We start from the raw sequence: 144179 nt of genomic DNA on the forward strand, positions 1-144179 counted from the left end.
GGTTGATTGGTAACAGGTGATAGTATCGGTGGAGTGAGGTTCACCACTTTGTGAATACATGATTGGATAAAGGATGTTACTGCATAGGCTCAGGAACACTTTGTAAAACCGTTTTGGGTAAACACAGTTTGTTTGCAAATGATCGCATGCTGGTTTTATTTGCGTTTCACTCAGCGTCCCAACTTTTTTGGAATCGAGGTTGTAAATACATCCTGGTAGATTCTGGTAAACACGGGGTTCAAAAGACATCTAGAAGCCTAGGATAAATCTGAGTTTATTGTCAATGTTATGTAAAACCATTGTTTCAGCAGCAATTTTGTTCAACAGAGTTTTGGATTGTTGGTCAATTTAAAGATGTCACCTTTGGCTCTCAGAACTCGTGAGACTCGTCATCTTAGTGACCAGTCGTTAATCAGTTGTCAAAACAAGATGTTGAAGCCGACTGGGTTTCAGCATTTAGAGACAACATGATTGACATGCGCATCTTGAAACACTAGTTTCACTACTTTTAATTTGAAGCATTTTTAGCCCGGATGCCTTGAGGTATTTGGACCTGCAAATCTGCAACACAGTGATTACTGGGATCAAACAGTCATCAAATGGGCCTTTTTTAGGGAATTGCTGTCTAATAGCCAGTGATTAAGTGGAACAGATTACCATCAGAAGACAGAACCATTACATCAAACGTCTTTCTTTTCTCTGTGGCAGTATCTACGATTATGCAAACTGCGCCTCTTTAAAAAGTGGGTGATTTAATGCAAGTGTTTAATTTGTATAAATTGAGAATTTATTATACTGTCCATTTGCTGCTTGAATATTCCCCAACAATGTATGAGAATAAATGCACATAGTTCACTTTTTACTACAGCAATAATCAAAGCAATAATTGTTCTGTGTACTGTATAACTGGTGTTATATCAGGTATTCTAATGTGTTTACCACTAAACTGTGATATAGTTGTAACTTTGATGCTGCTTTTATCTCGTGGGACTCTGTGCATGCGAGATTATCCCATTGTTGTTCTATGACTGTGCCTTTTGAACATGATTTTTGTATTAATGTGTTGCAATGCATCAAAACAGTGTGGCTCTTCTTTTGAGAACTGCTTTGCTGGCCATCATTTTCTGTGTTTCACAACAACTTTTAATGAATTGCGTACAGCAAATTAATTATTTTCTTAAAACTGATGCTGTCAGTTTCAAGATGTTTATCAGTGTTGACTATATTATCTTTATCTCAGATCATGTCATGTTATGCAATGCTGTGATGATAATGCTACTATGGAATGTCATTAAGGTGGAGTTTGTTACCAAATAAACAAATCTGTCATATCTGGGAGCATACCTTTTATTATATATGTTAACTCATTGAAGGACCAGATGTTTGGAGGTTAGTTTTCTTCCAATAGGAGTTATTCCTATTTTGAGGGGTGAAACAAGTGAATGTCAGCACAAATGTGATTTTTTTTTTTTTTATCAATTTCAAAAACTTCTTTACTACTTTGCATGATGGCATTTCATGCAGAGCAGTTTCATGGAGGAGCTGTCTTCTTTCTACAAAACTACACCTGCCAACCACATCACGGCACAGAAGGACGGGTGCATCTACTCGCCTAACCGTAGTCTGGCATTGTTGGCTTGTACAGATTAGAACATCCCACGCTGCTGAGTATGAGCCTCTCATCCATGGGTAGATGCATACCTCCGTCTGTGCAGTGATACAGTTAGTGGGTGTTTGGTAGAAAGAAAATAGTTCCTACATGAAACTGCTCTCATCAAGGTCTGTGAATTATTATGCATAACTGGGTGATGAATCCTGGAAAGAGACATTGCTTTTCGGCGTTTTGAGCAACACAAGCCGAGTGCCATCTAGTTCTCAGCAGCTCACGCCAAAACAATCCAGATGCATCAATAGCACTCCAGTTAAGAGGAGAAAAATTGTTTTGGATTTTAAGGAGAACCGTCCCTTTAATCCACTATTACATTAAGAGAGGTTGTGATCCATTCATGATTAGATATTTTAAGATCTCCATTCTAAATTATTTTTGAAAATGAATGTGGGCCACACTTCAAGGCCTATTATGTTTCAACCAAGCACCAACATGTACAAATGACGTGTGTGCTGTTGCTGTCTAAATATCCCTGAATCATTAACTGCAACAAACAACCAGCCGTACACAGACAGATTCGGTCTTGCAGGGTCTTGTGAGGTCTCTTTGAACTGATGCCTGAACCTTCTTTGCTTAAATGTATGTGATTTGAACCAAAAGCCAAGACCGTGACCTTGTTCTGAGTCCAGCTGGCTCAGAGGTAGCTCATGCGGGGAGAGCGTCATTAGCGGGCGTGTTCTCATGCCAGCTTGTCAGCTCCACTCAGCGCTGTGCTGAAGGTGACTCCGCTGTATCTGATGGGAGGGTGCTCTTCATCTTCCAGTCCAGGGACTCTGTGGATGGTGACCAGCACACACTCGCACGTACCCATGCACGAATGCAGTGTTTTGCCAATCCTATAAATGATTCATCTGCACTGCAGGCAGCTGGAAGGGTTTTTTGAGGTTGTTTCTGAGGATAAAACCAATGCGTGAGAAGTGCTGGAAGTGTAAAGGGAGATGTGTTATGCAAAGAAATAGATTTTTTTCATCTGTACGTGAAAAGTTAATGGTTCATTGGTGTCCAGCATATAGAAGAATTCAGGACAAGCCGTGCAAATAATGTATTGATAATTGATAATCTTTGACAAAGACAAACAAATCAAGCACACGCAAGAGCCAAAAATACATATTAAATGTAATACTAAATGCTGTTGAAAAAGGGTGTAAGACATTTTGCAAGCCGACTAGCAACATGTTCCCCATGCTGACCTGCCACTGTGTGTCATCTACATGTAAATGTGACATGTGAAATGTGATCCCTGCTGTGGGTCCGCATTTGGAAGACCCCACCATCTGAAGTGACCAATACTCACGGGAGCCTCTCGGGTATCGAACCCCGAGCCTTTGTGGGACTAACAACATGCACCTTTTAGCCAAACAAGGCCTCTGGGACTCATTTGACTCACTTCAAATGGGGTCAGCAGAGCTCTGCTCAGCTGTAGGTCGCGTGTCCTCTACTTCAAAGCAGGAGTTCAGGGAACTTTTACCTGTTTGCCCCTGGCAAATGTAACAACACATGATGTTATTTAGAGGTTCTGTTTGCCCTGAAAGCCTCAGATGACAGGAAGATTTTCTATTCCTGTGTCTGATTCCAGTTCACTAAATAGATTACTTATTAATCTAGAACTGCATATTACACAGAACAACTGAACACAACTAACCAAAAACAGCTTTGGAGAGGATTCTTGATAAAACACCTCAACAGAGGGCCAGCAGTGGTTATTGATAAGGTTAACATGATCTCCTGGGTCATGCGTGTTGGTTTTGTGGAGTGTAAATGCAGCACACTCCCTCACTTGTGCTAATGTGGCAGCTGGGAGTGTGTGCACTTTCTAAGGTTGAAGGTAATCCTTTATTTAGACACAAGACTTACAACTGACACCACTTACACCCTACTTATAGATAACTCTTTGTATGTATCTCTGTCTATCTCACAGACACTGACACAAATACACATGCACACACAATTTGTCAAACATCTAAAGAGTTAAGCCACTGTTGGACCAATGTTTGATCTCTGTTAAGGCAAAGGTCTTAACACTGAGTCATCGGTCTAATGCGGAAACACCCCTCTGTCAGGACCCACACATGCAGAGTGAGGTTGTCTGGAGCGAGTCGAGCCTTCATAAACACCAAATATTGTTTTTTTATAACTTCATAATCCACTAACCATCGCATTTGCATGTTGTTTCCTTTGGTCTTCAGGTCTTCCTATGACACTATAAACACTCCATAGACCTAATTCTGGGATGTGATCACAAACAGGCTGCCCGAGGTGCCTTCAAAAGCCCCTACAGGCTGCAGTGCTAACAACACACTAAAACATGAAAGTCATCATTTGTGTCAGCTGACAATGTGAAAGGTTGTTGTGATGAACCCATAGAGAATTATCACCTTGAATTTGCAGCTCCCCTCGGCTTTACTGAGCTTTATGGCAAATTTTAGCTCATTGTTTAACTGTCCGACCCACAGTGTCACAGTTTTCAGCCACAGCGTCCAGCTGTTTTCAGCGAAAAAGCTCTAGAAACCCACAGTACACTACCTGCTTTGCAGCAAACAGCAGGCCAACAAAATTAGCGACTAGCTGGTGAACATAGTGGAACATTTAGCAACTAAAGAGCCAGGAGATTGTACAGACCAAAAACAGAGCAACTAGTGTAAATAAGCAACTGTTTGCTAACAGGTTCCCTAACTTGATGCACCTGATGGTTTGTTACACAGAACCATCTGGGAACAGTTGCTTCTCTCACTGTCGCTACAGCTGAACGACACTCGCAGCTGACAGTAGTTCCGACTGGACCAAACCGCTGTGGTTTGGCCACATGCGCATAACTTGAAACCTTGCGGGATCTTGTGAGTCCAGTGGTTTCGCAAGGTAGCAGGTTCCCCACATCAAGACAAAAGCTGATAATATGTCAATGTTGGTTTAGCAACTTGTTCTGCTGCCCCCAAGTGGCCAAAAAAGCAGAGAGTGGCTTAAAGTCACATTTACTGAACATGACAATGCTCAGTAAATTTCAGAACGATCTGCCAATTAGATTTTGACATTTACTGTATATAAGGAAACATTTTGTCACAATAGGATATTTTGAGGAAACTGAAAAAAAGATCCATTACTGATTAATTTTCCAAGCAAATATAATAGAAAATCTGGCACTTAGACTTCCAGATACCTTTTCAGGTACCAAAGTGCTCTTTGCATTCTGAGCAGGTGAAAAGAGAGTAAACCATTGAAAAGTCTATGTTCATACCAAATCATACAGGCAGTTATCAAGATTATTCTCTGGACCAAAGTAGTGACCAGCAATAATGTCACGTCTGTGCCTGAAAGTGACATGTGTGTGATGCCTCCTCTGCGTTCAGACGCTGCTCTCTCCGCAGAGCGGCAGACTGTTGCCTGGTAGACTGAGACACACAGTGATCCCCAGTCCAAGTTGGACCGCCAAGTGTGAAATTCTCTTTGAAGTTGAGTCTGCTGTCTCCTCTTACAGAGGCCGACCGGTCAGACCAGCCTGCAGCTTTCCACTTGAACTTTGACCCGGGGAGATTGCATGATAACATCAGAGTGTGTGCGTGTATCTCCGTCTCTCTCGGTCTGTGTTCATTTGTACTGTATTGTGTCTTTGCTACAACATTTGGGTGCATGTCTCACTATAAATGCCCACTGTGCTTAGGCGCCCGTTCATTTTCTTCTTTTTTCTCCATTCCCAATTCTTCCCAGTTTCAAATCAAAGCTGCTTTTTATTCCTGGCACAAGAAATGTCACTGTCTATTAATAGCACAAATGATTTAACTGGCTTAATATTTGTCACTGCTCCATCAATGGCTTCATTTTTCATCATATGTGCTTAAAGGACGTTGTGGAAAATATTAAAATGTGCCATTTCTGGTTAATCAGAAATACCATCTTAGGTTTTTTTCAGAGTGAAAAAGTACACGATTGCAGTCTGGGTGTGCCACACAGGCAGGCTATTTATAAAGCATAGCGGTCCTCATTCCTGCTCCATACTGTGGGATCATTCAGTGACCTTCACCGGAGACAGTGGAGCCTGCTGACTGTGCTGCATGGCCAAAAAGGGAGGAGCAAAGCGAGGGTTAAACTGGAGGAGAAGGAGTTTTATTTCTTTAACCCTTATGGTGAATGTCTTTGGCATTCAGGTGCATAATGCAAAGTGTTGTATGTGGATATCAAGAGGGAGATCTGTTTCACAAAATCTATGACTTATCAATCATTGACTCTTCTTCGGACCTGCTATTAACCTTTAGAAATGTGTGTTATTATTTTCTACTTGTTTTGTTTCCAAAGCACAGTCTAATAAACTGTAATATACACCAACCTGTTTCTTTTTCTTGTGGATCAGAAAGCAAACTTAAAGCTTTTCTGGCGCCGTGCCACGCTGGGACAGCCCACCGCCAGTGATGTCATCGCTCGCTAGCCCCAGAGGACACTGCAGCTGTGGGCTGAATGCAGGATGTGTGTGTGTGGCTGCAGATGTATATATGGGAAATGTGAATGAAGAGAGAGACGGAGAGAGAGGAAGACAGGCAGAAAGAGAGTGCATACATAATGCAAACAAATCTGGAAGAGGTTTGGGTTGGGGCTTCCTAAACGAGGTCAGGTAATAAAATATTTACAGTAATCAGCCATTTTTGTCTCTGCGTTTTGTGATGCAGTGTGGATGTTTGCAGGCTTGCGCTGCATGCATGCTTCTATCAATCCGTCGACACAATATCCACATACATAGCTTTAACTGCCGTGGTTTTCAAGAAGCACTGTGACAGTCCTCCCATGATCCTGTGGGTATGAAGCTTAAAACAAAGCTAACATCTAAACAAATCAAGTATAGGCAACTTCTCAAATCCTGTATGTATCTTTGTACTTCTATGTATTTCCATTTATTTGCGCCCTGAATTGATTTAGCCTCTGTTTTTGTTATCTTTGTCACATTCCTTCCCACATCCATTTTTTAGTTTGCCTGAATGTAACATTCATTTTTTAAAAAAATGGCTACGAATGTCAGTCAAGGTATTTGTTTTATTCACAGATTATATTTCCTGAAGACACTTGAAGGATCATGGTGATCAAAACTTCTATCAGCTGACAAAAATCTCATCAAGCGTGAGTCTAAGGAGCCTGCCATAATGGAACAGACACAATGGCAAAATATGTGGTAGGACTGACAGAAGGGTCTGCTGGGCTGTCCCTCCTGTGACACTTCACCGATTTCTGTGCCTTTACTTTGTTGAAAACCCAGTTACAAAGACAACACTGACCCCTGGCTGCACTAAGTGGTACCGACTGAACAAGTTGCACATCTGCTCATAAACGAACAGACTATTAACAGAGTAGGACAATAATAACAATAAAAAAAATCATGTAAACAACAGAGTGAAAATAGGTTCATCGTAGATTTCAACTGAAGCTGAAAACACTGTTTTATCTTCTCTCGTGATGACACCCTGAGCGCTGGCAATTCATTAGAGGGAAACAAGAACACAAATTTCAAAGTACAAAACACAACTTCATGTTGCAGGCAGTGTGGTAATCCAGTTTCTCCAGATCAGCTCGTGGCAACCTTTACATTTTTTAACTTTCTAAAAAGAATAGACGGATCACAACGATAACAATTCGGTGCACATGACACAAAGTTAGTCTCATCACAGCTTCTGGTTTTGCATGTTTTAGCCCATTAAGTACAAACTGCATGCAGGCTTTCCGTTCATTTTCATCTTGGAACGACAAGACTATGATCCACTGTATGCAAATGTGATGACAACAAAGTTCAGTTGAAATGAATGAAAAAGCATTGCAATTATGAGCTGTGTTGTTCGAAAATCAAACGATCAAATCAATATGCATGCATGAAATTCTGTGAATTTAATCTGTTTTTGCAATTGAGAATGTGCATTTTAAAGTGCAAATTTTAGCACCTGGTTTTCAAAATGCAGAGATTGAAGTGTGTTTGAAAAAAAAAGTCCACATGACAGTGACAAAACTTAAGGAAAATAAAAGTTTGCTTTTGACTGATTACCTGGCTAAATTAATTTTACGGTTGTTCATCGTAGTTGCAATGAAACAAATTGTCTGAAAAGATTAATTAATGATCTAAAAGCTTCTGGTATGCTTTAGAAAATGGTCGGCAGTAATGCAGACTCCAGAATACGAGAGCTGTACTTCTTAAGGTAAAACATGCAAAAGCACCAGCGCAGCCCTTTCAGTTTGTTTGTGCTGCACATTTTCACAGTGACATCAACATTCATCCATTAGAAAAACCCTTGAGTTAAAGTCAGACTCAGTTTTAAGTGTAGAGGTTCGACCTGGAAACAATCCAGGGAGTGAACTTTACCCTGTGCGTCCTCTCATGAGTGTGAGCTCGGCTCCAGAACACAAACTGAACACGCTTCCTGTTTAAGGGCTTTGCGGCCCCTCCTGCTCCTCTGTGATGGTGCGGTAGTGCTGCGGCTGATTCGGAGCTAAGGCAGACTCTTTACGGATGTTCAGGGCCGGTCGACTCTTCAGGGGCCTCTGCAGGAACTTCCGAGACATCACCAGATCACCGTAGCCCTGGGAGTGTGAGAAGGCGTAGCCAGACCGACGGGTGCTGATGCGCCTGGGAGGTGGGCGGCGAGGAGCAGGGGCTGGCAGAGCCTCCTTCCGCACCTTATGTCTCACCTAGCGGGGGGACGGAGGGACAGGTCCTTAATGTGGTCTACTTGATATGGATACATTTGCTCATGCAGGACAGTTTAGGGCTACACTCACATGGTGCAGATATTTTTAGAATGACAGATTGTAGCATTTCACACCACACAAACACTCCTGGCTTGTATACTGTGACCTTAGAATTAAAAGACTCTATATCTAAAATGTTAAAAAAAAGACTAAAAGGCCCAGTATGTTTACAAATCTTTTTTCTTTTAACTGGAAATCCTTTTACCGTTAGCTACCATGCTAGATAGCTGGCTTGCTAACGCTAATCACACATCTTTTACCACTGTTTGTTAGCAAGAATTAATGTTATTTTTACTAACTCAAGTGACTGCGAATACTAAAAAAACATTTTTCTTTTGTGAGTTGAATTTCAGGTGTCTTGTTGCTAGTCATTGAATGTTTGCTGCATGCTAACTCTACCATGCTGCTAACTGTTAAAAATAGTATATAATATATATAAAATATATAGTTAAATTGTTGTCTTAGCCCAAATATCTAATAACTCCCTTCAGTATTTTGTGTATTAAAACAAAGTAAAACTCTCATGATAGTCATGTTTAAAGATGACAATTCAAATATATTTTAGCTTCTGTGATCTTTATAAAACAGAGCCAATAAAACCTCTCGAGACATCTGATCAACCTATGACAGTCATCCTTCTGAGTTTGAATGATAACATTATAAAGCCAAACTTTAAAAACAGGGTGCATTAAAGAGAGGGCGGGGTTTTCATGTCGGGACCATGTGTCCTCTCACCTTGTCGTTGATGGTGGGCCGAAGCTGAATGAGAATGAAGCGGAAAGCCACCACAGGCAGAATACAGAGGAGGGAGGTCAGGAAGATGGTCAGCCACACGTTAGGCTGGTTCAGAGAGTTCCTGGCGGTACCTGGAGTCCCAAAAGCATCAGACCAGCAGTCGGAATCAGATAGGAAGACGGTTTATTATCATGCAACCCCACAGTATTTTATGTGGCTTGTAAGTTACTCTGCATTCACCTAAAAGGGTTAACATTCAATCCACAAACCACAAAAAAAGGACTGAAATTTGTAAATGAAGACTCAGGGTGCAGCAGGATTACTGGCAAATCAATTCTCACTTATTTTTTATTATTGTCAGTCAAATAAATCTATTCATAAACATGTTTGTTAGCCTTCAGAAGCCTAATATTTGAAGACGTGGGCGAGCTCCAGGCAGGAGCTGAATCTACTCACCGATGAAGGGGAACGAGGAGGTGAAGATGAGAAACATGCCGTTGCTGTACATGGTGAACGAGATGGCAAAGTAAGCGGCCAGACTGCCCCATACGAAAAACTGGTTCACTGCTGTCCAGTAGTGGGTGTCCAGACACAGCTGAAACATGTCATATTGTTGTGAATAAGATCCATCAGATTGCATGACATTTTGTTGCAGTAGCATGTGTAGCATCTGGCAGTTTGTTTCATAGATAAAATACCCAAATGAGAACTGTTTTTAGCTATTTCAGTGTATGAAATGCCTTAAAAAATCAAGGCACTTCATCACATACACCCTGCAGCTCTACTGCACTGTGATGCTTCTGGCGACAGGAACTGTTTTCCTCACCTGTACGTACACCACAACCAGCAGACAGGTCTGTGCCAGTAAAGCAAATGACTGATAGTCGGCGATGTCCTTCCCGTCATCTCGGACCGTGTCGTGCATGGCGGCCCACGGGATGAAGAAGAGGACGAGGGAGCTGTAGCAGCTGTGCAACATGCAGCGCACGAAGGCTTTCTTACTGAAGTAGAGGTTCAGCTGGCCTGGAGCGTAGAGCTGAGGGTACTGGAAACTCCAGCGGTCATTCACATCCTGCACAAACAAACCACAATTAAGTTGAGTTTGAGTTTCTGAGCTGTTTCAGACTAGTGACTAATTTTCCTAGTTTACCTGGTCAAAGAGGCTCATGCCAAGAACGGGAAGAGCTGTGTACACCAGGTTGTACAAGGTGATGAACCACTCGTCATACACAGTCTGTGAACAGGAACAGCAAAGACAGTTTTGTTCATTTGTATTTCCCTTTCAAGTTTCTGTTATGTGGCTGGAGAAGTGTCTGTATAAGACCCATTTTCGACTTTCATTTGAGCCTATAGGACATATCTTTGAGTTGTGGGGTTTTATGAAGACTCCAATATTCAGTTTTTGTTGGAACTGTGTCCATAAGAGGTGTTGCGTCAACTCTATGGACATTTTTGCAATACCACATGCTTTATATTATATTATGCTTTTCATGTTACAGTATATTGAGCATCCCTTGAACAATGCAATAGTTACTGTATGCTTCTGTGCTCTGCATATGTGCACATACTGTATTTTTTATGTGCATGTGAATCAAGGGACAACCTAATTTGATATCATAGCACAACATAAGTAAGAACAAGTCAGTATGTGCACTATTCTTGCTAGATTCCTTATTTTTTTCACATTGTGTATAACCCACCAAATGATGCCACATAATCCCAGTACATGCCCCTCACCTGTGCAGAGAAGCCGCAGAAGAAGGCATACCAGAAATGCACAAAGGTGAAGGTGAAGTTCTTGTAAAAGAAATATCGTAGGAACTTGCACATGCGTAGGTATGACCAGCGACCGTGCACCAGCAGGAGGCGCTGCAGGTAACGGAACTGGGCGAAGGAGTAGTCGCTGGAGAGGACTGCCTGCATGCCCTCCTGACCGCTGATGCCGACGCCGATATGAGCAGCTGAAGGACGGTACAGAAATCACGCAATGAGGAACAGTGACTGCTTTCCAGCTGTTTTGTTCGAACACAAATCTCAAACGAGCTCACCCTTGATCATGCTGACATCGTTGGCCCCATCCCCAATGGCGAGGGTGACGGCCTGCTTGTATTTCTTGACCAGCTGAACCACCATGGCCTTCTGCAGAGGGGTGACCCTGCAGCAAATCACCGTCTGACACATACACGCCGTCCTCAGCAGCTCCAGCTCCAAGTTCTTCTCCAGTGCAAACGCCTGAAGATGAAAGGGAAGAAGGGATTGCTGACCGTATTGAGGTCACGAGTCAAGACCCCCCAATGCAGCTCTTAAAGGTTTTAACCAGACACCAAAATGAGAGCACTCTCCACACTGTCATCAATACAGTCAGTTAAGAATTGTGAATAATTCATTCTTGTTTAACTAAAGGTAGTTTTAAATATATTAAGTCTACAAATACTACTGTAAAAAACCAATGTGTATGTTTTAATTATACAATGTTGCCCCATCCAGGGGACATCCAGCAGGACCTTTTCTAGATTGAGGACATGTGGAGACAAAGGAGGTCACAATGTGCCTAAAAAAGCCTTCTTACCAGACTGTGTCCATTTATAACTAGGCCATAGTCTCCATCCACCTTCTCGTCCTGCACAGTCTCAGTCTTCTTAAGCCAGAACAGGCCTGCGCGGGCCTTCTTCACCGACGGCACGTCCGCAGATCCCGGACACATTTTCCTTCTTGCATTCCTGAAAACAGGAAGACATGAAGGCCGGGCAGGTTAAAAAAAAAGCTCTGAATTCTTTTAGAAAGTTTATTTAAAAATATATATATATATATAAAGACTGGAATAAAGAAAATGATGTAACATAAGCTTATCGTCTGATAAAAGGCTTGCCAACAATTAAAACATTATGCCAGCAGGGCTTAAGGATAAACAGGCCAATAACAGTTTATTGAGTGTAATGATAAACTTTTATCAACCACTCCTCTTCTTCATGGGTGTTTGACAGTAAACATTATGTCGCCTTCAACGGCCTTCTAAAAGGTCCTTTCGAAGGAGTGTCGGTAATGTAGAGACCTTTCACTGAAACTAGAGACTCTGTAACATCCTGCTAATCTGTGCATTCTGTATATCCTGTTTTACTTAAATACAACCAGCTCCCGTCCTTGTATGTTCACTGCCTCCTTGATCGTCTACACCTGTGTCTCATTACTCACCTGCCCCTGACTTTGCCAGTTTACCCTGTTTATGCACTTCCTTGTTTTTGCAACAACTCTGCCGGACTGACTTTGTTCATCTCTGTGTGCTCATCACCTTCCAGCAGTTCCTACTATTTGCGGATGTAGATTTTTCTTTGTTAATGTTGCTGAGTCTTTATGTTACCCAGAACTGTTACACTCTGTCTGTGCAAATTGTGTTGCTTTTTGTCTCCTCATCTATGAGTGAATGACTGAGTTGATAAACATGAATGTTCTTTGTGTTGTGTACATTAACTAGCCAACTTGATGCCTGAGTATTACATTAAAAAAAAAGTGAATTCACTGTCCCCAAAGAGATGGTACAGTGCCCATTTAGTAATATTCTTCATGCAATCATGTGATCACAAAGTGCTGAACCTCGCTTGTGAACCACTGAGCCTTTCCAGGATGCTCCTTTTATACCCAATCATGATACTATCACCTGTTACCAATCAGGCTGTTCACCTGTGGAATGATCCAAACAGGTGTTTTTAGAGCGTTCCACAACTTTTGTTGCTCCTGTCCCAACTTGTTTGACACATGTTGCTGCATCAAATTCAGAATAAGCAGATATTTACAAAAATCAATGAAGCTGATGAGGTCAAACATTAAATGTATGGTCCTTGCACTGTTTCCAGTTGAGTGTTTTTTCAAAAATGATTAGTAAATGATACAATCTGATTTATTTATGGTTTACAGAGCGTCCCTACTTTGTGTCTGTCTCTTTCTTGCTGACTTACTGTAGCTCCTCTCTGACTCCTTCAGCTGTATTGGCTGCCACAATGAAAATGTCTTTCATCTCCTCTCTCAGCATGTTGCAGGAGTAGCCAATATTCTCCGCCGTCTCTGTTTCAAAACATCAACATTTAGAATTAACGTGATGCAATTCACCTGTCAAACATGGCAAATGAAATGTGGGATTTGAACGGGAATATATGACACTAACCCTGTTTATCCCCGGTCAGCACCCAGATTTTGATGTCAGCTTTAGCCAGTTGCTCTATGGTCTGTGGCACGCCGTCCTGCAGCTTGTCCTCCACAGCTGTCGCTCCCAACAGCTAAAAACCACAGAGTGCAGACAGGTAATGTGAAAAGGTATCATTCTGTGACAAAGAAAAAGCATTTCCAAATTTTTCCAACAATATTTTCAAGAATTATTTGAAGAATGTTGAAAACCATGCTTATGAGTGTTTCATCATCTCTTGTCTCATCAGTATTAAACATAAACATATTATGGAGATGGATAAACAGGATATTATTCTCAAAAAAAGCAAGCACCTAAACTACCGACCATGAGTTAATTGCTATAATTAGCATTTAGCAGGTGGACAAACCAGCAGGTCTTTCTCTATCTCTTCATAAAGTTCATCAAGTCTCTCCTCTCGTCCATCCATGGCGGTGCTGGCCTCATGGTGGCGCTGTTTCCACCCCTCCATATACCCCTCATCCAGGTCCTTGTAGGCCAGAGCCAGCGTGCGGAGGCCATCGCCTGCATACTCCTATTTCAGTTGAACAAATCAGAGCAGCTCAAAAGCAAAACCCTGACAAATTCTGAAAGTGCGTTCGTGTCATGTTGGCATGCAAAAAAATCCAACCTCATCACTCACATTGAGGTGTGTGGTGGTAACTTCCGTCAGTTTGTTACAGGATGGGTGGAGTCTTTCAAAGATGATGGTGTCCGCTCCTTTGCAGTAAAGAGTCAGCTTGCCTTCGGGGCTACGCACTGGAAATCAAGGTGGAAGTAGCTGAGTGAGGACTGCTATGTCAAACTTATGGCTTGAATCATTTTTATGACATGCAGCATGACAGAAATATCAGTGATCTGAGTGTCCTTGAACACACCATCAGGTTTTTTTTTTTTTAAGAGTAACTATCTCACCGTGTACTGTAATTTCTACAAATATTGCACCATTGCTTTCTCTCACCTATGACTGACATTCTCTTGCGCACATTATTGAAGTCCAGAACAGCCAGAAGTTCATAGACGACTTGTTGGCCCATCTCCATGACCGTGATGGTCTCTGGTGTGCGTGAGCGGAACACAAACCCGAAGTTTCTGGCCGCGGTCACCAGAGCGCCCTCATCCGGAGACTGAGCCTGATAGAAGAGCTCCCCTGGCAGGAGATAAAGATGACGAGAGAGGGAGAAAAAAAGCTAAGACTAGCACTGGAGGACACAACAGGCAGATGTTTTCTAATCTGGCGGTAATTCTTCTGTTTTTAAACCTCTGCAGTAATAAAAATATCCATTAGAGGACACTCACCCGCTTTCTTTTCCTCGGGCATGACGGTGTGGCACAGAGCGAGCAGCCGGAAGAAGGCCTGGGCCTCCAGGTTTCCCTCTTTCACCGTCTCCAGCAGACTGTGATCATGAAAGATGAACTTTGGATCCGCCAGCTGGTTCCAGGAGAAGTCCACTCTCTCTGTCTTCTGCAGAGAAAAAGAAGCATAGAGGAAAAACACAGAAATTAAAGTGATACACACTCAAGAAAAAGGAAGAAAAACACACAAAAACATACAAGCGTGTGTCGGTATTCTCCTCTCACCTCTGTTATTTCCACCCTTTGCCCAGCAAAGTCAAACAGCTCCCCTAAACAACAGAGAAAATCAGTCATTCAGCTCATTCAGGTGTCTCTATCCTACTTTGCCATTTATATAAAAGCAGAGCTGCTCACCGTAAGCTTTCTGATTGATGGAGCACTTGTTGAAAGTCATGATGTTCTGCGTCAGGGTGCCGGTCTTGTCGCTGAAGATGTATTTGATCTGGCCCAGCTCCTCGTTGAGCGTGGTGGTCCTCGCCTGGGCGGGAGTGTCATTCTTGGGGTAATACATCTTCCTGTCCCAGTCTATGTAGAAGCTGTTCCCCAGACGGATGATCTCCACACTGACATCAGCACAGAGAGGGGCAAGCATGAGGCCTTCAGGGACGCATAAATACAATTTCTGATTTCATGATCTTTCTTCGCCAGAGCGTACCTGACGTAGAGAGAAATGGGCACCACCGTGTTGAGGACGATGATGTAGGACCAGAAGGAGAGGAAGGCCGAGAGACCAGCGTCGATCCCCGGTTCACGAGGGAGGAAGGCTGTGAACACCGAGCCCTCCTTTACCTCCCAGATTGCATTGCCGATGGCCAGAGCGGTGCACATGGTCGCCAGGAAACCAAAAATCTGATGGATCGAAGACAACACACATCTCGATATGTTGTCAAATGTTTAAAAATAAATGTCTTTTATGAAGGTAATGTATGAGTGAAGTCAAGGGGCATGAAGTAATCAGTGACTTTTATTGACTTGCAAAAGGAACAAGTAGGAAAATGAACAACACTAAATCCCCTCCCAGTAGTTATATGTACCTACAGTAACAAATGACTCACAAAATGAATGTGAGTTAAATTGGGACATTTTTCAGCCAAAGTTGAGGTGAGCTCATGTGCATTTGGCTGTGCGTTGACGTCAAACTCACACACAACACCAGGACGTTCATCAGGTGATCGATGCTCGTCCGTTTGAAAGTCGTCTTTCCGCTGTTCTGCATCAGCTTCGTGTCGGGACCTGGAAAAGGTCAATCTCATTTTCAGTCAGTTGCTTCCTAACAAGTGTGTGCATGATGTCGGCCTTCGAATGCGCGCTAGAGAAATTGCAGACCCATAAAATTTCAGTTCAAGAAAATCCCACAGCCAATCACCAATGCACAAAACACAGATGTGGGGGGGACATCTGAATTACATGATAATGTAAATATGGCAGAGCTCTGTGATACACCAGCTGCTCTCAAAATATCTCTCTTTGTGTTCCCTTGGTTTCGTTCAGGCTCAATAATTTGTTTTCCTTCGGATTTAATATAACTTTCTTCTTATCAGTCAAAAGTCCAAAGTAAGCTAATCAAACACTAACATTAACTGAATGCAGGTTATTCATTTACCACACAGGTAATTTCTGCAGCATTCTGCAGCCAAATATTACAAACTTAGAGAAAATCTTACCGGATCTAATGATTCACTTACACCATTATCCCTGTAAATTTAATTTATTATTATTCAATGTGATGTCCTACTGCCCTGCCCAGGGTGTCCCCTGCCTTCGCCCGAGAGACGGCTGGGATAGGCTCCAGCTCCCCCGTGACCCTGCAAAGGATTCAGCGGTGTATAGATAATGAATGGATGGATATCCTACTGCTATGTTATGTATCACTTTGCTTTTGTCAGTCGTGTTTATAGTAAAATAGATACTTTCTCTCTCTTAAATTGGTCTCGTGTGCAGCACGAGTGCCCTCTGTGGGGCCCCTGCAGCCTTCAGCAGTGCACCCCAAACTTAGCCCTAAACTGTCTCTGTGTTTTTGGCCCACATTGTCATTCTGCTGTGCAGTTGGAGCAAAAAGTGCCTCAGTGATTAAACAGAGCTACAGTGCTGCCAGCAGGCAGCTGGCGAGAGTTTACCTCCGAAGATGACCAGACCGAAGCACCACTCCGTGTTCCTCAGGGTGCATCCTCTGAGCAGCACCTTGTCGTTGTCCAAAGCGTACACTTGTTCGTTCAGGGTCAGGGTTCCTTTGAACTTGTCGAGGCGGTTGTTCGGAGGCTCACATCGCACTTCGCCTGAGGAAGACAGAGGACGGTGTCAGCAGCACGTCCGAGGTAACAGTTTCCGGGGGGGGGGGGGGGGGGGGGGGGGTGATAGAGGGAGTTAAAGGCTTTGTTCCAGTGTGGACATCTAGCTAATGTAGTCAGTCGTGAGTGTGGTTCAGTCAAACCAAAAAGCCTCTCATTTGTTGTCACAAGTTGTTTTATAAACTGAATCTATTACATTTTATAGCACTGACTGTAAGCACTTTTTAGTAGCCGTATTATTTTTTAATAAAATGGTACTGAATAAAGAAGCCAGACTGCAATGCTAAAAATGTGTGTGTCTGTTTTTGATAATGCTTCTTTCGGCTTCCCACCGTTGAAGGCGGCCAGAGCATCGATGCTCTCTCCCATCTCTCCAGTTACAGTCAGGGCCTGTTTCACCTTCAGATTAGTTTCACTGGGGGAGACAAAGAAGACATGAGAAGGACGCCACTGGAGGGGAATCCAAGACGGTGTGAGACATCAGCCGTCACACTTACCCATCTAATTCAGCCGTTTCTACGTAGATCAGATTGAGAGGCTCGCTGCTGGACAGCAACAGGAGGTCGGCCTGAAAATGAAAGCATGGAATACAGTATAGACAACTGGAAAGAAAGGAGATGACAAGAGGAGATAAACTTGTGGGGACTTTGTCTTGGATTGTGCTGTTATCACTGAAAGCATCAGAGTGAATAGAACAGCAACGTGCCGTAAAACGCCTTGAAGCACACGTTCCCTGGCAATTAGGAGAATAAACCACGTGTGATCTTTACTGTAGCATCTCCAAACCCACCGTGACAAACTGGTCATTCTCCAGCCTGATGATGTCTCCAACCTGAACATTCATCCATTTTTCATTCTTCAGTCTGCCGGAAAATGTAAACACGAAACAGACCATGAGATCACAACGCTGCACAAAGAACTCATACACAACATGACCTGTTAAAGTCCAGAACTCTAGTCCAGCTGTATTTTTGTATTTATGAACATATAATGTGAGATCGGGATCTGAAAGGACTCACTGTCCGTCGATGAGGACGTCCACCATGCGGTTATTCACTTGATTGTCACTTTTGTGTCTGTTCTACTCAGGTGATACAGCATAAGGAGAAAGCAGTGTTTGTTTAGATTAGACATTTTGATTCAATTACATATTTGCCTTTGGTTCTTTTCTTAATAGTGAGAGGGATTCTCCTCTAAGAAATCTAAATCTAAAACCCCGTGTTTCAGTTTAGTCCCAACAGGTTGTTGTCACTTCAGCTTACTATGTCATCGCTGGCGTCCTTGACTGCTGTTATAGACAGCACCAAGATCAGAGGGACAGCCGTGGTGAACCAGGAGAGAGAGGAGACTTGTGGGATTAGCTGTCAATAGAACACACACACACACACACACACATTTAAACATGCTTAAATACCTTGTATCTGTTGGATCAAATTATCAAATTCCATCTCTGAATATTTTGTGGATAATGTCTGCAAAAACATGAACTTCAGCTGTGACCCCCACTTGTTAAATTTGTAAAAAAAAAAATAATAATAAAAATAAAAATAATCTTACTCACCAAAAATTTTCACTATTTTAAGCTTAAAACCCTCATGTATCCAGTACATGATAACAGTTTATCTGCTATCCCCGCATATGTCTCCTGTGTCCCTCAAGGCTCACTCTTTGGTCCACTCCTATTTTCCATTTATTTGCATTATATGTCATTTTCCAAGCTATACCTCCAAATCCAACCCAATGACCAGACTGGACCTACGTCCCTTGCTAAATGTCAGGGTGATATTAAAGGGTCCAATCACATTGGACCCTACACAAATACCTTGAAATAATATTTGATAATACTCTGAATACCATCTAAGAATTCTAGCCACTGCTAACAAGTGGTTCAGAAGGCAGAGGCGAGGCTTCCATGCAGACGTTAAAAAAAGGGAACATATTATGGCTGTATTTGCATCTTTGCACTGGCTCCCTGTTTGGTCTTGAATTCCTTAAAAGGTCCCTTTAAGGAATTCTTGGTCTCACCCTGAGCAATATTACAGGACTTCCATCCCAATTCAGCACAGCTTGGTCCCTCAGATCTGCAGATCCAGAGCTGTTAACCATCCCATGATCTAGCTGAAAACGTCTTGCAGACAGAACAGCAGAGTCTCTTGACTTCTTTAAAGATCTCTTAAGATCCACTTTTACACCCTGGACAACCACTGCAGTGATTCCTGACATGACGTGATATGCCTGCATTACGCATGTATTTCAAGTACTCATGTCCTGTGATAGTCGTTTTGCTGTGATCATCTTCTTGCTCGGTTATGGCTGTTTGGCACAAGCCTGGCTTGCTTTTGCAGCGCTCTATGAATGCATTTGACCTTGACCTTGCTTACATGCGCCACAGCGCTAGAGGAGGTAAACAAAGGCAAACGTCTACCTGAAGGATCATGAGGAAGAGGAAGTACGCATTGGCGAGCCTCCGGAACTGCTCGAACAGGTTAAGTGGCAGGAAGGTGAAAATGTTGTATTTGGAGGTCTTGATGGCATTGTTCTGAAGCAGAGGAAAGAGACAGATGAATGTGACGAATGCAGACGACAGCTGCAGCGCTGTATCCTCTGACACAATGCACCATGATTTGTACTGAAAGAGTTTGCAAGGGCAGCACACACACCTGTCAGACACTAAATTCCAACAGGGTCTCCCTCCCCATCCCATTTTATCTGTTGAATACACACAGACTGTTTTTGTTTCCATACTTACAGCATAGCGATAAGTCAGGTTGAAAGGTCTGTCGTTAGCTCGCAAGTGTCTTTCCTCCTCTGGGAAAAAGAAGATTGAGAGTGAGAGAGGGATGAAGACATTGTGGCAGCTAATCGTCAAGTACATGTCGTATGTAAAAGAACACTTGCGAAGACATAGTAACACTTGTCTTTGCAGATCTCACCTCCCTTTTCCTCCTTTCCACACAACCGGCCAAAGTATGACGTTACCGACCCCATCTCTAGCTCAGCTTCTCCATATCTCACACCTGGAGAGAGAGCACATGGATACTCATTACGGGGTGAAGCATGGCTTTGTTGCCTGTACTGAGATAGCAACCGAAAGGGGAAACTGTGGTAAAAGTGAAGGGGAACCAGTTTATCTATGCAAGGTCATGTATGGTTCAGAGTAAAAATCCATGTGTATTTCCAGTTACTAGCAGAGGAAATGTTTGTTTTTTTTTTTAAAGCAGAGATTTGCAGCATACAGGGACCATCTGCTGAATAGAGTTATGAGGAAGAGATGCAAATGATCAAAGGATAAAAATAAGATATTTTTGAGCTTTGATGAGGCTGTGAAACTGAGTTTTTTGGTTCCCCTTGCAACATTAACATTTAGCGGTGTGATTGGCAAATATAAATGGCAAATGGGAAAAACACAGAAACAACACAGTGTCCATACTGTTATTTTTCTGATTTAAGAAGTTAGAGCCGTAGTTTCAGCCAAACTGTAAAGAAAACTCAAGTCCTCATTCAACTGATCAGAAAACAGACAAGGCAGGCTCTCTGAAACCGAGGCCCTGCTTAGTTCTTGCAATGATAAATGGGAAAATTGAAGGTCTGTTTCTGTGCACAGCTATAAACGCTTGAAGGTCACATGACATTTAAGAGAGAAAACATGCCAGGCATGCATGAGACTCTCTTTTATTAATATCAGGAAATAGCCACTATCTGTGCTGAAGAGCTGTAAAGACGTCAAGCCACTCCTTTCTCAACCTTTTGTACCAGAGAGAGATCTATAGCAGATAATCCATAAGCACGATGATTAAGATAACGATATGACCATGAACATTTGACTTGGTCAGAAGCAGGCAAGAATTCCAAGACAATGAATAAACATAAGCTCTCACACAACGGTGAAATCGAACAAGTTACAAGTGGCCGAGCCACTAGGCTTGGACTTTGGTTAGTTATGTATTTCACGTTTCTCACATTTCATACAGTTTAAAATGTGAACCCCTTCCTGATCTTTTTCCACAAAATGTGCTGCACATCCATCATTTCACCAGTGTCAGAAAGCAAATGAAAATAAGCCACGTACCTCAAACAAAAATGGGATTTCTGGCGTCCTTTAAGTCCTGCACACCCAGACACAGGAGCACACAAAGGGAGGGAAAAGACTACAAGTTTCAGTCCTCCCTTTGCTTCCGCCTCAGACAAAGCAAATCCAGGCCCTCGTCTGTGCTCTGTTTGGATGTCTGGGCACCAACCTAGTCCCACACAGAGAAGTGGGTTCGACCGGGGCCTCCAGCTGGATGAAAGACACGCAGGGTGGACGACAGGTGAAGGGGTGTACTGGTGAGAGAGGCGCCTATGGTAGGGGTTTCAGGTTCATGCAGGAAGAGCTGGGATCCCCCGCCTAACAGCTTGAGCAAACACTGCAGTGATCTTTGGACCTGGATGGTGAGAGGCAGGAGCGGAGGGGCAGTAAAATAACAGTACAGGTGAATGGCTCCGGCCAATCAGCGCCAACATTATGGTTGTAACCTGGGCGGTCAGGTGTATAGCACACATTGTGATGGGTGCGCATGCTCAGACTCAGGACTTATCTCCATTAATCCAATTCACATTTAGCCTCTTTCACAGGTGCAAGAAAAGTAGACATTTGTTGCATTCTTGAAGCATTTTAATGACGTAAAAAGCTCTGAATATTGTTACTTTACGACTGACATGCACATCCAGGTGCTTTCAGAAATGGAATTTAATACCTGGGCTCTCACACAAAGGTACACTGTGTTGTCCAGGGGACCTCAACATGAACCGCTTGCTAAATTAGTTATTGTGTGTGTGTGTGTGTGTGTGTGTGTGTGTGTGTGTGTGTGTGCGCGTGTATGCGAGCACACACACATTAACACCTACCTGCATGTATGCAAAGATATGCATGCACATCTGTGCAAACATGCAAAGAGACATGTAACTCTGGGATGTAAAGAAAGAACATATTGTGTTTCAAAACAACTGAAAATGACTGAAAATGGTTATTCCTTAACCTTCCTTCTAAATGTAGTTTTTCATCTTTTTTTTAGGTTTGTTTTTATTATCTTTTTCGATGCATCACACACATGCACCACCCCTAAACCACCAAAATTTAGCAGCTACATCTAAGTGGCATTATTACAATTATTTATTTACTTCTTTTTTTTGTTGCTGTTATCAGTATGGTGATTTTTGTGACATTTTTTAAATTGTTTTTACTTCATGTCCCTACCTCAACTGTGTGTTTATGCATTGACAGATAAGAGAGATAAATGTGCTCTGTGGTCAGGTGCAAATACGATGATAGTTTAGGCACCGTTTGTACCTGATTTCAAAGTGTTTTCTGGGTCAAACAGACATGGCTGTTAAATTTACTGTACCGTTAAAAACTTCATGTCTCCATAATAATAATTGAAACATCAATAAACTTATTTAGGATTTGTTTAACAGTGCACTTGCACTCGACTAACTGAAATTAACTGACTCAAGAGTGAGGATTGTGCAGTGCAACTAAAGTGGAAAATAAATAAAGCAGGGAGACACGTTTATAGATACTTCTCAAATACTTTATACAAAATTCATAATCGGATTGTTTACATGGCGACAACAACATTTCAGAGTAGTGACAATACAAAGAAAACACCACAAAAATACAGTTACTGTGACTCATACTGTACTTGTTAACTATTGCAGTGACTTAGTAGTAGTGCAAGGGTTGCCAAATTTAGAAAACACAAAAATAAAAAAGTGAACACTTGCAACTTGGCACAAGGAACATGAATATTACAGAATGGCTATGAAACAGAAATTATTCACAAAGTATAATGAGGCGTAAAAAAAGGAATGCGAATTTGTGGTTCCTATAGGGTGTGATCGGTTCAAAGCTGTGCACACACTTCATAGCAAATGTCCATCCTTTATTACGTGTAACATTTTAATATTCTTCCATCAGTTATTCACTGGCACACATTGCACATTTCTTTCAATACAGTGATTGACAGCGTTCCAAAACTATTAAAGAGGATTCAGGATGAACTTTTACAAAATAGAGGAACAGAACAGAATATAACGGACTGCAAGAAACTCCAGCCTAGATATCGTCAAAGATAAAAAGGACAAAACGATAAATAACACAGATGTGGAAAACTTATTTGAATTCATTATGGGCAAAGCAGTGGCCAGTCCTCATTCCTGAGAGCCAAAGGAAATATGAGGATTAAAAAAAAAGAAAAAAATGTTAAAAAGATACATGTGTTTTGTTTTTTCTTCAAAGTAAGGCCACTCATAGGAAGAGTAGAAGAAAACAGAGCCGGAAGATAAATGTAAACCATAAGTGATTCTACACTCCTGATCACCTCAGCAGCTGAGGAGCTCGTGTTCAAATGTTCAGATATCCTTTTTGGAAGAAAAAAGTTGTTGCCCCGAAGTTCAACATAACATTTCTTTATCATTAATGAACAATAACAGAGAGTTCTCTATTATAGGTCGCCAGCTTTGTTAGTCATTTCGCCACTTTATTCTGAGGGTTCTCATCAGCTGAGCTACAGTTTACGCTGCAGCGGCAACTGCTGTGCAAATTCTCAAACACACCGTCTGCTCCCAGCAGACGATCGTCTTAATCACCGGCTTTGAAAAGCACAGACAGAAATAAATATGTATAAAAAATAAATAAAACGGCTGCACCATCGCGTCTACAGCATGAGCCGAGAGCTGTTAATGGAGCCGACGCTTCTAAATAAATATGGCCGGAGTGAATGTTCACATGTTGGGTCTTATTTTTCATGAGGTTTTGATTTAAATCACACCGTTGTTCATTTTACCATTTTCCTATTTACTGATCATCACTGATGTCTTTCCTGGGGAAACAGGAATGGAAACAAGTCAAGGCACACAGTTAACTGAACAATCCTCTGAGAGCTTATTTAAGTACCTTCTCTTGACACTGTACAAGATTGACTTTACATCATCAGCTTCACTTGCACTCCATTCAATAACTGACAACCTCAGCTGGGACTGTCTCCTAGCAACCGGTCATTCATTCATTAAACAAAAGACCCCTTTATGATAAACGAGCAGTATTTCACATTTACTCAAACCATCACAGTGGAGCTACAGAACAGGGCATTCAAAAGACATTTTTTTTTTTTAACTTCAAACATTCACAGTTTGTAAGGCATCAAACACACGGCTACGGTTTGAAGGGTTTAGGTGGGGTTATTGCACAACAACACAGGGGAGGTGTGGGAACCCGTCTGGGCCCTCCAGCGGGGCCTTCGCATCGTCTGTTCCCTTGAGGCTGTGGCGTGCGAACTGATGAGGAGAGGGGTTTAAAACAAACAAAACAAAAAAAGCTTAAATGACTGAGTAAGTGGCCACTGCCGAGAGAAACAGCTGGTGAGCGTGAAGGTTGAGTGAGCCGGTGTGCTGTGTGCTGTTGAGTAGCTCGGTAAATAACGTGAGTGTTTGAGGAACATGTTTATCCAGAATACCCAGAGTGTGAATGTGACAGTGTGTCGGTGAGCTTGGCCAAACAGTCAAGAGCAGCTAAGACACATCAAAGGTCTGAGTTACAGCTCACATGGCCATCTACGGAAAATAATTCCCTGCTTTTTGACAAGACTGCTGCATGAGATCCTTCTCTTATTGTGAAATTCGGAAGCCTTCCATCCTTCCCGTGTCCCTCCCTCTCTCTCCAGCTCTCCTCATCTGCCCTCCTCGGCCGAACGGGTCTCTGACTTCAGCCTCACGAACTCCTTGGCCACGTCATCGTTGGAGCGCTGGGAGAGGATCCGCATGGCGGTGAGGCCTGTGTCGTCCATGTGGATGCGCTGACCCAGCGGGCACCAGCACGCGCAGTTGCCCCTCCCCGTGATGTCTCTCAGCTGTATCACGGCCAAGCCGACCACTCTGTCGGCGCGGCCAAAACAGTAGTCTTTGACGCACACCTGCAGCTCGTAGCACTCGAAGCCGTCCTGGTTACCCAGAGCACTGTGAGGGAGAGAACATTGAGGTTTCAGCATTAAGGTTTTCAGCAACACGACAGCCGTTTACTCAACTGAAAGCTGCGCTGTGCAAGGAGTTTCTTTCAAAAATACACTGTTTTGGTTGTGTGTAGCTGCAACAATAATAACAATAATCTGCAAATCATTTTCTCAAATAATCTATAAAATGTCAAGAAAAAACAAAACAAAATTCTGAGTGCTGGAGGCCAAATTCTTCAAATATGTGCCTCTTTCAGCCACTTGTGAGCAGTTTCCTCGTGTAGCTGTAAATGTGGAAAACATAATGTACCTGTATGCCCACTATAAACATGACATGAAGACAGGAATAATTACATAGCTACTGATGATGTAAATGTTGGTTAGCGACATAAAGAATCTAAAATATAATGAAAATGAACTGAAATATAATGAAAATTTTGTTACAAAGGTCAACACATCTGTATAACTCAGGAGAAAGTGTGCAAAGATTTCAGTGGTTGTTTATTCTTTATTCATAAACTCTTCCATCAGCAGCTGCTGCAGTGCTTACAAATTGAAGCTCTCGTTGAACTTTGGAGACCAGCTGTTATTCTTGGATTTAGTCTGGAATTTGCGTTTCTTGTCGCTGAGGTGAGGCCCGATCATGGTGATCTCCACGAAAGGTCGGAACATGCCGGACGTCTGCCATTTCAAATCACTGGCTCCCACAACTGAATGCGTAGAAACACAGACACACACAGAGGAAGAGGACGACATAATCAGACGAGGACACTACATGTCATGCATTTTTATTGTTATGTTATGTTATGAACTCAAACAGACCTTTGACGGTCACTTTGCGCTCCCCGTTCCCAGGATGAGTGTGCAGCTCGATCTGGACGGACACCTCACCTATCGGCTTGTCCACGCCTGAACCTGGTTTAATGCACACCCAGACACATCAGTGAGCTTACGTTTGGGCCGGCGAAGGCATAAGAGAGACTGATTCATTATGCAGAGTCAGTATGAGAAGGGGACGCAGGTGTTAAGAGGTTAGGTTAGGGTTAGACCGACCCACCTGAGCGGCACAGAGTGACAAAACCAAAATGTACAAAGGGAGAGCGGGTGGGGAAGGAGAGGAGGGCTGGCAGATCAGTGAAACCTACCCCTGCTGGGCTGTATTTTTTCATTGGGAGTTAACCTAATACCCTTTCCATTGTGCACTGGCACAGAGGCAGCACAGGAGATAAAGAGAAGAAAGCAATAACATGTCAGCATCAAAAACACTTTCAACACACAAAATACAGCCACAACAAAAGCCTTGATATCACACACACACAGTGCCCTCTCCTGGTCTATCATGGGAATTGCTTTCTTCCTAAACCCCTTTTAAGTGAATTATTAGACAGTGGTCTGAACTACCTTGTGCATGCTGGGTGGTCACAAAGGTCTTGATGAGTGTGTCTGTAGTCTGAGTGTAGAGGGACAGAGCGTGGCGTAGTGAGGACAGCTCCGGACTCTTCTCCAGGAACGCCTTCTTCAGCCCGTTGCCTCCTGCATGGAAGTATTGCTGCAAAGGAAACGGGTCGTGAGTTAGCACGCACACACCTGGAAGAACATCTGAGGCTGTACTATATTCCTGTCAAAACATTGCAAATTATTTTAAAGGGATAGTGTGCTGGATTTTCCTCCACGTAAACACTGTATGGACTCATAAATTCAATCATCACTTCTGGCCCAGTAGAAGTGTGTGACGGGGACCCTGCTCTCTGCCAGTATTTTTTTATTTTGCTGTGTTTGGGATGTTTCTGGGCTGCAACCTTTGGGCAGTGTGTGTGTAGCCCCCAGCCAATAACAATGCGCAGGTGAGGTCAGGACTTTATAAAAAGGTCGATGATCGAGATGGTACGCAGCGCACATCCAAGAGGAAGCAACGAAATTGGTGGACATTGCAGTGCATAAAAACTTCAAATATAGTGTGGTGAAACACGGACGAAGCTTGTTGCAAACTGGAACAGATCTGGGGTTGACTTTTACCTGCTGGTGAGCAAATGAAGGAGAAGGCAGAGAGACATGCAGATGGCCCTTTTTCTGTTGTACAGGTAGTAGCTAGGGGCGGCTATCTTAGTTAGCTTGCTAAAGAATCTGTTTTTCCATTAAAGCTAATTTAATGCTCCAACAGTAGTAGCTTGCAGTGTGAATGCATTGACAAGCCAAGCACTTTTGGTGATGACTTTTCTGCTCCTGGCAAACAGACGTCGAGTTTTACAGTGAAGTCAACTGATTGCATTTTGAACATGATCAATCATTGTGGTGGCAAAAAAAACTGTAAAAATAAGGTAAGTTGAAAATGGCCAGAATTCTCCTTTAATTGTAAGTGTTTCCTGGTGATGCTTTTAAAACTACAGAGCAAAAAAAAGAAGGCTATCAGGTTTAACAAAAACATAATCAATTGAGCATTTTCACAAAATGATCTGGCTCATTTGCTAACCCTGCTTCGTAAACAGTTCACCTCTGATTCCATCCACTTTGTCCCCCACACACTTTCCCCTGGCCTGTTCATCAGGTAACTTATGGCCATTAGCTGCTTACATAACCTTTCAGGGTACTTGATTAATGAATGGTTGATGCGGCTAATTTGACCCGTCTACCCTGCATCCTAATGAAACCAAAACCCGCAGTATTAACTGACCTTGATCGTGTCCAGTGCCACATCCATGACAGCACACTGCCTGGGAGACAGGCTTTTAGCCTCCCCTGCCATGTGATCCTGCACATCCAAATGAAGAGCAAAGAGATGAGATGGCTTCACAAAAAAATAGATCCACTCTCTCTCAGTGAGTGATTTGATGGTTAGAGTTTGGTAAAACTGAGCCCAAGCACGGAATTTAACATGTTGTAAAACATATGAAGGCATTGTGATACCTTGAGCTTGGAGAGCTGACCCAGTTCTTTCGCAGCTGAGAGAATCTGTGCTCCCTGAAAAAAAAAAAAAGAAAAGAAATGAGTTGCCAATTCACTATTGTACTGAAATCGATTAACCGAATCTACAAATTCAGAGGCAAACACACAAACATTAGACTGATGATGTTGTAGACTGTTGAGCTTACAAAGGTATCGTTCCCCTGCGGGAGGACGATGGTCTTCTCCAGGCTGCTCATAACGATCCTCCACAGCTCCTTCAGCACACGCTTCAGCACAGTCTTCTCACACACGGTGGCGAACAGTGTCAGCCTGCAAAACACAAACAAATACAAATACACACAAGCAGATAAGACATATGGGTCACAGAAAGTGTTGGTGTGTGAATCCTAATTGGTGCTATTGTTGAAAATTGTTAAAAATTCAAATGTATGTTTTTTATTAAAGGATTTCTGCAGGATTGAAATTCAGAACAGAGAGTTTGGACACAGAAGAAGAAAAAAGAAAAAAGGAAAACTTGCATGAATCTATACACATGGCTGCTGTTGGGTTCTTGACAGGGGATTGCACCTGTCAAAGTGTCTGAAAACATGGTAACATCACAAAACAGACCCTGGATAATCCACTTACTTTCCATCCAGGAAATCCATGAGCGGCCGTAGCATGTTGTCAGAGTCGGCCTCCACCTGGTTTTTGTTGCTAGCGTTGAGTGGTCCTTTGATCTGGTACAGCAGAGACGCCATCTGTCGCATGCAATCATTGATGCGGCTCTGGAAACTGGAAAGGAAGAAAATGACCCATCAACATGAATGCATGGGTAGTGACTGATCTAACTGTAAATGTCTGTCCGTGTCTGTGTGTGTGTGTGTGCGGTTGTGTGTGTGTGTGTGTGTGTGAAGGGGTTAGGGTTAGACTACCTGTTCCCAAATGTCCTGCTGAGCTCATCCAGCGCATTGTTCAGCTTCACCTGCAGGTCGTTCAGTAAATCACTGGCCTCAGTGTCCATCTGCAGAAAGACAGGCAGAGAGAGGGAGTCATTTAGTTCAAAATATATCAAATAAAAAAAAAAATTCCAAAAGTTCTCACAAAACTGCAAAATGGCAAGAACATAAATGAGAGGATGTACTGTCTGTGCCAGATTTCCTCGAAACACAGAGGACGTAACAGTAGACTTTCATTCCAGCTTTCGGCTAAAATACTTCAAATTACCTTTCGACTTCTGAAAGCTGCATTTTGATGCAAAATCGAAGCTACAAATGGCAGCAGGTTTAAAAATCAACCAAGACAACCAGCAGTTCGTGCTGCGTAATGTTAGCATGAAAGATGCACACCAGCACGGACAATCTGTCGTGGATGACAGAGGCAGGTGCTTCTGTAATGCACTTCAATGTTTGTGTTCTGTGCTCCTGTAGCAGAAAAAAGTCAAGCACAAACCATAACTGTAGTTTGTGTCGAGTAGAGAAGTAATTCAAATTTAACACACACAGCCAAAACAAACCCACCTTTTTACCAGAGGTCTCCGACTTTCAGAGGGAGCACATTGAAGAGAAAAAAAAAAAAGTTTTAATACCGCAGGAGATCTGAGTCTCACAAGCACAGGGTGAGGGAACAAGGAGGGAGGTGAAAGATCCATGAATTACCTGCAGCATGCCTAACCCAGGTATACGGTGGCATCATCTAAATAAGCACAGCCTGCAGGGGAGCTAAGCCATATGGATGAGGCAATGGTGTGGCTCATTAAGGCAATGATCTAATGGCCCTTTGATTCATGGCCTGTCAGGGTCACATGGCCCCATTAGCGAGGAGAGGCTGAGACGTTTCTGCTACGCAGCTCAAAGGGAAGGCTTCAGGGGAGAAAAGGCAGCTAGAAATGGATGGCGCTCTCTTTGTAATGTGCTGTATGTGTTTTGTTTTGCCTTGGAGTGTTTTCGTGTGCATGGGGGTGTTAATATGCATGAGTCTGCACACCCACACTCACCTTCTTGTCTTTAAATGCGCTTTCAGTCTACGACAGCACAGGCAGGTAGAGGGTAGCACAGGACAGCCTCAGTTAATTAAGCTGTTTGCCATCAGGAATTTGATTTTCATTTTTATTAAGTTGGAAACTACAGAGGATTGACCAGCAGCTGGGCATACATGTAACCTACCTTTTCTACTGGTGCATCCATCTTTACATGGTTTGAGATTTAAAAAAAAAGAGAAATAAAAATGAAAAACTGTCAAGAAATCCTGTTCTGGCGTAACATCACTGAAGGAACTTCAGTCTAAAAAGAGTCTTGAAATTCAAATTTACAGAACACCACAAATACTGCGAGTTTTTCCACATTGGAAAGCAAACGCTGTATTTGTAACACTGGCACCCACCGTCTCCTTGTCAGTCTATTGCAAACAAAAAAGTGTTACAAAGAAAAGACAAATTAAAGAAAAAGGAAGAACAAAAAGTGCAGAAGTAATCTTTGTTTCGGGGGAAATGAGTGACCACTTTTAAGGAAAGGCTGGGGACAATGCCACTGGAAGGAGGTGAAAACTCAGTGGAAATCACCACAGATGATGATAAGAACTGCACACAGTAAACTCCACCATGATAACCACAGGGACGTCTTATTTAAGTGGGACAGAGCGTCAGTGTGATGGAAGAACAGGGCGCACAAGAACGAGAGGTTAAAACCACTTCAGAGTGCCACAAACCTCAACCTCAATTTTCTCCCCTTTTTCCCCTACTTCCTCCTCCTCCTCCTCCTCCTCACTCTCCTCAAACTAGGAGGGGCAGTGAAAAGACAACACAAAACAATAAAGTTTACGAGCCATTGCCGCACATAATTTTGGTGCCTCTAGTTCCAAAGCATGTGAGTATATGCAGTCATGTGTATCACAAAACATGTGTGCATATACAGTGAACTTGCCTGCCATGCTAGCACTCTATTGTTGCGCTAGAAAAGAGAGGAAAAACATGATTGTGACTTAACTCTCCCAAAAAATACATTTTGTATTCGTAGTAATTCCATGTTTGGTCAAAACTGAGTTAAGACCTTAATTTGACTTTTTGCGATCCGTTTTATTGTGTAAAAATGATTATGCCAGAAATGCATTGTTTACTCATAGAGGCTACCTGCGCACTCTCTGCCACAGAGACACCCTCGTGCCCTTTCCGTGCACACTCCATTACAACAAGGCTCCTGCTAAAAGGTGAGACTTCGACTCATGTCGCTCTTGTCTCGAGCTGATGAGTGTTTAAAGGCAGCGGCCTCTTCAGTGCTGTTTACTGTTGTACTGCGCAACGGCTGTAGGTAGCCAGATATTTATCATCCAGGATTTTCAGGCTGTGGTTAGGATTTTGCTTAGCAACTACCGCTTACTGCTTGAAAAACGGAGACAGGAGGCTTGAAACTCAAGATTTATCTGCTATGTCTGGCAATAGCAGCAGGTATTTAAATCAACAAAGCATGGTTTGACACGGAAAAATCTCTCTCTCTCTCTCAATGTTGTAATTCCTTCATTTTTTTATATATATAAAAAATGAACATTTACAAATGCAACTCAATTTGCCAGCCAGCCTGAAAACATTAAAGCCTTTTTTCTCAATTTTACTGCTTCCGCAGTTGCTGCTCTTCTGCTTCAGTTATGGTAACTGACAGACATTTGCAGCTGAACTGAAAGATTGTTCCATTCAAATTTGAGGAGATGAAGAGGTTTTTGAACTTAAGCTTAAAACAGCTTCATAATTAAGTAGATAAAGCAAGCAAATGCAAGATTTGAGTTTTTGGTTTATGCCATTTTCCCCTTAAGGAAGTGCTCCCTAAATTACATTAAGTCAGACAGAAAGTAAAGGTCAAAACAAAAACCAACTTGTTGCAACACCACACCCACAATCAGAAAATATGGAAATCACTTTCTCTTTCTCATGATTTCCTTTCATGCTCACAAGCTAGCCATATCTAGACACAAACTATTGATCTCTAAACTGATCTCACATATAACATCTTTAAAAAAAAAAGATAAAAACCATCTGATACCAGCAGCACCAGTAAAAGACTTTGCAACATAACTAAGTCTTAGACAGCAGACAAAAAAGTGCAAGACTAAAGACGTTTCTATTAAACTACTACTTTGTGTTTAGTGCTAATTAGTAAAGGTCACTAGACAATAACAGTTAAACTAAGCTGAATGTTAAAGAAGGGCTGGCTACACAACAATGTGGATCTACTAGTCTCTAACTATCCACAGTACCCACCACAGCCTTTGCATCCTCATCCTCAGGTTCAGCCTGCTGTCCAAGACAGAGGAAGAGGGTAAACATCCACACAGTGGTGTACTGCATACCAGTAAACTGATTAAACGGCCGAAACATGTGCTCTCACATGGACAAGCTACGCTCAGATCATGACGGAAACCTACCTCCTCCTCTCCTGCCACCTCCTCCTCTTCCTCTTCCACCACTTCTTCATCTTGCTTTAATCGTAAAGTGAACCACATGGTTGAAACTCACAACTACTGTGTCCAACACCTACAGTCCTACAATCTATCCAGCCGATTTAAAAATATACTGCACCACAGCTACTTTAAACGCATGGTAGGGATTCAAAGCAGAGGGAGGTCACAGCAGAAGGACAGGCTATTGATTGTCATTGCTGTAGCTACACTAAGGACACTAATAAAGAGGTCAAGATTTAATTATGTCCCTGCCTCAATGTTCTCCAGTCTATTAGGCAGCAGAGGGTCTAATCTCTGTCAGTGTTGATCTATGGTACAGCATCACGTCAGACAGCATGTAGACCTTTCTGATGTAACATAAAATTACATTCACGGCACAAACAACTTCCACTATGGCCTTGCTATATCCTATTCCAGCTCTATCTACTTCACACGGTCCCAACTAGCACTGCTGTACCGTACATACCTGCGCTTCCTCTGTTGCAATCTGATACATGAGAGACACAAATACAACTGTTGCACCAGTAAGCGCCCCTAAAATATCGACTTTCAAGCTCCAGTAAGAAATGTTTAGTAAGTAGTTACTTAATGTAGTTTTTTTTAGCTACTAAGGCATTAACAGTATCACACTGGACACTGTCATCCATCCAGTAAGATGCCATAGCATATTTAATTTGCCTTGTCTCCTTATGCTTACCTGTTTGGCGCCCATCGACTCAAACATCTTCTCCAGCTGGATTCTCAGCTGCTGCACATTATTCATCAGGACACATGGCTGAAAGAGGACAGAGAGGTCACACACATGGAGCAAGAACTCTTTGACTGCAATGGCTGCTGTGTAAACGCAGAATGCACTCATCAATTTTTCATTTACGGAACGATTTCACGTTGGAAGCATGAGAGTAAGAAGTTCGAAGAGACTGAGCGATCTTAATGTAGTGATGGACTCACTGGAGGGTGTGTCAGGTGTCGAAACAGTCTCACAAACTTTCACTGGATTCGTAATGTGTTATGAGGGATGTGGCTTTAAAATGGTCATATAGAGCCTAAAATACTGTTTACAAAATCATCTGTAAAGGTAATGATAACTTACAATCTTCTCCTTGTCAATATAAGAAGGGAAACTCTTGCTCAGAATGGCACTGTATTGCAGAAGAACTTTGGCAATTGTCTGTAAAGATGAAGAGATACAATTAAAGCTGTGTATGGAAAAAAAAATTAATTTGAAACAATTTAACAGTTGAAAATCCAATTACTTATTCCTCATAAAACCTCTCACACTGTAGACAGAGGGGATTATATTACACTTTCGGGGGAAATTGTCCAAAAAGATCATTTCTCCAAACTACAGGATTAGAAAACATTCCCAGATGTCTCCTAATATCTTCTCTGGCATGCAGGAAAACACAAAACTATGCTGTCCGTTCGTCCCGCAGGAGGCGAGCATAATGTCCAATGCAACATTTCTTTTTAATGAGGAAATATCAAATTCTCTTTGCAAAAAAAGTGAGTGTCCCTCAAGACAACGTTGTAGCTGTTTTGCAATTTCCCTCATATATTATAGTGTTTCCGGGGGGGAAAAGTAGTCACAGTCAGATGCTGTTTTTGGAAGTAAAAGGTCAATGTGATCATTGACAGTCATTTCATAATAAATTGAGATATACTTGAGAGCAGGTTTTAGGTTTCAGCATCCAGTGGAGCGGGTTTACCTTGGAGAAGCGGCGGCTGTAGTGAGCCATGACGTTCGGGTCGGGACATTCCAGTTTCTTGATGATCTCGAAGCTCTGGTTGAGCTGAGTGAAGATGTCCACCACAGAGCAGGAGAACAGAGCATGCTCAGACGTCTGCTGGAACTGAGACGGTGTAGGGTGGGCGAGGGGGAGAACACAAACAAATACATAAACAATACTCAATTATGATCAATACTCATTCCACTGTATAGAGCAGGAAAAGATCTACGTGCTTTAAAACAACTTCCGAAGCTGATGTGTTGATATTGTGCATGTGTCTGAAAACATGGACTTCAGTCTTTTCGATTTTACCAGTTTTATGAAAACATAACCTCCTTGGCAGAGGTGGCAACATATCAACGGTTAATTTTAATTTACTTACTCCATCTTTTTTGTCTCTCTCTAGGGCTCCATGCATAAACTCCATAGATACATCCTCATTTTCTTCCAACCACTGCAGCACAAATTGTAGGAACCACCTGCAAGGGGAAATAAAGACAACCAGAGTTATAACTGTTACCTATTGATTTTTCTAGTAAACGGATAAGTCAGAAGGACTTACGATGGGTAGTCGGGAACAACACCCTTAAAGTTTGGCAGCTCCTTGACATATTCATTGTAGAGCCACTTGACCTTGAAGTGCAGGTTCATGTAATCGGTGCTCTTACACAGCCTGTGCTTCTCATGCTCTGCAGATGCAAGGACGCGAAAAAACAGCTTGTGAGCATTGTGATGAGATTATGCCAGAGAGCGGAGAGATTCATGCCATCAAGCTGCATTATGTGAAGGCTCGGATCAAGGGTATTTGGACAGTGACTCATGCTGTGGACTGAAAAGTCTTTTGGACAATTTTGACCAGTCCATTAACATGTATTTCTCAAAAACCTCCACATTCGCTTGAGTGCAAAGATAAGCAGAAGCTAATATGAGGCTGTGTTAGACAAATCAAGTGATTATATTCTAAGGTAAGGGTATATTTAGTACTCTTTTTGTTACTATTCCTCCACCACAACTCAGCACAAAAGGAACACTTTGTACGAAGAAGACAAGAAAATAATCGCTTGAATTTTCTACCAGTGTGCTGAAGCTTCATATTAACTTCTGCTATTTTACACAGAATAAGGACTGTAGGTTTTGTCACTCATCACTTACATTGAAACCAACAGTCCTTATAATACATATGGGCATATTAGCATTGAGAATTGAAACATGAACATATTCTTGAACCATAAAACAAACTAATCTCCTAATTTACCTAATCTCGTATCTATGCATAAATTATTCCTAATTCAAATTTTAACAACAACAAGAATCTAAATATTTTTTCTGATGGTCTCATACTGATACGAGTACTAAAGAACATACACACTAATCCCAATAATGTGTTCGCCCAGAGATTTATGGGACTTGACAGTAACACTTGTCAGTGCGCCATTAATTACGAGTGCTAACTCATACTTTCAAGTTTCCATTGCAATGACTGCAACAAGTTCATGCACACACTCACAGAGACACACTGGAAGAATTTCTGCCAAGCAAAATAGTGAATAGATCAAATCTAACCAGGAACTTGAGGATCTTTTTAGTGACCCAGTAAAAACAACTGTGACTAGTCCTACCCATCTGGCAACACCCTAAGCTGCTGAACATCCACCTGGATCCATACGCTCATCATTCATGTTTTATGTATATGTGGTGATTTTTTTTTTGCTGTTCTACTCTGTACACACAACATCTATTGCATGTGGCATCTGTCCTCTGTTGCTCTTCTTGAGGTTTCTTCTTCTTTTCCACCTCATTAAAGGGTTTTGTTGAGGAGTATAGTTCCTTATCTGAATTGAGGGTCAGATATGACACATATTCTGTACAGAGTGAAAATCCCCTAGAGGCAAACTTGTGATTTGTGATTCGGGCATTATAAATAAAAATGATTTGAATACAACTCTTAACTTTTAAATACTCTTTGGTAGAGCTGCTGGAGCAAAATCTTTCTGGACTCATTCCATCTCTGAACATTTTCCATCACTTCTTATATCGCCGCATTACTGAAAATCAAAGGGCCAGCACGTCCGTACTGTAGTATGTGAATCAGATACTTCACAGTCTCTGTAGGGGACTCATCTTGAGGACAGGGGCTGGGATAAAAGCTGATTGCCTCTGGGGACTGCTGGTGCTGTACAGTACAGTACAGTACAGCACAGTGGAGAAAAATCACAGAAAGGCTCATGGGAGACATAAGCAGCTTTCAAACTCTGCACAGTTATTATTTCACTCTCTTACTTCTTCCATGCCAGTGTATCATTTCCACCGCAGAACTTCTCTTCTCGCCATTTCCACTTTTAATATAATACTATAACAATCCTGGTATGGCTCTACAGGACACTACAGACACATATATGTCAGTACTATCATATATTATTTAGTGAGTCATGAGTGGAAGCCACGCTATAACACCTCCAATATTCACATTACATTAAAGGTATACTTTTAATGGGGTTTTCTGAACTAGGGTTGCATGAGTTACTTATCAATATCAATTGTATTACCTAAAGGGGATGACAGTTGGAACACCCACAGTTTAGAGAAATTCAGACAGGATCAGCACTGTAGGAAGCTAAGGAATGCACTGCTGTGGACGGAGACTAACTGAGGTAACAGTAGACTGGCAACTCCTGTGTCCTGCAAGGCAAAATTACTGTTTTTGTAAAAGGAGTCTGGTGGCGTTGAGGAGAACGATATATAAACTCCTGCTGCTTCTCCCAGCTGGAGATCATCAACTGTAGGTAATAAATACCTCATACAACCCCATTTCAAAAAACTCAGACTATTATTCTGTTGTTTTTGATAGCAAAACATAAAAAAAACCCCTAAAAATTTCTTATGCAGAAATGATGATACGATGATAATAGTACATAGCATGTTACCATGATAATGGATATCTGACAATGAGTGTGACTTACCCTCCATTGCATACTTCATGTCTTGAGCAAACAAGGTCCACATGACCTCTGCCGACACTTTCCCTACGCTCAGTTCTTGAGGGAATCTGACAGGGAAGCGACAATTTGACAAAGACCAAACAAACAAAAACATCACATGCCAGAATATCATGATTAAAGCATCTATATTAAGTGTTCAGAACATTTGGAACCAAGTGTCAAAGAAATCTCTACTCTCAATGTAATAGAAACTAGTGCCAACAGCAAAACTGTTACTAACTGGTTGAGCACAGGTGTGTAGGAGTTCCTGTCCTCCTCAATAATGGAGACAATGAGCATGATGAGTTTGGGCCAGAAGTCCAAGTTCTTGATGCTCGGACCCTGCTCCTCCAGCGGGAGCTCCTCCTTGTTCTGGATTAGAACACAACACTGTCAGAGACTTGACAGAGGTTAAGCACAATCAGTATAATGGATTTTATGTCCGCTTTACTGGACATGTAGTCACTGTAGCCCCTGGCAGCCAGGCTCAAGACACTGTACCTGGCACAGTTGGATAGTAAGTGTGTGACTCACAGTGTCAACAGGCTGGTACTGTCTGCTGTACAGCTCGTGGCAGTTATTGAAGATGTAGTCATATGTAGAGTTGAGGCAGGCCTTGACACAGTCCCTCACCACCTGGCTGGCTCTTGGCGGAGACTGTAGCTCCTGGACCTGAACAACAGATGGAGACAGCAACACTGGCTGTGAGTGACAGCAAACAGCCATTGGCAGTACCCAATCTCCCATCAATTGATAACCATTTGCTGACATCAAATAGAGAACAACTGCAGTAAAAACACAGATACACCACATAAAATGTTGTTAGATACCTTCATCCTGAAGAAGGTAATGCTGGTTAGAAGGTCCACAGTGGATTTCAAATCCTGCAGGCGATCCTTACTACTGGCAGGAAAGTGGTTCTATAGGGATAGAATAAGTTTTATTTTCTAAATTTAATATAAATAATGACCATTGCAGGTACGTAGTACACATCAATTAGGTCAGCATGGAGACATGCTATCCACGCCTGTTTAAGACTGTAAATTGGATTGTTGTAAAGGTTGTACTTGCTGACAGACATTAAGTGATCAGAAAATATTTAAAAACTGTAAAACAAAATTCAGATTAAAACAATACATTGTAGGTTTCCCATGTAAGTGCTTCTGTGGACAGTGTCATTTTCTTAACATAAGCATAAGCAGGAAACAGGTTTCAGCTTAATTCATGATAACAAGTGATCACAAAATTCAACCTTGCACATCAACTAAAAAGAAATAAAACATGACTATCAACACTGATAAAGCCAAGTATTCAATGTCAAAGCAACAACATAATTCTTTAAAAAGAATATCAGTCACTAATGGCATTTATTTAGTTCAATCACATCTTACCCTGTAGGTTGAGAGGTCAATGCGCAAGGAGTTGTGTAGCTGGTCTAAAAGCTTGACAAAGCGTTCTTTCTGTATAATGAATAAAAGAAAAAAGTATTAAGTGGAAGGAAAAAGACAGCTATGCACTCAAAAATGCAAGGAGAACAACTAAAGGCTGCATGTGTGTAAGGGTAACTAATAAAGAAAAGAAGAGGGAGACAAAAATAGAGACAAGACATTCATTCATTCATTGTGTGTTTGTGTGTGTGTGCACGTGCACAACAGTAATACAAACCCCAAAATTGGAGGCAGCAAAACGGTCAGAGGCGGACACATTGGTGGAGGCGGTTGTGTGGGCGTAGAAGGCATTGATATTGGCCAGCAGGGTGCTCATCACAGCAGGAACCCCGGGACACATGTACTTGGACGACAGACAGGCGAAGTGCCTGGAAAGAGAATCACAAGCAAAGCTACATGAGGAAATGACACTCACACCTACAAAGACATTTCACTCATATCTGCGCCTTTATTTGAGCAGCCTGTGTCCTCTCAGGGGTCTTGTTTTCACTTAATGATCCCTATTTGGAAACGGTCATTTCACCTGCCCATCAGATATCTGGCATGTTTAGGCTGAAGGATGGCTCATTGGAGTGTACTCTCTGTGCTTGATGGACCTCGCTAACAGGCATCTGTATGGAGACAAATCCATCCTCAGCCCATTCATAATTGATTTTCTTTCATTTGGAGGCCACCCGAGAACCACAATGGCATTGAGAGGCACTTTGATATGAGGGCAAAAGGCAGACACAGAGGGCGAAGAACGGGGGAGGAGGATGAGGAGGTGACATGCACACGGACAGGTGGAGAGAGAGAGAGTTATTCCTGTGATATCCACTGTGATATCTCAGACTCACGTCATGGCCTGGTAGATTGACTCAATGCCATAGCGCATGGCAAACTCGTCCACTATTTCCTGTGCCACATCATCGAAGTAAACTTTCCATGCATCGTCTCCACGTGCTTCGGGGATTTTCACCACACCTTGGCCCAGCACATCGGTCGAGTGGTGGAACAGGTTCTGTAATGGACAGAAACATTGTGCGGATGTCATTTGGATGACTTTCAGAGATGTAAACAAATTATAATGAGTATGCAGGGATTTATGATTAGCGTACTTCTTGTCTGGTTCATAAGCGCAGGTTATATTGCCAAAGCCATATTCAAAAGTGAAGGTTTTTTGAGGAAGAGAAGAGTACATTTGTGATTCTAATCCTGCCTAAATCAACAATCAGTACCATTTTTTTCCTTTGTTAGACGTCCAGTGAAAATGAGTCCGATTATACACCAATAATCCTGGAAATATGAAGTGAAATTACAGTGCGGCCACTGGCCAGTTTAAAAATAACGTATCTGTGCAACAATAAGATTTCAGAATATCCAATCTGTCAAGTTCTTACAAGATGGATGTTGGTCATTCACATAACATATGTCCTGTGGTGGCTGTTTCTTTACTGACACTCTTTCCTGAAATGTTAACGATTCAGTAGTATCCTGTGTGTTTAGGTTCTTCACACATGCACAAGCCAAAGTTTCTGTCGAATCAAATACCTCATGCAAACAGGTGTACTGCACGTGATATGGAGCCACTTTCTCCTCTCCTTTGATCTCCACGTTGATTTGGAGGCGAATGGCACCTGACACAGCTGACTTGTCTGTCCTCTTCTCTGTAATCAAAGACAAATACACACACTCCTGATTCATAACTCCAATCCAAATCTGTGACACGGACACACAAGAAACCAGGTCTGTTAACACAACAGTAATTACACACTATTAACTTGGCAGTTCTATTGTAGGGGGTTCGCTTTCTACAGTTTGATGGCAGTGCAGAGCCGGCAACGCTAATAGAGGTCCTCCAGCTGATAGTGAGGGAGACAATAGCAGTGGGCTGTGTGGATCTGTGCCTGATCACCGCAGACACTTGAGCCGCAGCCTCTCTGGAGGTGGAGCGCTCGGCGGCTCACCCCTGCTATTTGCCCTGACAGGGACATCATTAGGGGTAATTTGTACATGTCGGCAGAGCGCTCGATTTCCGACTGGAGTGCTGCTCCTCGATAATCACACATCAGGAGGAGAAAGGGGGAGAGTAAGGAGGGGAGGGGCGCTTCGGCGCACAAGAAGATAGAGATGGAGAAGAGAAAAATGTTTGAAATGTATGGGGCATATTAGGTGGCTGATCATTAGTTTTGATTCAAATTCCTAATGACTCCAAACCAACAGAGTATTTTGCTCATGTGATAAATTATATCTTCCAATTTAAAACAAACAACAGCAGGTTCATTGGTACATTCATATTCAGTGTCATGCTGTTGCAGTGGAAGGTTTGTTTTCGCCACGGTGAAGTGAATTTCAGCACTTTAGAGTAGAAACGAGATGCTCTATGCTTTAGCCTGAGATCAAAGCAATATGACACGATGCCTGAGGTGAGTAAATCTATCAGTTCACCTCTGGGGAGTGTTTACAGACCAACAGTGAGTAGATGTCTGGACCAAAGCTGTTTTACTAAGCCCACTGTGTGGGTAAAGACAAAGACAATGTGTTTTTTTCTGCATGATAAAAATGAAATTTTCGGGAAGAGATGTTATCCTGAGAGGCATCCAAGCTATATTTAATTGTGCTATACAACTAGTGCTCGTACAAAGTAGCACAAGAGGTTGATAAATCCTCAGCTCCTGTGTACTTGTAAGTGACTGTAATCAGAACTCATCCTTATGGAAATATCTTCACACCCAGTGGAATGGTACTGGGGATTATCATGAAACAAGTTATTTTTCCTGAAATGAGAACAACTGTCAGCAAGCACAAAGGGCCTTCATAGAATAAGCCATTTCTATGCAGGTCAATACGGGCCTTGGGGCTGCTCATTGCCTGTGTAAAAAAAACAAAAAAAAAAAAACAACAACAAACAAAAAATGTGGCTGCGGGGAAATAAGATGTGAGTAATGAGGTTTGAACAAACCACTGACTGGAATGACTGAAAAGAGAGCTCCTCGTACCAAACACAATCACACAGATGTGATAAGTCTGTATGCCTCGATCAGAAGGAGGTCAATCCTTCATTAAGAGTAAGCAAAGTAATGTTTTCTCCAAGTTGTTATAGATGATATAGATGATAATGCCAGAGAGAAAATGCCTCAGGTATAACACGAAGCAAAAGAGTAAAGGAAAATGAGGAACCTTATGATCCAAGTTCCCCAGGAAAAAATATCTAATATATCTAATTATTATACATTTTTTCTTGAGGATCCAGGAAGTTGTGGTTCTCACAGGTACACCATCAAGAGAGGAAATGTAGCTGTTACTCTGACTACCTGCATGAGTTAAAATTTTAGCAGTTATTATATACTTTTTATAACATATACTTTCCTTTGACTGAAAGCGGTGACATTAATATGTCTACATCTCTGCCAGATATTACTTGTGAATGAGGATGACAGTTTTTAAGTTTGTGATAACAAAATGTCACTTGGTTACATTAAAGACAGAATGAGTAGGATATGTTGGTTCCAGTTTGTGAACACAACATTCAAAGTTGGCCCCTCCTGCCAAGCTCAATGAAACCAGAAGCTCACGCCCCCTGACTGTTTTCCTGTCCAGTGTGCCCCCTGCAGCCCTCACGCCCTGCACGCCGTATTTTATTTTCATCAAACAGACCACGTTTCATACCTGTCCTGGTAAACAACAATTATGCTTCTTACTCTATGACCATAACCAAGACAGCATACTGACCCAGGTTGTACCAGACGTCCATTTCTCCACTCAGCGTTCGAACTTCAATTATACTCTGGCCCAGGAAATCATCAGATTCCCTCTTGAGACGCTGCTTCACCCTTGACTTGATATCATCATCCTCATCCCACACACGTACTTTAATTCGGTCTGAGGAATTGTGGCACTCACTAGAGAAAAATGAAAAAAAAAATTACAGAAAACATAGATTTAAGTATAATACAGGAAGCATTTTCATAGAAGATAACATTGCTGGCACAGTGTTTATGATTTATGATTGATATCAAAGGAGATATCAAAGCTTCAGAGACTCTATGGTGGTGGAGACCTCACATTTTCCCAGAGCCCACGTCGGACAAAGTTTCCCAGAAGTGAACATCAGCACTTTGCAATTGAACCTTTCTACTGTCGCCTTTTTCCTGTACATCTGTGCTGCATAGTGTTAGCAATCTGTGATCTTGTTTGAAAAGAAAACCAGTGAGGACTGGTCTTCCTCACTGGACTTCGATTGATGAATCCTACTTCGCTCAAGGCTAGTGTATGCCTTGCTGAACCTTGCACAATAAAAGTTGGAAATCTATACACACATTTTAAAACAAAGAAATTTCAGTGACTTACAAGTGGTACTTCTCCTCCCAGACAGGATTGAGGTTGCCATAAATGGTCTTGGTCCTCTTCTTGGTTTTGCCCACCTGAACGGTGACGTATGGATCACTGGATCCTGTCTTGTCCTTCGCCTGAAGTCCTTGGGCACAAACGACTATTGGGATGACAGATAAAAAAGACATACGGACTAACCATTAGCATTAACAACAATTACATAGTGTACTGCTGAGAGACTGATGCTGAGGAGCGCACTTTAAAGCTGTGGCTGTATTAATCAGTCTTCTATCAATTCTGATGAGCAGGATACCTGTGATGGTGATCTTGGCTGACCACTTTGAGGTGCCATCCAGTACGCTCTGCTTGATGGTCTTCATCTGCTGCGCATGGATGGCTTTGCTGATGACATACACTTCCCTGATAAGCTCAAATATTTCTGGTTTGTTCCTTTCCCTGATCTTCATCCTGTCCTTCATGGCCATGATAATATTCTGAGTCCGGTCTTCAGCTCCGTGCTTAGAGCTCTTCTCTGCAGCACCTGAACATTCAACAAAAAAGTATGCAGATTAAAATGCTGTGTTGTCTCACTGATAGCAGTGCATGTGACAAAATACCTGAGCTATTAACATTTTCATGACAAAACGGCTCACAGTGCTCTATATTCAAAAGTTATTAATAAACCTTTGTGCCTCCCTAGTAAACACAGCATTAGTGACAATGTCTTTTAAGATCAGTCGACAGAACTTTGTTACATGTTCTATGGGCAGTACTCACGCTGTAGACAGTCAGCATTCAGCAGCTCTTGGCACTTCTCATGGCACTTGACCCCACACTCGGAGCAACGCATGCCTTGGCGGGCTATTCCCCACAGCAGCCCCTCACATTCATAGCAGTATGTAGGTGTAGTGGCAGTCCACACCTCAAAGTTATGTGGTGTAGTGCAGGATATGGGGTAGATGAGCGCTTGCAGGGTCTTCTTGTACACATGGTTTTTCTGCAGAGGAGAAAGTTTTTTTTAAATGTATGGAATTCCTGATTCAGTTACAAGGAGAGAAATGGATGGATAAGAAAGATGGAAGGGTGCTGGGAAACAGCACCACAAGCATGTGAAACCTGGTCTACCTTGTTGAGTCACTAGGACACAATAAAGGCACCAAGTTTTAAAATTATAATCTTTTTGTGGAACAGATATGATGATTAATAATAGGGACACAGAAAGTTCAAGGTGTTACACCCACCAGCTCCTCATCCTTGATTGAGGACCGTGCAGCCATGGCAGACGCGATCCCCGCCTTCCTGGCTTGGACGAGGGACTGAACAACAGGTGACATTTTGGCCAAGTTAGCATTTTTTATATGCATATACAACCCGCAACCAAGCACGCCTCAAAATATTACTATAATGGTGAAGGTCAGTATGGCTGAAAAGGTGGCCAGGGTGCTTGCAAGGGTGGTGAGTAGGGTTAATTCTTACCAGATGACCAGAAAACCCATATGAGTATTATTAGTTACAAGCAACTAGTTAAGAGGAGAGTACTAAAGAGGAGAACATTATACCAGTATCAACACCATAAAACAATAGCAAAACCATCAGCCACAGTGGGTGTGTTAGTAGTGTATTCTACTCTTGTGCTCCTTTATCTGTACATGGCTCAGCAGTGAAGGAAAATACAAACCAAAAGGTGGGGGAATGATGAGCTGATTATATATATCCTAATGATAATATCAAGTAGGAAGAAAAGCTACCCAAGACCAACAGGATGCATGCAAATGCTTTCATTTATATCAAACAAGAGGATTTCGATCAAAGAGATCAACATGCTGTAGACATAAATGTTTGAGGCAACTACTGTTTTATATGTCCTACTTGATATTTTGCACTTTTGTAGAAAAGGGAGTGGCAGCTGGGTTCTATTAACTTACCATAGCCTGACCAAGGAGATTGAATGCATTCAAGAGAGTTGTGGGGAATAGTTTCGGGTTTAAGAGAGGAGGGAGAGAGAAATTAGCAGTCTGATTTCATATTTGTCTCCATTTGTTGATAACAATCTCATCCCAAATTCAGCTCAAAGGTAAAAGAATATAACTGTGACTTCCGTGGTGGTCTCACATATAGAAAGACAGGCACTCACAAAGAAAGAACAAAACAAACAGGATGACATATGACATACAGTATATGCAGTATAGTGAAGGAATGAAGCTAGCTACGGTTAGTACTGACCACATCGCTGACCAAGGGGATAGGCTTCTTTTTACGCAGGTCTGGCATGCTGTCAATTCCATACAGACCAGATCCGCCACTATGCACAAACAAAAATAGTTTAAAAGTCAATTAAAAGTCCTCATATACAATAACACAACAGTACACAGCAGGGGATTGTCATGCAAACCGAGTATAGAGGTACTATATGACTTACCCTGGTTTGACCCAGGCCTGTCTAGCACTGGGTTCTTCATCTCGAACCTATAAGATTTCAAATGTGAGAATTTAGGCTGACAGCTTACAAAGTTGACATACAGCAGCATATTATAAGAAGAGGGAGATAATGGATAAAGGAAAGTTGCAATTGGTTGAGTTTCACCTCTCTGACGTTACAGAACATGCAAAGTCAAATAAAAAATAAGCGATGATGCCTTTCAAACACACAATCAAATAAATGTTTCTGAACTCTATAATTGTAAAAGACCGTAAGTGAAATGCAATGATGGACAATGTTATGCAGATAGAAAAAATACAGGGTAAGTAATATTTCACAGGTCACATGTATGTAAGATCTGTTCAAATAATTTTTTATGGCCACATGCTGTTTTAAGAGACACCCCAGATAAAAAAAAAGCTCAAAAAAGCAATTGTTTGCAAGGATTTCACAAAACCACCAACACTGTGACTGGAGGACTACACACATACACAAGTTTTTTTTTTTTTTTACTTTTCCCTCAAAGGTTAAGTCTTTCATCAGCGTCTGCAGTGTCTATCTCTCAGCTGACAGAAGTTTAAAGCAGAGATTCTCTCATATGAGTTTCTGATAGCATTTCAAAAACTGGGGAAAACAGAAAGCAGTTGAACATAACTGGGGAATTGTACTCTAAAGCTACAACATGAATGAAACCAAAGATAAACTATTTATTATACAGAATAACTGAAGTGAAGGGACAAAAGTCTTTTCCAGAATTGGAAGATAACGTTTTCAATAAATATTACATATCTACCCAAATGATAACCTTTTATTATCCTTTGGAGTGCTTACAATAATTCTCTTTCACAAAGACAAGTAATGGAGAAAAATAGAATAATGGAGAAAATAAGAAAGAAATGTATCTTAAATATGGAGCTAATATATAAGTAACCTGATTATCTTCTCTCGCACATTCTGCAAAGAAATAAAAAAAAAAAAATCACAAAAGAATTAGACACTGTATGGAGTAGAAAACTTCTTTGAGCATATTATTAAGACAGTGATTTAAAGAGAGACAACAAATCAACTAATGATTCTCAAATCAATAAAGGATGCCTGCATAATGTTATTTAGATTTAATCCCAATTCTATAGAAGTACATTTAATAACATGATTAGACATTTCAAGTAGTGTATTTATTGCTGTTATTACCAGGCTTGCCAGAGTTTAATTCAAAGGAAATATCCTGAAACATACCTGGAATAAACTCGTCTAGGGATTGGGATCCATGAGACCCTTGAGAGCCATGGGACCCCTGGGACCCTTGAGCAGATTTGGACAGTCTATGACGGGTTTGCCTCTTTTCCCTCAGAATGCGCTGGAAATTAGCTATACGCTGTTTGTGACTGGCATCGGTAGGCTTTCCTTGATTTATCTCACCACAATGGTGGTTTTCCCGAATTGGACTTAACTGCACCTCATCTGTACTGAGCACTGGACCCAGTGGGCTCTTGTTCTGCCTTGCTGGACTGTGCTCTGGTGTCAAGTCAAGGTTGGACAGTTCTCCATCTGTTGGACATTCTCCTTTGCCCTGTGAAATCTCTACAGAGTGATACTCAGTTAGGGTGCAGGTAGAGCGGGTTGCTTCATGGGGAGATGCTTGAAGGGAGCAGGGCAGGTTCTCGTGTGTTTCACTACAATCCACGTAGACTGAAGCCTCACTGTCCTCTTTTGGAGTGCCAAATTGGGTCTGATTTTCTGTCAGATTAACTTCTCCCTCTGTGTACTCTATATTGCTCTGCTCCTGCACACTGGCCTGTCTGACAGGGGATGGAGACGCCTCAGACCCACTGTCATCTTTCACATCCTCGGGGTTGGATCCTTCCAACTTTTTCAGAGCCCCTTTTAAAGCTGACCTGAAAGTGAGAACGGCCTTGCTGAAAGTTGTTACATCAAAGCCTACACTGGGGGTCTTGGAACTATCAGGATCTATTTCCGAAGACTCCTGTGACAGAGATTCTACTGCTTCATCCCTGGAAATGCTGTGATCTGTCCACTCCCGGTCCAAGCTGTCAGCAGACCCCAGATCAAGAGTGTCACCAGATGAGGGACAGTCATCGCATGGTGAATGTGGCTCCTGGTAAGCATCATCACAGTCTGTCAACAGCACAGTGGAACAACTCAGACTCCTGGAGGGCCCACTGCCTACTTCATTTGCACAAGCATCCATGGTGTGGTAACCAGAACTACGCGAGTATGGGCAGTTTGCAGAACAGTCACACTCCACATTTTCTTCCTCTGTGTTTAATCTTGGGGGCCTCCAGTCCACCATACTGGAAGAACTTGAAGGAGAGTTGTAATGGTGTCCAAACAACAATGAAAGATGCTCAGAGCTGTTGTGTGAAGAATGACCTGGTGTGCTGCTTAGTGACTCTTCTGTGGCACACCTGTCCCAAACACCTAGACAGTTCTCTAGCTCTTCTGCACTGTTTGCACAAGAGCAAATGTCCTCCTCACTCCAACCTCCTTCTCCACTTACACTGTGCTGCATATCAACAGAAGGCCATCTGACAAATGCTCTGTCACCAGAGAGAAAGCCTGCTTCTGGACAGTTGGAACTGTATGAAGACAAAGAGCTGGTGCTTAGGTAGCCATGGCTATGATGAAGCTCCAGATAGCAGGGGTCTGGTTTTGTAGGGCCTAGCATGTGTGTGTTTGAGCTCTGCTCTGAGTTCTCTTGGTCTGTTTCTTGATCTGACTGGAGAGTGATTTTATCAACATGCCATTGTTTGGGTGGTCTGTGAGATGGTATTGATCCTGAATGAAGAGATGTTATGGCATTTTGCCGACCCAGGCTTCCTCGCCTAATATTGGGTGTTTGAGAAACAGGACTAGGATGAGGTGCAGCTGAAGCCCCAGAGCACAGCTCCCCTATTTCACTGAGCACTGCATCAACACAACAAGATACTTCATCCACTGAGCCCCGCACAGATGTCAGATAGTGCCTCAGGTCTGAAATTTCCTCCTGGATCTTGTTGATGCCTTTCAGCTCTTTGAGGATATGTTCCACTATGTTACTAGAGACTTGTTCTACCTCCTCATCCTCCATCTCCTCCTTCTCTTCTTCATTTCCCATCCTTTCATTGAGCCTGGGTATAGCATCCTTCACAACACCAGCACCATCCTGGCAATCAGAACTGCTGTTTTCCCCAGACGGGGTGGGGTCAGCATTGGTGTCCACTGATGACAGACCATGAAGGGAGTTATCTTCTGGCTCCTGCAGGCACTTTTGCAGCTTTCTGTGCAGGCTTTGCCCGACTTTGGGGCTCTGTGATCTATTCTTCTGCAGGTCTTCCCTCTTGGGTGAGAGTGGAAGTACCTCTGATTTGTAGGGTTCATCCTCTCCACTGTGGTTTCCTCTGGGGAGCATCCCTGAGAAGTGGCACTCTTGATCAGCTGTTCCCACACATGGACAAAGCACCACCTAAGTGACTCCTAATCAGGGTGGTGTAAGCATAAGCCAATATTTTAAACTTCAAATGACTGAGCACCTGCACCATGACTGACAGGAGGAAAAAAACACTTTGGCAACAAAAGCAGTGAAAAGTCAGTACACTGATCTGCATTTGTTGTGTGTCAAATCTACCAGAGGAATCTCATTTGTAGCGGATTTGGTTATAGTTCTAATGCTATGCATTCCTTCTGCTATATGTCTCTACCATAATATAACAACTAAATAACAAATAAACACATTTTCATTACTTATGAATGAAGAAAATCTTACAATTTATATGTTACTTAGGGAGAAATGCATTCTCTCAGTTATACAATTCATGCATCTCATTTCAATTTAACTCACTGAAGTGGAATGAATACAGGGAGAATCAAATAAGTACTTTCAACATTAATCTTAGTTCTTCTGAATGTACTGGAATTTATTTATTTTTGACCAACAGACCATACAGTTAAGAGACAAAAACAAGAAATAACTCTAACTTCTGATATTGTGATTACAAGGTAGTAACGTTTCAACAGTCAGTAAGTTATGGATATGTGCTATATGCATTTGCTTTAAAAAATGGAGCTGAATGTTGCTTTACTTGCAGGTGAAATAGTCACTTCAAAAGATTAAGACACATGTGAGCTCTTACACTGACATTTGAGGTCACTGTGCTAAATAACACTACTCAGTGCAGTACAGAAGTAGCATTCACGGTGTTGCTTTAACTGACCTCTCAGTCAGAGTGGCAACTTGCAGAATGCATACCATGCAGCTGCTTAGATCTCTGTAATTAGGATGCTTTGGAAAGGCAGCTTGGTAATTAGATGACAGGTCAATTCATCCACACCCATACCATCTGCATGGCTTGATAGCTTTGACGCAATGCCTACAGTGTGCACACTAAAGCATTATTTAATACCCCCAAAATGCAACAGAACTCTACCTGATGGCATTACATAATTCAGGAAAGTTTGTAGTCGAAATGTCTGGATGTGATCCACTTGAGTCCATGTTGAGCAATCATATGGATGGTCCCAAATGTTCCTTCCATTTAGTCATAATACATATTTAACACAGCTCAGTAATATCACCTTGATACCTTGAGAATAATCATGTCCATCATCACATCAGGATTTAAGAAAAATAACAAATAACTGTAATGTATCAAGAATATGAGTCATGAGCCATTATGAGTTAACTGTACAATGCCACCTTTTAAAAACATTAAATATATAAACATTTCTAAACTGCTTTATGTCTGCAACTAAAAATGGGGCTAGAGCCTTTGCAAGGTCTCCAAATAACATTCTGTGTTTTTTTATTACAATCTGAAAAAAAAACATCAGTGTTTTAACTGCTTTGCACAGCAAATTATGAAGGATGCATGCTGATGTCTACGTGTTTTTGTCCCTTTCTGAATTAACAAGATAGGTACAATCATATTGTGAAATTCTTTAATAATATAATATAATGAAATGTTAACTATTATGTGCCTTAGCTTTGGTTTTAATAAGTAAATTCCTTATTCCAGTAAATAAATTATTCCAGAGTATCTAGATGCAAACTACATTAACCCACCACTGCACTGGAGGTCTCCAATAATCACTTCAGCACTGAAGGTGTGTGTTAGCCTGATAACGGTTTGGTAGGCAGAAAAGTGTAATCAAGCCTATCAGAACAGAACGCTTCCTATCACTACTGAATTTGAAACTAAGATGATGAGCACATCATCTTAATGGAATTAGGCTAACCGGAATTAAATGGCAGCATTATGCCTCCCATTAACATATAATCTGTAAATGTTCTGTCATTTCTGATGAGTTAATTAAATACACTAAAAATAAATAACAGGAACGTCTGTCTTAAATACATTTGCTGTGTAACACATTTGGTATTACCAAATAATAATAATAATTATAATAATAAAATGTTCAACTACACCTCTGAGGGCCACTGGCATTTTTTACAGATGGTCATGATCCACTTTGTGTGCACTTTTATGGTGATTTATCAGTTAACTGTCCAGGATACAGAAAGGTTGAGGGGCTAGTTAGGGTCAAATCCATTTCCAGGCCAGTAGCAGTAATAGTCTGCAGCAATCTCTTTTCTCTCCTTACTAAATGGTCTGTGGCCTGGATAAAAAAAACCCCAAACAATCTTGCTTTTGAAGCTTTTAAGTTGACGTCTTATCAAAGAGTGACATTTGCTATTAAAATTTAAACCAACTAGACATTGTGTAGAAGAACTAAGATACATTAGACGTTTCTATGTATATTACCCATACATTACCACGTACATATATAGATGAACACATTATTTAATCAAAGTCCATACAAACTTAAGACTAAGTGCATAAAAGGACAGCAATATATATTAAAATGTAAGCCTTACCTTATAGGAAAAAATATATTATCAAGAACAACCTGTAGATATCATCTAGCAAAATCCATCAAATCCGCACAGAGAGTGGCTCAGCAGGTAATTAATAATAATTTCCTTGTCTTCATTCAAGATGTATCCTCGGGTGTATGATTGAATTGTCTCACTGAATGTGCTCTGCTTCAATCAAACTAGTTGATCTTCTTTAACCGAAGCCCTCATTTCGTAGACCACGATCACACAGCCGTTCACACTCGTTGGAGTAGCCATCCCTACTTCCCTCCCACCCTCTTGTATGCGTTCTCTGCTCTCTCTCCTTCTGTCCTCTGGCAACGTATTCTGAGCACAAAGCTAATCTGAGGCTGTGAGACTGCCAGCTCTCAGTCTCATTCACTCTTTTTCTGTGTTTCCACATCTGGCAGTTGCTGATATTTGTGATTTTTCTCTTTCTATTCATAAAAAGTGAAAACACTTCAGATAAACACATCAGTATCACTGCCTTTCCTGCCTTGTTAATGGAAAATTATGTAGAGAAAAGGATTTCTATTCATAGACTGCAGGTCAGTCGTATCAGCACTATCGTACAGCACTGAAACTGATATTGGAAATGGGTCTGGCAGCCAGTTCCACTTCCTGCTCTAGATTTGCCCGTGTGCCAAGAAAACTGTAAACACGCCACGCCACACCACACCATGTGCCTCATCTCATTCTAACCACTGAATGTAAGCAAGCATGTGAGGTTGTTTTACAGTGTCAAGTCTAGCAATCATATTGTGCTGTTGACCGTTGAGTCTTTTCAGCATTTAGACTTGGGTCTTAAGTGTTTCCCTTCATCCTGTAATAAATGGCACTTGCAGTAGACCTTACACCTTGCTTTTCATTTATATTCATGTATTCAATCAGCCATCATTTACAGAACATGTTCCTCTCAACCTGCCCATGCAAACTAATCGTTATAATGGAATGAACAGTGAGGTTCTATATGAGCTACTCCTTTACTGCAGTACCATAAAAAGCTTAATCAAGGGGATGAACTCCTGTTAGTGCTGAGAGACTCTGATGTTTTCATTATGACCACCCTCTAAAGATTTCAGATTGGAATTAGATGCAGGATTATACTCAACATCTGCTGGCATGCGCAGAATACAAATTCTCCAAAACTAGTATGGAGATGCCTGTGAATATTCTCATTCATCCAGGTCATTGTAAGCTTTAGGGCATTCAATCGTTCGCAACTGGACCTCGTCAGTTTGTCTTGGAAGACGTTTCGCCTCTCATCCGAGCATGCTTCATCAGTTCATGCGCACCAAGTGTAGTATGAAGATCCAATATGAGGATTCATGGCATAGATCTGAATCTGATCCCCAAAGATGAATATTACATGATAGAGATCAAAATAATGTCATGATTTCATACAAACAACACTGGACGCATTGAAATAAATAATTGCCTAAATCTGTATTTTTCAGAAAAACTACGGGCTCCAGCTGGTACAGATCATTACCTTTTACTCAGGGAGGTGACAGCTTTGTCTGAGAACTGTACACAAATGTGAAATAATTAAGAGATTAATAGCTCTGATGATGCAATAGAGCTTCTCTTGTGTCCTCCTCTTTCATTAGACCGGTCCAAGTATTTGCACAAGTAAACGCACCGTTATTTTTGTTATGCCAAAGATATGAAGAAGATGGTGGGTAATGTAAATGACAAAAAGAGAAACTTTGCTCTGCTCAAGCCCCTTCATCAAGATTTTGGTTCATTATGCATTTCCTTCAAAAACATCATTTTTGTAGATTCTGCTAAAATAATCCGAGACAACATTGAAGCAAATATCACAAAGCCACAAATTAGTCATACACTGTAGTAACCATTCACAGTAGAACTCCCATGAGTGAACCATCTATTAATGCAAATTATAGGTCTCTTAAGTGATGATTAATATGACCGATGACGTGATGGACCTCAACAGAGGGACATTATACTTGAGCCTTGCAATCACAGTGCCATGAGCAGAGAAAAAAAAATACCATTGACGACTGAGACTGAGAGAGGAGGCAGAGACTCTTAAAGGAATTGCAAATGCATTATTACTAAAAAACTGGGCAGGATCATCTCATCTCTCTCTTTAAGCAGCATATGTTTGCTGAACAGCTGTAGGACAGAGGAGCAAGCTTATGAAAGGTTGGCTGAGATACAATACAGGAAATGTGTGGGTGGGTTAAACTTAGTCAAATACACTCATCCTTAACTTGAAAATGAATTCTGGGGTGCCTTTGACGAGACTGCTCAAAGGCTATCTGTCTATGTATGCTATGGTCCCAGGAATGAATGCGTGTAGCCACAAGGGCACAGGTAGGTCATTAGGAAACAGGAGCAGACACACAATTGCAGTTAAAACATTATTCTAGTAAATCTAATCGAGCATCATATTAAAAAAAATCAAAGAGGTTAAACTCAACCATTTTCAAGGAATTGCAAGTGGTGTATGTGTACGAATATGTGTAATCTTTGTGGACAGTATGTGTGGAAGAGTAGGAATGGAGAGGGTACGAAAGTCAGACTTCAGAGGTTTTGAGATAACAGTTATCGGGAAGGGAACTGAAGTGAAACACCACCTACCTCCCGGAGCTGAACTCTGACTTTATTGATGGCCTTCAACCAACGTACTCTGGATGGGGAAAACGGTAATGGCGGCCCATCATCATGGAACCTGGGTTATGTGGATTTAAGATTAGAGTGGCAGAGAGAGCTGAAGAAAATCTCTCAGTTCCCATGCATCTTCGTTATAGCACATACATAAATGAGTTTAATTTTGTGCAGAAAATATACCTCAGGAGTTTAGAGGACCCTCTCTCTGCTGGAGTGTCATTTTTCAGGCCTCGTTCAGGGGACAGCCTATGTATCTCATGTTCACCAACAGTAGAGTGTCCATTGCTGGGAAGATGTCCATTGGTGCGAGGCTGCCCACTGGCAGTGGGGTGAAAGCCAGTACTGTGATAGGAGTGGAAGGACTCCTCCAGTTCTGACCCTCCAGTGCTCTCCTGGCCAGTCTCACTAAGCTGGGAGCTGGTCTGGCTCAGATTTCCCGATGACCCAAAGCGACTACTTTCCACTGGACTACAATGGTGAGAGAGGAGTGAGGAAAATATTCAATGTCAGAATAACTTGAGATAAGAACTGGGTGAAACACTATTTCTAAATAGTTTTGTGGTTTATATTTTTCCTCCTGCCAAGGCTAGAGAAGTGGGGATTGCTACATAGAATTATTATTTAGTCCTTCATTTTAGAAATAGCTTAGATGATTTTTATAATGCTGAAACAAACAGTCCAATTAAATGTTTTTGGGCTGTAATAAACCCCACTCATCTGCTAAGAATTGTGTGCAAACACTATTTAACTATTTAGCTAAGGTCTACATTTATTAATAACTTCTCTAAATGATCAGTTGGTTTAGCTACACACACCACATCATGCATTCAAAAAATACCCAACCTCGCAGGTAGTCTGTAGCATGTTGGAAAATAATGAAAATGTGAAAAACTGTAGCAATGCGTTAGCATAAACATTATCTACTGGCACACATAATAGTATGCTCCATTTTGTGGTATGTGGTATAAAATTCCTTTTAACTGCTAGTCCTTACTAAGGGTATATCTCTGCACACAATTACATCCGCATATTTTATTCTCAATGTTTTCCTTCCACCTGTCCACAAGACAGAACACATATACAGTATACGCTGTACAATGGTTAATAAGCTTGTGGAGATTCAGGGTTGAAGCACAAATGATGAACATAAAATATGCAGAGTTGATCTGTGTTTTTGAAATTTTACAAAGTGCCATTTCAAAACCAAGTTAATTTTTAGGGGTAGGGGGCAGAGTAGCTAAATTAAAACCATTTGAATGTCAGGGTTTAAAGTTAAGGATTTAAGTAAATAAACATTAACAAAATCTGAAATAATTTCCAATAAATAAAATAATACACAACACAAATGATACGATGATGACAGAATTCCATCCTCAAACAAAACTTACGCTATGTATAGGTTTTTCTATCCCTCTTTCATAAGCCAATGAATGATTGCATACATTCGCCTGTGAATTTCCAATGAGTATAGAAATATGTAAATTTTGTCTCTGGAATTCTGTTTTGAAATGACACGTAAGATTATGTAATTTTTGCTACAACAAAAAATACTTACATGAAAAAACACAGACACACACACTGACACAGATATACATACGCTCAAGCTAAAATACTAAATAAAACTAGTGATTAAAATACTTAATTAAACAAATTATGAATGGACTGCAGAGCTGGACAGGGATACATTTTTTGTCAATGTCAATGCATCATAAATGGTGAAGGCGATGCCATTTATTATGCTTCTACTAGCCTTTTTGCATTCAATAGATCCTTCTTGGACTGGTTGTCCAGCTGCACTCCAGACGTAGGACCTGCGGAGGGGGATGATTCTACAAGCTTTTCCTTCTCCTTTGGGGTCAGGGATGCTGAAGGATCTACTTCAGGAGTGGAGATGCAAATCTGGGGGTTTGTAATATCATCTGTGGAACCTACCGATTCAGTTTTATGGGCATCAGCTGCTGCAACCTTTTGTACATTATGTGTTTGACCACTTGCTGGCTTGTTGTTAGTTTTGGGTTGAGGTGTTATAACTGGGTCAGCTTGTGGCTTGGGTGGCTCTGCCTGCCAAGGAAAACTTATTTTTGTCCCAAATAATGAGGTTGTAGGTGGCTCTTGTTTTCCAGCAACAGGTTTTTCCTCTTGAAATAAGCCTCCAGAAAGGGTTTTTAATCCTGAAAATAGACCACTGCCTCCTTCTGTTTGATGCATTGACTGTGTTGTTGGAGAAAATAGGGATCCAAGAGATTTTCCTGCATCACTTTGTGTTGATATAAAACCAAACAAAGACTTTGCTTGAGGAGGCTCTGCATTGTTGGGCAACTGGTTAACTGGGGGAGCAATATTAGTTTGTGCTTCCTGGGTATCAAGTGGCACTGATTTGTCACTTTCTTTACTCTGAGGGTCTCCTTTAATGACAATGGGCTCCTCGTGTATCATCTCTGCCTCAACAGCTGACTTTTCTTTTTCTGTATCAGCTACCTGATGGGTGGGGTCACAGGTAGAGCTTATTGAAGCACTTGCGACAGCTGAGCTTTCTGGACAAGCTGCTTCAGATGCACTCCTACTTGTTAGACTGCTTGATCGTTCCTGATCATTATCTGGGAGGGTTGAGTCTACAAGTTTATTTGTGCTTGTCTCAATGCCAGATGGAGATACTTTAGGTGGAATACTTTCATTCTTAATCTGTGACTGTGGAGTAGTTCTAGGTGTTGGTCTGGGCTCAGCTGGCACTGGTTCAGATGGCTTAGATGGCTGTCCCATGCCCCCAAATAAAGATCCACCTATGCCCCCAAGTATTGAAGCTCCAGTCTGTGGTCCTGCAGTCTGAGCAGTGACTCCTCCAAACATTCCTCCAAGTAAAGAACCACCAGGCTGTGCTGTTGCAGCAGATCCTCCAAACATACCACCTAGTAATGATCCACCAGTCTGGGGACCTGCAGACTTCGCAGTGGATCCTCCTCCAAACATCCCGCCTAATATTGACCCTCCAGTGGTGGGGGCAGTGGTTTGAGGACCAGACTGAGGAGCAGCCCCCTTGAATAAACCTCCCAGTAATGACACCCCTGCCTGAGGAGCTGATGTCTCTGTGTTAGACCCACCAAAAATACCTCCTAATAGTGATGCTCCAGCCTGACTAGTAGCAGCATTGGGTGCTGTTACACCGAGTCCAAAAAGTGAGTTCTTCTGCTGCTGCTGAGGACCTTCAGTCTCTGCAACTGTTGGTTTGAAAAGGGAAGACATAAAGCCTGCAACTGTATCTGTTGATGAGTCACCAACAGATTTCTCTGGCTCTGGAGGCTTTTGTTGTCCTTGGAGCACATCACTTCCTGACTGAGTGACTGGTATTTTCTCTTCTATTTTAAGTGGTATTGTATCTTGACTTGACTGACCACTCACAAGCTCTGGTCCTGTAGATTGTTGTGCTTGTATACAGATTTCAGATTCTTTAGACTGAATATCATCAGCTAAAGCACTTGGCTTGTCAGCATCTTGGCAATGAACTTCTTTGACACTAGCATCAGTTTTGGGTAAGCTTGCCTCAAGGCACTGAACTGTACTGTCATGTTGCTGTAGTTCTTCTCCTTGCTCATTGCTTTTGGTAGTAGTGTCAACTACAGATGTTTCGGGGCCAGCTAGAGCTGGAACAGTTTTGCTGTCATCACTGGACTTTGATACAACAGTTACACCTGAAGTAGTGTCAGGAAGAGCTGTAGTTGATGTTTTCTTTTCATCATTATGAGTGGGTGTTGCAGGTGGAACAGATCCTTCAGGCATTGAAAGTACACTTTTATCAGGTGTCTCATTAGGAGCAGAAGCTCCAGATAAAATACCACCCAGAAGAGATTCACCAGTTTTTGCACCAGTTGTTTGAGAAGATGACCCCCCCAAAATTCCTCCCAATATAGAGTTATTATTTGGAAATGTTGAAGTTTGGTTTGCAGCCCCACCCAATATTGCACCAAATGATCCACTAGCCTGAGGTGCTGTAGTTGGAGCTGCTGATCCTCCAAAAATTCCACCCAAAATAGACCCTCCAGTCTGAGATCCAGCAGCCTGGGGAGCAGATCCACCAAACAGGCCTCCAAGTAAGGATGCCCCTGCCTGAGGTCCAGCTGTCTGAGAAGCAGAGCCTCCAATCTTAGTTGGACCAACTTGAGGGGCAGCCTGAGGAGCAGACCCTCCAAATAAACCACCCAGCAATGACCCCCCTGTTTGAGAAGCTGCTGTTTGAGGCGAAGAGCCTCCAAACATTGCCCCCAACAGAGAACTTCCAGGCTGGGAAGAGGGTTGAGGGGCAGAACCTCCAAACACAGAGAACAAACTTTTGGCTGGTGCTTCTTTGGGGCCTGATGATCCAGATGCAGACTCTGTAGGTGAAGGTCCAGAAAATAATGAAAGCAACCCTTTTCCTGGACTGTCTGAAACGAATCCAGCTTGTGATGATGGAGTCTGTGGGCCTGATCCACTGATCATAGACAGAAGGCCAGAAGCTGGTGGTTCTTTAGAGGGAGCAGGGCCCTGGGATGGGCTTTCTTTGTTTGTTTCCTTTTGCACAGTAACACTATCTGTATTTGGTTCCATAGATGCAATATCAGTGCCTTTAATTGTGGCACCCTGTGTGGTATCCACAGTAGTATCAGTGGATGGTCCAACATGCACTTCATTTGACATTTCACTGTTAGCTGCTGCTGGGGCAATACTACTGGAAACAGATGGCATTTGGGGAGAAGCTTGTACTAAAGGACTAGTTGGTGGCTCTTTAGTAGTAGTAACAATAGCAGATGATGAATTGGGAGTTTGTTGTGGAGCTGGCAGAACATTATCAAAAACAGAGAGTGCACTCTTTGCAGGTTCTTTGGGTGTTGTAGTCCCAGAGGAAGTAAACAAATTTGCACTTCCCCCAGCTCCTGGTGTTTGAGGAGCGCTGGGGCCACCAAACATAGAGAACAAAGCTTTTCTTGGACTTTCACTAGAGGCAGACAAACCACCCAATATTCCTCCAAGAACAGAGGTGGCTTGCTGCCCTTGTGTTTGGGGTTGTGGTTGTGGTTTAGATTGCGTCTGAGGTTCCCCTTGTAGTTGAGTTTGTGATTGAGATACTCTTTGTTGAGATAATGATGTTGGTGGCTGAGGTTGTGGAGGACTTGGATCACTAAACATTGAAAACAGACCCTTCATTGGGCTTTCAGTTGAACTTGATGACCCAGGCAGAATCCCCCCTAGAAGAGATCCTGTTTGAGCTTGAGACTGTTGGGTGCTGGGACCACCAAACATTGAAAGGAACCCTGTATTTGGGGGGTCTTTTGGAGGAGCAGTTCCCTGTTGTGGTTCCTCAGCAGCAGGCTTGGTTTGAGGTGGAGGCTGAGGGCTTGATCCTCCAAACATTGATAATAAACTTTTACCAAGTGATTCCTGTTGAGGAGGTTGTGGAGTTGCACCTGGAGGATTGGCTTGAGACAAGGGCCCAGTATTAGGTGAAGCCTGTGGAGGATTTGATCCACTAAACATTGATAATATACTTTTACCAAGTGATTCTTCTTGTGGAGCTGCAGCTGTTGCAGGTGTCTGAGATGTGGGTCCAGACTGGGAAGCTGCCGTTGTTCCTGCCAGCATTTCTCCAATTGAAAATCCAAACAGTCCACCAGATGGTTTAGTTCCTGCATCGTGTTTTGTCTGTTCTGTAGGTGGCATAGTTTCTGATCGGCTTGTAGCAGGTCCTGTGGAAGAATTGGAAGAAAATATCTGGGATATACTTTTGTTCGGAGGTTGGCTCTGTACGGGCCGAGTGGTACCACTTTGGTCCATTGTTTGCTGTCTCTGTATGCCCTTAGGTTTAGATGCAGATGTCAATGAACCCTCAGTAACACTAGGTTTTATTTGCTGTTTCAGTGGTGGAGAGGGCTCAGTACTAAATAGGCTGCTAATTGATCCAAAGAGATTTGAAACTCCTGTAGCCTCTGCATTTGCAGGAGCACTACCTGGCAAGGAAGCAGTGCTGCCAGTTTTACTCTGCTGATTGGGAGATGTCTGAGAGCATTTCTGCAAATCTGGCTTTGGTTCTTCTATTTTAACTGCAGATTTCAGAAAGTTCATTAGGCCTGTCTGTGGTTGTTCAGAAGGTTTTTCCACTGTTATATCCACTGGCTTATCAGATCCAAGTTTTCCAGGTGGTCCAGGTTTAATAAGAGATTCTTTTGATCCTAAAGGTACTGTGACACTGGGCTGTGGTGGTGGGGTTGCTTGTTGTGCCATAGTAGTTTGCCGTGAAAGTCTTGGTTTCTGTGAAGTTGTATGTGATTGTATTGAGGGGTGAGTCACTTGAGCAGTTGTTGGTATTGAGGGCAAAATTCTTCCCTGGGTGGTATTGTGTTTAACACTTTCTGGCTGGGTCACAACAGCAGTAGGTTCCTGTTTGATGACCTTTGACTTCAGACTTTGGAAACCTGATGAAATAATGTTCTTCGAATTTTTGTCCGGCGCTAGATCACCAGAAGATATGCTAGTTTTGTTTAATTCCACCTGTGATGCTTTACCCACAAAAGAGGATATGAGGGAAGAAATCTTTTTGACTTGACGATTAGGCTGCTCTTCTCCTGGAGACACTCTTTTCCTCCATTCTTCCTCCAATACATCATCTACATGCTTCACTGTAACCCCAGTAGATGAACGTCGCCGTTGGCTGGGTTGGTAACAGTTGTAAAGTAGCTGCTGATTTGAATTTGCATTAGGAGAAGAGTTTAGGGAAACAGCAACTTTTTGAGCAAGAAATGTCTTGATTTCCTGGTTGTTCCAATAAGGGCCAATGGTATCTTTATTATGACAGGAAAGGTCAATAACATCTTTGCATTGGTCTTCATAGATGTAACTGGGCTGTCTTGGATCCATCCTGACTTTGTTTAATCTGTAAGATGTAAAATCCACACCTTGTTGCCCTTGTGACAGAAATGAATTTTCAAACATTTGTGAGAACTGCTCAAGATTTAAATTCATGATCTGATTTCCTTTTCTATAGGCATCAGACAAATCTAAGGGGGCATTAAGAAGTTGAGAATCACATTGATTTTGACCAGGTAGCCAAAGAAGCTCATCCTCATTGTAAAGTGGAATTTTAAACCCACACACACAAACCATTTCATTGTGCAGCCAAGCACTGGGAAAACCATCTAATTTCTGAGTATTATCCCAAGACTCACCTTCAGGGGTACATGCATACACGTATTCACCTGCTGCATCTGTAAGCAAGGCATAAATGTACTCATGATCTGTATAAACAAAATAGCCACAGTCTCCGTCTTCTGCTGGCCACCACATTCCTTGCTCCAAAAGTGCAAGCCACTGCTGATACCATTCGGTGTCTTCGAGGTACAGTGAGTCTTCAAGCTCAGTTTTGGCATTTGGAGGATAGTTTGAATCTACTGGTCTGTTCAAATTAAACTGACTCTGATGGATCATGCCATCAGCATGAACATTTTGTAGGACTGCATTATCCATTCCATATTGCCAGTTAGCCGAATAGGATAAGCTTGGTGCAGTCTCCTCATAATAGCCTTCATGGTACGAAACCCCGTTCAAGCTGGAAGTGCTACTATCATTGAAAGAGTGCCGTTTCCCAAATTTTGCATTACTCTGTTTAGTAGTCAAGTTCAACGCACCCCCCTCATTAGATGAATATTCTATGTTTCCCAAGTCATCATAACTGTTCCATAACTTCCTCTTTGGATAATCATTCCTGTGTCCCTCCAACAGATATGGTCCAATTTGCTCTTGGTGACAAACACCTTGCCATGGTGTAGTGGAGTTAAACGGCTGATATATATTTGAGGAGCTGCAGTGAAGAGCAGATGCCTGTAATGGCACACCTTCACAGCTCTGTCTATACATTTCATCCTCTCCATGAAATTGATAATTTAGTGACTCATTCTGAAACTGCTGCCATAGAGCACTTTCACGGATCCACTGGTTTTCATCATAAGAGGGACTCACTCCATAAGGAGACAACTGACCTTGGTACAGAGGTTGTCTTGCGGCTTCATACAAAGAGGAATTGCTTCTACCAATACATGGCTGCGTGGTCATTAATGAAGAAGTTGCATGGCTTTGTAAAAGGGAATGGATATTTCCTGTACTATAAGCCATTGGGTGACCTGACTGAAGTGAGCCAGAATAGTATAACTGAGATAAATTACCTGTGCTAATTGAGGAGTATGTTGCCTGACTCTGAAGAGATCTTGCAAAAGTAGCTGATGTTCTCAAGTCTAAACTCTCAGTATCAACTGAGGCAGGTGCACCGACTAAAGCGTGTCTGCTTTGTCTTGGATTGAGAGAATCTGGAATAACTCTTTGACAGGTGTCCCTGTCTGAGGAAGCACTTTTTAATTTGCCCAAAGGTAACTCTGTACACTTAGTTAAGGGTGTCTGTTGTTCTGTATTCTGACCTGATGTTTCTACTTGTTTAGGAGTAGAAGGGTCATCAGTTACATTTTTGCTAAACATTCCAGATAAAAACCCTTGATGGGCAGTTCGTGGATTCCTCTTCTCTTTCGATCCATGTTCTTGTGAGGATAGCTGTGTAACATTAGTGTGTAGCTGTGTTTGCAGTGGGGTGTTTATTGTGATTGTACAATTATTGGCTTTCTGATGCAGTGACTGTCCAGTTGACGTCTGGCAGGTTGTGTCCATATTTTCAGATGATTTTGTTATCTTGTTAAACAACCCTGAGAGCACTCCAGATTGACTTGCTGTCTCCAGATGTATTTCAGCAGTCTGGGTGCTTGGCACTTGAATTTGTTGTTGCGTTTCATGAATGATTCTGGGCTGCTGCTGGTGAGCCATATTTTCTGAGGAGGATTTGAACAGTCCAGAAAATAGACCACTGGCTTGAGTTGTTTTTTGTGTTGAGGTATTTTGTGTTTGACTTTGATTGGAAATTGGGTTATTGCTTTCTCTTGTTTGCTCATGGCCCGATTTACTTGGGGTAATTTTGTGCTGTTGAGCTGATGAGTTCTGTTGTATGTTTATGTTGTCTGCTGAAGCAAATTTAAAAAGACCAGATAAAAGACCACCTTGTTGGGATGGTGGTTGCTGGAGTGGAACAGTCTGTTGCCGAGTAAAGCCTGGTTTACTTGTTTCCTGTTGGACAACTTGCTGACTTGATGCTCTATTCCTGAGATGAGGCCCTCGGTTAGGACCTTGAGTATTCTGTTGGTTGAAATCCTGTTGATTATGTTGAACACTGCTTTGTTGTTGCTGAACTGTTTGGCTGCTTGAACTTTTCTCAGAGGATGCAAATTTAAGCAAGCCTGACAACAGTCCCTTTTGCTGAGGTTGTGTTTGAGTTTCATCCGAAATCTGCTGACCTGAGTAACTGCCAGGGATGGTCCTCTGCTTTTCAGCTTCAGAGGTCTGTATGTTTTGTGGTATACTTTCTGTTGATGAAAACTTCAACAGCCCTGAGACAAGGCCCCCTATTTGTGGAGCTGATGAACGTTGTTGTGGGGGAGGTTGATGAGGAAACTGTTGGGGATTATTGGTCTTGGGTGCTTGATTGTTATGGGTGGCCCGCTGTGGCGAACTGCCAGATAGGTCATTTGTAGAGCCAAATTTAAGAAGTCCAGAGAGCAGTCCTCCTTGTTTGGGTTGATGAGAGCCCATATTAGAGACATCCTCAGTTGAACTCCCTTTAAAAATACCTGTCAAAAAACTTTGCGATTCAGGCTGATTAGGAGTTTGATTCTGCATTCCATGATGGACTGCTGTTGGTTTCTGATTTGGTATGTGTTGTGCATGTGAGCCCAATGCCACTTTGCTGTTCTGAGATTGTTGATTACTGGTAGAATTCTGGTTTGAACCAGAGGGAGCAGAGGTAGGGTTAAATAGGTTGGAAAACCATCCTTTCTCATTATTTTCTTGAGGCATAGCAGAATTCTGTGTCAAGGTGGTAGGGGTTGTCGAATCATGGTGTGATTGCATAGGATTATGTGTGTTTATTGAGGCACTAACATCTTCAGTGGATGCAAACTTTAAAAAACCAGAGAGCATGCCTCCCTCTGCTTTAGGATGTTGCTGAGTCGAGACATTTTCAGATGAGAGGAAGGGCAGTTTAACCTTACTACTCAATGATGGATCCTCCACTGGTTTCTCGAGTTGAGGATCCTCTGTGGATCTGAACACTGGATAAACTGTCAAAGGTGGAGCTCCCTGGGGTGGAACAGGAACAACAGGTGAAATCAATGAACTTAAGGACTTCTTCAAAGGGCTAAAGAATCCAGTGTTTACCGATTGTGTTTGGCCAGTTGGCCTTGCTGGCTCTCGAACAGGCACGTTTTCTTGCTTGAAAATTATTGGATTTTGTCTGCCATATATATTTTCATCTTGCTCCTGTCCCAGATGCTTCTCTTCTGATGAACTTATTTTTTCTGATTTCCTACCTCCTTCTGCTGTCACTGACTGTTTACCTTGGTAAAGACGTTTCTCATCCCATTGAGTATGACCATTAGAGTATCTGGACTCTGATGCCTGCTTGTATTCACCTGAGTTCCCAGTATCTCCTCCTGAAAAAAGCTTTAAAGGATTTAATTTTCCCAGGACAGACTTTTCTGGACCACACTGAGGTTGTGTTACCACTTCAGGTACATATGTTTTTGTACTTGTTTGAATCTGACTCCTTGTGGGAGCTTTTGTTTCTTGATTATGACCTTGCAGCTTGGCATCATGCAGTGAGTGAGAAGTAAAAGAACTGAATGATTTTTCAGGAGAATTTTCTACTGGTGATACAACAGCCACAGGAGCTGATATATTTGATTTAGGAATAAAGGACAACAGCTTTGTTAGTCCAGATTGTGAAGGTTGTGTAGAGGGTGCTTGTGGAGACAGAACATGCTGTTTGGGGCCTCCTCCAACTCTGTCAGAGAGAGAACTAAATAATGAGCTCATGGCATTTTTTACTCCTGAAATGCTCTGGTCAGAAGTAGTTTGTGATTGGGTTTCTCCTCTAGGATCCTTCGATGAACTATTTTGGTCCTCTCCAAAAGAATCTGCTCTATTGCTACCCTGAGATGATAGCCTAGATTTGCTTGATTTAGGAAGAGAACCGTATTTGCTAATTTCCTCCTCTTTTTCAGCAAGATATTCAGAAACCGTTTCAACTAGACACTGCAGCTCATCCATAGGGTCTACATATTCATCGCTTGGTTCCTCTACAGGAGAGAGCATTGCTTCAGTGGCCCATCCTCCAATTTTAGCTTTTCCACACTTCTTCTCTCGAAGACCCTGGGCATTTTCTAAATGGCCTTCATAGGAGAGTGAATACCGGTCTTTGTAATGTCTTGTGCTCTCTGGGTGATAGTCTTCTGCTATAAAGGCAATGTCATCAATATCCTCCTCTGCTCCTATAGAGTATTGCAGATCCTCAGAACTCTCCAAATCAAAATCAAACCGTGCCCTCATTCTAGCATCTTGCTCTTTTTTGTATGCAACATAATTCTCCAAAGTGTTGTCTAGCTCATTTTTAGCCCACATCCTCGTCTTGTAGAGAAGTCCATTCTTGTATGGCCTGAGGCATGATGTCATACGTTCCTCCTCCTCCTGCATCTCTGCTACCTGCCGCATAAACAGCTCCCCTCTCTTCTCATGAAGCAGTGCAAGGTCAGAGGGAGAAGCCTCTTCCCTCATTTTGTCTGCCCCTGTACTGAGCAACCCTCCTGGGTTCCTTATCATTTTTCTTCGCCGCCGATCAATAGTGTCATAGCCCTCAGGGTAGGTGGCAGGCAGAAAACCACTACGTTGAGTATTCTGACGGACAGAGGTGTGTGATGGCTCAGGGTATGGTCTTCCCATTCGAAGGATAACATTGTCTTCCTCATCATCTAAGAAGTCACTCAGCTGAGGTTTACCCTGCCCTTTGTATTTGTTTTCCCAATCTTCAACCCCCATGCCAGAATCTACGGGTATAATTCTGACCCTTCCTTTCTGGTTTAATGATCTAATTGAGGTTAAAGCATATATTTAGCAAAGGAATGGGAAAGGATAGAGGGACAGAAAAGAAGAAGCAAACAAACAAGAAGAAAAAAGGCAAACACAAGTTAAGCAGTATGATAAATGGAGAAAATAAGATATGAACAGTTTCATGCAAATGAGAAGAAACAGTTATTCTCTTCACAACCACTCTCTTCATGTTGTAATAAAATTGTAACATTCTTAACAGATTACAAGCCTTATATATATAAAGCTGTTTTTGATGATCTTGTAAGATTTGAGGACAGCTTTATTACGTTGTCATCAGGAAGCAAAGACACACTGAAAACGTTTAATGTGCATCTGTTAATTTACATCTTAGGAAGTCCCTACAGCAATTCATGCTCATCAGCACTTCAACACTGCTGTAACAGTGTTCATGAGAAATGCATGTTAAATCACTTCGATAGTGCATACACTGAACAAGTTTTTAATCACCAAAGAAATGGGTGTGTGTCACTGATCCACTCCCTCCATGTGTGAGGGATTTCCTCTGTGATATGGCTAAACCAAGTTCAGAGTTTTAAACTTCCAGAAACTTTAACTACCACAACAGACCCTAAAGACAAAAAGAAACATGAACAATGAGCTTTCCCTGGCTGTAATCCCATTTTCTTTTCTGATGTAGAATTATCCGGATCAACTCCCTATCAGTCACCACAGGCAGAACTGTAGCAGTCTCACGGGTACACATGTATTCTATGACAATGCAAGAGCGCACAAAAGTAGATCCATACACTGAGACCCTTCATATATGGACCAAAATTGGCCTCAAAACAGCTGTGTGGTGGTAATGATACTACTACAACTAATAGTAAGAATAATAACAACAATGTATTGTTATTATTCTATACCAGCAGCATTATGGTTATTGTCCTTCCACTAAATATTGCTCATTTCAATGTAAATGTCACAGTTTTATTAACAATCACTAAATATATTCTGACTTCAGTCATACTTAGCAATCAGTCTCATATGACTCCTGATGTGTAAGCTAGTGGACAAGCACAATAATATGAATTTTAAGAATGAGAGAGCTGAATGCACTCCAGCACTTGGGTTGAGGAAAGGGTATGGCAAAATCCTTTCCACCTCTAGAGTACAGATCCCTCCTGGTCTACTGAAACAGCTGAATAAACCATCTACTATGGCACAGAAGACAGCCAGCTCACAAACAAAAAACATAAAAGCACAGAGGTCCAGCCACATTTGTTAGACTAACTATCCAAAAGAAAAAAATACAGATGCATGATAATTAATGACATCATAAATCTGAAAGTGGATGTCTCTGGCTATAAATCTTACAGACTGATAAATTAAAAGAGAGATAATTAAATAACATACACAGTTACCATTTTATGATGGTATTACTGGGTAATAAAATGGGTACACCTGTTCATTCTAATGCAATCAGTACAACAGCACTGCAATATATCTGAGCTTTGTTGAGCTCATAATGCGAAGTTTTGGTTGACTCTGAGGTGTTGATTCAACAACAATTTTGAGACCATAGAAAGGGGTTACATTGTATTAGATTACATCAAGTGGAAAATGTTTCTAACTTTTCGTCAACTTCATGTGTGTGAGCAAACATTTTTTCTGCTACGTTACATGATTTTACAGTTTCTACAAATAAAATAATAACTCAATCGATGTGTGTGTGTGACTGTGTGAGGACGTGACAGTTTCATCTAGAGCGACTGAGTAAGTGAGGGAGTGCATGGGTGACTCTGTGAATGCTCTGTCTACCTTGTTCCTCTCTGGTCCCTGTAGTCTAGGTCAAAACTGTGGACAGAGTCTGTGCAGGAGTCTGGGTGGTGCTGCTGCCGGGGTCCCATGGGATACTGGTGCATGGAAGAGTTAGGCTGAGCTGTTGTGTGGTAACGTGGAGGCAGACTGTTACTCGTCTCGCTGCGGTAGTCACTGTCGCGGTCGTCCACAGCGCTGTCCTGGTCATCCAGAGCTGCAACAGGCAACAGATGAATTAATAAAAGAAAACATTAATGATACATTGAAACATTAGTAAGTGTATTTTGTGATCGCAAGCTTTTTTTTTTAAATCTCTGCTTATTATAAACCCATATCAAAGTTAAGGATGCATCCTAATTAAGGTTTTGCCTAGCTGAAAAAATAAAGCAGTGGATGCCAGGTTAAGGGGCAAGGGCAAAGTTCATGCACTTTTAAAAGACTATAATCCCTTATACATGCAACCTCTCCTGCTAAATGGAAAACATTGAGCTGCTCTTCATTTGTGCTATCCTGTAGATACTGTTGTTGTATCATCAATGCATAAAGAGGTACATAATATATGAATACAGCTGCAACTGTCGAAAGATAGGGACAAAAATTGCACAGAATAATTAAACGCAGTTGTCACTGTTATATTCATAATAAGATCAGTGCTGCCCATGAGAACAGCAGCTAATTTTTGAAAGTGACCTTGCCAACTCCAGTGATGACCCTTAGAAGCTTCTTAGAAGAGCTGGCCATGAGTTTGGTGTCTGCTGGAGGGGACGGCTGAGCTGAGCGATAAAGTGAGAGGGTGATGGATAAACTGATTCTGTTGATATCACTTAGAGTAAAGTGGGAGGACAACGAAGCGTCAAGGTGACATATAAATATAGTTTAGCCAAGGCTGCCACCTATCAGTGTAGTGATGCAACTGCAATTTACATCCTTTAAATATTAATACTATTATTGAATTCAGTCTTTCTAAAATAGGTGTGTACAGCACAATTTCAGAAAGAGAGAATTAAATATATCAGTGTTTTGGATTTTGTTCTCCTGACTGTTTTTTCCAGAATGTGTGCTAAAACCAATACTTTATGAATTAAGTACACCTGGGTTATGAATAACATTTGGCATAACATAAAAAAATAAGAAAACAACAAGAGCAGGAAAGGAAGTAAAAAAGCCAGTGGGGATTAAGGAAAACACAGAGGAAAATCAAGTGTTAGAATGAAATAATGAGAATAAAATGCATGGAAGCCTTATAGATTACATGTTATTAGGGAATATGGGGCATTAGGACATGCAGAGGGCACTGAGGATTGGCCGGGGGGAGAATTTCATCAAAGTGTGTTTTACATACTCAGTGGGTCAGCCCATCCGAAATAGTTGCCTGGTGAAAGTGCAAATGTTACAAGTGAGAGGTACAGTCAGAGGAGGCAGGGGTTGTGAAAACCAAAAAGTGTCCTTGTGTTGTAATAGTGGGAGGATGAGGGAACCCCATCAGAGGTTCTCAGAGTGGAAAACAAACTGACAGATTGTCACAAAAGTGAGAATATATAACTCATCTCAATTAAGTTCGTGAAAATATAGACACACTGAATTTGAGCTGTGTAGTCTTCATTTTCAACTCTGATTTAGAGGATTCAGCTGTTACTATATTAGGCAGAAGAACAAAGTCAAGGAAGTGAGAGGAAATAATGTCAAAGCCTGAGAGTTGGAAGCGTGGAGAATGGCTCCATCTAGAGGCCGAGAGCAGTATGGGCAGGCACACTCACAGCACTGGGAAGCAGCAAATGGCAGTGGGCGACTCTGAACGTCATCCTGAAGAGGGTACTACAGAGGAGAGAGGGCGACAAACACCAGGCATCAAGTGTAGTTTTCATGTCGTCATGTTGTTACTATTACCATGGTGATTTACAAGCACCACTCCATCAGCATTAACCAAAAAAACAGCAGTTCTGCATCATTAGCGCAAGCGGCGGTGAACATCAACATACACACTTGTTTTGTATTTGGAAAAGACAACAAATCATATTGAGTTCTTTTGTGAACACTGTGAAACAGGAAAATTCAAAGCCAAATCTTGTTAAACTGCACTTTACCTCATCATCGATTGTCATGGTATTGATGCGTTCCAGCTTGCCTGTCCAGTACTGTGCCTCATCATCTGGGATGTCTGGTACCAAAACATGCACACAACAAACATACGTGCGAACCCGTGTTAACATTCTGCTCCCTCGTAACACATTTATGACTCTTAAATTTCTCATGAGCCTCTTAAGAGTGAGGAAATGAAAATAGTTAGTTAACAATGGCCACAAGCTGTTCTGGGACCAGAAATGTCAGGGACATTTTTCATCATAGCGACAGAGATCCAGCATTTAAAGTTGCTACAGATGAGTCACGACAGTAACAAACCAAACAGACTTTAAGATTCATTACAAGTTTCTAACACAACATATTAAATAGTAATTCAAAATGCCTGCAACCAGAAAAACCATTTAAGAAAAATAGAAAAGAAAATAATTAACAGACACCAAAGGAACCTAAAACTAGAGCTACACATATGTAAGAGTCAGGCACAGCTGATAAGAAATCAGTTCTACATTTTACTCACACCAGATGTCTCCATAAGCAGGACGAGTGTTTTTTCCTCATGTTTCCCCACTTAAACCAACCTCTAAAACCGTATCTAATAAATGACGAGATTACGGTTGTATTTTTGGTCCCAAACTGGAGTCTCCATCCTAAAGCCAATAGATTCATTCTCTAAACAAACACAGCAAACCCAGTGCTATCACCACTGTCATATAATTCGCAGTGTCATTTATTCTATATGGAAAGTTTTAAAACTGACAAGTGGACAATCAGCATTACAGCATTTTTAAAATCAAATAGTTGTACTCATTAACAATATGATGTATCAACTTGTTTGTACTAGTTAAATACTTCTCTGAGTGTGCTGTAAGTTTACACGCTTACATCCCTGTTGTTACTGTCATAGGTGATTAGTGTACATTGTTCCATATAAATAATAAATAAGTATCAGATCAGGTACTCTCACCGTTCCCACTTCTCAGGGCGATTTTGCACTGCTCTGTACGCAGATGCACATTAAAGGCCACGCACAAAGGCCAGTGCTTCAAAGACACACCGACCCACAGCTTTAATGAATGGCTCTGGTGGCACAGAGAGTCATGGAGGCCCCCTGCAGCCTTGAAAGGTCTCCTCTTAAAACCCAGACCCAGAGCCTGTCTCTCACTCAGTGGACAGACACCCTGCTTTAACTTTGATGCCTTTCGATCACAAGGCTTGAGCCCTACATGCAGTGCCGGCAACAGAGATACTGCAGGTAGAACTGCAGGAGCTCAGGGGACATTTCACCCTCCAACCTTGAAGAGCACTAAATTGCGCTGGGAAAAATAAAATTAAATGAAATTCATTGCATGGGTTAACTCCAGTCAATCTACTGTGAGATGAGGAATCATGAAAGCACTTCTGATCAATATTTCAAAATGGACAATGAATCAAATTACTACAAGTATTGTGAAAGGGCCTAAAACTCCTCATCCCCAATGGAGCCCGGCCTCCAGGCCACTAGTTGTTCAACATAAGTGTCCTTCTTCACATCATCATGCTTGCATAAGACGACAGCACATGAAGACATCATCAATTTGTTACACAGTGCCCCAGGCTGGATGGTCTTTCCTGTGTAGCCTCAGAAACCGACTGCTGACATTTCAGCAGAAAACATGCGTGGCCTTTGTGTAACTCGGTGGATCAAGGTTTGATTTGCCCCAAGGTAAGAATCACTAATGCACTCTCTACATCACTAACGCACCCCATCTTACATAAGGACCTGAACTTTTCAAAAGTGTCGTTCATTGCCTCATTGTGGAATTTAAATTGTGCCTAAAATGCAAAGCAGGATTGGCAACTCTGATATCTCACCAAAAGGCAGCTCGAAGCGAGTATCCAGAAGGACTCGATGGGGTGTAGGGTTCTTGGTGCCATATATCTCATCCGCCTTCATCAAGACCTCTGCGTCTAGAAAGATCCAGTCGCCCGAGCCCTCCTGCAATTAGATATGTAGATTGAAGCTGACTAGTGGACTTTCTTTGAGCCTATTGTACTACCAACTCTATGCCATTAGTATCCTTTCAGAGGGTAATACATGTATATCTCAGGTAGTCTCATTAATGTCAATGCTTGCATTTGTATATGTCTACAGTGTTTGGGAATTCAATCTTTCCTGCTGTATGTTTTTTTTTCTGGACTATATGATGTGTGTGTGTGTGTGTGTGTGTGGGTGCATATTCCAACCTCCTCCGATTGCTGGATACTCTTTAAAGGAATCCAGGCTGTCCCGACCATGGTGTCCCAGATGAGGCCTTTGTTCCACACCTCAACGATGAGGCCAAGGTCCAGCCGGTTGATCTCACTGAAGAAAGAGGCAGCATTGAGGTGTCAAGTGATGTCGAGCCAAACCCTTCCCGATGAACGGCTTAGGAAATGTGAGCGGATTAAAGAGCCAGACAATAACTGTATAGTCTGAGGCTTTGTTATTAGAATTAAAAGGCTAGAAAACTTTCCAGTATGTCATTTGATTCACACTCAGTGAACCAGAAATTTCTACATAATTACACCCAGGCCCAACCACTGGCTGATAACAAAGGCGACTTCCTCTTTTTGTTGTGTATTAGCTGTCATAATCCATTCAAGCCCTGTTTTGTCATTTAACATGCTATTCAAAGGGCTCAAAAACAGCTTGATGACAGCAATAAAATGGCACATCAAATTTGAAAGGAGCCGCGTGACGAGGACATTTGCATATTCTCATCCGTGGCAGTTCACAACTATCGACGGGCCAAACAAAAGGAAGATGAGAGAAAAAGATAATCAAAGAGAGCAGCTGATTGAGAGAAGTGCAGGGGAGGGCGCTGAGTGTCCAGGGTGTCCAGGTGCAGAGATATAAATCATGTGCTCATTCAACATGGCACAGAATAAATGAATCCAGCAAGGGACTAAAATCAAACTGCTGCTAATTTCAGATGAGAGACTTTGTTGTTTAGGATGCTATTTAAAGTCTGTTATCCAATCATGTTGACCTTATTTTATCATTGTGTATTATACAAGCATCTTTTACTTCAATACAAATAAATAAACTTTTGTTCGCCCATTGATTGGAATAAACTTGCAAAACTGAAGGTAAGCATTAATCTCAACAAGATGTGGCGAGTCTCTCCCTCATCACTTGTCATTACCACATCACATTTAAGCCAATTCAAGCAATTCAGAAATGCATTAAGCTTAATTAGAAGCTCCCATTCTAGTGCAAATCAACGTAGCTGAGCACAAAGACTGGAAACACGGAGAAACAGCTATACCAGCTTTGTCTGAAGACAATCAAATTCACCTACCAGCAACACTAATGAAAACATCACATGGTTTTTGTGTAATATGTCAATAGAGTAAAAATTTGGTGGTTATGTGCTGGACCAGCAAGTCACTCTTGCTCCTGCTGGCCAATAAATAGTCTGGAACAGAACCCCCATAAAGAAAACACAACCTGTACTTGTACCTTTTTTTTCCAGTACCCATTAAATCTAATAGATATACCATGTTAATTTTTGGGCTTCAAAGTTGCTGGTACGTAGATTTTTTTTTACTTTTAAACTGCCTGTTTCCACCTAATTTCACCTAATTTGTCTCTGTGCTAAGCTAAAAGCTGCTAACGGAAGGCTCATATTTAAGCAAAATGCACATTTCCCAAAATGTCAAAATTATTTGTAATTAAATAAAATAAAGCATTTTTGAAAATACAGCAGAATTAGCAATTAATTTGGAATTAACTGAGCTGAGTCATCATTTCTTTTCTCTTTTTTCCAGATTCAGTGAACATATTTCGTTGTAACGTGCACTGCTGGGCATTTGCTGGAAATGCCGATGAACCATTACGTTTTCTGTTGAATTAGACCTAGCTGTCACATCATTAGTGGACAGCAGAAGGATGAAGGTCTGGAAAAACAAACACTGTTGCGATGAGGGAGTTCACAAAAGACAAACAATGACACACACGCGACAACGTGATGGCTCTCTCGTCACCATAGATACCTTTCACAGGGAAAGTAAAATGAGGAAATTAAACCAATGAATTACAAGGAGGAAATGAACAGCAGCTGTTAATCAGGATGCTTTCCTAGAAAGAGGTGGCAGCTTGAAAAACAGACACCTTTCCTATTGCTCGAAGCACTAGGTAGGAACTAGGGGTGGGGAAAGGTAATAATAAATAAAAATAACCATTACAACAAACAATATAGCTCATATGAGCCCATTTTGTCTGTGTTTAATAACTTACAACATGAAATCCTGTTCCCAGCAGGGCTGGTCCCCCCGCACAGTGATAGTTGTGCTTTTAACATTCTGCACCTTCAGTGTCACATAGGTGTTGAATTTGTCTGAAAAAAAGGAAAAAGGAGATTATAGTTTAAATTATAGTGAGGTGGTAGCAATACACTGAGAGCATATGGAGGAGGAGTATTAGGGAGAGAATAATGTATGACAATCACATAAAGAATGTGTGTGAATAAGCGGTAGAGAATATTATTAATTTGGTGTTATAGCATATCTGAAACAATTTGCAGGGTGTCTGCAATCAGACACAACACACTCCTAAAATCAACAGGCAGCAAATCAGACGTTCCAGCTGATACAAGTAATACGAACCAGGCCAGTCCTACTTTGGCTCTGTGTGGGTGAAAAAGACATCAGCAGCTCGAGTGAGAGTGAAAGCAGATAAGTCTCCTCCCCCCAACTATGTCAAGCCAAGCCAAGCCAAGCCAGGACAGCAAACTGACCCCGTTAATCTCGAACGAGAGCCAACCGCACGCCGCCAATACAAGTACAGGATCCAACCGCCGGTCATGTTTTTCCTGCACTGCGAGCTGCAGCCTCTCTTGAACCTGCTCATCATAATTGCCCTCGACGCATACAGTATGTAACAGAGGAAGCCGGTCTGCTGATGATGTAATGAAGCCACTCCTGACCTGTTACTACTGCAGAAAAGGTCTCTGTCTGGCCTGATACCATCAAGACTAAAACTGAAATTCAGCTAGGTCAATGGTTAAGGCAGCTTTTGCAAACAGCGTGATGTAGTCTAAATACAGACGGACGATTTTGTAGTAAACGATCACTGCTGGAACTGGCAGTTGAGACTGAGTGTCTGTCAGTCAGTCTGTTAATCTGTCAGTCTGTGCAGACAACTTTCACACCCGGTGATCTCCGTCGGCCTCCTCTCAGCAGGTCGTGCCGGACAGCAGAGCCACACCAGCAGCCGCCTGCACCAGCTGTCAGCACTGGGCTGGATGAGTGGTGGGGGGGGATTAGAGGTCCTGCGACACAGCCGCCACTTTTCATTTCCTGCAGTAGGGAGAGGGAGCATCGACACGTGCCTGCTGACGTGCTCAGTGTCGCTGTGGTAGTTGCCAGCCATGCTGCACCACCGGTGGTCCATGCCATGAGCGGCTGGAAGAGCTGGAGGAACGGCTCAGATTAAAGCGCTGATCTTGGGTATGGGTTGCATGATGGACAAGGACGGGCAATATGGATCACATTATACAAAACTTCATACTGTGATGGGAGTCCGTTTTTTGGCTAATCCTTCATCAAATTGATGTCGTAGTACTCACTGATTTGCATTGCTCACAACGGCCTAATACATCCACCTACCCTGCTATTATGAGGTTGTTGTCAGAGTATGAGGGTATCCTTAATATTAGAAGCCCTCTCAGCACATAACACAATACAATTTAACAAACTACAGCCTCCAAAAAAACATAAAGACAATAAAACATTTCAGCCTTCGTGAAGATAAGCTTTATTGCAAGGCTTTAATATTAGACAGCATTAGCTTTAGCGTTTCTCATAAACAGGGAACTGAAAGCATATCACCATAATGACCAGCCCTACACTCAAGTGATTTTCTTATTTTTCAGTTTTGCAGAGATTACTACATATAGGTCGAGCCATTTTAACCGTATGTGCATACTACACAATCTCCTATGGTACCATCATAGCACTTATAAGTATAATAGTAAGTAAAATCACTTGGTCTGCAACTATTGATTACTTTGATTATTAATTACTTTGCCACTTATTGTCTTGATTAACTGTTTGGTCAAGAAGATCTCAGAGAATACTGGAAATTTTGTCAATTTTGTGCTTCCCATTGCTTATTCTATCTGAAAATAAGTTCATTACCCCCAAATGTTTAGTTTATCATGACAGAAGGAAAAGAAAAGCTGCAAATCCTCATAAGTGACAAGCTGAAACAAGATAATGCTTTCTCATGAAAAAGACTGTAACTGCAGCACAAGATACAGAAAGAACACAAGTTTGATGCATTTATTTTGAACCGTCAGAATACAACATACATATTATGTTCATCTTAATTTTTTGATACTGACAGTGTGAAACTGAATGTCAGTTGTTGTCAGAGTGTTGGCCGCCATGCACACGCACAGACAGACACACACACACCACTGTTTGGTCTCTGGGAAATAAAAGCAAGGCATCAGCTGCTCCTTTGTGGACTGATCACCTGACCACACTAAACAAAGATTGTCCTGGTTACCTCGGCAACATATTGAAACATTTACTCTGCACATAGCCGTTAACACAGCAGCCGGATTAAGTAAACGCAGCTCTTGACACAATGACACAAATAACAGTTGACACAGGTGGATTCTAACAACATTCCACTGACATCCAACATAAATAAAGATTAAATTAGGCCCTAAAACAAAAAGCTGTGCAGAAAGCACTCGGTGACCCACCCTGACCTGACCCTAACTAAAAGCACTGTCCATCCTACACGAGCATGACTGACAGGACACAGACCTAATTAGTGTCTCGGGAGGACAGGAGCAACAAAACGCAGGCATTATTATAAAAGGAGCCTGGGGGATGCTCAAGCCTTTCCCTAATTAGATAGGCCATGCCTTGTGCCACATTTGGGCCGGCTCCCATGAACAGAAGAAGATGAGATAAGGAAAGAGGATGTATGGATTAGATAAGAGCCACTTAGTGGCTGTGGGCCCTTTACAGCAGGTGCTGCCCACTATATGGCAGATGCAATCTGCAGTGCTGAGGAAGAAGCAGCAATAACTGCCTGGAAAAACCCAGGTAGTAAGTATATGCCTGCACACTACAGCCTGACTGATACTGGATTTATCAGGCCGATGCCAACATTCAACACAGACAAAAGAAACACAAGACATTTTTGACGATCAAATTTAGTTTCATAGTCGTGATAGAAGTCTTATTACCAGCTATGACTACAGGCCAATACATCATAATATACATACATAATAGTCATGATAACGCAAAACTGACTCAGAATATTGTCCCTGCCAATATCCTGGCCAGGGTCCACCACACATACACACAGGACAGGACATAAATCCAGGGGCGTCATGCAAGCCATGACGGGGCACAATTAGGGCAGAAGGCATGGGGGTCCTTCCCCAGAAAACAAAAAATAAAGAAGAAAATAATGCAGAATTTTTTGCAACTTGAGATATTTACTGAAACACTTTGGGAGGATTATTTTAAAACATCACTAAATCATTTTTTGTAGCTCAGTAAGCTCCCACTCTATACTAATGTAAATACTGTATTTTTACTTTTATTTTCATGTCAATTATTTGTGTATCATGCGTCATGATTATTGAAAATTACACTTGATAAATCACTCACTTCTACACTAGTTTCTACACTGGTGTCACTTTTCTTGAAAAAGAAAAAAGCTAAATCTGTTTTGCTTCACTTAAAAAATTCAAGGAACAGAAATTCACCTAAAAAAAAGATTATGTCCACAATGCAAATTAATTTAGAGAACATGGATCATAAAGCCACATATAAAAGGAACCTCAGCACAAAAAGTTAGCTTCATAAAATGCATGACAACATGCACATTTGTGTGCATACACTCTCATTCTCTCTCCCTTCCACATGCACACACACACCAGTCAGAGTATTGTACAGAGGAGGGATCAGCTGAGATGACACAGGCTACTTGTCCTGTACATGTTTTGAAACAGTCCCCACTGTTCCCGCCTGTGAACCACCCACTCAACCCTGAGCCCCTCAGTAGAGCGTCTTCATCCATTATTAATTGATGATGAGTTTTTTCAATAAATTAGTCAGGGAAACGCAGGGAGTTGGAAGGCTGACATTTCAAATTCAGACCACTCATCCATATTGCATGCAACAGAAAACATAAACCTATTGGAGGACTTTTCTACCATTGCTGTGACCACCTTATGAGAAGTTTCTCCATCTGTATTTGTATTCTGGACACTTATGCACTGTTGAAAGAAAAGCTTGAATTCATCTAAAGATTGGAAATGTGTGAGCAGGCGCACAGGCACGCACACACATACAAATCTACCAAAGCGCAGTCCTTATCAAGCCCCAGTTTCCTGTGGCAATCAGCGGAAAGTCCGACAGCGAGCCGCTGGCCCATCCAAGGTCACCCTCAGTTCTACATGTACAGTATTCTCCATAAACAATTGAATATAAGGGTTCCAAAGCAAAGCCTAAAAGCTATCTATCTGAAGGTGTGGTGAAAACACAACGCAAACACACATCCTAGACCAGCCTTATGTAAACTTTGCAGGTTCTTCCAATAAATCACACATCTCCCCATGAAGAGCAGGTTAGAATTATCAGAGCGGAGAGGAATAATCGTCAAACAAGTCATTTATTATCACAGTGACAGAATGGCCAAAAATGCCATAAAATGCAGGAATGTGATCTCAACATGCCTTTCCAAAAAGAAAAGAGACGATTATGTGCAGAGCAGAGTGTTCAAATTTTATGCACAGCAGCATAACAAGATCATCACAATCATGAGACTGTCACCTGCTACCAATCAACCTGTTTACCTGTGGAATGTTCCAAACAGGTGTTTTTGGAGCGTTCCAAAACTTTCCCAGTCTTTACTTCAAAGTCATCAAATTCAGAATAAGATATCTATAAAAAGCAACAAAGTTGGCCTTCAGTTGTTTAATTACTGCTCTAATAAATGTTGCACTAAAGCAATGCTCAATGAAGAAATGAATATTTACAGTCGTTTATAGTGAAAACATAGCCTTTGGTGTTCTAAATCTCATGCAGGACTGTGCTTGACAAATCCTTCTTTGCCCCGTAGCAAGAAAAAAAAAACAAAAAAAACAGTGTCTTATGTTTACATTTCGCCTGAGGAGGACGACAGGCTTAACTGAATTATCCCTGATGTTTGCTCTGGGACAGGTGTCACATGTGGTGTGGCCCACAGGAGGGAGGAGGGCTCAGACAGACGACACAGGCTGACAATCTAAAACCAATATCTCAGTGCAACAGAGCTGCTTGTGACACAACGCAGATGCCTCAAAAAAGGTGAAGGGGAGGGACTGACAATAATACACGCTGAACAAATGCAGACAACCTGATGGATAATTAACTTCAGTAATCATCCTCAACGAACATGGGGTTAGTTAGGGACTGAGAATGAGAGTAAAATGTCACCAGCAGATCTAAAGCCGCGGTGACTTTCTGCTCATGCTGCTGTCTGCTCTTGCCAGAAGCGTCACAGGGCTTAAAGGAAGGCGTGAGGCTGAACACTAGAGGGATTTGTTTAGGTGAAGGAGGTGGGGATTTGGACTTAGCAGCCACCGATCTAAGCTCACCTGTGCACTGCCTGGCGTAAAGGACACAGGATTACGTAATGCAAAATCAACCCGAGCTTTCAGTGACTTGCCAGAATTTGGCTGATTAACCTACATAAGAAAATGAGCGCATGTGGCGAACTTCCAAAAACTGGGTGAGAGTTGTAATAGGCAGTTGTAGTTGTCTTAAAACAACATTAACAATTCTCCAGGATCCACAGGATATGCGCTGAACTCCCAAGAAACTGAGAACATGATCTGCAGCTTCCTGTTCTCCAAATTCAGTGAGAACTGAGATGAGTGCTAGTGTTAAAACTGTGAAACATATGGACGCTGAGAGAGTGGCTGACCAGACCAAACACATACAGTAAATGATCATAACAGGTGCAAAGGGTTTGTGAAAAAGAAAGGTACTCACCTGGAGGTCCTTGCAGCTTGGCTTTTTTCACTGTAAGACAAAACAAAAACAATGATTAGGCTAACTGGAAAACAGATTTCAGTCATCTTATTTGGAATCTGCTGAAATGTGATTCAGTTCTTCAGGTTGATGGAAAAAGAAATACAGTAAATAAAATAAGATACTGGGTACACTGGTGAACCAGTTGGGAAACCTAAGTCAGAAATGCAAACAAATCTGGGGATGAGTAATGGAAAATGGACCGGATCTCATGTTATTGAGGTCTGACAAATTCATTTATATGCAGACATGAGACTCTTGAGTCGATGACTCGTGACAGCTGACGGCCTCACGATGTTGTCGCCTGCGAGAGCAGGAACACTTCATGTGCAGCTCTATCAAAACAGATGAGCTATTTGTTTTGGTGGCTCAGAATCTTATTAAAAAACAAAAACTTGCATGTGTCACCTGTGAAGATTCATGATGGAACAAAACACACACGTCATCATTCATGACACTATCATGTACACTACCTAATTTCCATCCCTCCATTAATTTATCTTTACTCTTCCATATTAACTGTTAGGGCTGGGCAACATCCATCAGCAATGGCTGACAGTCACCTACCACTGAGTCGTCTACCACTGTAACACTGAGATGTAAAAGGCACCCCCCACGCCGGCTGAACCAATGCCAGTACACACACACTTCCATACAAACAGTGTTTGAAATCAACATCAAGTGCAGGTACAATTTCTGTTTCCATGTGTGATTTCTTGTTGGTGGAAATAGTAGTTACTGGGCGTAACTCCAGTTCCATGAATATGTGCAAAGCCCTCGTCCAGGCTTCACAGGTCATTAACCCCATCAAGAATTATAATTATAGTACCTTTGTAGGAGTAGCCAATAGCACAACCCTCCCATGCCAATTTGGTAGATATCGCCCGACCCTATTAACTGCCACAGAAGTACTAATCTTTATTTAATCCCCTTACATACAATCTATTTTTATACAAATGCAACCCATCGAGAAAACCCTCTGGAACAATAATCCTAACTTGTACTAGATCTTAGAAGCGAAATAATTAAATTTCCATGACCATCTTTGCTCTTACATCAAGTTTCTTCATTTGTTCTTTATAAGTCCCTTGAAATGGGAAGTTCATGTTCTGAGAAAGACACCCTGACAGCTCAGGTATGCAAAAAAAAAGTAATGAGTCTTTGTGTTGGAATATTTGTGATCACGCTATAAAGATATAATACAAACAAATAAGCATTTTCTCAGAGCTGACCAATACCAACTTTAATATAATCAAGAAGCATAAGCCTAGACAGCTGTATTCCAAAACGCAACAGCTGGTAAACAAACACACAAAAAACAATAGCAAAAGTGGACCGGGGCAGATGGAAGATAAAACATGCACATGCACGCACGCACATGCACATAAAAAAATAGAGAATCCAACAGCTACTTCATAAAACCTCAATAAAAAATATTTAAGGGGGGGGGTGTCTTGGTGTATTTTCAGATCTGCCATCTTTAGCCCCATGATGCCTCTATACAATAATGTTTATGGGATTGTGAAGCGCTTTGGAGGGGATTAATTGTGATTGCTGTGGCAGGGTTATGTGTTCAGGCATGTAACCTACTAAACCTCTGGAGCCTGAGATGGCAGATGGGCAGGACGGGATGATGGAGGCACAAATGACGCTTTCATATTTTCATGCAACATCCCCTGTCTTCTCTCTGTACACATTAAAACTACCAAAAGAGAGAAGCATGTATTTATTTTCCCATTCTGTCGAAAAACTGTTGATTATGTGAATTAAACCACAACAGTGATTCCCCCATGTTACAATTTTTGTTACAAACAAGTAGTACAACTCATAAAACCCAGTGTTTAGTTCAGTATAACAATAGAGGGAAAATGAGCTTTGTTATAACAAGGCAGGGAGGGAAAAAAGCTAACTTATCACTTCTTTTTTCCTGTTTCCTGTCTTGCACAGAGCTCAGTGTGGGGTGGAGAGGGAGCAGTGGAGATGTGGAGAGAAACCAGCTGTGTGAATTTTGTTTTGGCTCTCCAAAAAGGCTTTGTTGCTGGAGAGAATGAGCTGGCACAGTGGCGTTACGCACTAATTTGCATGATGTTATTTAGGGCTGTGGTGCACAGAGCTGAGGGCAATAAACCAGGAGGGCATTACAGTGGAAACTGATGCTTATCATTTTCTGCCCTGGGCACTCCATGGCTTGAGAGGCCATTAAACTCACTATTTAGAATGGCTAGTTGCACAATTACCCTACCAACCTACTTCTTTTTTCTTTTCCCAGCATGCTTACTTTCTTCTGAACATGCCTGCAACTTCTTTCAAATCTAATTGGTCAGAGCTGATTCCGGGACAGTTTTTCATGGTTCAACTCTACACATGTTGTGAATAACATGCATTCATAAATAGGCCTTTAGACAAAAACTATGTAGAGAAAGATCTACGAGAGATAATTAAGCTTTTATGTACAACATACCTAAACCTTTTATTTTCGAATAAAAAATAAAAAAACATCTTTAGGCATGACTCAGTAAGAGTTTAACAGTCAAAAATTCTGCTGATTCTGGTTCTTTTTGCTTATGTTGTCAATTACATTTATTCAAACGACCGCACAACTGCCGATTTTGTTTCAAATATTCTTAAATCCTGATCTCTAACTCTGGCACACAGTTGTTTGTTAACAGAGGACTGAAATCAATCATATTAAGAAAAGAGGTTTTCAGGGCCTTTCCATAAACCGACAGAAAGTGTGGATGTTCCAAAACACAAGGACATCATCAGAGGAAGGTCAGGCAGAAGGCAGGAACGTAGGGACAGGAAGTGACACCAGGATCTACAGTGGTGCACTTCCGCTTTGTGCTGGCTGTTGGATCTTATCAGGTGGGGCTGGCATAAGAGGGAGAGAGAGACAGAGAGGGAGAGAGAGCAGCAGATGGCCAGGGGATTACTCCCTCAATCTCTAAGCGCTCTCTCTCCGTCTCTCTCTGCCTCTTTCCCTCATAATTCTACTACTCTGCTGCTCGCTACACTCAGCCACTCTGCCTGTAGTTCTGTTGTTTTCAGTCCTGTCTCTCATTCTTTATTAAATGACTTCTGGTACTATGTCTCCTCGCCTACTCAGTCCACTGCAGAGTCAAGTAAGCAGGCACCAAGCAGACAGTGTTGAGACAGCTCTGTCAACTAGTGATGCAGTTTTTGTGACTGTGTTCTAACGTCATGGCTTGAATGACCGGGCTGTGTGCGTTGACAAAAGACTGCTGCATCGCTGTTTTCAGTCGAGGAGTAAAACGAATTTGAGCAAATGTCAACAGAAGACCCGGCGAACAAAAGGTGCGATGATGCATCAAACAAGCTCAACATCCTGTGTGGACACTGTTCAGTCAGCAATAAAACCCAGGGGCAAAAGTAGGAAGCACGGAGCCAATTCACCAGCACCAAACAATTCAATCTGATGCAATAGAGTAGTTTTTCATTGATAATTAGTGCTGCAATGATCAGCTGATTCATTGGTCGATCAATAGGATGTTAATCCATGACAAAAAGACTTGATTTGGATTCGGTGCTTTTGTCATCTGTGTTACATACGCAGAGTGAAGACTAACCTACATTTATCTATCTGCTATTCGGAAAGTCTAATTACTTTAATTGCTTAAATGTCCCACGTCAACAACAATACCTTCCAGCACAGTTTGGTCAAGCGCCACCTGGTCATATTCCAACCACAACGTCCGGGACGTTGTCCAAACTGAGCCGATCATTGTCAGTTAGCTGCCCTCCATCAAGGCACTGCATGACTAACCGGGCGATGGACAACAAAAGGAAATATTGTCATCAACTCTGTCCACAACCACCAAAACCAATCCTAACCACAAAAGCTTCCTTCCGATAGCTGCAGCCTCATTCCTCATCTCTGAAACCAAGGAAAAATCTGTTTGTCCCAACTACCACTCTGCAGCCTCAGGAAATACTACATATTCTGTCAAGTGATCACGTGTCTGAAACAGCATCTCTACACCTCCAAGACTCCAAGCAGCATCATGGGGTCCATGTGAGCCATGTGTCCACTCAGCCATGCCCCGATCCACAGCAGGAGTACCCCCCACATGTGAGGGCAACCACTTATCTGTTGTGTAAAAGACATCGCCATGGAGATGAAGCATCTCAACTAGTAATAAATAAGCAAAGCTGTCAAGCTGAGCTATCGGGGGATGAGTCACAACATCAGCTAATCACAGTGCCCCTGCCTCGGCACCCTTGTCTCTGTTATCTATGGGCTGCTTAACTCCTACCAGCTTACACTGGCCATAACAGTAATCAATAAGTGGACAGTGTGCAAGCTTTTTATAATGAAAGGCCCATTTATTCCAGTAAGTTTTGATTGCCAGAGCACATTGGGCTGAACTTTGTAAAGTAAATGGGACTCGCTGTGACCTTTTCCCTGCCAGGAGCCTTTCTCTTTCCCAGCTTGGTGTATTGATTCCCGAATCACGTCTGAGTCTCTTTATTATTCAGCTTTTAGAGAAAAATGTTTTTCTTTTCCTTTTACAGAAGTAGCAGAGAGGTTTAATCTGACTGTTTCATGGATTTTATGTTCCCTGCACGTCCAAAAGTTGTTTCTTGCTGCAAGACGACCATGATCACTGCAGTTTCTTTTGGTGAGATAGTAATAAGAGGATGATCTGACATTGTCCATCCTTAATGGAATATGTGCAGTCATCTTTGTGCTCCATATGAAGGGCTGTTCTATAGTCAGTCATATAACTTTCAAAAAGTTAACATAAACACCAAGGTTTCTAGCTGCATTTTGTAGAGGAGGCACCGCGCCTAGCCTGAAATAAAGAGCACTTCCTCTAACAACATTTTTAATGAAATATAACAGTAAACATCAGGCAAAATGAGCCGTGGGACGAATGTTTCAACAGTCAGATAGATCACATTGTGTGTTTGCTTCGCAGTGCGTCATCAGAGCAGCACGATGCGATGCTGGGGAAAAAAGAAAACCTGACAAAGAGACAAACAGCCCAATCACTGATAATACAGTGTGATAGAGAACACCACTGCACCACATGTCAGACACCAGTGCTTACCACCTGCATTAACCTACCAGGGAGACAGATGGTAATCAAACTACAACAAGGAAGAAGTACCACTGATCAGAGATGGGACTGACAGGTATAAATACACTGCTGATATGTTGTTTATACAACTGACCTTTCTTTGATAAATGAGTGAGTAATTCTTTGATTTCAAACGATGGCGGCAAATTCTTTTGTCAGTGTCTTTGAAACTGTATTTTCATCTTAAAAGGGCTGAAACATTTCACTGTGACGTACTGATTTGTTGCGGTCATCCTTTCTACATTTATCACAGAGAACATGACGGCATGGATATTTGTTGGCCATACTACAGGTAGCTACGCAAAGAAAATAATCCTGCGATACCGACTTTCCACTTGTTCCCCAATTTTCAATTGTCAAATACCAAAAAATCTGTTTCAAAAAAATAAGAAGCAAAAGTCTTTTCCTATACCTAACGCCTTCTTTTTAAATGACGACAATAACACTTTGTAAAAAATTCATACACAGCACTGTTTGAAAAAAAAAAAAAAAAGATATTACAAGTGTTTAGTGGAGGAGATGATGTCTAGATAAGCACACACATGTGTGGTTAAAAGGAGAGAAGCCTGCAACTCTGCTCTGATCTCGCTGAGTATGATTCTGTTTCGGCCCCCTCCTGGCAGCGCTCGATCAAATTGCTGGGCACTGGGCTTGTTGTCACAGAATAGGATATTGCATAATGTGCTTTGCGGCTGCAAAGGATGCTTGAGCAGGCGAGGATTTTCCTCCAACTTCTATTTTGCTAACCCAACCCAGCCTGATTTGCTCTGGCCTTGTTCTTCGGCCTGGAAATGTGTCCATGTAAATAAGACGTTAACCCTTATTTTGAAAGACGTCAATTATTGGATTGTTATCGTCATTTTGGAGCCATGACAGGGTTAATTTTCATCGGGTTGGGGTTGATCATTTTGTTTGCTTTATTTTTATTTGTAAAAGGGCAGATAACTGTTCAACTTTTAACATTTTTTCCAATATGAACAATAAAAATATTGTGCATAAATACACTCCAACGCAACCATCAGGGGACAGTAAAAGCTTTGCCATTTAGTCCTCGATTGAATTCAACAATGAGGACCCAGAGGAACCTTATCAAGCACCCAGGGGGGGCCCTGCACCAGGTATCAGTTTTTTTGAAAGCAATCAATCACATCTTTGTCAGTCAACCAGAAATACACACACCTTTGGTTCCATTTAAACTGCTGCACTTGCAATGTGAAAAATAGTCCAAATGAAATAACCCTTTAATTTCATAATCAAACATTAAACCGTTTCTGTTTCCCAACCTATAACTCTTTAGATCATCATTGATCTGTCGATAAATTATACTCATGCACACTCATCTGCTCAGCACAGGCCAGTGGTGGCTGTGTGAGGCTAAAACAGCTGCCATGACGGGCCATGGAGTTAACGCATTGTATGCTAGTACGGAAAATAAGCTAAAACCTAAAAAAAAAAAAAAAAACAGTTTTCACTGCTTTCATTATGCTAATGAGGAAGCTAGGTTTTTATAAAATCACGACAGGACAAACGAATTAGCTACTTTGCTAGTAAATGTTTCCTCCCTGAGGGGGGATGCCTCCTGCCAGATAACCTGTTCTGTAAGATTTCTTTGACAGTATCAGATGGACTTCTAGCAAACTCAGGTTTTCACGAGTAAAGCTAAACACTTGTCTCGTTTTTAACCGTAGCAAGAACTAAAAAAAAGAAAAGTAAAACTTGCCTCTGACACACAGTAACGACATGGCAAAGCGACAGTCCAGTAGTTTCACACAGTTTGTAGAGTAGGCTCTCAGCGGAGATTTACTCTGTCCGGGATCATCGTAACGTCCGTGAAACTTCTTTTCAAACCGCCTCTGAGCTCCGAGTCGATGTTCACAGGTGGTTTTCTGATGCTGGACTCGGGCAGAGAGCGGCGGGCCCCCGCCACGGCCACGCCATTATCACAACTCTCATCACTGCTTTTCAGACTGACGAACAACCTGAGGGCAAGACAAGGGGGGGGGGTGGAGGAGGGGTCCCAGGCACCTGTTACTGGCGTCTGACGTGTCCAATGAGGATACAGCACAGCGCTGGAGGGCGGGGCCGCTCGGAGATAAAATCTGACCAATCGCGTGGAGGGACAGGTTAGAAGAAGAGGAAGAAACACGTGACGCATACAGTGAAATCACACCAAACACCTGTAACTTTCTTGTTAGAGGGACGTTTTGTGCTACTCTACTAATAGAGCGGCTTCTGTTAATAAACTGTTTTTGTGTTAATTCTACTTACTTGTGGCTGTGTAATCTCTTATTTCCATAACATATGCTTTTTCAAACAATTATTTTTTTATGAGACTGACTGAGTTCTTCAGTGGTACCTCCAACATGTCTGTTTATAGTCCTTTTTATTCTCAGTTTTATCAGTGCATTATTCCCACATATTTTGTTTTATCCTACTATTTTCTGTGGTTTGATTCTTTTCACCAATATGTGCTCCTTACTATTTGTGTGTTTGTATGGATGTTTTTTGTGTAAATTGTCGAGTCACGCCGGGTTTATCGACCCCTTCCTCACAAAGAGCTTTACAGAAGAGCAGCCCACCAAATATCAACGAACAATTACAAAAAGACATACTGCATTTGTATGAAAATTTATTCTTCAGATGTCCATTATCTATTATCCACTTACAACATTTGACATCTGCCTCAGTGGATTTTTCTTTTTTTTTAAACTACTAAACAAACCTTGGCTGACACTCCATGTGCTCCATTCAAAGGTGTCTCTTGACCAGCCATGGCATAAACCCAGGGACTCCAAACCATAAGAAGTTAAGATGGTGTAAATCTGAGCATGGGGAGCTATATTATGCAGCTGCAGCAGGGCTGAGACAGGACCAACAGCACCACCCTGTGTGTGCAGTATGTCATTACATTGGGCCTGCATTTATTGAATTATTTAATGAAGGGAATGGATAAAAGACAAAAACTTGAATGACAGAGGGCATGTTAAAGCTATACAGGTGCAGAGGATAATGATTAAGCTGTTTGTTGTCTTTGCTTACGTCTGACCTTGTGTTCGTGATGTCTGCACTCGGCAATTTCTACTAATACTCTACCACTTTTCCACAACATCATTTTCTCCTTCTCACTCTTTGACGCCTTCCCCATCTGATCAAATATGGGACATTTAAAGGTTTGACATAACAAAATAAATTGTGTCTTTAATGTTTCAGTATATCTTCGATGCAGACGTGTCGTGGCAAAAGTATAGTAAAATAAAGTAAAATAAAATACTGTAGTAGCACTAGTTGTAGATACTATTGTTGTGCTAGCGGAACCATAGCCGTTCCGTCGTGTAGCAGCCGGTGTTTTTCACCGTTGCACCTCTGATGTAACATTCGTTTCCTGTTCGGTAAGGGTCACACACATGAGTGCGGAGTTAAGTTAGAGTCCAGTTCACAAAGCTGAATCTTCCTTATACAATCACTAGTTTTTGAAATGATGTTACGGACGCTGTGTCGGACCGGCGGGGCCCTCCTGCAGGTAAATGAAAACGCTCCACTCATCATCCTTCCTGTTAGCTCGTGCCAGCCCGCTGGCTGTTATCTCCCAGCCGTTCGTAAAGTGTCATCGGTGCATCCGTGTTAATAATAGAGGAAAAGTCACTCTTCATCTCTACAAAAGTGTCACTGAGCAAACAAGAGAGGTACCTTTTTTATAGCTAGCCACTTACTGACTGGCTAACCATTCATTTTGGGGAGAAAATCAATTTTTAGACGATGTTAAACCTTTACAGTAATTATCCATCCGCAACATATAGCTAATTCAATATAGCTAAAGCACTTGTATGATTGCCTAGCTATAATGCTTTTATAATCACACAAGCCACAGTGCTAACGTTGAACAAACTTTTGATGATAAGTAAGCGTAATGCCAACTAGTCAACTACTGCAAGACATGAAATAAGGAGACATACTGTACTTTAAATAAATACACAGAGCAAATCGGCTCAGTCAAAAATAAGACACAGTACAATGTATGAAGTGAGATTATATTTCACTTCATATATTGTATCTATATTGGAAAATATTTCACATTAATAAGCGGTTCTGAATGACTATTTATTTAATGATTTCAGTTTCTTTCTTTTCTGTGGTCTGCACTGCTCAAAGCAGTGGTTTACAATAAGGTTCTGGGATTATTGTTAATTCCCTTATCTAAGGTTATGCTTAATTTCTTTTACAGTTTGAGTGATTACTACTTACTTGTTTAAATATCACATGGTTGCAGCTTCTCCAGTGGGACATGTTGCTTTCTTCATTGTAAATGGAATATATTTGGGTTTCTGACTGTTGATGGGTTAAACATACCAGATGTCAGCTCTGGCTCTTGGAAGCTCTGTGCATTTTACACTGTTTTCTGATTTTGTAAGGAATGAATGATGATAGATTCATTGGTTGCAGCCATAAAACTTCTAAATTGTACACATTATTTTTGCAGAGGGACTTGGGTTTGGAAAGCACGAGTTAAGGATTGATTTTAAAATAATGGAAGTCATTGATCACGCAAAAATGCTGCAACGTGATGGCGTGTTGTTCTCACTGTGCGTCTCTGTAGCAAACCCAGAGGACCGTGCCCAGGTTGTGGGTGACGCCGGCCCAGCAGCGATGGGCGTCCAGCCTGCCCATGAACACTGTGGTCCTGTTTGTGCCCCAACAGGAAGCCTGGGTGGTGGAGAGAATGGGTCGCTTCCACCGCATCTTAGAGCCGGTAAACCCTTTTCTTTTCAGAAGATCCTGATCAAACAGTGCTAGTGTCAAGTACTACGAGTGGGAATAAGAAAAAACTAAATAACCCTTTTATCTCTTTTAGGGTTTAAACTTCCTCATACCGTTACTTGACCGTATTCGCTACGTGCAGAGTCTCAAGGAGATTGTCATTGATGTCCCGGAGCAGTCTGCCGTATCTCTAGGTATGACAAATGTCAAATCTTTGAGGAATAATGCACAGATAAGCTTGTGTGCCATAATTTAATGGACATCCAGTATATTTTAAATGAGTCTACCTTGTTTTTACAGATAACGTAACTCTACAGATTGATGGGGTGCTTTACTTAAAGATCCTAGACCCTTTTAAGGTATGTCGTAAAGAATCAGATGTGCTTCAACTGCTGGAATGATTGTCTGTCTTGACCAGCTGTGTTTGTTCCCAGGCCAGTTACGGTGTTGAGGATCCAGAATACGCCGTCACACAGCTGGCACAGACCACCATGCGTTCAGAACTGGGCAAACTCACACTGGACAAAGTGTTCAGGGTAAGAACTGCTGCTCTAGCTCCTGTTGTTGTGTAGGCTTGTAATGAAAGCTGTCACAATGATGTTCAAATCTATTTTCCTTTTCTTTTTATTTTTCAGGAAAGGGAGTCCCTCAATTCCAACATTGTCCACGCCATCAACCAAGCTTCAGATGATTGGGGAATCCGTTGCCTCCGTTATGAAATCAAAGATATACACGTTCCACCTCGTGTCAAGGAGTCCATGCAGATGCAGGTGGGGGGAACAGAATGAATATATTGCTGCTCTGAGTAAGATTACTGTAGACACCTAACAAGGCTGCCTCATTCTTATGTCGCTAAGTCATTGCAATGAAGGAGTTTTTTTACTTAATATATGCCTTCAGCAACCAAGTCTGGCATGAACATTTTGTTTTTGTACAGATCACCCAGGAGATCTTGTTGTTTTAACGATTGGAACAAAACTAAAGCCACTATAAAATCCAGAGCTTTGGTGGTGATACTCTGGCCAAGCTGGAGACACATAAAAAAATCCCAGGAAGTATGTTTTTACACACTTTTTTTATTCACTCTGCGCAGGTGGAGGCTGAGCGCAAGAAGAGAGCCACGGTGCTGGAGTCTGAAGGGACGAGGGAAGCGGCCATCAATGTCGCGGAGGGTTGTAAACAAGCTCAGATTCTGGCCTCGGAGGGTGAAAAAACAGAGCGGATCAATCAAGCAGCTGGTGAGTGCACTTAGAGAGCCAGCTGAGTTGTTTTTTTACTCTGTAGTGTTTATGCAGCTTCTGTGCTCAGAGGGGTGTTGTTTGCTCCCATATCTGCTGCTCTTAGTTATGTTTTGAGTTGATTACAGAAGTTTATATGCCACTAATTAATCACTGCGTTCCCTCCAGGTGAGGCCCAAGCAGTGGTGGCCAAAGCAGAGGCAAAAGCTAAGGCTATCCGTGTGCTATCGGAGGCTCTGACTGAGCAGGTGAGGACGTGATTTTTTGTTGTTTAGTGAGATCACTGTGATCACAGTCTTATTTCTGAAGTTGATTGCAGATCACAGTTCATGCAGATCATTTTTACTGTGCATTGTACAGAATGGAAATGCAGCAGCCTCGCTGAGTGTGGCCGAGCAGTACGTGTCTGCTTTCTCCAAACTTGCCAAGGAGTCCAACACCATCCTTCTGCCCTCTAGTACCGGCGACATCAGCGGAATGGTCACACAGGTATTTCTCTCTTGAATTTTTATGTGAATAGCCACCAGATAAAGTGTCTTTGTTGCTTTTGTTGTGCTTAGTCACAAATATAATGGTTCCTCGCCCTGTTTTCCTGCACTCAGGCTATGACCATTTATAGCACGTTGGCAAAGACGAGCCAAAAAGCAGCACCAGAGGCGGTGAAGGAGAAGAGCGAGGAGGTCGTGAACCAGTCATCTCAATAGCAGTGGGACACACTGAATGGACTCAAAGCAGAACAATGACACAGAACCAGAAGAAGCAGTTTGTGTTTCAGTCATCTGGGCTCCAAGGCATCGCTGTGTGAGCACAGTTCACGTGCCTCCCACTGGCAGGGCAGAGGAAACAACTTACTAAACTTCTGGGATGTTTTGCCTTGGAGTCCCTGGAAAATCACATCTTTTGCAAGAGGATTTTTAGTCTTTGCTGACTATTGTTTATGTTCAGTTATTGTCAGATTGTGAAATCAACACCAGCCTTCAGCCAGACATGTTCACACCAGTGGCTTTGGCAGGCTGACAAATTGGAGAAATTGACGGCAGATTTTTGATTTATTAGCCACTGTGGCCAGTGGATGCAAAAATAAGCCATGGATGTTGTGCAGCATAAAATTTATTCATTAGTTCTGAGATTTTTCTTGTGTGCATCACATGGTGAAACACATGATCGTGTTTAGTGTTTTCTCCTTTTTCAGCCTGTTTTTCAGGGCTGGCCCAAAATAACTCTGTTCAGGTTCTGCGGGTTCATTAGCACCAATGTGAAAATCACAGTTAGCTCAGGTGAGCCGTCTGCTTTGATTTGGCTCGTTCACAGGCATCACTGGGACCAGCGACTTTGATTTGCTACATGTAATGTCTGGCTGGCTGCCTCAGAATGGTGGAAAGTTCCCCAAAATGTAGTTATTTCACAAGGTAGCCCATGTTAGATTAAAACACAATCTCCCTTAAAAACTTGATCCAGTATTTGCTTAATAATAGTCTTGAGATTTGATTATTAATATTTTTTTTTGCATTATTCAGAAACATTACCCTCTTGATAACTAGTTAGTATACAAAGTCAGCCCTAGGAACAAATGTCCCTGTCCTCTTTGTATCCACCTCTTTTGTCTTGTGGGATATATTTATTACAATTCAGTTTCCTGCAAAGACAGCAAGTTTTTCATTTCATAGACTTCACCAATTCTTACAGGTTAATGAAAAATAAACTTGGCATGTGTCTTTGAGACTCTCACCAAGTAAAGAGACTTCAGTACGTGTATCTGACGTGTTGGAATGAAATGTTGTGAAGCACTTACAAATATATGCGATTATGTTAGAAGAAGCTTCTTCAAATGTGATGTTGTGACGGCTGATGAAGACAAACTGTATGATTTGAAAATGGATGTTTAAGTCGACCCCTGTGTTTTGGGCCACTGTTGGGGTCCAGCAATGTTAAATTACCACAAAATAAAAATATGTTGGCTAACATGGTCTCTGTGGTAATAAGTGTATTTGAAAACGTGCCAAATCAGTAGAGGTATGGTGCAAATATGCCCTGGTTCAGTGCACGCGGCATGATGGGGGAAGTAGAAAGTGTCGACAATCATTTACCAAAGTATGTCAAATGTAGTTCAGAGGAATTTCACCGAATGTGTTTCTTGTTCATGAATTTAACTTTCTTTTCCACAAGCTTCCTTGATAGGAATCACACCTTTGCTTCCTCCCACCTCTCCTTTTGAAAGGGGGTTCGAGCCCTCCACTTTGCCTTACAGACGCACTAACAGCTTGAGGTTTGTAGTTTTTATTGTATTTTATTGCAATGTAAGTCAAAATGACTGACCTAAAGCATTCAATTAAAAAATCAAAAATACCTGGGAAGATTGTTTGGAGAGCAATTAATGAGCTAACGCCCTTTTTCACAGTCTTTATTTTTTTTTATTTGTTTGTTTTTAGGACCAAGTTGACATTTGATTTGGTTAAAAAATACTAGGATTTATTATTATATTGCTCAGTTATTCTGGCCACCGCTTGAACGATAGCGTGCCTGAAAGCCCTAGTTCAGGGAGAAAAGAAAACCAATTTTTAAAAGTGTTACATAGAAAAACGTCCGCCGCATACTTCCGCCGGGTTGCACGCACGCTGAAGTTCCTAGCCGTCACCAGCCATCTAATCTCGTTGTACCGGTGTCCCAATGAAGGTGAGCGTGGTGTTGCGTCGTTCTCTGTTTACCTGAGACACCTGTACCCGTGTTGCAAACGCACACATTCACGCCCGCCCTCCGGCCGAGAGAGGACGGAAACACGATTGCTAGCTTACAAGGTCAGTGACAAGAGCGAGGCGAGCTAGCCGCGGCTAACAGCGTTAATTTACTAACCTTACTCACCTCCTCCTCATAACGTTAGCTAGTTAATATTACCCGTCACACATCAACAGCGTGTTCCGTTTTAATTGGCTTAAGTGGAACCTTGCGTTTCTGTCAAGTTACACGTTACCAGCAACTCGTGCAGCAGGTGTTGTCCACAGCTGCTCCTTTGACTTTTTAGCTTTGAGTGAAACAGGTGTGCCTGCATTATTTCACCTGTGTGTTTGCATGTGTGTGCAGGATGAAGGGGCTCCCGGTGCTGTCCCTGCTCCTCTGGATGTGTGCGGTGTACTTTGTGGGCATCTACCTGTTCGTGGGTGGCTTCCTGCTGGTGAGGCTGGAAGTGAACAGGACCAGCACCTGCGGAGACGTGCTGCAGCCCGGAGAGGAGCCGGTGGACTTCTGCCGCGCACAGCCGCGATTCCGCAGGGCCGTCCTCCTCATCATCGACGCCCTCAAGATTGACTTCGCCCGGTTTGACCCCAACAACACGGCGCCCCGACCTTATGAGAACAAGCTGCCTGTGCTGGAAGAGACGGTCTCATTCAGGCCTTCCCACAGCCGCCTGTACCCTTTTCGTGCTGACCCGCCTACGACCACCATGCAGAGGATCAAGGGCTTCACCACTGGCTCCTTGCCCACCTTTGTGGATGTGGGTAATAACTTTGCATCCAGTGCCATCTTGGAGGACAACCTCATCCACCAGTTTGGGCAAGTGGGTGAGTAGTTACACACCGCATTACTCTATTGTAGGATACATGGCACTACCTGAGTAGAGGAACATATACTCACAAAATGGGTTAACGAAGAGCAAAATCAAACACATATATGTGCAGTGGCAGAGCCGGGCTGTCTGAGAGGCGTTTGGGTGTATTGAATTTTCTCCACTGAGAGGGCACCTCATCGTTTTCTCCATTTTAAGGGAACCCAATAGTCCACTGCATCACGCTTTGACTGGAAAGGCACCATAGAGGGCAGTTCCTCACATTTTCTCCACTGAGATGGCCCGCTAGAGGCACGATATCATGGTTTGTCCAGCCCAGAGGGCACTTCCTCACATTCTCTCCACTGGGAGAGCACACTAGAGGGCGCTTAATCATGTTTTCTCCACTGTAAGGGCACCCTAGAGGGCACATCGGGCCACAGTGTCATGTTTGATCTAAAAGAGGCCATCTAATAGGGCACTTTCGCATCAATCGCCATCCTTGATAAGAGAATCTCTCCTGACAATGTGCCAGTCCATTCATAATATATTGCAAAAGTCTGATATATCACAAATTTGAATAAGATAAACTTAAAATAAGACATCAAACTTGTTGATAGCTCACATTTTGTTACTTGTGCAAGGTAAGCATCGCGAGAGTTAGAATAGACGAACAGATGTATTTGTAAGTCTTTCAACTCTACTTTTAAAACCAAAGTGAAAATCTGTTGAAATGAATAGGTGCCATTGTCTGATTTTGTTAATTTTAATGTGCGTGTCCCCTCACAGGCAAGCGGGTGGTGTTCATGGGCGACGACACTTGGGAGAATCTTTTCCCAAAGAGGTTCCACCGCTCTCTGCCCTTCCCTTCCTTCAATGTCAAGGATCTGCACACTGTGGACAATGGGATCCTCCAGCACCTCTACACAACTAGTATGTATTTACTTAATATGATTTATTGTACCTTGATCAGCTGGTATACTGTTCATGGCATGCAAAGATATGTTTTAATAAGTCGGTCCACCCCTGTGTTCTATGCTCTTCATGTATTGTACTTGGGCTTCACATCTCTCCGTCTGTCGCTTGCTGTTGGTTTTGACAGTGGTGGGGGGTGACTGGGATGTCCTGGTCGCTCATTTCCTCGGAGTGGATCACTGCGGTCACAGGTTTGGTCCCGACCACCCGGCCATGGCCGACAAGCTCACCCAGATGGACGGAGTCATCAGGTCAGACAACAGTACAGCTGCTACGAGCTTGTTTCTCAGCATTCCCCAGCTGCAGTCCCCATCATGTGCCGCATCGGTGCACCTGTAGAACTGTCATGTCACTTAATGACACCGTTTATTGTAAACTGCCCAGATAGATAATGAAAAAAACACAAACGGGATGTATTAGTCCATATTATAGAGAGCAATACGTGGTCAGAGAGACTGTTTAGTGGGAAATAATGGGCAGGTGTGTGAAATGTCAAGCTTTGCTGGCATTTTTAGTTCTTTTTTAAAGGAACTGTTAGCAATGACTGCAGAAACTCTCAGTTTTCAGCACTGCTTTATTCAGAACTCCATCTGAGAAATCATGGCTTTTAATTTCAGGAATCCTAATTAATCTCTTCTCGAAACCCCCATGACCACATTCATCCTTTTCCTCCAGGTCTGTGATTGACCGCCTGGAGAATGACACCCTGTTGGTGGTGATGGGAGATCACGGGATGACAGACACCGGAGATCACGGTGGAGAAAGTCAGAAGGAGACAGATGCAGCTATATTCCTCTACAGTCCCTCCCCTCTGTTTCCCACACTGCCATCCCAGGTTAGTGGGGTAGCTGCCTTTTTCACAGTCAATTTGAACACAAGGTGATTGATATAGTCGTGCAAAAGAGCATTTTATTTTTTGGTCAAGTATCGAAGATATCGACCAGGTGATACATGTTAATGTAACCTACAGTATATTAAGACAGCTTTCTGAAACCTTTAAACGACCCTCATTAGTTTACATCACATAGAAAAATGAAACTAGAAACTGAAAATAGAAACTTCGTGGAAATTATACTTTGATTTAGTGATGGCCATAGCATGTCAAAAGTGTACATAAAAAAATTATTGAGCCTAATTAAATTAGTCTTGGCATATATTGAGATGAATTAAATAATATACTGAGTGTTATTAACTAGAGGGTTTTTAATCAGGTCTGCCAAGTCTCAATTAATACATGATTAAGACTTCAGACCCTCAATAACAAAAGAATAGAAGTTCTATGAATTAGTAGGAACAAACAGTAATAATAAAAAATAAAGTAGAATAGTAATAAGAACTTAGTGATTATAGGCCCAGCCTTGGCTCAGTTGGACTGATTTTGCTGATTGTCACACTGAACATGAAATTTCCTGTTCTGTCTCTGAAGATGCCAGTAATCAGTTACACATGTTAACTAGATGTAAATGAAATGCAGAGTGAGAGATAAACACTGTTTCAGACTGCTGAAAGTTTACAGAACTCATTTACATGCCGTTCACGGCTGGCAGAAAGAAACTTCTGGCTCCTGGACCTGAACATTAAATGCTGTCAAATGACAGATTCAGTCCACAAAGGAGGCACTTAGGAACCAGAGGAAAACCCCGTGACTGTTTACTACTCCTCTGTTTGCGTGTTCATCTTTATTTTCGCAGCAAATATCCTTTACATCGTGTTTATCTTGCCCAATAAAGTGTCGAGTTTTTGCTGTGTTATGAATATGAAACATCAGACCATTCCGTGCATGATCATGTTGGTTCATGGTCGACTGTGCAGTTCCCCAATCTGCTAAATTGATGCTGGCAGGCGGTCTCTGCCTTTCCAGGGATGAAAGTGGGGCTCACACTGAAAAGGTGAACTTCAACACCGATTTTCATAATTGCAGTGTAATTGAAACATTACGTAATACTTTGTGGAAAATCAACACATTATATGAGTACACAGACATGCCACTACTACGTGACGTGATGTCCTATTAGAAACTCTTCAGCAATCAGTTATTTTTGACAAGCAGTGAATAAATCCACCAATCTCTCTAATAAATGTGCCTGCAGTGATGGGCTTAATTTAGCTCAATCATTTATTCCAAACCTGCTTGCTGTTTAGGGACTGAACCAGCGTTTGGGAAATTTCTGCAGTTAGTCGCTCAAAAAATCCTGCTTGTCTTGAGCAGGTTTGTTTATGCTTATTGCAATTGCAAGTATAGTAATTATGCAAGTAGCATCAGTGTAAGTGTAAAGATAAACTTCACCTGCAGATTCTTATCCTCTGGAAGCAAAATCTCAATTCATCTGCAGCTAATTACGGATGAGTTACACAAGAAATTGCTCAGTTAATGTATAAACAAAATATGTTTTCACTTTGTTTCAAAGGAAGAAACCCCTGTGTTGTTGAAAGTAAATTGTTTTATTTATTTATTTTAATTTATCGACCATTCTTCTTAACCAAGGCTGGTAAAAAGTCACACAAGAATTTTGTCGAAATAAAATATAGTCAAAAACTGTCAAAATTGTGATTCAATGCAAAGCTAAATATCTTTAGCTGAACAGCGGCCACTATGGCCACAAGTGGCAATTGCAAGATGAGATCTGCTGCTTTAATGATGTTGTTAGCACGAGCAGAAAAAGAGTCATTAGGTCAGTGAACATGCTCATTAATATTAGTTAGACTGCATCTGTGTTTGCTAACATTAGCCGCCAGTAGCAGCTGAAGCAACAAAACTCATGAGTGTAATGGAATGAGCAAGGATGTGTTGTATCGCTTATGAATTTAGCTTTTCATTTGTAGTGGCCAAATTACGCAGCCGCCTCAATTATCTGCTATGTACAACCCTGCACCAGCGCATGGTGCTCATCGACGCACTGCCTGCTACACTTCATGCACTATTTTGAGCCTCACAGCCCTATGAAAAAAAAAAAAGCTTTTTGCTGGAACAGCCCTTTAACTGGCAGATAATTGGAGCAGTAATTTAACACAGCAGGCTTTTGTTTTCTCATGTTTTCAGAGTGAACCAGACGTGGTGCCTCAGACAGACCTGGTGCCAACCCTGGCTCTGCTGCTGGGAGTCCCCATCCCATACAGCAATGTGGGGCAGGTTCTCTTGCCTTTATTCCCTTCTGGGCAGGCAGAAGGCGCAGTTGGGGGTCTCAGCCAGCTGGAGGCACTGTGGATCAATGCAAAACAGGTACCCCTTTTTGTCGTGTCCACACAGAAATTACCTCAGACTGCACACATCCTGGAGCATGTTCAGTAATTTTGTGTGTTTAATTTCACCTCTGTGACCATTCTGTTTGTGAAGGTCCACCGTTTCCTAGAGACTTACTCTGGCATGGCCAAAGACATCCCACCACAGAGCCTCTCTCAGCTGAAGGATGAATTCTCCCGCCTCTCCTCTGAGTACCTCACCACAATTCGAGAGGGTCGGTCACCCTCCCCACAGCTGGCCGCCTCCCTGCAGGCCTACCTCACCTCTGTCAGAGACACCTGCCGAGCCACCTGGGCTAAATTCAACCCGCTCAAGATGGCAGCAGGTTTAGCCATCCTGGCTTTGGCCTGCTTGATGTGTTTCGTCCTGTCCGAGCTGTCCCTTGTGCTAATCAGAGAGAACGGTCCAGGACTGAAAGCCCCGGCTGTCGTGGCACTAACTGCGGGGGGTTGCGCGGCTGCTGGTCAGCTGCTCACACAGGGCTACATCGAGGTAGCGTGGTGCCTGGCAGCTGCTGCCCTCAGCTCTGAACTTCTCTTTCTCTGGACAGCTCGTCGATCCAGAACCATTACTCTCGCAAAGAACGGATCTAAAGTTCCGAAGTGTACCAGCTGGCTGACCCCACGCCACCTCCTCGTCCCCTCTCTCTTGGTGCCACTCCTCCGCTGTGCCTCCCTGCTCTCAGACAGCTACGTGATCGCAGAGGGCCGTGCAGTGACCTTTCTGGTGTTCTCTCTGGCGGTCTATATTCCCATCCATCTCAACTGGGATGGCCTGCTCTTACCCCCAAGCCATGACCCTCTGAAGGCTGCAGGGCTCGTGCCTTCAGCAGCCTTGTCCCCATCGACTGTCAGGAAAGAAAGCAGCACCCTCCTAGCCTGCTTAGGCCTGCTTGTTGGCAGCCTCTACCTCTCGCTCTCCTTCCACGGCTGTCGGGAAGAACAGGGCTCCTGCCAGCCGTCCCCGTTCCTCTCGCCTCTTTCCCGGTTGCAGGACACGCAGCTGAAGAACCTCCACTACGTCCTCTCTGTCTGCTCCCTGGGCTTGTGGACCTATCTGCTGAGACGCTGCCTCCGCCACTACGGTAACCTCAACTCCTCTGGTGGGACGGTGTTCACGGCGCGCTGGATCCTACCACTGCTGTCTGTGTGCCTGGGGCTCCACTGGGCTGTTAGTGCCACTCCAGAGGACAGCTTCAGGAATCTGGCTGAGCTGATCAGCCTGGCGCAGCTGGCCCTCCCCAGGGCCGCCTTCTTTCTCCTGGGACTGGGGCTGCTCCTGATCTGGCTTGACCCCCTCACTGTGTTCGTGAAGACCAGGGCCGCAGCCACAGCCAGAGGTGCGTCCCTGCCCCCTCCCCGCTACCGAGCGAGCACCGGCATCAGCCCCCAAGCCGAGCTGCACCACCTCATCCCCCAGATCTACCAGCGCATGCGTCGCTCCCTGGATGACGGAGAGCTGAGCGGGGGCGGAGAGGTGGACAGCAGGCCCGCTGTGGAGGCCTACGGACTGGGAACTGTCTACTCTGCCCCTTTGCTGTTGTTTTGTGGCCTGCTGGGAATTGGTCTGCTGCTGCTGCACCCAGAGGGCATGGCTCTGTCTTTCCTCCTGCTGCTGCTCGAAATGGGAGCTCTGTTGCACATTCACGCTTCATCCACTACCCTCAGTGGCCTGCATGGAACACACACTGGTGAGACTCTCAGATTGCACATCTTTTCTGGTGTGGTTTGTTTGTCCCATATGACATGGTCTTATCTGTTTGTTTGGTTTTTTTTTATATATATTTTACTTACTTACTTGTTTCCCTCAGGTGGCTTCAGTGTGCCCTGGACTCCAGTCGTGCTGTGGTCCCTGGCTGCAACCCAGTTCTTTCATGCCACAGGTCACCTTCCCACCTTCCCCTCCATCCAGTGGGGCGCTGCCTTTGTGGGATTCCCTGATGGACACACAGGCACCATACTGCCCGCCTCACTGGTTATCCTCAACACTTTTGCCTCACACATCCTGTTTGCAGGTATTTATTAACAGAGAAGCAGCAGTAAATGGATTACAGTTTAGTGTGGTTTAAAAAATCATTTTCCTTTAGAGAAATTAAGCTGTTGCATCTGCAAAAGTATTGTGATTCAGCTGGGACAAAAGACATGTTACGTTATAAACAAATTATAAGAATACAATAATAAATAGAAAAAGATCAAAAATATTTTAAATGTGTGCAGTACTAATAATCATTTTAACATAAATTTTATTGCTTTTCATGCTTTGAAATGAAAAGCAAGATTAATGCAAATCCTGACAAGTAATGCAAATAGTACTTAGTTACAGTTACTAGTTAAGCCTCATTAAAAACTGAATTACCTAAGTGAACTTTTTAGTCCACTGTGCAATGGTGCCACTTGTGGCTGTGCCTGTACAGTAGCTTTCATTCCAGACAGACCAAATGTCTGTGGCAGTGGAGATACACTCTTTGCATATTCACTGTCCAGATAGTTGGAAAAAGTTTTCCTGGCTGTTTGCCAGCCATCTGGACAGTATCCTGCTAAGCAGCTGCCTGAGTCAACAATAGAGAGAGGCTGCATAATTCCTACAACACACCATGCAATTAATCTGTTAAAATGTCCCCGAGTCACACAATTCAGATCTGAATGATTAAAACCCAGCCGTGTTGGTTGTGTGGAGGGGCTGGAATGACCTCAGGTGTGCCCGGGCCTTTAGTAGCCAGCTTTGTGCAGGCATGTAGCTTGTCCAGGTGCTTTGACAGGTTACAATCTATGTTGTTCACAGAGGATAGAACCTCCGAGCCAGGGCTGAAATTAGATTTGAATATTTTTGTCTTTCTGCTCGACAAGTAGTGAGATACTAGAACTGTCTGCATGTCTGTCATGCATCTCCACGCTTATCCACACGTGAGAGCCGAGCAGTTTTTGTAGCCTATGCATGTCTGCAGCTGAATGAATTAGCTAACATGAACAATAGCAAAAGCAATGAGCCTTACAGTGGCAGTTACTGCCAAAACAAAATTACTGCAATGCGCAACACTGAACATAATAAAAACTGTCCCATCATTGTTTAAAATCTATTAAAGGGGAAATTAAACTGCAGTATTTGGGAATATTGGCATTCTATTTGCTAATTTGGGGGATTTGCTATCCCCAGAAACTTAAACGAGCTATCATGAATGGCAGCAAATAGAATTAATCTAGACAGAAATGAAATCAAACAAAGAAGCTAATTGCTGATTCGTGCTTGTGTCCGTGTCTCGTTGCCTTCAGTGGGTTGCCCCTTGCTGCTGTTCTGGCCTCTGGTGTGTGAGGTACGTGGCAGCAGGGGAGGAAGAGCATGTGGGGAAGAAGGGGAGGACGCCGTGATGGAGATGAGACTGAGAGAAAACCCCCAGCAGTTCAGCTCTGCTCTCCTACAGCTCTCAACACGCTACCTCTTTATTCTCGGAGCACAGGTACGAGCACGACATGCTTTTGTTCCAGTCGCGAAATGATCACCTGCTGCCAGTTAACCAATTGTTTGGTCCCAAATCTAAAGCATTTGTTCAGTCCACCCATTTCATGTGTATCAGCATCCCAACACTGCAGTCAGTATCTTTGCGTCTCTTCACAGGTCTTTGCTTCGGTCTGTGCAGCTGCTATCCTCAGGAGACACCTAATGGTGTGGAAGGTTTTCGCACCCAAGTAAGTACCTGAATGGATTTTCCAGCTCACACAAACTCACTAACAGTAAAGGCTTTTGGGGGATATGTAACTGCAGACCACTTACTCTACCCAGGCTGCTCAGTGAATGCACATCAGTAAAAGTCTGTTTTCCTGCACGCGACCACTGTAGCAGACACGTATTTACATCTAAATGGAGGAATTCCTACCTTTATTTTGTATTAACGTCATCGTGCCTGTCATTCCCATTTCGGTGAATATTAGTCAGTCAAAAACTGAAACAAAAAAAAAAGTTGAAATTAGAAAGTTGGAGTAGATTGAACACGCGTGTTTCCTCCTTCCAGGTTAATGTTCGAGGCCTCAGGGTTCCTGGTGAGCAGCGTGTCGCTGCTGATCGGGGTCACGCTGGTGCTGAGAGTCGACGTGGCCGTGGGCCGCTGGTTTAAGAGACTCATCCCCGATGCGTCCAGGTAGCGACGGCGCTACCACGGAAGCCCACCAGAGCTCACTGCGGCCACAGAGAAAATAGACATGGCGGCCACTGTAAAGTTTTTATATGGACCTCTCGCGAAAAAAACATTGCCATCTGTGTCTAGCATAAGGATCCCCACAAACACGCCACGTGAGGTTACCTCTTACTGCGACTCTCGTGAGGGCTATGTTGTGCATTGCTGACAGTGAGGCCCACCTCCTTTTCAGCCAGAGGGACTTTAGGACATCAAATATCAGACCGATCGAAGCTGAGCATCTGGACTCACATTAAAGATGCGCGTTTTTTCAGCGTTAACATGGTCAACCACCTCCCTCAGCCGATGAGGTCTGAGGTTTTGGGGGTTCAGAGTCGCACTACGTAGTCGAGAGCGAACAGCAGTGTCTGAATGTTTCTCCTAAACCCCCCATTTTGTAACTTACAGTATGGATGAAGCCTTCCGAGCCAGACAGTCTTTCAAGTGTAGCGCAGCAGTCAAAAAGCGTCACTGACGACATGCAGAACGCCGTTTACACTCGCTACACACGCCTGCCACAACCGGCTGACAGCTTCAGCGTTCAAACTACATCAGCCTTTGAGGGTTTTTTCTCCCCCCTTCATGACTGAGGCTGACATACGTGCAACAAAAATGGCTGATTTAACGGTTTAATGTTGGGGGGGTCGAAATAATAATAAAAAAAAAACAAGCAAGAGAAATGTACACTTATCAGAGTGATTTACATCATCGTCCTGTGCTCAGCTACAGGATGACCACTTTAAAGCCAGTCTGCCGCTACTTCACGATCAACTTTGCAAGCAGCTTGGTGAACTCCATCTAAGTGCATTACAGCATGTCTGTCATCTAAATGTCTGCTGGAAGAACTTTTCCATTCTCTCTCCTTTTTTTTTTTCCTTTTTTTTTTTTTTTTGTATGTTTTGTATTTTGAAGATGTTGAACTAACCAATGCATCTGGTTACTGCCAATTCATATTACCATAACTGTGCATTTAGGTTTGGTTTTTTTACACAGTTGCGGGTTTTTAATCTGTCGTGGTCTTTTTATTTTTATTTTTTTTGTAGGTTTCTGATTCCTAGCTCTAATGGCTATTTATAATTCAGATTGTTTTTAATCACTGCTAATGTTTTTTTAATCTCAAATGAAACTTTTGTCTTAATTAGGCTTCAAACCCCTTTTTTTTCTGGAATAGGTGCCTACAGTAGCTTTGAGTAATGCCTTTTCTTATTTTTTTGTCTATGTTGTCATTAAATGGACAGGGTCATTAAATCCAGGAGCTCCACGGTCAGTTTATTTATTTGTGCGGGACGTCTGAGCCAGTGTCCGCTGTAAGATCTTTTACTGTTCTGCAGCTGCAGTCAGCAGCTGAAGCTCATTAACTAATGCATGATATGGAAGGGATGTGGAGCTCAGGTTGAATTAGCTGCAATGCAATAGTACTGCATTTCTCAGGCTGTTGTATGGGCGTGACTGGTCGTGCAGAGCAGCTGCTGACATCAGCACGAGCGATGGCGCGGCTAGGTTGTATGATGTCGGGACTTTTTTTCTGTTCTTAAATGTTTAATATATAAATAACTGATTAATTAAGATGATTTTTTCATTCTGTGACAAAATGTAATAAAACTTTTTTTACATGACATCTTGGCCTCATGATAATTTAGATACAGGATGAGAAATATCCAGATTGGTGTCAGTTTATTCCCATGTTTCAACTCAACTAGGATTATTTATTGTTGCAGTGCAAACTATTTATACAGTGCAAGTAGTGTTAAATGTTTCGTTCATTGATCCAAGGGTTTGATGGAGGAGATGGGTGCTGCCATGAGTTTTTATGGCCCTTCATTCAAAGTACCTCATTCATTATTCACCTTGGCTTTCCACATCTCCAGTTCCCATCACTGGAAGTCGTCAAACATCTCACTTTTGGGCGAAGCAGGAGATTATGTTCAAAAAGTTGTCTGTTCTCGCCACAGCTCAAACTATTTGCTCATATTAAGGATTAAGGTGTGAGGAAACTGCAAGGAGAAGCTTCACTTCAGGTCCAACAAGAGGTCATGTACCTCCAAATCAATTATAAACAATGGATTGTTATTTCAGCCTCTCATTCTCATGATCTGCTTCTGATTCGTGAGGGTAAACCTGAAACATTGACACTCTGATCACAGAGAAAATGTGCCACAACTGTGAGAGCGAGCTGCAAATTAAAAACCTGTTTTTCTCAGTAAATATTTTATACTCATTTGAAAGATGACTGACCGGCATTGTGTTCACAACACAATGCAAGTTTCACTCACGATAAATTTAACAAGTGAATGTGGAAAATTGAAAATTGCATTCACAAACTCAGAAATCTAAACACCTGCTGACGTAACAACCGCGTCCCGGGAATCAATCAACATGTACTTCAAGCCACCACAGTTATTTATGGTTGTTAAGGGTGACGGAAGCGTGACCATCTCACTGCACCTGAAAACTTTTACTGCTATCTCTTACTCACCAGAGACAAACCCACTCACCCACCCCACTGTCCAGGTAGTGTTCAGCTGTCTGGAGAATGGGATGGATGGCTGGGTGGGTGGCTCTTCATGAGATCAAGTCCATGCTGCCATTATTAATAAAAAACAGCGAGCAGCTGGAGGGGGTGCCACAGCATCGACCAAGTGAATTTGTGTTAAAATTTTTGAATAAACACTCTCAAAGCTTTTTCCTTCTCAGGTAAACAACCGCTGTGTCACTGCCATGTGAAACTGTGTTGTTTGAACAAACTGTTATAGCTGAGGAGAAAACCCTCATTTCTGCTGGAGGAAATTGAGGCCAAGCAAAGAAAAACATTCTTACGATTTGAGTTTTCACTGTACACATTTTGGAACAAGCATTTGGCTGCAAACATATTCCTTTGCAGCCTATTTTGATATCAATTTGAACTTTTTTTGTGTACAGTTGACCATGACCCAACATAAGAAAGATATGGTTGCTCACTGGTGGATACCACAACGTAAGCTTCCTGTTGCACAGTGGTTACAGCTGTTACAACATGTGATTACTGTCTACTATAATAATTCACAAGCCTAAATGTAGGAGGAAAGTGCTTCATCAATTCTGGCCTTGTTTACCTCACGAAGACAAAGATTGTGTTTAATTATTGATGTTAAAACTGAGGTTCACTGGATACTTTGTGTTTGTGTTGTGTGAGTACAAATAAAGTGTCTTTTCAAACCAGTGGGGCGTGTTTGGACATGTGATTAGCGTGAATAATGCCATGATCTATAATCATCTATACACCAATAAGTGGCTTTTGCCAGAAAAAACTAGCGGCCGCTGTTTGAAGCTTTGGATGTCTTATTATTCTGGATTTGAAACACCATCATGATTGAAGCTACAGAGCAGATTGCCAAGCTTTCATTCAAAGCAACATTACTCCTCTAATTGCTCATCATTATCAGATGAGCAGCCCTTTGGACAACAATCCCCCCCATTTCAGCTTGCATCAACTATTAAAGTCAAACCAATTTGTGTTATGGGGATGGAAAATCATCCGTCTGGCCTCTGATGTTTGTGCTCTGAGCTCAGCGAGAAAGCCTCGATCTTTCCACGGGGGACCCGACATAAAATTGTTTTGATGATATCCATCATCACTTTCATCTCACTTTTCTCCGCCTCCATTGAGAATGATTAGGAGTTTCTCAGAGTCAATTTACGGGCGTAACATTTTCAGCCATTAGACCACTAACTAAGGCTCAGAGTTTCCCTTCACAGATCTGCCAACTGAGTCCGCAAACTCCTCTGAAAACAATCAGGTTAGCTGAGGTAAACTGGACAAACTCTCACATAAAGAATAAAATATAGGTACTCAAGTGTTAAAATCTCCAAAATGTGGTCAGACTAAATATCATCTGACAGAAAAAATTACAAATTCAAATCCATAACCAATGAAACACACCCTCTCTGAATTTATTGCACTCAGGGGTTTTCACTGTAGTGGTCTGGTGTGACCACTATGGTGGCTTATGTTAGCTAACTTTCTATACATTTTACACAACTGTCATTAAAGAGTCAATTCACTGATTTATAGCTCTTCTCTACTTGTCCTTTTGTTGCTATGTTTTGGCATTCACCATTATCCCTTAATTGTCACTTGTAGCCACAGTGGCTGCACTCAAGCAAGAGGGAAGCATTACCAGAATCAGCTGCAGCCTACAGTGGTTAGAGTCTGACAAAAAAAAAAAAAAAAAAGCACGAGCGTCTCAAGCTTGTCCTTAAATACATTTACTTTAATTGCCTCCAACCTGCCAATCAAGTCTGGATTTTGAGGACTGAATCATAAATGAAACAGCACGGAGGAAACGTTGGGTTCGCATTAGCAGCAATGGCTCTGGCACAGCTGTGAGAGAGGCAACAGATATGAATGAGCTGAGATTACAAACAGTAATGCTGGATTACACACATGCATCGTTCTCTGTGAATCCCACCTGTGTGTGTAGGGGGCGGGGGGGAATTTAAATCCAACATGAGCAACAATAAATATTACTGTATGGAGAGGTCATTACAGATTGTACATACACTGAATGGGAAAGGAAATAAACGGTGTGAAAATCTTCTATTTTCTAACTTTTTTAAGTCGGCGAACAGTAGTGATGTTCTAGGCTGAATGTTTCTGTCAAAGCCTGTTTCATTTGGTTTGAAGGAAAGACAAGACATGCTGCAAAATCACGTTATGTGTATCTGAATATATATATATATATATATATATATATAAATCACTGGATTATTAATACCATGTTTGAAGTCAGCAGGGTGTTTTAATTGTGTGACTACTGTTTATCCTGTTTTGACGTCACAAGTTCTAAAGATGGAGATAGCAGATGGAAGGGTAATTAATTCAGCTGTGTAAAACTGCGTTTTTTGTTCGTTTGCATTGAACGTCACACCATACACTTTTCGGGATTTATGCGATCACAGAGACGGAGTAATCCCTTCATTGATCCGCAGGATTTACAGTTAATAGCATATCATTCCTCATCACAAGGGTGTAAATGTGTCTGAATTTGTACTTTTAACGCTTTTAAAGCAAGGCCTCTCTTCCACACAAATCACTTCAGTTCATTCACTTCATAATCAGTAATTTGTCGCTTCATTTCTCTTTCAAGTCATGTTTACCTGTGTGTCTCACATCTTTGTTGTTTCCTTCAAAGACTTCATCCAACAAAGATCAGAGGAGCCACTGAAAGTAATTTTTAGAGTCCAGTGTGAAAGAGAATACACAATGCTGCTAAATCATGTACTAGGCTTTAAAAGGTTCGCTGTGGGGAATGTTTATCAGTTGCGCAAGATATGCAGACTCAGTACAACAATCGTGTTTGATGGTTTCATCTTGTCTTTAAAAAAAAAGCAAAACAAAACAAAGCAGAATTTAAAATTAATAGAAAACAATTCTGTGAATGCTGTTTGCAGTCTGACATCTGTTGCATCCTGGGAACATTTCCACGTCCCTTTGTGTTCTGCCTGAGTAGTAATGCAATGTACACAGGTGTGACAAATCCCCCTTTAAAGAGACAGATTACTTTGGGATATGTGTTTTAAATGGGTAAAGTTTGCCCTTACTCACGCTCATAGTGACAAGAAGAAAATCAATACACAACACATTTGCATAAATACCAGATAGGGTGTTGGTCACAGAGATGCTGATCAGACACTATAGGCTACATATCATGCACTTTGGTTGGAGTTTATTTTCAGCGTACAGGGACAATGAATAAATACTGTTATACCTGAATCTGATGCCAACAAAGTTTACCATGTCCGTGATTCTGCCAGAGTTCAAAATAAAAGGCTGAGTGCTTTGAAAAGGGTTCAGAGACAATCAGGCTAGAAAAGCAGCAGGTTATAGGCAGTACAAGACTTATACTATACACTTGTTTTGTTTGTTTTTGTCTGTGTGTGTCGCTTGCAAGTACATATTGACTTCTTTCTCTTTCATTCTTATTTTGAAGTCTTACACTGACTTTGACCTACATGCCTACCCCCAGGCCTTACTCTAACCTTGGCCTAAAGTTAAAGATAATTCTAACCTTGACATTAAAAGCAAGTCTGAATCCTAAAACAAACAATTCACCTTGTGGGAAAGCAAAGCTGCAGGGAGAAACGTCTGCCCCTGATGGGAAATGAGGCCATGATATGACAATGCAGCAACGATACTATTGTGATAATGTGTTATCTCTACAGCCAGATTAATACACCCGCACACACCCACACCCACACCCACACACTTATACCTCTATCCTTGTGAGGACACTCATTTACATAATGCATTCCTTAGTCACTTTCCCTAACCATAGCCATCAGAATTAAATCCCTAACCCCAACTCTAACTCTAACCCTAGCCTAATTCTAACCTAACACCCCCAAAAAACAGTTTTAACCCTAAAACAGCCCTTTGAAAGTCTATCAAAAAAAACCCAAACATATCCTTACTGTCCAAAAATGTCTGAAGATAGCCGTTCAATACAGACCCACCCCGTAGCACCTTATATTGAAGAAAGAGGTGAAATTTGAAACATGATAGCAATACCTAAAAGGGAAACTGAAAATTATAACCAAGGGTGAAAATCTGCGTAATGTAATTTAATGTGAATTCAATCAAATTTGATGAAAACGGCTTCCCTCTCCTGTATCACTATTTCTCAAAATAGCTAATTGATTTCTTTGCTTAAAGCTACATGTTCTTTGGGATTGGTTTACAGAAGTCCTTTGGGTATTGACTAGAAGAATATAGCATGTCGTCACATAACGGGATTTGTGTCTTCTTTTTTTAACAACTATTCTCCTGAAACTCATGAGTGACATATATTATCCATGGATTTCAACGGTACAACCAAGGTGTATTATGTCAAATTTACATGGTAACTGGAATCGCGAGGATGACGTGCAAAAATGGAGACAGATACCAGACATAAAAGACTTATTTGTGCATGAGGGCCCATATTATCAATCTATGGAAATTATTCAGGCTGTAAATGCACACCAGCACACACACACACACTTCCATAAACACTTCCATACATGCACAGAGGTGCTCACACAGACACGCACATGCACCAGTATGTACTGTATGTACAGTACGTCATATTGTACTGGCGCCCTGAAATGCAGGTGTATGCAGCACCCACAGAGACCTAGCATGAAACAAACTGGACACGTTCCAGTTGAGGGTTAATGGTCTTGACTTGCATAAAAAAAAAAAGTAACTGACAGTCAGAAAGTGAAAGATTTGTGCTTGAGGTGATTTGTAGTGCAGGCCAGGACTTGACCAATCAACTGGGTCAAAGCCACCACACACACAAACAACTGCCAAACACACAGAGGAGCTATAAGACACCATGTGTTCACACAAGAATACACTTCTGTTGGCTTCGGTCCTGTGCCACCTCTTTGAAGGTGAGATCTGCTTCAGTGAGCTGTATCAGATTTCATTTCAAAATGCTATATGTGTGAGGGATACAATTTGTTGCTTGAATGCTTTGAGTTACTTACCTTTCTCAGTGGTAGCTTTTCTGCGACACACTTAATTACACACTGCAAAATGTGACAATTTTGCAAGTTCTGGAGGCCGCTTAGGAACCTAGGAACTGAAGAATATTTCATAAAGTTAGGTCTTCAAACAACTTTGGACACTTTGGAAAGACATGATCCAAAGTCAAGGTAAGTCACGATTATCTTTATAGCCCAATATCATACTATGCAATGGTTCAGTGTGCGTTTAGATGCACAACAGCATCTACTCCTGATCCAGAAGTTGAGGATAAACTAGCCCATGCGCAAGTAATGGAAGAAATCTTGCAAGAAGAAGGTCAATAGGAGGCTGCCCCCTCTGCCTATGGGAACCTTGCAAGTCATTGAGTTTTCCACATCACATTCCTGCATATGTTTCATAATAAAAGCCTTGTTTGTGAAGGGTTTCTGTCAGCTGAAATGTCGGAGCCTTCAATGTGAAATGCTGAGTTTGTATTGATAACATAAGCAGTATCTGGTAACTTTAACAGGGCAAATGGAAGTGGATGTAAATGAGGCTTTCTTACTAAAATATGACCAGTTATGCTTATCAGACAGAGGGCATTAGAAATAAAGGCCTGCCTCTAATACAAGCCTTTTTCAAATAAATGCCTGGTGCCTTCTGTAGCTGAGGTAGAATAAGGCGCCATTCATTATTTGAGGAAATACAGGGTGTTACTGAAATGTGTCCACTATAAACGATGAAGAAGAATGTGGGAGTTTAAAGGTTAATTAAAGCTGCACTTATTATTTTACTAATGTATTAAATCACAGTGTGCAATCATGAATTCACCCTAAACGATCAGCTAATTCTGCATTTCCTTTAGAGTTTTTTTTGTGTCTTTTAGCTCCCTGTTTTAGTTTTTCCTTTAATCTTTTGGTTCACTCCCACTGATCTCATCAAATGCAACATCTTGCCATAGCAGGCAGCTGCTTTCAATAAAAGAACACTCTGATAAACCCAGTGAATTTTACTTGTCCAGCAGACAGACAAAGTAAGCAACTAGTTGGTGAAAGTAACAGAGCATTTGGCAGCTAACGAGCCGGATATTTTCCTCAGAAGTTGGTGAAGGCCAAGACTGCAGTTGAGATGCTAATGTAGTGTGAGTTTGATGTTACAGATGGCAAACACAGAAGGGCAGGAGTCTAATACCCATGCTCTTTTGCCCATATGGCAACAAACTCACACAAAGCCACTTTCCTGTCTGTGAAAAGGAATAAAAAGGAGGTCTTCAAAAGTGGTGAAAGTCTCTGACATTCAAGCATCAAGGGGCTACCACAAGAAAGCTCCCAAAGCAAGAGTTAAAGTCAGCATCCTGTGAATTCAATGTGACATATTTTCACCTCTCCGGTCAAGTCAATTCTCTTGTCTCTCCACATATTTTGTTTCTACAGGTCTAGTGCATCTGTTTCATCAGGACTATGCTCATAATGATCATACATCATGCTCTACTGTATACAGCGCCTCGCTATAAATTGGTTTTCCCAGGAGGATGATATCATTTTGAACAGGAACAAAACAACAACAAACGCACAATAGACAAAAGGTTTAAGAAAGGGTTGAGTGGTTATGCTTCAGTGGAGCAGAAATTGCTTGTAGGCGTTTGAGGTGTGAAAGAGGAGTATTGGCAGTGATAAGATAGTGATCTCATCCAACAGTTTGGAGTATATGTGAAAGGATTTCGTTGCTGCTCTTGAAAGCTGGTAAAGGTTTCCGCTCTTGTGGGAACCCTCGGCCCGTCTGGTGTCCTTCTTTTTAAAAGGTCAGAACCAAGGAGGTGTTACAAAGAGCTCCTGAATAGCGAAATGAATCGCTGGGGCGATTTTACTTCACCATTGACGCTTGTCAGATGCTGACATTACAGTGTTGTAGTGATTTTCCATTGATTCTCCTGAGGACACAAAAGGTCAAGGGTCAGGTTGCTATGGCTTGAGTCTCCCTGCCTGATATAACGGCATGATGCATAGGCCAGGTTTACTGCATCAGGTCGAAGTCCACTTCATTCAAGAACTCATGCAGTAAATCTGACTTTAAACTGTTCAGCAGTAATTGAGTTCAGTTTTTAATAATTTTCAATGCAACATTGGGGGGCTGTTTTTTTTACATTTTAAAAAAATAATGTGTTTCTAACATGGTTTCATTACTAATTTTCCATTTTTGCCCTTAATGATATTTAGCTCACCAGTAGCGATGCTAGGTTTTCTGAAACTGCCTGAAAAACCACATATAGTACATTCAGCTCTCCTGTGGTCCATTACCCAAAGTTCATTTCAAACCTGACTTGCTTATGAGGAATGTGCTCTGAAAAGGGCCTTAGGTATGTTCCATTGGAATCAAACATTTTGTATGCTCGAGCTACTCCAAACAAACACACACGCTGGTCGGACAATATCCTTGGGTGAAATCAAAAGCACTTCCACCTTAAACAGAATCCAGTATTTGACTCAGATGATTCAGAACACACTAAGGATGTGCCTGACTTCACACACTCGAGATAGAAGTATTGAGCTGCTCGCTTGTTTGCTTCCTTCAGGGCGTGCAGAAGTTTCTAAATTTGGACAGGCGTAGAGCTACAGCTAGGATTAGAGGAAATTAGAAAGCTGGCTGTGGTTTTATGGAGATAAATGAGTACTTTTGCGCATTAAGCCAATCAGTGCTGATCTCTCACAGTCTGCTATCACGATAATGTACTGTAAGAGTGAAAATCACACTGACGCATTTCTTCCTTAATGTCCTAAATGTCCTGTTTCTAAATATCAACAGTTTAAAAATATAAATTAATGTCTTTAAGAAAACAAATAGTTTGCATGTGCAATTATTAAAGTGATATACATTTTCAAAAGTAAGTCAGCGTCACGTTTCTGTTGTTTTTCTTCACAGATCAACGCCGCAGTTTCCATGAGTAACGCAGAGTGGGGACTCGAAAGCACAGGCAGTAAGGGCTGCAAGAAAGAGGTCTGCAACAGGGCACACACTCAGGCAACCGAGCCCAAAAGGGGCAACAGAAGCTAATCAGGGAGACAAAAACCAAAAACCAATGGAGTCAAGAAAACAGGACAAGAGTGCAGGAATACAGCTTGGACAGACAACATAACAGGGAGCTACAGCTGCTGAGCATATATACTGGGGAGCTGATTGGGGAATTGGGAGCAGGTGTGGAGATCAGGTGGCGGTGACAGGTAGTAATGGCAGGTTCTGAAATAGGCCTTCTTCACTGAAAACATTTTGACATGTCACAGTAGACAAAACACAGCACAATGCAAAACACAATAATAAAATTAATGATGGCTGGACTCCGCTGAGCTGCTTCAGTTTCAGGGTCCTGGTGCTGTGCGCACTGTGGCTCACTGTCACACTGTCACGGCTCCCTGGGAGACTTGAACACAGCAGAGCCATCGTTAATGTTATCAGTAATGCAGTAAAAAAAAAAAAAAAGCCTGTGACTGAACAGATTAGCGATGGCCAGGGTGGCAACAGAGAAAACAAGACAAGCGCTGTGTCCAGAATCACTCCCCATATAGTGTTGGAGCACTTTGTTTAGCCTCTGCCATTTTACCTAAGTGTGTGAGTGTCTAAACAAACCCACGGTTCAAGGCAGCAAATGTTCTGCACACTGCTGAGTGTATTTATGTAAACTACCGAGTGTCTATTACAAGGGGAATACTGAATGAATGAAAGAGGGAGTGATTTCAGCCACAGTCCACAGCGCTGCATGGTGACTTTCATTCTTTTTTCATCGTTCTTTTTATATTAACTTTTTCCTTCCATTATTCAGTCACAACATGTCATTTTACTTGAGGAAGAGGTCGACATGACTCAGCTTCCTGTCACATGGGTGAACGACAGGACCATTTTGGTGGCTTGGATCTGCCTGTGGGTAGCAGCTTCGGTCCTTTCTGCTGCAGTCTGGTTGTGTGAAATAGCTGAGTGTCACAGTATAGTTTGAGTCAGATGGTGGGATCACTGGCAGTGGTGCAGTCTTACATTTGTGATGATACTGGACTCTTCTTGCATTAGATGATATCCATGGTTGCTTGAAAGGACTCGGATTAGATTACTGAGTTTGAGTTGGATTGATGAAGGTTTATTGATTGTGCCGCTGAATTACAGCCCTCTTTATCCTGGACATACTGTAAGTACCCTTTTTGCAAGACCACTGAGTGGGCTGAACAGACTGAATGTTCCTCACTGACTGACTGGCTTCCCACTGTTGAAATGGTCATGCATGAGATGGAGGTGTGCAGCAGACTCCAGGCCAAAATACATAAGAAAATTGACCTTACTTTTTGATGTGGCGGTGAGAGGAGGAGCCTTATACAGTTTAGTCTCTGGAAATGTGTAGTTTTTTGTATGTAGATTGTGAGTAATGTTATCGACTGGCTATATTGCTTCTCTAATGTGTTTCCTTCACTGGTCTCCCTATAGTGTTTGCTGTAATATGATATAGTGTTTCCATGAAGAGTACGGCAGTGTGGAGTGATTGCGAGAGGTATGCAGAACGCTTTCAGACATGCGGGACAGAGACAGGAAGAATAAAGAGAAAGAAAAAGCAATTGGATGTGGAGTCTTAGCAGCCCATCCTCACCAGAAAAACAGCCATATAGGTCATCTGTGCAAGTAGGTTATCATTACCTATATTTATGTATATTGTTAGGCTGCGACCTTTAGTGGCTGTCGTAATTATGACCGCAGAAAAGGAAGTGAGGTAACATAGTATAAAGAGCAAGAAACAAACTGACCGTAAGTCAGTGTTGACTTTTTTTAAACTTCCGTAACGTACTTAAAGTCCCCTCCAGTCCAATTTTTTTTTTCTTCTTGCTCCCGCATTTGAACTTCACTGTGTGGAATAATGTATGTGCAGAGTTTAACACAAACGTTCTTCCTTGTTGAAAGGTACATTTTGTCTCTGATTGACAGTTTCCTAAACCAAACCTAGTTTTGTTACCTGAATCACAGGAAACTGCAGCCTTTCACAATGTTAACCACATGACGAAAAGATACGGTACACCTAACTGGTACTCTCCAACGGTCATATACTGTATGTCGTTTTGGGAGTCGTTGGTAATCGACCTTTTCAGCCGTTTAGGTATGAGGACGTGTTGTGTCATGAACACTGAACTCTCATAATACCCACAGAGGCAGATATTTTTTCAGTATTGTAGCAGCGAACAGCCTTAATTGCCTCCTGATCAGACAAATAAATTAGCTGACAAAGCTGTTTAACAGTGGGTGGTGATGCTGACAAGTTTCCTAAATTAATCAAAGAGGCTGGAGCTGACTGTCGCTGACTTCACTTTCCATCAGTTAATATAATAACATCAGAGGCAGTGCTCAGTAGGTGTACAAACCATTTTGCATTAACATCCAGGGACAAAGTGTCATATCATACGCGACGGACTGCACTGTACATGTAGTTCAAAGCCATACTCTTTGAATCCACTAATCACACGCTGTGCCCTTTACGCATCATCCAATCTTAGTCGTACCAGAGGAGACCAGATAATCAACATCCAACATTTCCTGCAGTTACAGACGTGGACAAGCACAACAAGCACCGCGAGGAAGGGGCAACCAGGCACCAGCTGTTTGTGAGACGCTGCATGCCCATCAGACGGCCGTAAACAGCTGCTCAAAAACATTCCACAGGTAAACGGATTCATCGGTAACAGGTGATTGGGCGAGGTTCACCACTTTGTGAAACACGTGACTGCATAAAGGATATCGCCACACAGTTTTTTTGGATAACTGATTTTCTAAAATCCAATTTTCACATGTTTCAGAACATCTGTTTTTGTGTTTAAGAGTCAGTCCTTGGAGGACTAAGACAGGAATCTCACCTGGCCAGAACAAATCGCCTGGGGCTGCTTGTCTGCTATCATGCTGGCAGACACGAAACTCCCGAGCTCCACAAAGTGAAGAGACGTGCCGTGAAAGACAAGTGGTCTCGTTTTTGCAACCAACAACACCTGTGAAATGCATGGTAACACACACACACACACACACACACACACACACACACACACACACACACACACACAAATATATGAATTGCAAATGAAAGCAATTACACAGCAAAACTCTTGGGTTATTTGGCGACTTACTTTTCCCCCAGCTGCCAGGTAATCCGGCAAATTAGTCTCAGCTGTACCATCTTCTTCTCTGGGGGAATATTTTTCGTCTCCTAAGATCCCAGGCTTCCCCCAGCGTGAACTCACACACACACAAACGCACACACATACACACGCACACACACACACACACACACACAAGCCCACTTCAGATGCCTCTCCGCTGCCTGAGGCACATAAGGCAGCAATATCTCCTCTAAACTCCAGTTCAACAGACCAAATAAAAATAATATAATTGTATAATTGAACAAACTGATGGAGCCAGAGAGCACTGAGCAAATGGTTAAAGACAAGAAGCGGAATCTTCAGCATCGTGCTAAACAGACAAGCTAAAACAGGTGGTGGTATGTTGCAGGTTGACATAACAGGAGGGCTGTCCTGATTCTACCCTACATCTGCCTACAGCTGCACAACAATCTTTGATGCTGAGCCAAGAAAAAAAAATCTTCCTCACCTCAAGGCTTCTGGAGGTGGCTCACTGAAGTGGTCTCCATCATTCGAAAAGAAAAAAAAGTTGTTTATAATGTAATCCCTGCAGAGATTCTCAAACATTTGGAGTACATTTCTTGCCCACTTGGATAGCTTGGATTGTAATGGGAGGCAGACCCTACTTATTACTACAGAACCCATTTATTTCCTGTGTAGCACTTTCTGGCAGCACTGTCCCTTTGTGTGTGGGTGCAGGTGGTGTATGTTCTCTTGCTGTGATTATCTAGTTTTGATTGAAACCATCTTCAAATGAAATACTAGTATGACTAAGAGGCTACAGCCATGCTATACTTGGGCACAGTGGTGTTCTGAGCTAAAGAAACCTTTTGCCAATCCAGCCAGTACATGTCAAGATATTTTACATTTATCATGGATATCGGTGCTGAATTCCATGCCAGATTTCATCAACTCAATGGTTGTTGAGATAGTCTGGACCAAATGACCAACTGGACCGACCGATATACAGACCTTGGCAATATACAGACCTTCCCTTGCTTTTGGGATACATCCCTAGAGCTGCACCTCTAGCATGGCTAAAAAGCATAAAAACAGGCCTTATATTGAAACACAAACATTTATGGTGTATGATTTATGAATCTAACTGAGGGCACAGTACTTTGCATAGTGTTTTCCAACAGCCACATAATTATCCTTCTAATTACAGCAAAGTTTGCAATAAAATTTGGATGAAAGTGATCATAAAAATCTAAGTAATGATAATAACAACATTTAAGACCCCTCAGTTGGGAATGCTTGAAAACCCTCTCACCTGGTTTCATTGCCAGATTTAAAACCCCAGTTTGAAAAACGTATTTGTCCAGCTGTGACCGAATTGTGTTCTCACTTTATTTCCAGAGCGTGTTATCTGGCGTAATGGCACATACTGATGCACATTTGATTGCATGTTTTCCAGGGCAAGTAGATTTTAGTAATGCTACAAGAGTGAGCAGGATGTTTTCACTCTTTCCATTAAATGTGTGATGTCTCTCCCTTGCATGGCTAATCATCGCGTTTGCATATTTAAAACCTGGAGCAGTTAGCTCTGGACCTCTCAGCAGCAGTGGCAGCTGCGAGGCATATGCTGCTGTGGATGCGGCAGATGCCAGCAAACACAGCGACACATCTACTGGATGCCGTTAGATGGTAAAGACGCTTCCACTGCCACAGGAACCAATTTCGTCAGTTACTTTGCTTTCACTTCAATCTAAACATAAAAATGTCTTCGCTATCTGATCAATAATGCGGTGACCATCACTGAACTTAGAACTGTCTTTTCTTTATCAGTTTGCAGTTTTGCTTGATGGTCCCAGTCATGTGTTTGGAAAAGGTCAAACCAGTTAGTGTGATAAGGTTCAGCTGTGGTCCAAGGAAGAGAATAAAAGCATGTTAAACCTGCAAAATACATGATTATAATAATGACACAGCTAGCTTTAAGATCTTAGACTGCAGTCAAGCTGTCAAAAAATGATGTCCCATGTCTTTTCGTGAACACTTTTCCTTGACCTCGACGAAAACGTCATGAGGTCAGAGAAAGATGCAAAGGAGAATTCATGTGGACTTGAAACTCGGACGCGCAAAAGACAATCTGCACTTGCACTAGTCTACGTAAGTAATACGGCAGATGCTGAATGGTGCATTGCTTTAAATGTTGCTGCAACAAGGAATTGTGGGACTGCATTATGTCCTTTCCTTTTGCAGAGGATGGTCCAGTGTACCCTATGCTAAAGGAGATATGAAAGGAAGCACTGAAGCATCTTTCCCTATCATAGAGAGAATGTGACCACCTCTTATCATAGCTTCCTCTACTTTGGGGTCATTTCACCGCGTTAGGAATCTTCCGAAGCAAAAAAGACTATTCGACCACAACCTTAGACTGCCTTTCATCTTCTTATTCTGAGTACCTTAAGGGCATTGAGAAAGGGCATGATACAAAGGAATATGACCCATTATTGGCTGTTAGGGGAAGCATAACTCCCCAATACAGTGCAATATTTTCTGTCTCATCTTGCCAAACACAACAGAGAGGTGAAAAGAGAGGGGCACATGACAAAGTAGTCATTAGGGCATTGAAGGGATTGGCTGTTGAGTGGAAAAGAACACATTAAGCTAATGGATGAAGCCATGGACTGCTCTTCAACCACCACAGCACAGCACCATCTACAACCTCTGAGCACTAATGCACCATCCACCCAAGGCGGGATGGACAATTGCTGTGATCCTTTGGACGACTACGCAGGATGCTTTTTATGGGTGCATTTTGGAAGAGAACACGGCCCTGAAGGAGATTGAGTCTGAGGTCTGAGACAGACCACTAAAATGTCACAAAAATTTTTAATTGTTTGATCAATTATATTGGTATATATGTCATTCTAATATTTGCTATTTTGCAAAATAGCACACATTTTGCTTGTGTTATACAAAAAGAGCAGGAAGCCATTTCAGGCTAATTGTTTTACACTACACTCCGGGCTTTCAGAGGATCGCTGGGTGAACGTTTTTCACATAATCAAACGCTGGAGTCACTGGAGTGAAATGTAATCGCATAAACTGGGGCTATTGATGTGCATGTTCAATTACGTTGCTGCTTTGCTAATAAATTGCTAAATATACATGCTATGAGGAGACCAGCTCTGTTGTGGAGAAACAAGGGTGTTTCACGCTAAACGTGGATAGGCGGTGGAGCCACCTTTCCAGCCTACAGGCGGTGAGTGTTTGAGAGGTAGATTTTCAGCAGAAATCAAACCTTTTTTTTCTATTTAAGGGTATTTGATGAGACAGCTGAAGGTACACAAGGACAGCGAAACCTCCTCCACAGTAAAGACAAGGACAAAGACGGCGTCATGAGACATCATGTTATTTTAGAGCTGGAGTGTGACAGGGAGGCCTGATGGGATTCTGTAAGCCGAGCAGAATTATTGATAAGTGGTCAGTTTTAGTGACATCCACAGGGAAGGTAGATTCACCTTGATACAAGGTGGGCTGACAGCTGCACATACAACCCATGTTCCACTGGGGCAGCCTTTCTCAAAAGATTTAACCATGAAAGTGAATTGTAGCCAGACTTCGATGTGAATTTTGCGATGAGCTCATTTTATGACGGCTTCCCGCTTCCTGGAACATCCCCCGATTTTGCCTCCAGTCGTTAACTCGTTTGGGCAGCACATGCAGAGAGGATAACGTCCACACTGGCATACTGAGACAGGATTCGGAATTGATGCCGAAGCTCATCAACTTTTAGTGGTGATAGGGAGGGTGCACGGTTTGATGTGAATAATTAGAGAATCCACAATTAGACAGAATCACCAGAATCGGCTGCTCTCACTGCCCAGTGCGATTAAGGGCTTCTGTCTCTTTTGTCAACCTTCAAAAATCACTTTTCACACCCAGCTGGCATGTTGTTAGCAGTGAGGCTTGTTGGCCTTTAGAGTTACGCTCACCTTTTAGAACCACTGAAAGCCTTACACTTCAGAGTCAAAGGTTACAGCGGCAGTGAGCCGTATAAAATGTTTTATCTTACTGCCGGTCAGTATATTACAGGTCTAGGTTGAGAAGAAAATGGGTGCTTATTTCCTCCTGCTTCCTTTAAGTGCTCTTCAGAAGTCGTGACACAGGCATTGGTATATGGAAGTGTACTGATGACACAAGACTGGAGAGAGCCCAAAGCAAATTTGAGTGCTGCTGCAAGTCAACCTTTGAGAGTGTGCAGGCACAGTTTTGTAAAAGGAATTGTGTAACTACATTTGAGCCAGCAATAGGGATTCTCGCACTCACAATGATCAAAGCTGGTCCCACTCACTTTTGGCAGTCTGAATCTTCTCAGTGCAAACGCAAACTTAGGGCAGATGGGCCTAATCCCAGTGTCCACGCTCACAGACTTACGCACTTTGAGACGTGTTCCCGCTAAGCCGGCGAGGGCTTAGTGCATGAATGCTCTCTCACAGACTTTTTGAGCCCTTTATGTGCAATTTCTGGAAGCCTGCATTTCTAGTGACTTTCCCTGAGGGAATAACCCACAGTTCACAGCGTTGTGACGTTAAACACAGGGTTACCAGGGGAAGCCAAGAATTTAAAAAAAAAATGTACATGAACATGGAGGGAGCAACTGCAAGTTAAGTTAAGCTAACATGATATGTTGCAAAGTGCGATCCTATTCCAATTCATAACATTTCCGGCCCTTGCAGCCTCTCACACTCAAGCACTGACCAGGTGATGTCAACTAAGTCCTTGAGGGTTCAGTGCTCAGGCCTTAGGGGGGGACACCGGGATTGGGTCAGCGTGACCTGCTGAATTTGACCTGGAAGTGAAGGCTCATCCTGTTGACCCTTTACTTCTACTTTCAAAATAAAAGCTGGGGCAGCTGCATTTTTTAATCGACGGATGCAGACAATAATCAGTAGTTGGTGTCTATACTATCTTAATTCTAATGAATTAAAGCTAAATGACTAAAAAACTAAATAAAAAATAGCAATAAGAATAAAATCACAATGAGCTGTGGCTACATTCAGAATGACATCATTTTCAGAATAGTCAAAAATCCGACATATTGGTATGAATAAACTAGGCGGGGACAAGTTGGATTGCTGGAAGTCTTTTGTGCAGATCCATATGCCCACAGTAATTGAAATGTTAGGCTAAAGATAAGGCATATAGGCATACAATATGTAAATCACAAGTCCTGAACAGTCATGTATTCAGCAAATGACTTTCTTCCTTGTGCGCATTTTGACTTTGAATAAGACATGAACCTGATGTGCAGATGCACAGGATGTGTCCTGTTGCAGCTTACAAGTCAAAGCTGGTTGCCAACTGACTTGGAAGTACTTGGAAGCTGCCAAAACAGAAGCTGGAGAAAACAGAAAACAGGTGCATGTGTGCTCTCCAGTATTGACATGCAGACTGAGTAGAATTTGTTTAGTGGAAGTCCCTGCATTGGGCACTTGGGCCAGCATGGCCAGGAGCAGTCTATCACATTCATATTATTACTGCCGCTGTAGGCAGCCGGCGGATGCAACAGACGGATGTAAGAGCAAAACAACATGGTGGAGGCTCCCCCACCTCGGCCACTTATTTCCAGATGGGAGGAAGATCAATACAGTTAGTCAGATTGACAACAGCACGGAGAAGATAACTTACACTTGAAAGCAGGACAGTGTTATCAGCATTTCTTTTTGTTCAGTCAGTTGTTATTGTTGTTGTGTTGTAATTGTGAAATTATTATTTTCTATAGAGCATAATTTTGATTTTGTTTTCATCCTCTGACAAAAATATAAGTCATAAAATTGCTTTATTTCGTAGCTGTTGTTAGTTTTGATTGACTAAACTAATGAACAGTGTGAGTCAAGCAAAATTGTAGTTTAATTTGTGCATGTGTAATATTTATGTGTTCAAAGTGTTCTGACTGTCAGTTCGAACAGAACGCAAAGCAAATTTTAGACATAAAGTCTATGAAAAGACACAAGGAGATGCAAATGTGCCCCCAGCAGCTAAATTGACACAAGTCGACACAAGCGTTGACTGATATAGTTTTCACATGTGTCCATGTGACGGTGGTAACACAGCTGGCTGGTGGTGAGTGGCTGTCGGTGGGTAGAGCCGGTCGCTCGTGCTCACTTGGCATATTACAGCCACCATCGCTCTCCACTGCAGAGCAGCCTGATCATTGAGGAGCTCGATTCACACACTTGTTGAATTGTGAGTTTTCGCTGTCAGAGAACATCTGGAGGAAGCTTTGGGTCTCTGTGGATGACAGGCTTGAAGATGCTACTGATTAGCAGGATATGCAGCTAAATCGACTTCTGAGGGAGAGATAAGTTACAGTGTGCGATTTTTGCAGATGCAGGCTGTGCAGGTTGTTAAATAAGACTTTGCATTAAACCAGTAATGCATTTTTTCCATTTGTCCATATTTCACATTATCTCATGTTTTTTAATTGACAGAAAGTGTAATGCTTTTTCATTATGCACCATATATGCACCAAAACACTGGTGTTGCAGGACTGAAAAGTGTTGCCTCTGCCAACAGCAGTCAAATCTTACACTATATTTTTCGTGTCTCCAGGCCACAGACTGTCACTTACACCTGACTTTGAGTGCATTTTGTCTCTGGACCGTAACTAGATCAGATGCGTCTGTCTTATTTTAACACGTGTCATTAACCTTCCCCTCAGCAATACAACATTGACATTTGTTGTTAATACCCTGCCTCTTCCATTCAGCAATACCCTGACAAACACTTAAGCCTTGTTACTGTCTGAACAGCTTGTGTATACTGCTCTATCATGCGGCATAGAGAAGAAGAAACAGTGCTTTTCAGTTTTCCTGTAAACGGGGTGGAACATGTCCCTGACCGCCTCTGGAGGCGGTTCGGTCGGTCAGAAGAGCCTCCGTTCTCAGCGTGCCTTGAGTGCATTTCCACCTTTTAGTTAAGCGGTTTCTGGTTACTGTTCCCTAAGCCAAGTTGCATGTTAAAGCCAGAGCTTAGACAGACATAGTTACTTGAAGGAGTAAAAGGTTGAGAAATAAAAGTTTTTCTCGGTTTAAAATCAGTCCTCTGTCTGAGGACTGGGACTTTTTAAAGATCAGTGACAACTACTTCAACTACCTATAATTGTAGACTCAACGCAGCATTGTGTTGTGACAATCTATAACCCCAAGGTTACAGTATCTGGAGGCTGGTTCATAATATCTTTTATGGTTTCGAACCATACTGACCTTCCTTGTCAAGTGCTTTTGCAGGAAATGTTCCGCTTCTGTTGAGCTACAAAAAGATTTAAAGGAATATGATGATATATCTTGAGCTGTCCATGCATGAACCAGTGGGAGGTTGCATGTCATCTTCACCGGTGTTGGAGGAATGGAAACACTAGAATAAACATTGTGGGAGTCTTGGACACATAAGAGTGCATTCGCAGTCCCCACTGACTGATGGCCTTGGGCTTTTGTTGTGAAAATCCTCGCAACGCGAATGGCCAATAAAAGAAGCTCAAGCTCCTCTGAGACATTTGCCTACTGATCGTTTGAATGCTCTCTTTGGTGCAAACTCACATTGGGAAAAGTGTTGTCATCCACTGACTACTTTTGTTCACAGGGGAGCCAGTCGGACAGCCAGAGAGCTTAGTATGTGATACTTGGAATATTATATCCACTAATGGAACTAGATAAGCTTTGAATACAAGCATCCACCAATATACAAAGTAATTGTATCACTTTCCATTATAGCATCTGTGCGGAGGCAGTGAAGACCTTTGTCTGTGCTGAGTGAGGCAGCGAGCTCATCAAATCGAATCACCCCAAACTAACCGACACATAGCAAACTCTTGCAAGTTATTCCAGCGAAGGAGTCTTGCTGGTTTTCTAATGCGAAATATAAATGACCTGCCACTCTTAGTTTCAGGTCAAGTCTCTCTGCGTCCTCCGACTGTACAGCCACCACAGTCCTGAGTTGACCAAAGGGTTGATTCACTCATCTGAGTTAACTAATTAATTAATGGATTAACATGCACTCAAAGTAATTAGCTTAATGAGCAGGGGTTATGGGACTTCTGTTGCCCTGGGTTTTTCCTCTCAGGCTCTCAGACTTTGCCTTACTGGTGAAGACTGTTGTTGAAAGGACTACCTGAGATGTTCCTAGGGGAGCAAAGGGGCAAGCCAACATTCAAAAAACATTTAACCCATGTTCCTGTTTGCAGATAATATTCTCCTAAAAAGACCCTATAATTGAACATCAGTGAAAGATTAGACCGCAAACAATATTATCTATCGGATATCTGAAAGAGCGTGTTATAGGGGGAAATAAAAATGATTTTAGCCGAAACCATATAGAGGTATCTGTATCATTTCTATTTTTTAATGCTACCATTATTATGAAGAGCGCCATAACCAGCATGATTTAATAGACAGCAAAATCAGAGATAAAATGACAGAATATTGGTGGCCAGAAACCCGACTCTGTATCATATCCTCTGTATCTGCTGCATGTGTAAATCGCCAACTGTTTGGTAATAACTTCACTATATCCACAATATATCAGACATGTGTTAACAGCTTATTTCCGTTGTCCTGTGCACAGAGCACAGAGATTGGGAGGGTCCATAGGGGCCCGCAGCTCATTTTCTTCCCCAGGGTGAATCCGACCCTGCTGATAGAAAAGTCAGCAGCGGTGAGCAATAAATAAGAAAAAAAAAAAGTCTTATCTTTTGAAACACAATTTTCCATTGTTCTGTTTCCAGTGAATGATCCAAAACCACAACAGCCATGCTCCACACACACAAGCACCTCAGGAAGAGAAATAAATGAAGGATAGGAAAAACTGTAGCTGTCTAACTGTCTGGTGCTATTGGGGGTTTTATTCAAGTAGCTGTCTGTCTATCTTGCTTCCATGGTCCATTTTGCAGCATTATACAGACAGACTGCATAGAGCTGCTGGGCACAAAAGATGACAGATCACATAGAGTTGCAATAAAGCCGCTTCAATAAAATACCAAATGAAACTCTGAGGATGAATCAGAGAATGATGAACAGTTCTGTGCTGCTGTGAACTCTTACCTAAGTTTGACTGAGATATCACAAAATCAAAATGCCACAGGTGGAGAGGTAGGCCAGTCTGCGTCTGCTGGCATTAATCAAAAGTAATGTGAATTTATGATGCAAGTGACAGAAATGGCCCTGGAAACAGTGCACAGAGCATCACTGTCAGCTTTTATTCAGACACATCTGCATGTCTGTAAATCAGCGTGAACAGCTATGCTGCTATAAAATCTGACATCAAATTTAATTTATTTAATTATTGTGGATGTGTGTCTCAAGAGTATTTTCTTTTTCTATCAAAGCATAAAGAAATAAAAAATAAATAAATAAATAAAAAGTGGAAATACTGGATTTTAAGACAGTATGACTTGGAAGTGGTAACTTACAAAACATTCTTTTTGTCTTTGCTGCCTTTATTTGACATTTTGGCAGAATGATGAATGAGACGCAACCAATTTCAGATTCAAGACCGAGCAACATGATGAGTGCCTCGCCCAGAGAGCACTCCTCTTAATCAAACCATGAGCTTAAATCTGCTGCATATGACTTTCATATACAGTCCTATTTATAAATCCTCCCTCTTAACCTTTTGACCACTGTCTATCCATTTTGGCAACAGCCAGAGCGACTTTGCCCAAGAAGCAAGACATCTATAACAGTACATCTGCGATAAGTGGCAGTCCATTTCCTTTCGCATTAGGGCCAATGGGAAACGTTTCTTTTTTTTCCGCTCCTCATTGTGCACAACAGTGTATCCGTCTTTCATCTAACCCAGTGACTCGATCAATTATGCATGCAAGCTAAGCACGCCTTTCTTACTCAAGTACATGAGAGCATCATGGCTGATAGAGTGAGGCGCCAAGGTGTTTGTGTATAATGACAGCGTGTCGTCATTATCCTCTATTTCTCCCCCGCTTTGTGGCCAGACCTTCCACTCTCACGTTACAAGTGGCAAGAGGAAACTTTGAAGGTCATCCATTCATTCGATATTTTCACCAGATGTGTGGCTCTACATGAAGCAACAAAGGAGTCCTTAAATGTATTTTAGTGATCATCCTTGCATAAAAGCAAATGCTCACTGAGGCTGAAAGGACTGCTGCAAAGCTCTGAAAGCCACAGTATATCCAAGCATTAATGATGATCTTAAAGGCCCTGAAAACCTACTTTCACAATCAACTTTTGTTTCCATCGGTGATGGGGTTCTCTATTGAACAATTCTGCTTGTTTCACATGAGAGATTACTGTATTTGTTTTCTGGGCTGTGTGTTCCTCACTGGTTAGAAGTGGATGGAGCTCACTTGGGAAAAAGGTGACGTTGAAAATGTCCACGCACCAGTGATAATTTATTAATATTTGAATCAAACTCGGATGGCAGTGTGAGACCAATATCAATCAATCTGTACCAAGCCAAATCCACACAGTCCTGATGAAGCAGATACTGTTTCTGAGAAGATTTTGAGTGCCTCGCCCTTCCCTTCCAAGCATGTAGGAGAACCTATGGTGGCCGCAAAAGGCTCTCTGTGGAGAGACATTACAGGACCTGCTCCCTCTGTACACATAAAGAGCTTATTCCAGCGTCTAATGTTAATTTCAAGGTATTATACACTAATAAAAACATACTTATGGACATTATACTCCATTTCTACCAGTAGATCATTCTAAATCCTACACACTGGACCTTTAAACATTCAATTAGCAATTGTTAGCATGCTTACATGCTAAACTAAGATGATGAACATGGTAAACATACACCATCATGTAAGTAGAGTCAGTGCGTGCATGTTAGCATTCTAATATTAGCATTTAGCACAGTACAGCCTCACAGGGCCGCTACAGCACGGCTATAGACTTGTCAAGGTAAGCTTTAATCTCATAACGTCTGTTCTTTTAATTAACGTTGTCTAGTTCACGAAACAGCAAAATATAATATATCAAAACTAAATACCTGACAAATTGAAATAAACAAAGACTTCATGTGCCTGCGCAGCCAGTGACGTCTCTCTTTGTTTCCATGCAATAGAGTTGTAGCATGAGATGTTTTACTTATTAACATACCCAGTGATTTGGGGAGGCAGCTGTACTGTAATTGTGGAGGATGTGTGGAAGAAAGTAATTAGATCATTGCAACGCTGTGTTTTGCCTGCAGCTGTCTGTTTTTCATCAGCATTTCTAAATGGGTTTGTCATATCCCTCCTTCTCCACCCGTACAGAAGTCCAATTACACTTTTATTTAAGTATGATAATTCACTGAGCGTTGAATGATGACTGTTTCAATATGCATTGGATGTTGGCAATGGATTGTACACAGTGCCCGCGGGGTGCTTTTGACTTGAATAAATAAAGGGTTCAAATTAAGAAAAGAACAGCTATGTGATGATTTCAAGCCGTAGCGTGTCTATCTCTCCTTAAGACACTGTTAGAGCTGAATTTCACCCACCAGCACACTCCACAACACGTGTTCACTCAGGTGGATGACTTGTGGTTAGTTTGTATGTTTTTGTTGTTTTCGAGCTGACATCCAGACTTACCGCATCCTGCCTATTGTGATCTTCCCCCCATCAGGTGCATCTGAAACACAGGGTTTCCATTACAGGACAGGGTCCTATCAAATATTAAATTGCGCTAAAATGCTCTGCTGGGCTGCTGCCATGGAAATATGGACTGTCATTCGTACTCTAAACATTATCAACTTCTTATTTCTGAGATCTGGATTGCAGTCGAGGCAGGGAGGCGGTTCTTATAAGCATGGCTAATGGCTTTTCCTTTCATTACTGCCTTCCTGGGAGTGCACAAAAATTAACCTCCATATTGCAAAAGATGAAAATGTCAAGTGTGGAATTGGTTCTCATGGTTTCTCTAAATAAACAAGAGACAGAAAGCTCTCTGAAAACTTCCAGCCTCTGCTCTTAGTCGAAAGGATGCCGAACCTGAGTCTGTTTGTCGTCTGCGGTGGTCTCAGATGTTGTTTCTGTGTCTGCCACCTCATGTCTAATTAATTAACCCCGCCAAGTCCTTTCACAGCCCTCAGTCGCAGCGGCAGGTTACCTTGGCAGCCAGATTACTCGACATCTCGATGTGTGCTGGAGTGAGCAGGTGACAGTGGAGCAGAGAAGCATCTCTTCGGATGATGTTTTTAATAAATTCACAACGGTGGTAAGATTGCATTTAAATTTTGTCTTCTCTGAGATTCAGCGCAGTGACACGTATGGTGCACGTCATTATGACAAATAAAATCCCACAGATCTCACGTCAGTCCTTTAATGCCGTGCCCACTGTTTCCACTTTCAGCCGCTGTCTCTCTGTTCTTATATCTGATTCGTGACAAAGCTGCATCAACAAGCTTTTGATTCTGCACAACTTCAAGCAAATTGAAAAGCACGCAGCTTTCAAATTAAGGCCGTCAATACAAACCAGGCTCAACTCAATTCGGGCCGTGAAAGGAGGATGAGTCAGCACGAACGTGTATCCATCAAAGCCTTCAGGGGTAAAAAAGAAAAAACAAGTGAGGAAGACAAAAGTCGGGAATGTTGGAAAAAAGCAGATAAAGCCCGACATATTTCACTCTCAAATCATAACATCATTCCTTGATATATGATATGAATGATTATCACTCCTCAAATACATTATTCAGCTGGTGTGCCTTAGGACAGATCAATTTTTTATCAGAGACAAAAGCTTACTCTGCTCCTGAATCTGCTGGGATAATGTGTCCTTTTTTCAGCATAGATTGATTATCGCTGCCAGACAATCAAGTTCATTTCACTGCAAATGCTCAGGCAAATCTAATATGGATCCACAAATCTCCCCCCAACGATTTATTATTGTCTGAGCAGCTTTCTGGTCCAGTTAAAAGACGACGCGAATGTGTGACACGGCTCTGTGGCGTCTTTATTCACAAATATTGGCCCTGGAATTCTAGTTTAAAGGAACCCTGAAGATGAAGGAGCATTTTTTTGAAGGATTACAATATTGCTATCAGACAATAAAAGACAATATTCTTCCTTATCGCCCTCATCTTCTGAGTAACAATTCATTTCACATGACTGGCATCTTGGTGAATCTACAGCTCTCAGGGCTCACATTTTGAAAACATGCAGCTCTCTGCTCACAGTGGGAGATAAATGAGGTAGATTTTCTTGCTGTGCTTGCAGGAGTTACAGCCTGTCCCTATTGCTCCTACCAGGCCGTAAATAGGCAGAAACCTGTGACACGTTTAATTAAACTCAAAAGCTCAAGCTGTCAGACGATGTGTTTGGCCCTCCCCTCCTTCGGTCCTAATGGATGCTTGCGGTCCATGATGTCTCGGTGCTGGGTCCACTGTGTCAGCTCTGGGGAGCGATGCTGAATAATGGGGCTCTGTCAGATCGGGTAATAAATCTACATCGTCAGAAGACGATGTCAGACTGTCGGAGGAAAAGAAAACATCTCTTAATCACTCATCAACCTCGAGGATTGAGGAAATGACCGTGTACGTGCACATTTTAAATTCAATTTAGAAAATGATAAAATCCTGTAACACGTGATGGGCAATTTCCTAAACCAAGAGGTAAACAACGCTCTGTCTGTCAGAGCCAATCTTCTGATCCGGTTTGACGAGGAGGAGAAAGGACAGTGTTTGCGTGAAGCCTTGATTTGATGGGAGCGCTGGAGGAGCATCAAATGGCAGGTAGCATCTGGATAAAATCACACCAACTGTGCTTAGTCAGGAGGTAGGCAACATGCAACTGAATGAGCTCCACGATGTGACAAAGAGCAGCTGTGCTCCAGATTAGTCAGTGCTCTTCATCTCTGCTTTGTCATACTGCTCTGCAGTGATGGACAGGTAGATAAGAGATTAGCATTTGGCAGCAGTCTATCGGATTTCAGCGTGAGGATGGAAATCCAATTACCACTTCATTCTATCATATCGCGCAGAGGATAAGCTACTCCAGGGGAGAGACATTAGAAGTCTTAAAAGGAACAAAAAGTCAGTTTAAAGCTACAATGCGCAGTCATGCTTACATTTAAATAACAATACGAGAATAACATGGAGCATCTTCAGATTTTGTAATGAGCTGAACAAATGGGTGAGCAGCATGACTTAGTAAGCATGGAGTCTCTGGACAGCCATGGAGATTTGTTACTGTTGCTACGTTGGACAACTTTTGGACAACAGTGTGGCTAAGGGCTTGTTTAAGGTTTTGGAGATGGCATAAAAATAAAACTTTGCGGCAGGTGTAATGCTCAGGTTCGTCACTTGTAGAGGCCCATTCACCTCCACAGAATCACATTTGATTGGATGCATTAAATGTCGACACCCTCAATTACACTGAGGTTGAATCAGCAGAAACAGTGCAAAACAAATGCACAGGAAAAGAAATATTTATGATAACTAATGTGTCTTTAAATCTGCATGGAGTGATTTTATGACCACAGCAGAATCAAGCTGTAAACAGAACACCGACATATTATCACTTTCTTAGTTGACATGCTGACCTGATGGCATACAGTTGCCTGCTGAATCTAGAAACGACGCTGCAGAGCGGTGAGGGTAAACCAAAGCAATGAAAGCTGAAGGATGCTACAATGCTAGAACTGAGGACAGCAGACCCAGGTGACCCAGATGTTCTGGCATCTGGTGGCACAATAGAAGTTGGATGCCAAATATTATACATACAGTAATATGGCGTCATAACCTGGCCTGATGTGACTTCAGAAAGTCCCAGCTGGAACGTTTTAATTACATTCTGTGCAAAAGCATTGGACAAAAAAGAGAAATGGACGTCGGTGCAGCTGTCATCCCTTTCTTGCAACAGCTAATATTAATTTTACCAATTTATGGTAATGCAATCATGCTGGTGATCAGAAATCACCATCTGTGTGCCACCCTGCATTTAAGTTTTGAATTTGAACTGTCATTCAATTTCCAGTTTTCAGAGATATGCAGTGTAAGGCATTAGAAAGCAGCGGCAATTTAAATAATATAAAGAGGCCATTAGTCTGCAATCTGTGATATCATAATAACCTGTAGCTTTAAGGATATGAGCTATACGGTATGCACATGCTGAATACAGTTTTCACCTTGAAGAAGAAGGAGGTGTATGATATTCACAACTGCCTCCCCCTCAGATATTGGAGTACCTGTGCCAACGCTTTTTGCTCACGTTGATGAGCCGTTTACTTTGAAATGGCAACTGCTTCACAATGTTTTCTTTTCTTACTGCTAACCACCATTGTCAGTTTTATAATGCAAAAAAACTTGTATTTTGGCGTTTAAAGTCAGAATCAGAAGCCGGTAAGGTGTTCATTCAATTCCAATAATATGGCTTGTAAATGTGATATGTTACCATGGAAACAGAAACGAACAAAAAAAAAGACATTCAAATTAGCATATTTGGAGTCCTGACAGTTTGAATATGAGATTATTTGTGCTTGCAAATGGTACATACAATTCTTAAGCACTGAATTTTGCAAAGGCAAGCTGTGCATCCCAAATAACTTCAGAACATGCAATATACATAAAGTTTAATCAACACAAGCTGACTTTCCTATGACAGCGTGTGAAGGCGGGCATGAGTGCGGTGACTCAGTGTTGTTCCTCTTAGAGACAAAGATGCACAGGACAAGTCCTTGTCTGACAGACTGATATTGCAGGTTTTGAACTGCCACTTTTAAACTTTGGAGCCAAAATTTGGAAAATCTGGACCGAGTCTTAATCAGTTGCAACACTGATCGGTTGCCTGGCAACAGCGCTGGTATTGGCATCAACAGTTTTTCTTCCAGCCTACAGCCTTTAAAGCCAAGGGAGACTATGTGTGACAATATGGATACAGCACAAATGTATTACAAATAAATATTCCTTCATAGTCATGAGGTTATTATATACTTATAATAACCCACTTACTGTATAATGAAAAGTAAGAAAATGGATGAGACAACTCAACAACACATTGTTCAAGCACTGAACAAAAATGAAGTGTTAAACGTATCTTATTTAGAGTTACATTCAATATTTACAGTTCTGAAACATCCGACCATCTTTCTTTCCTAATCCACATTGTGTTCAGAGGCGGGGCTGAGTCATCCTCCAGTTAATCTGGTAATGTCGGAACATCAAACAAAGCTGAATTTCGTCCACAGCCTTCACTCTGGCTGATCCCGACCCCTGCAGTCACGATCTTCCTGCAAAATGCTGAATAAATGTTTAGATAATGCGGCTTAAAATATTCCTTATGATTCCTCATAGGAAAGCAACTTCGTGTTGATTATTTTGCATTCACGGTTCTCACTGCCTTCGGCCAGTGAGCATGTTTGACCTGTAAATATTTGAGTTTGTTTGTTGCTTTTTGTTCGACTATGTGAGCAGAATAAAAAAGTTTGTCGTCCAGAAATGATGAGACTTTTTGAAAGCCTCGGACATGAATAACATTGCCGTCTAACAATGTGAGATCTTCAAAAGAAAAGGAAACAAGGGGAGAGGAGAAAAGGTGTCATGGTGTGCTGTAATTCAACTGTGAAGCCCTGACCCTTCTTACTCTTGAAGCTTGAAAAGCTCGTCATTCTCACATGGCAGGCAGGCCTATACAGTTAACAGCTACAGCTGTGGCAGATTTACCATCAAAATTAACAGCTCTCTTTGTAAGAATGAGTCCTTGATTTCAGAGAGTGGTGGGCAAAAGCAGCCTTCTCGCCTTTAACCAGCTCTAGATTTTATTGGTAGAAATGACTGCTGACGGCAGCAGATTTCATCAGCAGTAGTTAGCAATCCAATTTAGCTAATATGAGCTCAATGAGTTGGTTGAAAAAGCTCCCTCCGCTGTCAAAGGCTCACTCTTTTTAAATGGAGCATTCTGTAAATGAATAAATTAGCACACGATGGCTACATATCGTGCTAAAAGACTGGCTAAGGTTGCACATCTGAGGTAAAAAGTCAACAAGACATGCCAATTAAAAAAAACAGCATTGCATGTAGAGATGAGAGTTAGTCTCAGTATTACAGGTTTTTTTATTGTAAAGAAAAATGTAAGATCAGGCTGTTATGTCTTTCTAACATAAAACTGCTTGGCTGCTGAGCTTCGAGGCTGGGACAAACCATATGTTAGGGTGAATTAATGCTTTACTGCTTGTATTTTTTAACTGTATGTTTTAAGGCTACAAGAGGCTTTTAGGATAAGGACTAGCCAATGTTTTCGGTGAAGGTAACACAGGAGGATGCGGGACAGAGCCGCTAACATTAGCCTGTTGTCTGAAAGCATTTTTTCTTCTTCCTGTTTTAAGCAACCTTTGACTGCACGCAATGTCAGCGACAGAAATGTACCTTGGCTTTGATCTTGCGTTTGGACGAGCTCAGTGTGGCCTCCTGTTATTTGAAATGAGGACAGTGTTTCCAGAAGCACATGAAAAAGGTTGGAGCACTTGCCTTCTTTATTCTCTTTAAGTGTCCAACCAAAAGGAATACAGTGGTGCTTGTCAGTAACATGTTCAGCCCCTTTCATGTCGTGACAGAGGCTGGTCCAAGAGGACGTGTGAGCACTGAGCAACACATTGTGCGGAAAGTCTGCTACAATGACTAAGGTCATGTAATCGGGGACAGGTTTCGTGCTGAAATGGAGGTTTTCCATGAAGATAAGAGGCTGAGACAGCCTCCTGGATGCAGCGAGACACCAGCAATGCTGTGAATATATACAGCCGCAATACAGGAAGTATACATGCTGTATGTCCCTAAACCCACAGTCATTCATTAATAATTCACAAGAAAACAGAATGAAACAGGAGTGTTTGGAATGAAATATGAGAATAGTGTATACAAACCCATGAAATATGATAATGAATGGATAATTGTAAGTTTTTAGAGTTAACATATATTATAAGAAAAGTGTTATGAACTATGTGTATGATGTGTATTTTGTGACTTTTATTAATATTCATATATTAGATAAGAACGCTAATTGTATCCATGACCATACTTGTTGTATTGGCACACAAGCATCGTGCTAGTATCGAATCGGGAGATAGGCATATTGTCCCGGCTCAAGTTAATATGAAGCCACAGGTGGTTAGCTTAGCTTTGCACAACGAATGGAAGCAGGGGGAAACAGCTAGCCTGTCCAACTGTAAGAAATGAATCCACCAGCTCCTCTAATTCTTAACCTGAAAAGAATGTGAATTATTTAAAAAGCTAATGTGCAAGATGCACCCTTCCTTCCTATTGGACCAACGTGATTAGTGTGGAGGGTAATAAAATGACAGAATATGGATTTGTTTCTCTAATAGGTGCTCCGTCAGTGAAATCCCTTCATCACAGGAACTGTGCAGTGAAAGGTGCAATCCTGCTCACCAATCAGGTGCCATGATGTCCATTATGCTCATTCAACAGGGAGAGCAATTCAGTGCTGAAAAGGCGGTGATTGCAGAGCTCCGAAGTCCAACTCCAAAATCCATGGGAATGCCATCACCGTCAGAATGAAACTGGACTGTGAATGGACTGTTAATGGTGACAGGCTACACCACTGAGAGCATTAATCTGAAAGAGGAACTCAGGCTGGGAAAGCAAATAGCAATGGCCTAATTCCTCTTTTAAAAACGTTCCAAGCTTGGCTTTGCCGACGTGTCTTCATTTAGAGCCCATTTCTGTAAAAAAAAAAAAGAAGTGAAAAACAGTTTTAATCATGATGAAACAACAGATAGGTTGTCTGTGATAGAAACCTTGTCCAGAATATTAGAAAATGTAAGTATTTTTTTCAAGTCTCTTAGACATTTCTCGAGGTTGGTTTTAATGTGTTGCTCTGATCGACAAGAAGTCTGTGGTAGCCTAACACAACCCAGCCGACACGGTAAAACATCCATACCCTATTTGTGCTTTCAAGTGCTGAGGTGACTACAGGGGAAAAGTGTCACTGGCAGGTAGCTGAGGGGTCAGGTTTCCCGTGTGACATACCATAGCTGGCCATTTCTTCCTCTTCCCTCCCGCTAAGAGGCCAGGCACCTCAAGACCAGTGGGTCAGTGTGCACTTACGTCTTCATTAATAATGCATGGGCTTCCATTTGAACCAGCAGGCTGTGGAACAACACAGTGGGACATGGTGCATATAGTCGTTCATACATTAACCATATACGCTGCTGTGGACGGCCACTGGAGAACCTGCTTTTCAAACCGTAATGATACTGACTCAGCTTTTACCTTTGTGAGCTGTCACAGCACGTATACACATATTTTTCCTATGGACGTGTCTATGCTTGGATTTTTATATAATGTGTGCAAGGAGTAACACATTTGTGTTGTACTGTATGTGTAGATATTTTAGGCGTGATCGTATCAAAAAATGCAGACCTACAGATGGATTTCAGGTTTTGCTATTCTCCCTGTAGAGCAGCCATGTCCAAACTATTCCATAAAGGGCCGTGTGGCTGCAGGTTTTCGTTCCAACCAAGGAGGAGCACACCAGGCTGGACTCATTTAATCAGCTGATCTCACTTTTCAGCTGATAACTAAGGGATCCCTTGATGTTGATTGGTTGGCTTGGTGTGCTCCTCCTTGGTTGGAACGAAAACCTGCAGCCACACGGCCCTTTATGGAATAGTTTGGACATGCCTGCTGTAGAGGATTATTCATTATTTATACATACTAAGCAGAGGTTATTAAAGTACAACTTCAGAGGTTAGTTTTTTCCTTCTCCTTTATTCTGCTAATACGCCGATATGTTTGCCTTTCAGCTATTCTGTTTTGTATCAATGAAATAAAAAACTGGGCTCATAACCGGCAGCAAAGACCAATAAGGCGAGCAGGTCACTGAAGCAGCTGCTCGGTGCCTTCATAACGACTTCCAGCTCAACACATCTAAAACACAAGAACTCATTATAGATTTCAGGCGCAGCGGCCTCACCAAAACCCAAACACGCGTCTCATTCATGTTTTCTTGGCACACTGTGCCAAAAGCATATTCCACTGGCCTAGGTGGTGTAGTCATTAATAAATAATTGATTGATTGATAATCACTGAACATGTTGAGCCAAAAAAATAACATTCCAGGCAAAATAAATCTCCTTGTATATTACCAGAACTGAGATGATGATCATCATTTGGGTGTGGACATTTTTGCATTATATTGGAGCCAGTGTTTGAGACACAGCACTGAAATAACTAGTTGTTCAATGGTGTGGTAGACTGATTATTAATAACCAGCAATAAGCAGTGCCGGCTTCCTGGCTGCACCTTCTCAAATGTCAGGATTTTGTCTGCTGTCTGTTTAATATCAATGTAAATTACATGTCTTTGGATTTTGAAAAGTTGGCTTTTCAAAACATTTTTTTTATTTAAGATAAATCCAAAAGAAAAATCATTGAGAGATTAATCAATAAAAGAAATAATAACAATAATAACAGTCCTATGTACATGAGAGATGCTTATATTCAATCCATTGTCAAGTGACCCATTGTCATGTTGCTAAATGTCAAGGAAATTGTGTAAAACACAAAAAAAAAAAAAAAAGTATGACCCACAATCAGTTGTGGACACATATTTTTGATCTGCATTATCAATCAATTATTTTTTTGGCCACTGTCCACTGAATCAAATGGGTCACTCTCAACAAAAGTCACAATAATGATGATCGTCATGTTAACAATCATTCAGTAGTTTCCTGGATCCCATCTGCTGATGAGTGCAGCGACTGTGCCAGAGGCAGCTCCACCGGTAATATATTAATCACATAACAGGAGGATGACACGCAAGATGCCGGCTATTTCCTGGTGCTTAAGGAGATCAACATTAAAATTTGTGTTCAAAACTCATACGTGATGATTTGGTTTTTCAGTGTGAGGATTTCACGGCAGATTTTCATCTCTTTCATGCTCTCCCCTCAGCATCGCAGCAGTCCATTTAATCAGCGCTGTGCAGATGCGGCTCTGCATGCGCAAGATGCCTCCATGTCCCACATGCGAAATTCTGACTCCAGGCTTTGCTCGCTGTGAATATGTGGCACAAATGGGATTGAAACCTTCAAGCTGCGCACCCCCGTGCTCCGAACGATCCCCCATTGCGTCTCCAAACCGCTGCGTGAAATAATTGGCTGCTGAGGAAGCATCTTTCCTCGCGTCATTGTTTTTTTGGGGGGAGCTGCCGGGGTCGCGTGTGTCGCGGCCAATCAAGGCGCTCCGGGTTCGAGACTGAGGAGCCCACAAAGTTATTAACCTGGACGATCGCCGCCAACTCGCAGGGGCTCTCGGGAGGAGGGAGGGGGGCCGCAAATATGATGGTTATAAATCCGTGATTTAACTTGCGAGCCTGCACCATGCTCTCTGCCTCAACTGCTGCTGTGTCTCCTCAGATGCTGAGGGAGTAGCTCAGGAAGGAGGAGGGTGGAGAGAGAGGGTGAAAAAAAAAAAGAGGAAGATTTCAGCACCGGAGCTGTCCGCGGCTCTTGGAGAAGTCTCTGCTCCTGCCAAGGGTGAAGCCGCTTCCGATTGTAAATTTTCTCTGAGGGACTGCGAGGGGAAGGGATAATAAACTGCGGTGCCATTCATCTCTCCGCGGCGCTCCCGACCGGCCAGGAAAAGGCGCACGTACTTCATTCGAGCGAAGTCTTGCCATGCTGGACGGCCGGGCTTGAGACAGAGAGGACAAAGTGAGAACAGCAGCTTTACTCTTTACGGTTAGTCCGCCTGCTCTCCTACAGTGTTACATAACAAACTGTGCTGATCTGCATTCAGTTTTCTTTTTTTTTAAATGTGTGTGTTGATGTTGCAAACGTGGGCTGTGACGGGACTCGCATAGGTGGATGTGCTGGGGAGCCTCATTACAGATGCGTGTTATGGGATGCATATTTAGGTCATCGTGCACATGGGTGTGGATGCGCGGTTGTGTGGAGTTCACGTCGCTCTTCTGTGTGGTTGTGCCTGTCCCCCCCCCCCCCCCCTCCCATATACAAAAAATGGGAAAAATTCAAGAGGATTTGGAGTTCGTGGATATGTAGTTGCATGTGCGTCATTGAGGGAATACAACTGACAGCACTCTGCTTTTTCTGTGACCTCAACACAGTGAGTTGTTTCAGTGAGAGATCCTGCAACTAATGGCATGGCTGGGCAATTCTGACTTTGAAGCTCCTCTTCTGCAGCAGACGTGCTGTGTGGTTTGCTCCTTCCACTTTTCCCTGCACCGTCCCAAAGGGGAGCCCTGCTGTCCATTAAGCCCTCCACCGGTGTCCGTTTTCAACCCTGTTGTTGTTGGATTCTAAGCACAGGTTTTGGTGTTATCCTTGGAGCGAGCCCTGCTCCTCAGCCTGTGACAGATCCCTGCAGCCTGAGCTGCCTCGCCGCCGCCTGCTCTGTGGTTATTGTCAGACTCTCTCAGAGCGTTTGGCTGGCACAGGCTCTCTGCCTGGCAGCGCCTGAATGCCAACGTGATGTCTCCAGCCTAACGATGCATTGAGATTTAAATTCCTCCTCCATTCAGACACTTTTTTTTTTTTTTGTATGTGTGTGTGTGTGTGTGCGCTGAATTTAAAATCCCCATATGCATTTGCTGAGCCTTATGGGTTTTTGAGGAGAATGTTGTTGCGCTCAGGCAGGAGAACAGGCAGCGACATGCCAGAGGGAGAGCTGTTGCTTCATGCATGTAGCACTTCCTCCAGAGGAAATGAGGCATCTCACCAGTGCAGACCAGAGGGCAGCAAGAGAACCATACTCAAGCACTTGCATTTGATCTGTTTGGCTCTATGTGTCCAAGTGCACGTCCATCTGCATCTTTTAAATGGCTGTTAATGATTCCACTCACTCACCATTACCAGGATCAGGGTGAACTCGTTAGTGTAATTAGTTCCAGGTCTGTGCTTCCCTGGTGCATGGGTGAGATCTTGGGCTAAAGGGGGGATTCATTCCCATGAAAAGGCATGCTTTGTGGGGCTTCCATTCAGCCCCGCTCCCACCCTCTGAAACAAGGACTGAAAAGGAGGGCTGGTTGGGATTCTAATCAGCACATAACAGTGACATCAGACGGCTTTGGGAAGGGAACCATACAGTAGGCTACACATAACATGCGAGTAGAGCCAGATACAGAGCAGCATGCTTTTCATGCTGTTTATGATATAATATGTATGAATATACAACAGTGCTGCACAAAAGTAGCGTGGAAACAGGGTCTTCCTATGATCTGTTATCTAAAAAGCACCGCCAGCTGCAGATTCAAAGTTTAGTTTGTCAGGAGAGGTTCCTCTCCTGACCTGGCCATCTGCAACTCAGCAGGTCCCTATGATAAAGTTAAAGAGTTATAAGACGGTTAAAGGGATCAGAAGGAACAATTTTTTTTACTTTTACTTGACTTTCAATTTTTCCAATTTTTGTTCTTTTCTTGGGAAACACTTGACACCCTTACCTCAGATTATTGAAAATAATACCCTAAAAAGCAGTCTTGTCTCCTAAAAAGTACTTTTTAAGGCTCTTTTGCTGTAATGGAGAAAACATCCGCTGCGTTTGAGTGAGTTTTCTTTGGTGAATGTTTGCCATTATAAGGTCCACCTTTAAAGGTGAACTTATTTTAGCTAAATTGTTGAACGTGGCGGCCTGTCACGTAACCATGGTGACCTTTGGCAACATCTCAAAGCAATATCCTCTCCAGTTTTCTCAGTAGCAGCTGGCCGGTGAAAGGTACCTGCTGCATAATGCCGACAGATTACACAAAACAAGAAAGAAGAATATATTTCAGCAAAGGAACTGAATGTAGACTGACAGAGTGTCAACACTGACATTTCTTAGTAGTCATTGACTTTTTTTCTCTAGACTGATTAATAGCTGCTATATGAGCTCCTGTAGATCTCAATAACATCCTCATGGTGACACTTGGGCAGCAGAGGACTGAATACTAATATAGACCTTTACATATCCCTGTTGGCCTCTAATAGACTGCTGCTTAGAGGACAAAATAGATCCAGTTCAAAGTAAAGATTCATTTCCTGTTTAAGCATAATATACTCAGCTCTTGCCACCAGTCTATGTGACAAAAATAAATCCAGCAACATGATTTCTTCATCATTTGTTTAAGATGCATAACATTCACAAAACGACTTCAGGTGGAATTAAGAATTTCACGAACGCAGCGATGACGTGTTGGATGCTTTTTTCGCTGTGAGCTGATACAGTGGAAGGAGTGTGTTTCGCCCCGCCATGGTCTGGTAGTGTTAAATTAATGAGTGAACTGTGGACCGTCGACAAAAGGATCACTCAGAGGAGCAGAAAAAAAAATCACAAGGATTTGAGGACCACTTTGGCGCCACCTCCCTCAGAAATTATCAATATTTAATTAAACCAAGATGCTCCTCAGAGCTTCATCATTTGTGAGCTTGTCACAGTCAATTGCTGACACGAATCAAGAGCCTGAATGCAAATTGAAACTAAAATGTTTATTAGACTCATATGCAGAAAGTATATTCAGTGCCACAGAAGAGAGAGAAATAAAATGAAGGACTGCCTTCTCTCGAAACGCCTCCAAAAACCAGTGGAGCGCAGGAAAATTCCAGATCCTATCACATAGGACATAAAAATGAGTGCTGATGTACTTCGCCATCTCAGGAATACTCTGTCACAGTGCAGCTTGACAGAATAACATTTTCTCTGCCATATATGTCAGGTTCCGCCCCAAGGAGTGGCCCTGTTTTCCTTCCCTTGGTCTAGATCTTTTTTTATCCAGGGGCATTTAAATCATTCAGAGGGGTCCGGGAAGGAGAGCAGAGCAGCAGAGGCAGATGCTCCTGCAGGAGCCTCGTGAACGTCAAGCCCGGGGGAGTCTTATCCCATCCTCCTCGTCTTGCATTGCCCTCAAATGCAATATGAAGGCTGAATTTTGAGTGACTGCTGAACCTTAGTGGCATCCCTTTTTTAATACATTTGGCGCTTGAAGGCACATTTGCCTGGCGTCACGACTTATGTCTGGTTTTTGTCGTCCTATCTGTCGCGTCTGTGACAGCACTGTGTTCAGCAAAGTAATAGCTGAGATCTGGAAATGCGGCTAAATCACTTCAACCACGTGTGACGGATCAAGAAACACGAGCAGTCAGGTGATGAAACAGGTTTTGAACAAGGGAGTAGTTCAGCTACATTATCTAGACAACTGTATTTGAAGCTGACAAATGGCTATCATAATCCTTATTTTCCTGCTCAGGAAATTTGTGTAGGTGAAGCCAGGAATTCAACAGGGTTGTTACTTTAAAAATCAGTTAGGCCGCTCATTACAAACTACTCACTGAGAAAGTAATTAATTACTTTACACATTACATTACTTTGATAGTCAACCTAGCTCAGTCGACGGATGTCCTCTACACCCACCTGTCATATTCAACATGTGCAGAAATTAAGAAAAACACAAAAAAACAAGATTTTGCGGTTAAGCTAACCTTCGGTTCAAAAGTATTTACTACTATCAACAGCTAGCTTAATGTTAGCCCCAAAGTTCACACTTTCAGCTATGTAAAAGACCAGATGGCTAACGTGATGTCTTTAGTTGTACCAGTGGCTAACATTAGCAAGCTAGCTGAGGACACACCACATATATTTAACTAGCCTGCTCAACTTTGAAGTTGAAATTAAATTCCCAAGTTTCATTTAAACTTCGAATATCAGAATTTAAATTAGACTAAGCTATTTTTGTTTAAATTACGAGCTAACCTGCTAACAGATGGCAGGTCAGCTGCCCGCCGTTGTTCCAATCCAGTGTCCCTGTGTGTTCTGGACCAGTCTGTCTATTAGCTAATGAACCAAGTGGATATCAACCATCCATAAAAGTAACAGTATTAGTATCTAAACTATAATGCATTTAATTAATTTACTTCGCTCAAATGATAATCCCTTACACTACTTATTACTGAAAAAATCGTTCCTGTAACGCCTTAGTAGATAATATGTAAACTTGTCTGTATACTGTGATGGATCTTTTCATCTGACAGGTTGGATCATAATTTTACATCTTGCCTTCATTTTATCTTTCAAATAACTCAGCTAACCAGGGGGTTTATTGTATTTAAAATACGTATGATCGTCTGACTGTTTCTCGTTCCCTTTGGCATATTTTTAGTGTTGTCAGATCACACCAATTATCGTGGAAAGTACAATCTTATTCTAGGGATAGGAATGACAGCCAAAAACTACAAAAAAAGACTTTAAAGCTCAAAAAAACTGTTCGATCAACAAAGATGAGTCTTCTTCAAACACTGTTTGCTGTAGATACTCACCGGAGTGGTGTTACGGATGGAAAACGAACACATCATCTACCTCACCTGTGAGAATGAAGCGCACGCCAGGTGTCGAGCTGCACAAACACTGCTGTCAGGCAGGAAGAGGGTCGAGCAGTTTGACAGGTTTGCGGTCAAAAGCTTTTGGATCTCAGACTTGCAAGGCAGCCGTAAATGGCAGGTTACTCAGCGCTATCTAACAAACTGAGGTATCAAAGCCAGGCACTGACCCATTTGTGTCAGAATTGACTTGTGCACGGGGGGGAAAAAAAACACAACGCCCTTATTTAAAATTCATCAGTTAACCTGAAAATGACAGGGTCGCCTGTGTGCTCTGACACGCTCTCATCCACAGTGGCTTCACTTCCTGCTTTGCCGTTTTGATCTATGTATATATTTTCTGTTCTACAGTGGAGAAATGAGACTGTGACTTCAAGTTATGAGTGCTTGACTTTCAAAGGATAATGTGACATTGATTTGATAGAGTGCACAGAGACCTTGGTGCTTGTAGTCACTGTTTCTTATTTTTCCCCCTACTACTTATGAAGCCCATTCACTTTGCTGGCCATTAAAGAACAGTGTGTTTATTGTTGATTATCTCATTTAAAAGGGCACGGTCCATTTTCGGCACTGCACAGTAATAGCAGGTCCAGCTGTGGTGGCAGCATTTATCTAATATATCATTGTTTTAAGCCTTGCCTTGAGGCCTGCAAAGGCTTTCAAACTTGCATGTGAAAGAGGCGACAGTTTACAAGCTGGTCCTCGCAGGCATCTCTGGCATCTAAAGGCTGTCGCTGTCTAACTTCTGTGCCAGCGCTGCTCTGAGCCGGAATTGGAAGGTCACATTGGTGGATAATTAAGTCCCTGTAATAATGACTGTACCATCCTGCATTGTGATAACCTGCACTCTGCATGTTTTAGCTGTTTTGGGAGCTTCTGTGAAGAGGTTTTTAGATATTTAAGTGGTTCAAGCAAAGAAATATCCAATTATCTTGTTTTTTCTACACCATGCTAGCAGCATGGCTCGAGGGAGAGGAATATCTGTCTGGCGGTCGGTCAGTCAGTCCACCACTTCGGCCCAGACCGATAAAGTGCTTGATAGATTGCCATGACAGACATGCATGGTTCTGAGAGGATGAATCCCGCTCCCTTTGGTGAAATCCTGACTTTTCCTGCAGTGCCACCATAACGCTGCCATTTGTGGTTTCGAGTGAAAGGTTTCAACAAGCATTGGTTTGGCTGACATTAATTCTGTGGATGTTTACATCATTGCTTCCCAGCCTTTCGGCCTCTCTTGTGACGCTTCTGTGACCCTTTGTCAAAAGTGATGTTCCCTTCTTAGATGTTTGTGAAGAGGTAAAACTCTTTGTATCTCACAAGAAAAAAAAGGATGTAAAATTGAAATTGAACCTCAATCAATAAAGGTTCAATTTCCAATCTTTAAAGATCTGCTCTGTGTGAACTGTGTGGCCAATTGTTATTCATTGTCATTGTGTTGTCATTTGGCCAATCATTGTTAAATCAGAATGTGTGGAAAGAGGTGCTTTCCGTAAAGAGATTCTACTTCAGGTAGATACATTTGGATGTTTATTATTATTATTATAATTATTTCCTCTTTCCCTGTCATCCAAAAACCAATCCACACAACTCCTGCATTAAAATAATGGGACGGAACCTCTCAGCCTAAGCTGTGCTAAACCCGCTGAGCTGATTGTCGCTCCTGCAGTTAGGACAA

General features: G+C 42.2%; 4 protein-coding genes across 9 annotated transcripts; 2 read left to right on the forward strand and 2 right to left on the reverse strand.

The window, feature by feature from the left end:
• Positions 1-8059: 8059 nt before the first annotated feature.
• On the reverse strand, positions 8060-21832 carry atp8b5b (ATPase phospholipid transporting 8B5b). Its single transcript, XM_041960662.1, has 29 exons — positions 21827-21832; positions 21264-21363; positions 19873-19956; positions 19689-19747; positions 19365-19478; positions 18202-18300; positions 17959-18020; positions 17730-17802; positions 17437-17507; positions 17272-17354; positions 16769-16927; positions 15796-15884; positions 15307-15500; positions 15006-15214; positions 14877-14920; positions 14595-14760; positions 14257-14445; positions 13939-14054; positions 13666-13830; positions 13278-13389; positions 13072-13177; positions 11688-11838; positions 11167-11350; positions 10856-11079; positions 10269-10352; positions 9945-10190; positions 9575-9713; positions 9119-9249; positions 8060-8323 (listed from the first exon to the last, which is right to left on the reverse strand). The coding sequence occupies exons 1-29, from the start codon at positions 21830-21832 to the stop codon at positions 8060-8062; spliced, it is 3723 nt and encodes a 1240-aa protein (XP_041816596.1).
• Positions 21833-22493: 661 nt separating this feature from the next.
• LOC121622715 (protein unc-13 homolog B-like) lies at positions 22494-86600 on the reverse strand. Of its 4 annotated transcripts, XM_041959647.1 has the most exons (41): positions 86382-86600; positions 79521-79550; positions 73753-73852; positions 71718-71835; positions 71346-71469; positions 69497-69570; positions 69170-69227; positions 67413-67626; positions 53832-54119; positions 53622-53712; positions 45143-45189; positions 44947-45025; positions 44649-44654; positions 43965-44039; positions 43501-43720; positions 43037-43264; positions 42742-42883; positions 42124-42293; positions 39943-40058; positions 39249-39412; positions 38630-38780; positions 38356-38424; positions 37795-37884; positions 37499-37636; positions 37206-37336; positions 36947-37032; positions 34549-34675; positions 34369-34465; positions 33966-34109; positions 33350-33427; positions 32954-33031; positions 28743-28831; positions 28456-28602; positions 28014-28137; positions 27829-27882; positions 27596-27673; positions 26326-26473; positions 26070-26126; positions 25747-25839; positions 25475-25634; positions 22494-24931 (listed from the first exon to the last, which is right to left on the reverse strand). In XM_041959647.1, exons 1-41 carry the CDS (start codon positions 86401-86403, stop codon positions 24646-24648), a joined length of 4791 nt encoding a protein of 1596 aa, XP_041815581.1. In that variant the 5' UTR covers positions 86404-86600; the 3' UTR covers positions 22494-24645. The 4 variants fall into 4 exon arrangements, with proteins under 4 accessions (XP_041815581.1, XP_041815582.1, XP_041815583.1 ...); XM_041959648.1 differs by lacking the exon at positions 44649-44654; XM_041959649.1 differs by lacking the exon at positions 26070-26126.
• Positions 86601-88030: 1430 nt separating this feature from the next.
• Positions 88031-92608, forward strand: stoml2 (stomatin (EPB72)-like 2). The gene is made up of 10 exons (XM_041960322.1): positions 88031-88181; positions 89256-89408; positions 89511-89610; positions 89717-89775; positions 89851-89952; positions 90052-90186; positions 90510-90654; positions 90823-90902; positions 91015-91143; positions 91257-92608. The coding sequence occupies exons 1-10, from the start codon at positions 88137-88139 to the stop codon at positions 91356-91358; spliced, it is 1050 nt and encodes a 349-aa protein (XP_041816256.1). The 5' UTR covers positions 88031-88136; the 3' UTR covers positions 91359-92608.
• A 649-nt stretch (positions 92609-93257) lies between these two features.
• On the forward strand, positions 93258-104195 carry pigo (phosphatidylinositol glycan anchor biosynthesis, class O). 3 transcript variants are annotated; one of them, XM_041960040.1, is made up of 11 exons: positions 93258-93327; positions 93733-94211; positions 94985-95128; positions 95298-95421; positions 95846-96005; positions 98211-98390; positions 98505-100101; positions 100222-100425; positions 101681-101865; positions 102024-102094; positions 102418-104195. In XM_041960040.1, the coding sequence occupies exons 2-11, from the start codon at positions 93734-93736 to the stop codon at positions 102545-102547; spliced, it is 3273 nt and encodes a 1090-aa protein (XP_041815974.1). In that variant the 5' UTR covers positions 93258-93327; position 93733; the 3' UTR covers positions 102548-104195. The 3 variants fall into 3 exon arrangements, with proteins under 3 accessions (XP_041815974.1, XP_041815973.1, XP_041815976.1); XM_041960039.1 differs by having other exon boundaries at positions 93270-93449; XM_041960042.1 differs by lacking the exon at positions 93258-93327 and adding an exon at positions 93522-93640.
• Positions 104196-144179: the final 39984 nt, after the last annotated feature.

The sequence above is a fragment of the Chelmon rostratus genome, chromosome 19 (genome assembly GCF_017976325.1).
Source record: "Chelmon rostratus isolate fCheRos1 chromosome 19, fCheRos1.pri, whole genome shotgun sequence".
NCBI classification, from domain to species: domain Eukaryota; kingdom Metazoa; phylum Chordata; class Actinopteri; order Chaetodontiformes; family Chaetodontidae; genus Chelmon; species Chelmon rostratus.

Excerpts from the sequence above, each read along its gene's own strand:
- atp8b5b (XM_041960662.1), bottom strand. Across the intron at positions 13,390-13,665 it reads AGATAGAGAAAGACCTGCTG|CTGTTGGGAGCGACAGCTGT; the intron begins GTTTGTCCACCT and ends TGTGGTTTTTAG. Across the intron at positions 10,191-10,268 it reads GCATGAGCCTCTTTGACCAG|GATGTGAATGACCGCTGGAG; the intron begins GTAAACTAGGAA and ends TTGTTTGTGCAG.
- LOC121622715 (XM_041959647.1), bottom strand. The coding sequence starts at position 86,403 with ATGTCGTTACTGTGTGTCAGAG. Across the intron at positions 33,428-33,965 it reads ACAGCCGCCGCTTCTCCAAG|ACAATTGCCAAAGTTCTTCT; the intron begins GTAAACCCGCTC and ends TCATCTTTACAG. Across the intron at positions 28,138-28,455 it reads ATGGATTTCCTGGATGGAAA|GCTGACACTGTTCGCCACCG; the intron begins GTAAGTGGATTA and ends TGTGTTTTGCAG.
- stoml2 (XM_041960322.1), top strand. The coding sequence starts at position 88,137 with ATGATGTTACGGACGCTGTGTCGGACCGGCGGGGCCCTCCTGCAG. Across the intron at positions 90,655-90,822 it reads GCGGATCAATCAAGCAGCTG|GTGAGGCCCAAGCAGTGGTG; the intron begins GTGAGTGCACTT and ends CGTTCCCTCCAG. Across the intron at positions 90,903-91,014 it reads CGGAGGCTCTGACTGAGCAG|AATGGAAATGCAGCAGCCTC; the intron begins GTGAGGACGTGA and ends TGCATTGTACAG.
- pigo (XM_041960040.1), top strand. The coding sequence starts at position 93,734 with ATGAAGGGGCTCCCGGTGCTGTCCCTGCTCCTCTGGATGTGTGCGGTG. Across the intron at positions 94,212-94,984 it reads CCACCAGTTTGGGCAAGTGG|GCAAGCGGGTGGTGTTCATG; the intron begins GTGAGTAGTTAC and ends GTCCCCTCACAG. Across the intron at positions 95,129-95,297 it reads CCAGCACCTCTACACAACTA|TGGTGGGGGGTGACTGGGAT; the intron begins GTATGTATTTAC and ends TGGTTTTGACAG.